Consider the following 132,909-nt stretch of genomic DNA (forward strand, 5'->3'; position numbering starts at 1 on the left):
TAATAAGCCTTTTAGGAATGTAGTGTGGATAAGATTCAGGCGGGCCTGAATCAAACCTATCCCTATCAAGCCTAGACCAACTACATTGCCATCTGGCTTCCAATCCTAGACAAATTAGATAATGATCCAATATACATTAACTATCTAAAACAACAACAACATAGAGATATCTTGTTACTTTCTCAATTCTTCAGATTTTCAATTGGCACTAACGTATATGAGCAAAGTTATTTCTCCATTTTATTTATTTCCCCAAAATGATTATTTTTATTTTTTATACATTTATTTGTTTGTAGAAGTTACTGGATTACATTTCTGTATTTGCCTTTATTCATATTTGAATGATAATTAGTTTTGTTATCTTTCACCTGGTTATTCAGTCAATATTATGTATGATTGCTGTATGTAAGGTGAAATATATTTCAATAAAAATTTAAAATTAAAAAAAAGGAATGTAGTGTGGAAGCCATATATTTAATTCTACCAGTAAATCTCCTTTCTTTGCTGTCATGTGAAACTACCATCTACTGAGTCGGATCATTGTTCCATCAAGCTCCATCCTGTGTACTTTGATTGGTAGTGGATCTCCAGTCTCTGGCAGTAAAAGACATTTCTGAACACCTGCTATGTGAAACCTGCTCACTAAAGACCCCAGGGATTGAATTTAGCATGAACCATATTATAATGTGCTTCACTCTACCAAGTAGGGTACAGTACACTAGGTTCTTTTAAGGGTCCATTGAAATAAAGAGCAACCGTGCATACAACTGGTTAGATTTACAAGTCAAACCGGGTTTTTTTTAACAGTAACACACTCTTCCAACAAACAGTCATGTAAAAGTCTACAAAATATTGTATATTGTTTCATCTGTAGACACCACTGGGAACCAGCCAGGGGCCTTCTTAGTCAATGGACAACAAGGGCAGATGTCTTGGGTCCCAAGTTGGAAGGTCCCTTGACCACATAAGAGAACATAAGAACATAAGAGAAGCCATGTTGGATCAGGCCAACGGCCCATCCAGTCCAACACTCTGTGTCACACAGTGGCAAAACATTTTATATAAACACACACACTGTGGCTAATAGCCACTGATGGACCTGTGCTCCATATTTTTATCTAAACCCCTCTTGAAGCTGGCTATACTTGTGGCCGCCACCACCTCCTGTGACAGTGAATTCCACATGTTAATCACCCTTTGGGTGAAGAAGTACTTCCTTTTATCCGTTTTAACCTGTCTGCTCAGCAATTTCATTGAATGCCCACGAGTTCTTGTATTGTGAGAAAGGGAGAAAAGTACTTCTTTCTCTACTTTCTCCATCCCAAGCATTATCTTGTAAACCTCTATCATGTCACCCCGCAGTCGACGTTTCTCCAATCTAAAGAGTCCCAAGCGTTTCAACCTTTCTTCATAGGGAAAGTGCTCCAGCCCTTTAATCATTCTAGTTGCCCTTCTCTGGACTTTCTCCAATGCTATAATATCCTTTTTGAGGTGCGGCGACCAGAACTGCACACAGTACTCCAAATGAGACCGCACCATCGATTTATACAGGGGCATTATGATACTGGCTGATTTGTTTTCAATTCCCTTCCTAATAATTCCCAGCATGGCGTTGGCCTTTTTTATTGCAAACACACACTGTCTTGACATTTTCAGTGAGTTATCTACCACGACCCCAAGATCTCTCTCTTGGTCAGTCTCTGCCAGTTCACACCCCATCAACTTGTATTTGTAGCTGGGATTCTTGGCCCCAATGTGCATTACTTTGTACTTGGCCACATTGAACCGCATCTGTCACGTTGACGCCCACTCACCCAGCCTCAACAGATCCCTTTGGAGTTCCTCACAATCCTCTCTGGTTCTCATTCTGTCCTTGATAATGGTTTCTACCAACTTTCCCGGTATTGAAGTCAGACTGACTGGCCTGTAATTTCCCGGATCTCCTCTGGAACCCTTTTTAAAGATGGGGGTGACATTTGCTACCTTCCAGTCCTCAGGAACAGAGGCAGATTTCGATGAAAGATTACAGATTTTTGTTAGAAGATCCACAAGTTCAACTTTGAGTTCTTTCAGAACTCTCGGATGTATGCCATCCGGACTCACCCACAGCCCTCCCCCAAAAGAGGGGGGAATAAGAAGAATGGGCTCCTGCTGCCACTTGCAGCCACTATATCTGGGGCTTAGACAGCTAGCTTCAGTGCCAGTGATGGCTCCCATAAATGTAATGAAGTATGATGGCTACTGTTTGTGGGCCTCAGGTGGTGGGGCAGTGGTGAGATGGTAATGATTCTGGAATCCCATCCTGGATTTTGTCCAGGCCCCCAGACTCACTAAGACTGTACCTGGAACTAACTGAAAATTACAAAGCAACCTGTTCACTTCAGAGGTAGACAGTATGCCTAGTTTTCTCAGGGATAGCAAGCAGAAGCCCATGGTCATGCCAGGTTATGCATCTGTGATGCTGGAGAGCATAGAAACAAACTTGATTCTTGTTGTTATCTGAGTTCCTCCCTCTCAACTTTCATTCATTAAATGAACAGATTTAAAGGAAAACTTTCCCTATTGCTTTCAGTGACCAGGTCACAGGGTCAGTTGCACCATTTCCTTGCAACTGTCTCGCCTGGATGTGCTCTGGCCACCATCTTGTTAAAGAGATTCTTATTGTCACAAGAACATATGAAGAGCTCAAGAAAGATCAATCAGTCCCCAACCCTTCTTATTTCATTTCCTCTTGACTTTGCATATTTATTCTTGCTGCAGTTTCTGTTTTGATGATTACTTTGTGCAGGCTGTTTTCCAGATGCTGAAACACAGTTCCCTAAGTTTCTAACCCTTGCCAGTTTTACTACAAACTTTATAACCTATCTCTTGCTTCTAGACACTTACTTGGGAGTCTTCTAGTAATTGATTCTGTAGTTCAAGTGCAGTTTAACAAATCTCCTTTCCAGCCTCTAGGCCTCTTTTAAAGACAGAAATCTTTCTTTTCTCAGCTTTAACCTCTGAACCTTTGGGTCTTTCACCAAGTTCTAGTTCTAGATTTTCTGTGCAACAGCCACAGGCCTTCCTTGTCCTTTGGCAGACAGGCATACAAAAAAGGTATGTCTGCTTTTACATGGGGGTGCAAAATCACACCCTTTACTGCAGGAGGTGCAACAAGTGGGCGGGTATGGCTTCATCATGCAGCCATTCCCATTGCACTTGGCTGCTGCTCCCACTCCCCCTGTTGCTTCAACATCCAACATCCCACTGCAGCTTGAGCCCCCTATTCCTTTCACAGCTAAGCAGCACAGTTCTTCTGGGAAACTAAAGGACTAAATGATGGAGTGGTAGAAGTTTAGCTCCACCCTCTCCCCATGTCTGCTCTGGATGGAGTATCCTCATGGATGCTCTGCCTACAGCTGCCCCACAGCAGTTTCCCCAAAGAGTCAATGAAAGCAGGTTTCTTTTAATCCAGTTTATCCAGAAAAAAATATGGGAACTGAGGCTGACCTGAGCCTGATACCCTGTGGATGTTGCCCACTACAAGGGGGCTTGTCACCACCTGCACACGGTTAAATCTCCATGTGGAAGCATCCTTTGTTGAGATGAATAATGTTGTGTATGCAGCTTTAGTATCCAAATCACTTGTAGTCTTCTGACAGTTAATAAAAGAGAAAGGAACTAATCCATAAAAGGAAACATTTATTAACGAGGGCTCTGGGAAAGGGAGGGTGGTGGATTTTGCTGTAACTCCGCATTTGCCCTCCATGGAAAATAAGTTCAGTACACTGTGATGAATGCCACCTTCTGCAATGCTGAGAGCATGAAGTGGCACACAGTGCCCCCCCCTAGCTGCTTGTCCCATCTTCCTTATGAAAACAAATGACAGCTTCCTTTAGTGTCATCCTCTTGTTGTTTTTTTTTCTAAAATGACTTTTCTCCCAGAGATTTATTGTGAGAGCTTTGCAAGAGATTTGTAGCAAGTAGCGCTCAGCCTGTAGTCTCACATCGTCGGTGCCACAGCCATAATTCTCCCAGAGTGGAATGATAGAAAATCACAATGGCTAATAATGTGTTATGATGATACTGTCTCAACAAGAAAGATTGTGCTCAGTTTTCAGCATCTCATTTGGGTTACATGAAACTTTTTTTGCAACGTTGAAAGAAATGGCATTTTTCTGCTTGTGAATGCGAGGCCAGGTAAATTAAGCAGGAGCAAATAAATTAAAACAATAGAGTTTTCCTGTCATTGACAGGTATGCATTCGCCAGAGATTGGATTTCCCCCCCTAAAGGGTTGCAAAAAGGAGGATGGTTTTCAATTCTTAGAACCTTGGATGCAGTCTGTCTCACAATGACAAGTAGTGGTATGTTTGACAGATGGTTGGTGACCTATGTGAAATGAGACACATAAAAAAGTGTACCTCTTCCAGTCCAGCTGAGGCACACATGGAGGGTTGAAGTGAATCCCCTGAGTGAATGAAATTGGAACAATGCTGAAGTGCCAACAGTAAAACAGAAAGCAATATGGAGTTAGAAGCACATCATCAGAACCTGGGAGAGCTCCCAAGGAACAAAGAAGTTGCTCTTAGGAGAGCCAGAATTAAACTGAGCGCTTAAATGTCAGAGCAGATCTGTTGTCTACCCAAGCCCTGTCCCCACAGGTATGATCTGGAGAGGAATTTGCAAACACATCATGTTTACTCAAATGTCGGTCCCAACTGAGCTCAGCTGGATTTACTAATCACCAAGTGTGTCTAACAGTATAGACTTAAAAGGACAGAAACCTGGCTTGGAGTCTTCACTTTGACATTTTTGAGTCGCATCAAAAAACTCAGGAATGCAGGCACTTGTGAGAAAGCAAGAGACTTTGGATGGTTGGGGTTTTGTAGGAATGAAGATTTCAGCTGTATACTTAAGAGATCAACATAATTGACTTTACAGACATACTCCAGTGTCACTATTTCTTCATTAAGATGGCTTGCATGGTTTTCCTTCAGAACACACCATGGGCAGCTTTGAGGAACATGGTGCTTATAAGATTATTCTTCCTTACTCACTGGTGTTTGAAATGGATCTCTCTCTCTCTCGCTAAATGATATCTATCTGTCTGTCTATCATCTATCCATCCTTCATCAGTTACCATCTTAAATTGGACAAAGACACCCCACTTCATTTTATCTAAAAGTCAAAAGTTGTCTAAAAGCAGGGCTTTTTTTGAACAGGAACACACAGGAATGCAGTTCTGGTTGGCTTGGTGTCAGGGTGTGTGGCTTAATATGCAAATGAGTTTCTGCTGGGCTTTTTGTTGTTGTTTTCTGCCCTCCTCTCTCAGCAAACCTGTTTAGTGGCATGTAAAATATATGCATGTCTGCAATTCAGCAGTCCTTTCTAGTTAAGTGTTGGCTGCTGGCAGGTCAAGAACAGGTCTTCAGCAACTGGATGGATGGTCCAGCCACTTGTAGGTGTTTGGTTTAGAATTACTTACTGTACCTTCTGGTTGGCCATGTTAATTCTTTCTCTCATTGGATCAAAAAGACAAAATGGCCACCCAATCAAAAATGTAGGATTTCCATCCACCTGAGTTAAACTCTCTTATAACTGAGAAGGCAGCCATGTCGAAGATGGGGTGTGCAAGAATGAAGGTGCTGTTATATTTTAAATGGATGAGCATTCAGCATGGCTGGACATCCATTTTCTTATTTATTTGGAGGAGGGACTCTTCCCGCAATGCATTTAGGCTTTAGATCCCTGCCTGGATTTCACATCTGGCACTAGTCAGCTTTGAATGATCTCCTCTTTCACTGCCTCATGTATTTTGACAGATTATCAGTTTGATATATTCAGTGACTAGTGGGGGGCAATTCTTCCTTGTTCTAAGGATATAAGATTGGGATGGACATGTGCCAAATTAAAACAATGTATATACAAATTCATGCACTTTCTTTAATCTGTCAATAGTGTTGCGTCGTTAATATACTTGCTTTATTTTTCATTAATTAAAAATGCAACTGAGACTCACACACACCATTCAAAGGAGGCACAGTTAAATAAAGGCTGAAGTTAACCTCAGCTCCAAAACATAACACAAAACTAACTGCCAGAGCTGTCAAAAGCACTTTCGCTCTGTTAAAATGGGAGGTATAGGTGGGTCATTTCTTTAAAATTGGATCATTCATGTTACATACCCATCTTGAGGCTCCTCATTCAGGATATAGCATATAATATGTCAATGTTTTTGTTATTTCTAGATTTCTCTCTCTCTCTCTCCTGCTTGCTTTTTTCCTGCTTTCTGGATTTAAAAAAAGGGTGGAAAGAGGGCACAATCCCTTCTCCTGCTCTCATACACAAATGCTTATAAGACTTGGAAGGTGATTGTTCCATGGTTTAGTCAGTCTGGGTTGCAGAAAAGACCCAGTTTGGTGTAGTGTTTAAGAGCAGCAGACTCTAATCTGGAGAACCAGGTTTGATTCCCCACTCCTCTACCTGAAGCCAGCTGGGTGACCTTGGGGCAGTCATGGCTCTCTCAGACCCAAAAATAAACTTAGCTTGCCATAAAAAGAGCTAGAGTTTCAGGCTGCCAGAAAATCTTCAGATCTCCTGACTATACTGCACTCATAAGATTGATTGTTATTATTATTATTAATTATTATGACAAGGGAAAACAAAATGGCAACAGACCAAACTAGCTTCTTAAAGATGATGAGATCATGGAAAGTCACATGGTGAAAAGATTAATTTTCATGCATTTTACAACGGTAAACATAGAGACATCTGAGTGCATACTAATGGAAGAACACATCCACTGTTTACAGTATTAAATAATCATTTGCATTACAGAAGGTCCATTTGGTTAGGAAGCAATTTTTTGTGTGTGTGAAAAGGTGTTAGGGCTAATTCTGGAGAAGTGAAACCACTTGCTATTCACACCTAAGGCTTCTTCTCAATGATTCATCCCTCACATGCAAAAACGTTCTATTTAGGATGACTGTAAAAATGATTCTGTCATCTTGTCAGCTGGTTTCTCTATACTTTCAATTGGCTTATAGAATGGCTATAATAAAACCAGCCTGTGTTCTTGTTCTGATTAAGTTGCATTCCTTATGAGTTTGGCTAAATCACAATGCTGTGAAGCAAGATCAAGTGCTTGCCAGGCCTATGAACCTGCAGGGCACTTGTCCAAACCCTGGGCTGTCCATTAGTAAGAAGCAAGGAGTTGGCACAGGTTTAGGCTCTGCAGCACCTTGGAAAGCTCCCCAAGTTTAGGAGAATGTTGATTCTACAATAATCAGAACACTCCTGAGATCTCAACCTTCTCTGGTGAGAGCTAGCAAGAATTTAAAGGGCAACACCCTTGCTTGGAGCCAGGGATTCCAGCTTCTTGAGGTGGCCTGGCATCCAGGTATGTACCTTTTATCTTCTCAAATTGGAGTTCGCAAGAGATCTTTGGGCATCTGACAAGGTACAAGAGCTGCAGGTTCTAGGTCATGTGTCAAGAGACAATTTGCACCAGCAGTGCAATTCTAAGCAAAATTATATCCTTCTAAACCTATTTACTTCAATGGATTTAGAAGGGTGTAACTCTGCTTAAGATGGCAATGTAAGTTCTCTTGTTTAAAGTGGCCAGTAGGCATTTTTCAAGAACACTGAGTTCTATAAGAAGAAGAAGACTGCAGATTATACCCCACCCTTCTTTCTGAATTGTAAGATTCAAAGCAGCTTACAATCTCCTTTATCTTCTCCCCCCACAACAGACACCCTGTGAGGTGAGTGGGGCTGAGAGGGCTCTCACAGCAGCTGCCCTTTCAAGGACAACTCCTGAGATAGCTATGGCTAACCCAAGGCCATTCCAGCAGCTGTAAGTGGAAGAGTGAGGAATCAAACCTGGTTCTTCCAGATAAGTGTCTGCACACTTAACCATTACACCAAACTGGCTCTCAGACCTTTAACTAACCAGGTGCCCATGGGCCTGCCCCCCTGAAAGTTTGGGGGGCCCCCTCCCCTGAAAGTTTGGGGGGGCCCCTCCCCCCCTCCTGCTCTATTTAAATGGTGCAGGAGGGACACCCAGGAGCACCTACTGCCTGCCCCACACCATCTCAAGGGTGAGCCAATTGTCTTATCAGCTGGCTCTAAATCACACAGGAGGGGAGAGGAAGAGGGGTGGCCCCAGTCTCTCCAGCTTCCTGCCCTCACCTCATGGCTCTGTCACCCCACAGTCCTCCCATGACCCCCTGAGGCAGACGTCTGGTGATCCACCTCAATTTGTGTATTCTTTGTCTCAGAGTTACTACCCAGGATGTCTGAGGATTGTGATGAAACGCTATTTTCTAGAGCAGTCAAATGGTTGAGGAATGTTTGGTTGATTAATTAGTGTTAACGTTACAAGGCAGGTGACTGAACTATTAGGTTTTATATAAATTTACATACTGGAGATGGAAAGGGCCACCAAGTCACAGCTAAGTTATGGTGACCCCATAGCCTTTCAAGGCAAGAGACATTCAGAGGTCATTTGCCACTGCCTGCTCTGCATAGCAACCCTGGACTTTATTTCCTAATAAAGAATGATAATGTAAATATGAAAGATACTCCCTCTCTAACAAAATTAGTTTTTATTTATTAAGTTTACATTATCTCATACATACTTCCTTGTACACTACCATTGGTATGTTGGCTTAACAGTCACAGAATCCTGGGAATTTTAGTTTAGTGAGGATGCTGGGAATGCTCTGTTAATGATCCCTGGCTTCCTTCAAGAAACTACTAGCAGGGGTGTCAAACGTGGCCCAGGGTCTGAATTAGGCCCCTGAGCAACTGGCTTTGGCTGCTTCCTTCTCCCTCTCTCCTGCTTCCTTCTGCATTTCAGCTTGCTTTGCAAGGCTTGCTCAATTGCACAGGAGCTACAGAGTAAAGTCTCTATTTTTCCATTGGGGAGAAAGAAGGGGAGGGAGAGCTTGCTTTGCTAGGCTCTCAATTGCACGACATAGCTACTAAGCCAAGCCTTTCTTCCTTCTGTTGGCGGAGGCTCCCCCCCTCCTGATCCCCTGGGGAAAGAAGGAAAGAGCCAGAGCTTCCCTTGCTCATTTCCCTGAATCACTCAGAAGAGATACAAAGAAAGCAGCTTTAAGACCAACGAGTGCTAATGCTTTAAGCATGTTTGATTTTTTTAAATAAATGTTTGTGTTTGTCTGTGCCTTTATAAAGTTTATATCTTTGCTACCTGGCATTATATTTTATGATGCTCATGGCCCGGCCCGGCCTGACAAAGTCACATTTATGTCAGATCCGACCCTCATAACAAATGAGTTGGACACTCCTGTACTACAGCAATCCTGAGGTGGGGGCGGGGATCAGAATAGGAAGTCTACTGACCCCTTCACTGGTGTAACACCAGAGTAAGTGCAGCTGGTGTAGGACACGAAGGTGCTGCAGCACTGAGTCCCACTTGCATAGGAGTACTGCAGCCACAGGCCAGTGTAGCAACAGCACAAGCCCTGCTTGCAACATAGATCTGGGCATTCCAGGACACATGGCAACAGTTAGGAGGCTTGCAAAGTGTTTTCAGCGTGGGGACACCTTTCTGAACAGGCAGAAAGTTGTGCTGGCAAAAACGGCATTGCAGCCCATCGACAGCCATGGTAATTTCAAATCCACTCCTCCACAAATAGCTGTGGCCATGTCCATGGGGCTCTAGTCTGCACCTCCTTCTGCGGGAAAATGAGGGCTGCGTCCACCCCACCACATTGAGAAAGCCTCTGAATGATGCAACCCCCACCCTGATGCATGTAAGGTCGCTCTCCTTGGTGTGAAAGCTCACATGGAGGTGGCCAGCATGGCATCCAGAAAGTTGTGTAGGCAGCAGCTAGCCAAGAACTGCGACACCTCTGCAATCACCTCTTGGAAGGATCCAGTGATTGGGAACCTTGGGAATAGCAGGGTTATTTATTTATGTATTTTTTGCAAGATAGGGATGGCAAGAAGAGTGGGAACTTGGTCCTGGAGGATTGGCCAAGTTCCATGCACAGGGCTGGGATGGCAGCTCTGTCTAGGTGAAACTGATTGAGGCATGTGCTGTCTGAAAAATGGAGAGTGCTGATGCAATCCTGATATCAGTGGTCATGGCACCTCCTCCGCCGTTACTGTGCCACCCAGTTGTAGAGCGCTGGTATCAAGTGAATGTGGCACATTCTGAGCAGGGCAGGTAAGGGCAGGAAGGGATATCATCCTGCCTGTGCTTGGCCTGGTACTGGGGGGAAAGGGGACAGGCAGCCAGAGCCGCACTCATCTGTGTGGCTGCCACCCTTTCCTCATGGATGCAAGCTACCCCCTTTGTGAACACTTGTTTCCCCCCTACACCTGGAACCACCTCCTGGCGGGTAATGGCCATGGCAGGAGCATGGGGGTGGGGTGGGACAGGGTAAGGTGTTTGGCTTTTTCCCATGGTGGGGTGGCATGCCTCCAAATTATCCTGTGGGGGGGGCAGTATGACCGCTGCAACATCGGGTGTCAAGCATGGCCATCACCAGCCAAACTGGATCGAGGCTGAGAAGGCACTACCAGAAGCATATTTGCCACCTCTCACCACCATGCCTTCTGACACATGGCTGTGGAATGGGTGTCTGCCCTGGGACATGCTATACGGATGGAGATGTCCGCTCTGAAATGCTGGGATGATTCCTTCAGTCCCACTCAGAAGCTTGTCCAAGCCCTCATGGCCAAAGGTGTTCCTTACAAGTGGGCAGTGCAGGAGCATCTGCTGGGAGCAGAGGCCATCATGTGGGTGGCTTCAGTGTTGAGATCCTGTGTGGTGACTGCCATGGTCCTGCCACCTGTTGCCTTCCACTGGCCCTGCATTTCCCTGATTGATGTCCCTCCACATTACAGGCAACTCACAGGGTGGGGACGCTGTGGCAGGCCCATCCTCTGAGTCTGGCGAGGAGGACCCAGGATGCAGTAGCAGCCAGAGTAGCTGGGTTGTGACCCCTAGCCCATGAGAAAGGATGACTCTGCCATTGTCATGCCCCCCTCTCCACAGCTGGGATACTCCTATAACACCTAGGACCTTGTCCCCACATCTAGCAAGGAGGAGATGGAGCTGAGTGACAGGGAGGAGGATCAAGGCAGAGAGGCTGCTGGGAAGTGAGGTGCCTCCAGGGGGCAGCTGGGGTGTCAGGGCTCGGCAGCCATCTTGGAGCTCCTGTGAACTGACTGCTGTTTCCCCCCCTCTGCCAGGTCCCTATTCCCTGGCAATTGCTGCTGATCTCATGGACCAACTACGTTACCTGACCCTGAGGAGGCATATGGCAACAGCAGCCTCTGTAGTCCTGCGGACACTTGACATCCTGTGATCCCTGTCCCTTGTGGCGGAGGAGCTGTAGAGGGCGGACTTGATGTATATAGATGGCAGCAGGCCTGCTCTGACAGAGAAGGGGCAGGGGGAGCAGGAGTGGGGTAGCTGCCGCTGGGCTAGGTGTCACGTTTGCTGGTGGTCTGGAGGAGGGAGGGGATCCTGACCCCTGGGCATGGAGCTGCATCCCACCCTGTCCTCCACTTGGACAGTAATCAAGTGGGTGTGGCTGGAGAGGTGTCACAAATGGCAGGGAGCCTTTTCCAGCGGGCAGCAGTGGATGGAGGGGCTGGCAGCATCTGTAATGGTGGTTGCTGGGCATTTGGAGGGACTTCTTGCTGTAGCGAGGGATGCAGGCAAAGGTCAGGCTGCTGGGGGACTTCTCAGAGTCTTTCTAGAGGACGTGGCACTTCTCATCCCTTCTCCTGCTGTGCCTCCAGAGGGGGGTGACATGCAGGTTGGCACAGGGACGCTCTCAATGGTTGTAGTGGCTGGTGGTGAGCAGGGGGCATTCTCACATCTATATTCTTATCTATCATCAGCCTCTGCTGTCCTGTGTGCAGAGACCCACTCTGAAGTACCTGAGGTCCCCCTACCCACTGATGGGTGGCCAGGGCTAGTAATAGGAACTGGTCTCCATTGGGGAGAAAGGCAGGGTATAAATGAAGCAAATAAATACATGGGGTTGACTAATGTTTTTCATTAATAAAATTATTCTGAACAATGCCACTAAGGATATCACAGTCTGTCAGAGAAGGTATATGTGGTTGTTTTGTTGTAGTAGCAGTTCTAGCACGCTTTTCAACCAGATTGGCTCCCAGGTTGGTGTGGCATTCAAATGCATAACAGCATACTGTAGAAATGAAGCAATTTCTCATCCTCTGACTGGCAAAACAGCAGAATTTGCCTTATAGAGAGCAGAGAACCCTTGCTTATGCCAGAGAGAGATGGCATTCTTTAGGGTTGATGCACTGGAATTGTGGAACAAATGATTAAAGAACAGCAACTTGGCATGCACTCAGAATGTGAAGTATTCATTTCTGGTTGTCTCCCCAGACCTCCTGCTGACTGCAGCTACTACTACTGTTCTTTCTTCTCCTCCCAAGATACTTAATTAGAAGTGGAAGATAGGGAGGGCTGGTCTTCTTTCTTTATGCAAGCTGTGGGCTGTCAGTGTTGGTACTTCCTTCTCTGTACCTCCTCCTTTACTGAAAGCAGCTAGGAGGTTTCAGGGGAACTATGATGACTCTCTAAGGCTGCTGCTTCCTGGATACAGCATCTTCTGCATTGTTCTTTCTATGGATCACTACGTTGGCCATTAGGAGCTAGAGGAGGAATTACTATGGGGAGAAATTAAATGAAAAATGGAATAATCCTATTCATGAAGATTTATTTAAAGTGTTTATGAGCAGACAAAGCTATTTTGCTTTTCTAATTGAAATAAGAGGAGAAAGTAGAGATTACCCAAAGGCATTCTGAAAAAGAGAGTTTACCAAGTAAGACAAAGAAAAGCCAACAATGAAATGATATCAATAAGTGTGTTATGTTCCTGATCAGAGATAATTCCTTTTATCTCTCCCCATTTAGGCTGAGTTTAAACTGCAATTTGCATTCCCTTTGTTTCAGAGTAGTCCCACTGATCTCAGTAAAACAGCTCCACAGCAAATGACCGAAGGCCTCTAACCGGAGTATTGCTGCTCACAAAATTGTCCCTTTGAGTCAGACATTTAAAAAGTCAGGACAACCAGGAATAACAACAATTAACGTAATAACTCAGTAGTACAAAATATTATACATCATCTGAATAACACTATAGCACTTCTTAGTTTGTTTTACAAATATAGCAACCCTGTGAGATCAACTATATTACTAGTGCTAGCACTTTAAAGATGGAGTGAGCGAGTTGAAGGGCTAACCCCAATGTATTTGCAATGTGCGTAAAAATCAGAGAGAAAATGGCAGAAGGTGAGAGCCCTTGTATTTCAAAGTTGCAGAAGAGACTATGCAGCTGTTTGTAAATTAAGCATCATCTTGGACAATTGGAAGAAGTACTCCTTTTGGCACATTTATCAGAACAGATTTTCATAACACTTCTTTAATGCACTGTCAACACAGGCTGATGTTTTCACTGGGTTTGTGTGCTTTTGAATGATTCCATATATCCATGTTGTGTTCTTAAGCTCATTCAACATCCTTTATTAAGATACATACAGAGTAGTGAATGGGACACATGCTGGAGCCTTCATATGACCGTTTCTGCTTGACTTGTCTACACTCATTGATCAACTTGTGCTGCCAGTCACATATGCAGTTACTCTGATTTAAATTAATGGGCCTAGCCTAGAGAAATTTAGGGTTGTGTTTTTACTACTGTAAAACCAGATATGAGTGTTGGAATGAACCACACAATACGGGTGTTGAGGAGAGAATGCTTAGCTTGCAAAGGCAAACTTCCTTTATTATATAGGGTTCAGGTATCCGAAAATATCTCAGCTTAAGACATAGCAACACAAAGATTCTCACAGGAAACATGTAAAATATTCTGCGAAAAATCCACAGTAGCTTAGCAAGTTCCTGAAATATCTTGTCTCAATGTGACTGATGTGAGAGCGGCTATGTTTCCAGACATTACAGGGTCTGGGTAACTGGGCTCGTGACACTCCCATGCCTTTAGGGGTTACAGTAGCAAGCAGACACCATTTCAGCTGTATGGTTCTACATATGAGATTGTATTCTCCCCTGGTTCCAAGGTCTTGTGAAACTGCAATTTTTCTCCAATTTACTCCAAAATTGGCCTAAGCCAGGGGTGTTATGAGGGCTGGATTTGTTATGAGGGCCGGATCTGACGTAAATGAGACCTTGTTGGGCCAGGCTATGTTGGGTTGGGCCGAGCCATGCTGGGCCGGGCCACATGTGTACATATTTAAGATTAGGTAGCAGAGATATACATTTTATAAAGAACACAGATAAACACAAATATTTTTTAAAAAGTTTAAACATGCTTAAAATGTTAGCACTCATTGGTTTTAAAGATGCTTTCTTTGTATTTCTCCCATGGGATTCAGGGAACTGGGCAAAGGAAACTCTGGCTCTTCCCTTCTTTCCTCAGGGGATGGGGGTGGGAGCCTCAGCCAATAGAAGGAAGGGAGGCTTGGCTCAGTAGTTCTGCTGTGCAATTGGGAGAGCCTGGCAAAGCAAGCTATTCCTCCCCCTTCCTCCCCAAGGGCCAATGGAGAAAATAGAGGTTTTACTTTGTAGCTCCTGTGCAATTGAGCAAGCCTTGCAAAGCAGGCTGTTATGCAGAAGGAAGCAAGAGAGAGGGAGAAGGAAGCAGATGACAGCCAGTTGCTTGGGGGCCTGATAGGAGCCCTCCAAGGGCCTAATTCGGCCCCCAAACTACATGTTTGACACCCCTGGCCTAAGCATTTCCCAAGAAAAGATATTTTTAAAATTAAAAGAAAACCAAGTGTTTACAGTTTTAATATCATGATTTTCTCCTTTGAAATCAAATCTGGATTCCTGGTCACTAAGGATTCTCACAGTAGAATCTTAAATACACTGTTCATAGTCTATTGAAATTAACGTTTAGAAGGACACAGCTGTTTAGGTATGAATTGTCAAAGGGCACTTTTTCCCCCCGGGGGAACGCAGTGGAATGGAGTTCCAGAACCTATACACGGAAACAAAATTCGAAAAAATGTTTTAAAATTTGTGAGGGGCAGCCATGTATTTCTCCCTCATTTCCCTCTTTAGAGTTCCAGCACCCCTTTTCCCAGGAAAAAAAGCCCTGATTGTCACAGTGCAACCCTATGCAGTTACATGTCTGCTTTCCGTGGAAGTTAGCTGCCTTAAGGCTGCACAGCATTACAAAAGCGGCTACTCTCCTTTCCCTTTTCCCGTCACAGTTGAAACAGATACAATTAAACCAGAGTCCAGCGGCACCCCAAAGAAAAACGAAATATATTCCAGCACCTTGCTTCCATGAGTCAGAGTTGAACTTCTGACTCACCAAACATTATGCCAGGGCTCCTGTTTAAGGTTGCTCCTGCAACACACCAACACGGCTACCCCATCTCTACAATAACTACCACGAAATTTAAAAGGTCCTCATAATACAACCCAAGGATTGAGGGGCGGGGGGTGGTTCTCTGCATCGTGACAGGAACAGGAAAGAGTGCAAGGGACTTGGCCAAGGTCACATAGGGATTTGGAAACCCCCAGAGGAGATGGAGAAGCGGAAGGCTCCCTGTGGTAGCAAATCACGTCTTTGCTCCACCCCCAGGATACAGCAACACAGGGAAAGCACGCGCGCGCGCACACAGAAGAATAACAATCATAATAATAACGGTTAAAAAAACCCCCAACATCCTAAACTCGAGCGAGGTGCGTCAAATTGAAAACAAGCACACCGGAAGCGAGCCGGGCTCTTTTAACGTGTTGGACAGCTCCGCATAGGTCTATCCTTTCCCATTGCGGTAGGGGAAGCAAGCCTATATCCTGGCCGGCTTTGCGTTCCCGGGCGGGAGAGTTCCGCTGCTGTTTCTTCCAGGTCGACGACGCAGCCTGGTTGGTTGGCTGAGGCGCCACGAGTTAAGTCAAGGCAAGCTCGGCCCGCCGTCGCCGTTGGCTTGGCTTCTTTCCTCGCTCCTCCCTTTTCCTCCGCTCGCGCCGTCCCCTCCCTCAGGAGCGCCGTTGGGATGGCGGAGGGGGTGGAGAAGGAGGAGGGATGAGGGACCAGGAGCCGCCTCAGCAGCAGCAGCAGCAGCACTGGCGGCGGCGGAAAGGTTGGAGGCGCCGCTGCGGAAGGGCCGGGTGATTGATTGATTGACTGACGGAGCGAGCGGGACTCCAAAAAAGAGAGAGCCAGAAGCCCCCCTAGAAAGCCGCCTTCCTAGTTCTTCGCCTTTCCCCTTCCTTCCCTTTCCCCTCCTTCTCCTCCCTCCCCAGCTCCGTCCTCTCCTCCCCCGCCGCCTTGCTGCTCCTGCCGCCGTTGTAGTCGTCGCCCTGGGGCCGGGCGGGCGACCGGGAAACCGCGGCGCTTGGATGCCTGGAGCCCGCGGCAGAGACCCAGCCCCGAGCCCGCCATGGGCTGCTGCGGGAGCGCCGCCTCTCAGGTGAGATGATGAAAGGGTGGCGGGGGGGGGGGGGGGGATAAGGCTGCATGTATTATAACGTTAAATAAAACGAGTCTGCATGCACCCTAAAAGCTAGCATCAATGAAAGGCCTCTTTAAGGTACCACTGGACTTCTGGTTTACGTTCTACCCGTTTGGAATCGGTCCGTAATATAATGCTCTCTTTCTTATTCTCTATTTTCTTCCTCTCCCCCTTCCCCTCGTTTAACACCGCCCCCCCCCAAAAGTATTTACTTATATTCTCCTGCCTCTTTTTGCGCCAGTTGTACCCTTGTCTTCTTCCCCTCCACGCATTGGCACGTTTTGTATTTACTTGGATGTCTTTAACCCTCTCGATCCTGGTTTGCTGTAAACTTGTCTGAAATCCCCCCTCTCCTGTTTTTCTGTCAAGGAATTTGGACCCCTTAGCCTGCTACCACTTTTCCCTTACCATATCCTGGATTAACCAGGGTTCCGACCACCATTCTTGCAGTTTACTTAAATGTATAAGCCCTGGTAACTATGGGTGTTAAAAAACTGGCTGCAACCTTGAATTAAAAAGTGCTTTCAGAGCTTGGTGTGGAACTGACAAAATATGTTTTAAAACATCATGCTAGAATGAGACAAAATGATTTTTAAAAATCCTCCTGCCTTTGCTTATTTGTAACTGTTTGGTGTACCGACTTGCAGGAAGAGGAATACCACTGCTCTCTTTCCCTTTTGTCATTGCCAACCTACTGCCTGCCATCCTTGTCCTCGTTTTTATATTGCATCCCTGTGTCTATGTCTGATATATGTTCTACCCCAGTGCTTGCCTACCTTGCCTCATTTTCACAACCATGCATGCTTTGGGCTATGGCATGGTGCCTGGTGGCATACTTTGCCATATGGAGAACATGGCGCTGAATTTCCTCAGTCTGACTTAGCCATCTCTTAGTAGTTTTGCTGTATTCCCAAAACCATCTTCCATAGGCTTTTGCCTCCCTCTCTATCCAGCATTAAATGGTACCAGCAGTCCCCCTCATATTAGTTTTCTACTCTTCACATACCCTTGACTTGACACTTTATTTTGTCAGTCTTTGCATGTTCTCCTCTTCTGTTTCCTTGGGTTATGTGTTAATGACCCTTGCCTAACTTCACCCCCTTCTCTTACCTAGTACGTTCCCTGTTGCTTGTTTGGCCATCTGATTCTGTACACATCACTTGTTACTGCTATGCCCCACACAGTCTGCTTCCCTACCACAGGTGCCCTTATGAAATCTTAGCTCATCTTTGCATCCACATACATGTGACAGTTGTTTTTTATCCTTTCTCAAAGAAGTTCAGGGTGGCCTACGTGGTGGTGGACCTTTTATCTTTGCAGCAATGCTGTGAGGTAGATTAGATTGGAACATAGTACTGTGCCCAAGACAAAACAGGACTGCCCACATTTTAAGCATAACACTTCAGTCATTGTACCACACTGATTTCTTCCAGTGTGTTTTCTAGAGGCTTGTGCTCAGTATCTCTTTAAGACATATTAATTATCCCTTAAGACATGTTAAAAGAAGTTTTGCCATGTTACTCCCACTGCAAATGCTTTTTCCATAGTATATTTAATGGAGAGATGCTTATCTGCATTAATAATTGAGAACAAACTATAAAAAGGCAGTGACAACTTTTCCAGATGGAATAATCTTTCGTTTTAGCTTTTAAAATTGGGTATTTAATTGCATAGCTCTCCTTGCTGTAATGTGGTGATATCCTTTTCCCTGCCACATTGGGGAAGGATGTGAAGTTTTCATTGTGTAATGATAGGCATGACTAATTTGTAACAGCCATGTTTGGCTACTATTTGTCTTTTGTGTGTCTGTGTGCGGTAAAAAGCAATTTGTCAGTTTATTGTGCTCTATCCCTTCACTTCTAGAATAATTTATTTCTTTAGGGCCAAGAGAGAGGACTCAAGAATTGGAATTGATAGTGGCAGCTACCCCCCGCCCCCCTGAATGTAATGTTAATCTGACTGTTATTGGACATATCTGGAATATAGTAACTCTAACTTTAGGGCCACAGTGATGCTAACAAATTAGGTGGAGTAGGGCAGCAGCAGTTTCATTACCACTTTTCTGACGTCTGCATTGATCCATTCCATATTTGATTGTGAGTGGTGTTTGACAGAAAAAGATATCCTGAGGTTTGATGGATTTTGAATGCTCTGCTTCAAAAATCTTTTTTGAAACATGCATACAGGGACTTTGCTATTGCCGTATTAACTGTTGCCCATCCCTTTCTCCTCTTCCCCCTCCTAACTTTAACCATTCCTTATTTGCCATAGTTTTATTGCTCTCTTGCTGTATTCAAGGCACACAGAACTCCACCCACTTCTCCAGCATAGCTTAAAACCTTCCCATTTTAGCAGCTAAACAAAGGATGCATTTTAAAATTGGAATGTCTGTTTTCTACCTGCTACAGCCTTGGAGACTCGTATCCAAATCCTCACATTCTTTTGCGTAATTTCAGTTGGCGTCATATTTTTGCTTTCCACTGTATCATGTGGCTTGATTCACTTTTTTGGGCCATCTGCTTGGCTGGCACAGTTACATAGTGTGCCTTGATGGAGTCTGTGTGCCTATGATTTGGACTGTGTGTTGAATGGAAAGATTGTGAATGACCCTGCCTTGTGGTGGTGGAAGGAATTGGACTGCTAGATGGCTTTTTGCTTCCTTTCAGCTCCGTAATGCCACATTTACACCTACATTTTGATCTCTCTGAACAGTAGCCGTGGGTTAGTGATGACTGTTCTCAGAGTTTCCATTCCTGGCACAACCAGTGACTTGCTTATCTAAAGGCTAAATAACATCTCTGCTGTTCAGCTTCTTTTGTTTAATACTTTTTATATGCTTTTAATATGGCCTGTGTAGGTCAAAACATTCTGGGTTTTCTTCTGCATGGTGATCTTCTCAGAATGAATTCGGTACGTGATCTTGTTGGTCCATTAACTTCCTGGATCATCATTAATACTGACCATTACAACATTTATCTCCATTTTTTCTCTCCTTTCCCATTTCTTCACATTTGTCTACGTAAACTCCTTTGTGAAAATTTCAGTATAGCTCTACGGCTTCTTAGGAAGTAGCTTCCCATGATTCCAATGTATGCTTTGCCTTTAAGATTTGCCTTCCTGCCAAAATTCTCTTCCTTTTCCTCATCACAGAAATTTGGCTAATTTTTTGACTTCAAGGTTATTAAAATTTCCCTTGGATAGATATTTGCTCCTTCATGTTCAGAGGGTATAGTTTCTGGGATTTATTAACTTCCTAGGGAGAACAGCTTGGGGTAGGGTAGTGGCAAATGCCAACATGGTATAGTATAGGGGTGTCAAACATATGGTCCACAGGTTGGAATTGGCCCTTGCAGGCCTCTCATTGGGCCTGCAAGCAACTGACTCCTTCCAGCTTCCTGCATCACAGCTTACATTTGCCCACTCTCTTCAGCTTCCTGCTTCCAGGGGAGAGAAAGAAAGCCAAGTCTCCTTTCCCTTAATTCCCTGAGGATTCCTCCCCCTTCTCCTGATTTGGGAAAGAGACAGACAGACAGATAGAGTCCTGTGGCACCTTTAAGACCAACAACATTTTATTCCAGATACAAACTGTGTGAGCACATTTCTTTGGGAGGGGGGAGGTACGGAAAGAGCCAGAGAGAGCATGAGGAAGAGAGAGACAGTGAGTTCCCATGTCACCTTTAAGACCCAACAACATTTTATTCCATGCATAAGCATTTGTGTCTGTGCATACTTCTTCAGGGAAAGAAGGAGTCTTAAAGAGAGAAAGAGTCCCCAGCTTTTGGAGGGATCCCCCTTTTTGATTCGAACAGATTGGGGGAGGGGAGAAACCTAAAACCACAGTTTGCAATCTTTTAGTGGAAGGAAGCAAGAGTTCAGAAGCATCTTAAGAACTAACAAAATTTGTGGCAGGGCATGAGCTTTCATCAGTCACTTCTCACTTCTTCAGATACAGCTAGAATGTGAGGCCATCTGCTCTTATATCTTGGAGAGTAAAGTGATTTCAGATGCCAAATGACAATAGCAGGCATTGGTAATGAGAGAAGGTACCTAGGTCTCGATTCAGTCCGGGAGGATGCATTGTCTTGAGCTTCATTACCAGTTACAAATCAGCAGTCTCTGTTTCTAATCGCCCTTTGAAATTTCTTTGTAAGAGAACTGCTACCTTTAGGTCAGCAACTGAATGTCCCACTGGTTTTTGAATGTTGTGGTTTCTTGTAGCAGTAGAAAGGGTAAGAGTCCAGTAGCACCGTAAAGACTAACAAAATTTGTGGTAGGGTATGGATTTTTGTGGGTTGCTGATCAGTTCTTCAGACTTAATTCCATTTATTCTTTGCTTCCTCCTGGACTGAATCCTCCTGTACCAAACTGAGACCCAAGTTTCCTGTTTCATTACCAAGGCTGATGTCTCCATGCCTACTGCCCCTCTGCATATCACACCAAATCCAGTCAAGCCTGCTATTGCTATTTGGCATCTGACATAATCTGTATAAAGCTTATATTTTTGGTACCTTGTGTTACTTTTTATGCACACATGGTATGGTTGAACAAAGTGACATTTATGTCAGATCTGGGCCTTGTAACAAATGAGTTTGGCACCTCTGTTATAGCGCTTTCAGTATCAGACTATGGTCTGGGAGACCTGGGTTCAGATCCCCACTCTGATGTAAAGCTAACTGGGTGTCCTTGGGCCAGAAATTTCCTTTCAGCCCAAAATATCTCTCAGGATCGTCATGAGGATATTATGGAGGAGGGGCAAATGGTGTACACCACTCTTGAGTTCCATGGAAGAAGACTAGAATAAAAATGTTCCAAGTAATAAATATGTATTATCTATTGGGGCTAGCACTGTGATGGCAGTGATTAGACTGATAGCCCCAAAGAAAAATCAAACTTGCTGCACTAGTTCAGCATCTTAACCAACCAAGCAAATGTGTCAAAGACAATGACTTTCCTAATCTCCTACTTCAAAAAAACATGCACAGTGTGAAACTGACCAATAAGAACAGACCAATTAGCTTTCCAGGGGAGGAGAGGGGAAAAGTCCAAGGAAATGTTTCTACTTTTAAAGACTTGGAAGCGAATTAAGAGGAGGAGGGGGAAATACTGCTCTGAAAAACCACTCTTGGAAACTACGGAGATACAGTGGAGTGACAGCACAATGTTGGGAAAAGGATGTGGAAGGAATTTCAAAACCAGGTGGGAGAGTGGGATGAGTGTGCAAGTGAATATGGAAGCAGGTTTTTTTAAGTGACGGAGGTGGGAGGTGAGAGCTGTAGTAAACACAAAAGCAGAAAGGGCCCTAGTTGAATGCTTAATACTGAATCAGATTCTTGCTCTGTGGAGGTCAGTATTGTCTACTCAGACTGATAGTGGCTCTCTGGGTGTCACAGGCATCAGCTACAGGCCATGTGGACCTGTACTGGTGGCTCTTTTTGCTTCAAGGCTTGAGCTGTGTGGTAGAAGTGAATTATATGGTCTAAGTAGGAGGTTTTTCAAGCTGTGTATCCAAGAAGACTGAGATTCCTTGGATAATCAAGAGTCCCAGTACACATTAAGTAAGAGCCCCGTGGCACAGAGTGGTAAAGCTGCAGTACTGCAGTCGGAGCCCTTTGCTTATGACCTGAGTTCGATCCCAGCGGAAGCTGGATCAGGTAGCTGGCTCCAGACTGACTCAGCTTTCCATCCTTCTGAGGTCGGTAAAATGAGTACCCAGCTTGCTGGGGAGAGAGTGTAGACGACTGGGAAAGGCAATGGCAAATCACCCCGTAAAAAGTCTGCCGTGAAAACGTTGTGAAAGCAATGTCACCCCAGAGTTGGAAACAACTGGTGCTTGCACAGGGGACTACCTTTACCTATACTAAAAAGACAGACTTCCCGGAAGGGTGTATACCACCATTACAAATATGTGCAGACTCAGTGTACTGTTATAAGCTGTATCTTCAGTGTATATGGTGAAAGGATAAAGTCTCAAAGGAGCCTCTGACCATTGCCACAAATAAAAGGAATGTGTGTGAGAGACTGTACTTCATAATTCCCTGAAACTCTCAAGATTTCTTTGTCAAGCAAGGAAAAGTTGAAAGGTTTTTGTTTAGTGCAGGAATCCTGAAAACTATGGATCTGGTATATGACTTAGTATAAACACTGAAATACATTAGTACTTCCTCAGGAAAGCATAATAAAATGTCATTATATGAATGTTTATAAACAATATAGAAGTAAGGTATATATTATCATATTAGCATCTATTGACACAGTTTTATTGTTTTGACTAATACATTTGAAACTTCAGCTTACTTAATCACAATTTAAAAGTTCAGTCTTATGACAACAAAAATTAATTGAAGATTTTAATGGCTTAAAATGGCAAATAACTTTGCCACACCTGCAAATTTCAAAACACAGTATGGCTGTAGGTAAGGATTAGTTTTCTCTGTGATATTTGAGCTTCAGAAGCCTGCTGTTCAGAATGCATGTTTGGCATACATTCTTAACAGAAGGTTGTTTTAACAAAACTATAACTTTTTTAATGTCTTAAAACACCTTTATAGTCAGATTCTGAACATACCATCCTGTGACCCAGAACAGAGAAGACACAACACTTCCCTGGTTTGCTTTTGCAGTGGTGATATGCACAGCTCTTTCCTTACCTACTACCAATGATGGATCTGCACATGTAGTAGCAGTTGCCAATTTGTTGGACTGTGATTTATGTTGGATCATCGAGGCTAATGTAGATCTAAAACCCTGTCTCCACTGGCTGGTTAAAGTATGCAGGGGGAAAGTTAAGACAATTAGTTAAGACAATTATACCTTTTTTGATAAGAGGATGATTTCCCAGATTATTAAAAAAAAGTGCTAATGTCTGGTAATTAAGAAACCTTCATTGGGCAAGCCCCCTTTGTCCAGGTATAGGCTAGTCTCTGATCAGTGGTTTTATTTAAGATGTCCCAAAGACAGAGCTAGAAGAAGGAAGAACATTAAAAATGAAAGTAGGAGTAAGTGTATCAGAGTACAAAAATTAAAATGGTCAGGAAATGTTAAAACTATAGAATTAAATACACAAAGGTAAAGTCACCTGTTACAATTTTAAGTGTACTTTTAAAAAGATATATACCTAAGAAACTTTGCAGCATCACACATGTGCAGTTATCTTGTCTTGGTTAACTATACCTGAAAGGTTGGATTCAGAGAGCCATCATGGTGTAATAGAAATGATGGCCTATGATCTGGGAGACCTGGATTCTGATACTCACTCTGCCATGGAAGCTTGCTGGGTGACCTTTGGGGCAGTCACATGCTGTTGGTCTAACCTAGCTCATGGAATTGTTGTGAGGATAAAATGGAGGAGAGGAAAGCAATGTAAAACACCATGGGTCCCCTTTGTGGAGAAAAGGGGGGGTATAAAATAAAAAATACTGTCAGCATTTCTGCTGGTGGAAGAGGAGTAGAGGCCTCTTGATAATCAAAAAGGCTATGCTAGGAATTCTGAAAACCTCATGGGAGTTACAGTGAGGAAGGGAATTGTGTGAGGTCAATCAGAAAAAAGCCAATGAGATTCAAGCCAAAGGTTTGCCATTACTGGCAAGTTATTCTCCATTCTAAAGCCAGTCTGCACAATCTGTAGTAAAAAATCTGGGTGTACTTCACAGGAAACTACAGATATGGGATATAATGGTTTATGTTACTCTTACATAACATCAAAAGCCAGTGCATCAACAGAACTTTTAATCTAAGATATGGGAGAGAATAGCTTGGTTTATTCTATACTGATGTCACAAATTCCATGACTGAAACAAGGTGTTCTGATTTTTTGCATAAGATGCTACCATTAAGAAACAAGCTTAAGAGGTGAAGAAGCAGAAAGATCAGAAACAGGAGAGGATAACATTAAGATCAGAAACAGGTATGCTTAGCTGAGAATAGAAGAGTTAATAGATTGCCAGTTTCAAATATTGAAAAAGATGTCAGAAGAGAAAGAATAGTTGTTCGCCCTCTCTAGCAATTATTTGACAAGAGCTGCCCTTCACTGTCATTTTGTCCTGTCTTGTCATGGATAACATATAAAGTCTCAGAAACCAGGCTGTTTCTGTGGTCTGCACAGAGCACTGTTACTACCCTGATGCTCCTCTGCCTCTCCATTTAGTTATACACTGTCACCACCAAAAGTATGAAATACTTTTTGCTAATGAGATGTAACTTGCATGAAGGAATGAAGGAGGAATGAAGGCTAGAACACCACCATTTCCCTGGTGACTTTTCCAGAATAATTCAGGGAATTAGTTTTTGAACCTAAGTGAATTGGTTGTTTTGTAATGATGGTAACATTGAACGTGATCCCTGCTTTATTCCACAATTGAGATGTGAATTTTTCAGAAACTCAACCAACATGGGGAAAAAGTTCCCTGGGTTTACTTGGGGGGAAAAATAGAAATTTAGGGGGAAACCGAAAGAGATGTAATAGTTTCATACTGAATCAAAAAGTTATTTTACTGTGTTAACTGCATAAAACATGTACTATTTATTGGTTGTGGTGGAAAGTGCCATCAAGTTGACTTATGGTAACTCTGTAGGGTTTTCAATGCAAGACACCTTTAGAGGTGGTTTGCTGTTGCCTGTATTGGCGTCATGACCCTGGACTTCCTGGGTGGTTTCTCATCCAAATACTTAGCAGGGCTGACCTGGCTTCCAGGACTGGATGAAATTGGGCTAGCCTGGACCATATAAAATTGCTCCATTTAGTGTATTTATGGAATTTACAAATTTTTCTAAAATTTTCACTGGTTTTCTACAGTGAAAATTATGAGCATGCCCAGTACTTGAGACAGAGCTGTGAATTGCTGTGCCATATGCTATTTTGGTGCATATCTTAATTTGTGCCATCTGAGAAGTAGGAAAAATTAAAAATTGAAGGAGGGAAAGAAATTATCTAATAAACAAAAGAGGGTATTTTGTGGTAGAAACTATCGCAGTAGAATTACTAGCGTATATGAATATCAAATTTGAGATGTGAGATCTTTATGTGTTATCAAACACATCATAGCATTCTTAATTGTTAGAATGACTCATATTTAGACAATAAACATGCTTGAAAATATGCTGTATGTCTACACTGTACATCGGAACTAGCATTACCTAAATGCTATTGATTGTCTTACATTAAAAAGCCATACTTACATTTTGAGTGAGTAGGACTTTGTGTTAAAGAAAATTTTGTGAGACTTTTTTAGTGTCCCTCCCCCAAATGCCCTAGTTTTTTCCACTGGAGAAGTTGAAAAATGTTCTGAGGGTTTCCCATTTCTGTTCCAGTGCAAATAATAATATTGCAATTACTGTGATGGCTTTGGTTCTTTGAAGTCACAGGCCTTATGATAGAATCCAAGATTGTGTGTAATTTAAAACTGCAACCACAATACTCTTTACAATTCATTCTCAAGCACTGAGAATAACAAAATGTACCTTGAATTAAAAGTTCAGTCTCCTTCCAAAACTGTCAGCTTTTATTCAGCATTCTCTACTACTGCCAAATCAGTTTAAGGATTCTTCTAAAAGATTACTTTGAAAATAGGCTGCATTTGATGGCAATCATGTTATTTTTCCCTCAGTATAAAATGGGTCGTGGGTCTTTCAAGTGCTGTGGGGGTTTGTGACCTTAAATGCTAGCCCTAAAAGTAGTAAGGTGAGAACTGCCTCTAGGCTGAGCAAGTGATTCATTCAGCTTTGAAAAGTGTGTAGGAGGCTAGCCATCTTGTAAGACTTGCCCCAGATTCTTTAATAGGAAAGCAGAATTACAATTTCCTCTATGCAGTTCTACAACAATCAGATTTGCAGTTTAATTTCTCCAAACAACACTTTTAAAAAGTTCTCATCTGTCTCCAAAAGTCTTCTCAAACTTACTCAAGGATACTGGAATTCTGATGCCAGATTAGAGTTCCATAATGAAAGAGAGGGAAGAAGCAAAATACTTTTGCTTCCAAATTGTCCTTTTCTAATTAATTTATGTGAAGGAATATTTCTCTAAATACATAGAAGTGAATACTGGCTATTTTACTGAGGGAAGGATGATTGCCTGCCAATATAACTGGATTACTTAGTCATCATGACACTACTGAACCTGAGCCTTCTTCATCCGCTCCCTCCCACTTTCTATACTGCTTCTGTCTAGTGTTTAAATAGTCTGAACATTGTGGTGACTTCTTCTGCAAATAGGAGTAGGGAGACTTATGTGAAGCAGCAGTGGTCACACAGATTTCCTTATTTGCTTAAGTAGAGGGTGTCTTGGAACCTCAGTGTGGATTCTTCAGTAGGGCTATCAGTAATGCTAAATAAGACAGTTTGAATTGGATACTATCAGCATTTTTAGTCAATCTTACCCAGTCTTCTTTTCTACTCTACCCATTCCATGTGGCTTTTGAACATACATACCACATAATGCCCAGCCCAGGGGTGGCCAAACTGTGGCTCAGGAGCCTCATGTGGCTCTTGCACACACACTGTGTGGCTCTCAAAGCCTCCACTGCTCTGCTGGTTGGATTGGAGAGAGCATTTGTCCCTTTAAATCACTTCTCCAAGCCAGCCAGCAGCTTGGAGAATGCATTTAAAGGTAAAGTTGCTTTCTTTCCACCTCTCCCCCTCATCTATTTGCCTTCCTTTCTGCCTGCTTGCTTTCAAGCATCTGACATTCATGCCTTGTGGCTCTCAAGCCTCTGATGTTTTATATGTGGCCCTTAAGCAAGTTTGGCCTTGAGCTTTTCTGTGCAGACACAATTCCTGAGCTTACAGCTTGACTCAATTTTTCTTCATTAGGAGTGTGAGTTTGTATTTGAAACTACTTTGCCACAGCAACAGCATTAATGGCAGCAGGAAGGAACTTTCATTATGAGAAAGAAAGCATTGGAAGTGATGAGGAAAGAGAAAAATGAAGAAATTATACTCTTCTGTTCTCAGTCAGGGAAATCTCTGCTTCTAAATGCGAGAATTTAGATGCTCACATCCACATAAGTTTGTTGTATGTAGGCAAATGGATTCCTGAGTACTGGCTTCAACTGGTTTCTCCAATTAGAATTTCAGATCCTGCAGATGGTGTTAAAGGTCAACCACCACAGTGTTTTTCAATTAGATAAATTCAAGTAAAGGGGCCAGAAGGACATTGCACAGGGACATCTCATTTTCCTCTTCCCCATATTCTTTCTCTTCCATGATAGCCCATATAGCTCCTTTTCCTGCTTCCTTCTTTCCTCACCCACACCAGCCAAGTTATCTTTATATGCAACCTTGTATTCACTTTACCCTCCCTATGGCAGCCTCTACATGGTGGGAAAACTATGGCCCAGTTGCATGGTGCTGGTCACTGGGTCCAGGTGCATGGTAGGAAATCCACAAGGACTTGTGGGTCCTCTAGATGCTGGTCACTGGGTCCAGGTGTGTGGTAGGAAATTCACAAGGACTTGTGGCTCCTCTACATCCCTTTCCCTATACTATTTCCTCTTTCCTCATGGGTACCTCTACATCCTCATCATTCCCAGCTTCTGTTTTTCCTTTGCACACATCAACCAAATGTATCTGTTCTCCATCTTCATCTGTATTTATTGTTTACTTCATTTTAACCTGTCTTTATCCACAGTGGGGACTGAAAAGCTTACTTAATTCTCCTTGCCTATTGTCACAACAACACAGTGAAGTAGGTTAACTGGAGAATGCATAACTGGCCCAGTTACCCAATGAACTTCCCTAGCAGGGTAGGGATTCAAATTTAGGTCTTTTAGATTCTAGTCTGAAACTTCAACCATGACACCACACTGGCTTTTGTGGGGCAGCTGCTGTTAAACAGTAGCAGGAAGCCAGGCCTGGATAAGTCATGCAAGTCACATGGAATCAAGTTGTTCCTAAGGCTGCAGCCAGGCCTGGCCCAATATGCCCTCCCTCAGAGGTCCAAGCAGCTCTTGAAAGGGCCCTGCCCCACTTTTACTGACAGAAACCAAGGCTTGAAGGCTGGCAGGGTATTTGTTTCTGAATGCTACAAGTGCTGCTTCTGTTATTTGGGGGGTATTTTAACCCTCAATGCATTTTTTTTAAATTCAGATTTTTCTGGAAATGTGGGTCTTTCTAAATTGGATTATAGACAAAACTGTCCTGTCTGTCCATGTCTTCAGTCTCTGGGTATTTAAGTATACAGATTGGCCATGTTCAGAATTATATATACTTACTGTGGCATTTGGTGCCCTCTCTTGAAAGTGCCAGCACACTCAGCAAGGTTTGAGACCGCTGGCCTAGAGGCCTGATTAGTGCTGCCTGATAGCTGAGACGATCCTTTGTGCAGAATCTGGCTTATTTTTCACTAGATGCATGGGTTTTTAAAAGAAGAGAGGCAGCTTGAAAACCACTAGCAATAAAGAATCCACTTTGAGATGTTCATGGGCAAAGATATTGAAGTGAACTTTAAACACAGGAATTCCTTGTGAGCATTCAACCGTGTGTAGAAGTTTTAGCAGAGTCACTAGCAAATGACAAAGATTGTCTTTTGGGGATGGAAAATATAGAAATTGTAAAGCATCTGTGCCAAAATAACATAAGAAAGGTAGTGCTGTTTGGCAGATTTTTAGAATACATGCTAACACAACTCTCTGATCTCCAACTTATCCAGACCTTCAGTTTCTCATAATCATGAGGCAGGATTATAGTGGTAATGCTCTTTGGTCATATTAAGGTTACCTGAACTGTGCATTTTAGTGCTTTGAATACTGATAAAGTGCTGCTTAGTAATATACCTTTACCGACAGACCTAATTTGTCATACCTGTGGACAAATGTTTTAACCCGGTGAGAACAAAATAACATGATCAAGTCAACAGGGAGCCTGACAAGCAGGTGGTACATTCAAACTCATGGTGGTCATGGTATTGACAGATTTGTAAAGAAACACACATTGTAAACATACTTTCCCAGTGTCTTTACCCCCATTAATAATATATTCTTTAAGCTGAAGGTCAGACTCTAAAAATGTTATTGAAATGGCCAGGGATTTCCAAAAGTGGTGTAAAGAGCAGGGGAGTACTCAAATTAATAGATGCAACACTACTGTATTACCAATACACTCAAGACTCTTATGCTTGAGAAACACAACATAGCTTTTTAGTTGCCCTCCTTTAATACAATATCCAGAGCTATTTAAAATATTGGAGGCCGGATGTCTTTTTGCTGGATGTCTCTTTGTACTCCAGCTTACCTTTATTGACTAAAAATTCTGCATTCTTCTGAAGTACTGCCTCAGGACAGTACTTGTCTGGTTGACTATGAAAAATGTGTAAATTATGGCATTCTTGAATCAACACTAGAGTGATCTAAACAGTAAAATAGCACATATTACCCTAAGTGGTTATGAGGGTCTCCTGAATTTGTTGGGGGAATTAGCACGGAGACCTAGGCTATGCAAGAGGCCAGGTAAGCAGGATCCCTACCTATATATACTGGGATTTCCTCTGCAGTAGAACTCTCAAATGAACCTGGCTGTAATTAATGAAATTGTTTTTATTACAGAAAATCAAACTTTTTAATTGAAGAGTGCTCAATAAACACACATGCAAGTTCAGAAAATAAAAGATGGTAGCTTTATAGAGACAAAGAAGGGAACTTATTCTATGGGAGTAATAGAGATCTATGCAAGTAATAGAGATCTAAGAAGAATGAGCAAAACTATACACCAGCAGGACACCAGGAAGGACCTTCTACTTGCTGCCACCACTTGGGTATGGTGGAAACAGTCACTTATGTATGGCAGGAGTGGCCGAACTGTGGCTTAGGAGCCTCATGAAACTCTCACATATTGTGTGGCTCCCTGAGGTCAAGGAGGAACTTAATGCAGGCTTACTCTCAAATAAGCATGCTTAGCATCAGGATCTCAGTCAGCCTCTGAGTGCTGACCCATAGGTATTTCTGCTGTATGTGAAGCATGGCAGGTGAAGGAGATAAGGCTTGCAGATGCTTCTCTATCACAGAGGTTGCCCAGAGATTTAGATTGGGGGAAGAGAGTGCAAGAGCTGAGGAAGCCATTTGGAAGGAGGGGCAGAAGTGGATGGCAGTGATAGGGTTCCTTAGTTTCATACCTCTTGTAGGAATTATATTTAGTAACTTTGGTGTCAAGGCAAATAGAGATGCAGAATGATGCAACTGGTGGTCAGTGATTTATATGGTGTGTGCGTGTTTCCTTCTCCCACTGGTGCCAAAAATAATTTACTAACCTTTCCCTATGCTCATTTTATAGGGACTGTTATTCCCAGCATGTTTTTTTTTAAAAATTCCTTCTAGCATGTCGTGTTGTAAAGTTCATAATTAGGCTTCCCAACCCTCCCGCTTTGGCGGGAGACCCCAGGATTTACAGCCTCTTCCCCCGCTCTCCAAAAAAATGGAAGCGGGGGGAAGGAAATGGCACCAAGGAGCGTGGCGAGCTGCCCCATCTCGGAGGAGCAGCTAAGGTGAAGCAGAGAAGAGGCGGCAGCAGCGCAGCGATGTCGCCCGCTCCACTTCACCTCTGAGGTAAAATCAGAGAAGGGGAGGGTGGAGGCAGGCCAGGACCGTGGCGAGCCGCAAATCTGGCTCACCACGGCCCGGCGAATCTGGCTCACCACGGCCAGGACTGTGGCGAGCCGCAAATCTTGAGCCCATCTTGGAGGAGCAGTTACGGTGAAGCGGAGAAGAGGCGGCAGCCGCGCAGCGGTGTCGCCCACTCTGCTCCGCCTCTGAGGTGAAATCAGAGAAGGAGGGTGGAAGGAAGGAAGACATTTAAAAAGGTGTGCCGTCCCTTGAAATGCGATGGCCAAAACACCCGTTGGGGTTCAGTGATGCTTGTCACACCCTTGCTCCTAGCTCCACCCCAGTGTCTCCTGGCTCCACCCCCAAAGTCCCCAGAGATTTCTTGAATTGGACTTGGCAACCCTATTCATAATACATATTTTATCTTTCTGTGCAAAGAAAATATTGAGTTTTAGTAAAGATGTGTGTGTAATACGTGTTTGTGTCTTGTGGCTCTCAAACATCTGATGTTTATTCTATGTAGCTTTTACATTAAACCAGGTTGGCCACTTGTACTATAGGTTGTTGCCTAAAAATATCTAAAATTTAGAGGGAGTAAACTATCTTTAAAAGCATTTTACTCACTCCCAAAAATAATATAGTGTTGGGTTTTTTTAGTTAAGATTCCCAATTTTTCCATTGAAAAAACTCTTGGGGGTGGGAGAGTGCAAAAAAAAATCTTGTGCAGGGAAAAAAAAACCTTTTGCTTTTCTCCTGAATATTTATGGAGATTTTGGGGGGCCTTTACACATCTAGTCAGAATGTATTTCAGGGGTGGCCAAATTTGCTTAATGTAAGAGCCACACAGAAGAATGTTAGATGTTTGAGAACCGGAAAGAAGGAAGGCAAATAGATGGGGGGAGGGAGAGTTGGAAAGAAAGCAACTTTGACTTTAAATGCATTCTCCAACCCGCTGGCTGGTTTGGAGGAGTGATTTAAAGAGACAAATGCCTTCTCCAGGCTGGCTGATGGGGTGGTGGGGGCTTTGAGAGTCACACAATGTGTGTAAATGAGCTACATGTGGCTCCTGATCCACCGTTTGGCCACCTCTGATGTGTGAATCATTGTTAGACTGTGGCTATAATGTCTTACAACCACAAACTTATATAAAGTTTTGCATTTCTGTTGCTCAGCTTTGGCTGTGGAAACCTAACTTGGCTGTCTCTCTGCTTAATCAGCAGTAGGGATGGGCATGAACTGGGCATGAAATTCATCATGAATTTTGTCAAGTTTGTGGTTTGTGAACTCATGGTAGACTCATTACAAACTTCAATGAACTTTTGCCTTGACTTGGATTGCTCAGGCAAGCCTGATCTAATCAGATCTGGGAAACTAAGCACGGTTGACTCTACTTGGATGGGAGACCTGCTTGAAATACCAGTAGTTGGGAGGACAGGGGCAGACTCTGTTCAGCCACCACTCTGAATATCCTCCAGGTCCTCAGTAGGGGTCATTCACCAGAAACTGTAATGACTTCCAGGTATGTGTGCACACAAATACAACCCCCTGAACTTTTAAAGCACTTCATGTGATTCACGCCAGTTTGTGGATAGAGCAGAAAGCAGAGGCTTAAAAAGACTTGGAGTCCCTTTAAACCCCTGCTTTCTGTTCCCAGAAATGCCTAAAAAGCAGCTGCATAGAGGGAAGCAACCTGCTCCCCTCCTGAGCTGTTTCAGGCTGTCTTGTGCAATCCCTTTAAACTTCAAAAGGTCTGCACAAGACAGCCTGAAAAACAACTGAGCAGGTGAACTGTTTTTCAGGCTTTCTGCAGACCCCTTTCAAATGGAGTTTGCGGAGTCACAAACCGGTTTGGTGTGCAAACAAGCCTCCCAGTTCAGTTCGTGGTTTGGACATGAACCACATTTTTCCAATTTGTGCACATCCCTAGTCAGCAGTTAAGATCTTCTATGCATTACATTTGCAAGCATTGACCTTATTTTTGATGGAAACAATGCATTTTTCCTTCATATCAATCCATATTGTGTGCCAAATTAATCTACTTTATAAGATAATTTCAGTTGCTTACACCGTAAATAGTGGAATCCTAAGCACCTATTTTCAGTGAGAAGGGTGGGCTATATACAAAGAAGGTAAATAAATCCATGGACCCGAACTTAGTTATATATACCTTTTACTTCCAAGCTAGACTGAAGTAATGTGCACTGTCTTTGAACATGGAGTATTTAGTAACTTTGGTGTCAAGGCAACCTTGTTAACAGAGGAAGGACTTAATACTCGTATGTAGTTATTTCTTCAGCTAAGAACATCTAGAAAAGCCCAAGGGAAATTATTTTAGAAAATGTTATTTTAGAAACCTATTCTACCATGAAAACTTACTCTTTACATTATATCTTAGTGTTATTCCTTATTCATCATGTAACCATCTTAATGTTAAACATTTATTTTATTTCTTTACAAAATTTATATCCTACCCTATTGCCCTTATAAAGGCTGCCAAGGCAGCTAACAATTTAAAATGGACATGATAGAATACATTATAAAACAGCCATTCCCAAACATACTTTGTTGTAACAATTTTAAAAAGTTTTTAAAAATGTTTAAACACACGCAGTTAAAATACATGCAAAACATAAAACATTGGTTAGGAAGATTGTGTTCACCTCTAGAGTGTAAGCTTGTGACTGACTCCTCCCCCCCTCCCCCCTTCGTTCTTCGGGTTTCCGTGCCCAATTTTGTCACATTCTTAATACATATTAGGGAGACAGTCCCTGTTTCTGTGTGGGGAGGAATGGAGAGCCAGCTTGGTGTAGTTTATCTTGGCTGTTTCCCTTGAGTCTTAAATCTCAGGTATCAGTCAGAGCAAACTCATTAAAATGAAAATTGAGAATATGACAACCTTAGAGTGATATGTTCTAGGGTTCAGAATAACTGTGAGAACAAGCATCTGTGCTGAGAACAGTGTTGCTATTTATTTTGCCTGTAATAATCCCTCCCACTTATGCTACATTTGCTGAGAACAAATAAGTGGTGGTATTGTAAACCCAACAGCTAAAACTGCTAGCAGTTTGCACTGGTTCCCTGTATTTAATGCTCGTGAGCATATAAGTGGATCCCTCATAGGCATGTACATGATAGAATAAATGTAAACTGTACATGATAGAATACATTATAAAATTATCATTTCCAAACATACTTTGTTGAAACAGTTTTAAAATAGCTTTTAAAATGTTTACACACAGACACGTTTGGATATGTGAATGTTTCTGGGCTTGCCCAGATTTACATCTAAGAAATCCTGAAGAGAAACAATAGAGAGAAAATATGAAAAGGAAACTATAGTGACTGGGGTTGTTTTGCCGCATATGTGATTGGTGTATGATCTCAGCACTCATCTAGCGACAAAAATCTGCACAGAGGCATTAAATTAAGTAAAGTGCATTAGACCCACAGCTCATGTCTCATATTTTATTCTCCCAAGACAGTTGCTTCAAGTACAACTACTTACCAGTTGTCTTTCTCTCCCACGCCTTCAGTTGCCTCTGCTAGCGATCTCCCAAGTGACATTGAGCCATTTCCTTCATCTTCTCTCTGTAAATAGCGGAATTCATCTTCATTTAATTGTGAGCATGTATGTGTGCACTCACCTGGAAATCATGGTGACCTCTGATGACTGACTCTTACTGGGGCCTGGAAGATATTCAGAGAGGTGGCTGAATATAGCTTACTCTGCCTCCCTGGCATTTCAAGGAGGTCTCCCATCCAGTACTTGCCAGAGTCAACCCTGCTCAGCTTTCAAGATCTGATGAAATCAGGCTTGCCTGAGCTATCCTGGTCATGGCTTCACTTAGCTTTTTCTGTTGTGATTAAACATTTTGGGTGGGGAGTAGGAAATCTGAGTTGGTGAGCCCCATTTTCTTGTGAAATAGATGCAAATTCTTTGCATAAAGCATTGCAATAAATATATTCTAAATTGCAACATACCATCAAGTGAACTATCAGTGCACCAGAGAAGTTGCATTTATGTATCTGGTGTGTGTTGTCAGACGAAGTTCTCATAAAGCTTTGGACAAATGTTTTTAAACGGAGATTGTAATAACGTCTCCCACAGGTTGTGAAGATGAGCAGGATTTTGCAGCACTTAGTCCATTAAACTAGTTTGCAGTTTCAACAGAAATTATTGTACTGTGGCAGGGCAACCTCTGATGCTTATTTCCTGGCTTTATTCTGAGAGGAAAGGCTAAAATCACTTTGGGCAGTTAGCCAGGCTTGTCAGCTGCAGCTTTTATAGTGCTTCGGTAATACTGGAGCAAAATGAGCTGCAGCCAGACTGCAGAGCAAGTAATAATAGCACTTGGATTAGAACTGTGTGTTGCTCATAAATGAAATATTAAAGATGCTTGGACAAGCATAGTTTTTAAGCTGGAACGTATTTGCATTTTTATTCCATACATGATTTTATTGGAGCACTCTTAATATCTGGGAGAGTAAGGGGAATAGTTAGTTAAATAGCTTGGATTACAAGCATTATCTATAGCTCTAATCGTACAGATGCTTTTATTTATTTAATTTTGGGAGCAGTGAAATTTTGTGTGATGTGGCACTAGAGAGCTGTGTAAGGATCATGTATATGATTTTAATTCATCCCTGTGACCTTTTAGCCATCTGTCAAAACCACACCTTTTGTGTGTTTTCCTCTTTGAAAGTATACTGTGGTCTATGAACCTAGTAAATGAAGCGGATTACTTAACAGTAACTGTGAGTGATCGCATAGGGTCCCAAATCCCTTTTCAGCTTTTCCATTGGCTTTTAAAAATCCTATTACACGATTGCTTTTGCAGGTGAAGAATACAGGAGGATAAAAAGCTATACATGTTTATTAGTTTCTGTGTCCTCCACTGTGAATTCCAAACTTCTGTCTTTTTCCGTGGCTGCTTCCTTTGGTACACATGTTGTGAGTCTTTAAAAAAATCAGGTGGTCTCAGAGAATATTTTACTGTACAGCAGCATGGGCTGAACCTGATAAATAAGGCAGGAGATTTCTTTGAAAGTGTCCCAGAAGCTTATACATATCATGGGATGTGGAAGTCAGTGTGTTTCTTTGAGAGCATGAGATAAGACAATTGAGTAATCTCAAATGATTTAGGTTCAAGTTGTGTCACCCAAGTGATGATATCATTGGGGCATGAATAGGAGGCTGGAACTAAGCCAGGTAACAAAACTTCTGGCCCAGGCTACCCCGATCTTGTCAGATCTCAGAAGCTAAGCAGGGTTTGCCCTGCTTAGTATGTGGATGGGAGAGACCAAGGAATGTATTTGGATGGGAGGCCAGGGTTGCAGCGTGGAGGCAGGCAATGGCAAACCACCTCTGAATGTCTCTTTATCTTGAAAACCCCACAGAATTGCTATACTTCAGAAGTGACTTGAGAGCAAATAATAATAACAATTCTCTTGAGCTTTTAGAGCCAGTGACCAAAGAAAGAGACCCTTATACTACTTCCTACTATATAGTTTTGTGAGCTGCTATGGTAGTCCTTCAGTTTGGGCATTTTATTACAGAAGGAGGCCACTAGACTGCCTGCTGCACTTTTTGCGACTGGCCTTATGTCTGCTTTTTGCCTCCTGTTCTGTCCACTCTAGCTTATATCCTGCTTTGGCCCAAGTCATACAACCATAGGTTTAGTTCCTCACCTGTGCTAGAAACAGTATACATGCCTGACTCCTCTGCTCAGGCCATCTAAAGCCTTGATAGAATGTCTCTACTTCTAGGCATACACAGCAGCTCTTATATAGCCCAAGGCAGCTAAAAGTATTATTTCATTTGGCGCCTCACATCTATAATGCACAATATCAAGTGAGATGAATAAGGGATCCCAAAGCCTACCTCTCAGACTGAAATGATGGAACTGGTAATTAGGGGGGGAAATGACGTGCCAAGTGAAACCCCTGTGTCCAGAAATAAGAGAAACAGGAAAAAATAAAATGCCATTTTCTTTTTCACAACTTCGGGAAGATAGCAAATTGCTTGGAAAATGCTGTGACATTGCCAGGTTGCAGTCAGAAGAACAAACTAACATTCAATTGATATAAATATATTTTCCAATGAACATTTTATTTAAACGACTGTCACTAGAGTTCAGGGTGGTTTTTTCTGAGGATGTGGCATGGAGTACAGGGGTAAAAATTCACCAAGCTTTAGTTGGAGTAGAAATTGCTTATAATGTGATTCTTGAAGACTTGCTGGATAATGTCTTTGCTCTCGGGAGAAATTAATCCATCTGTATCTGATGAAGGGAGCTTCGAGTCTCCAAAGCTTATACTAAAAAAATCTTGTTGGTCTCTTAGGTGCTACTGGACTTGAATCTAGCAAATCCATCTTTGTCAACCTGTGTTGTTGGCTACCTGTGTGACTGCAGAAGAAAGTTGCTTTCTGCCTTTCCTGCACATCCTTGGTGGAAAGGTCTTGCATAAGTAAACCTTGCTGATATAGAAAGCTTTGGAACATATACTGGGGAAGGACCATCCTTTAAATTTTCAGAATCTTATAACTTGACCCTGCATGCATAATTTTCATGTATGGACTTTCTTCATTTATGGTCCACCTTTCTTGGGGAGACTCAAGGCAATTTACAGAATAAGAAATGTAGCTTGTTTCTAATGTGACTGATTGTCTGGTAAAGGGTTTTAGTGCATGTGTGTGTGAGTGGTGGGGAGAAGGTGGTTATGAAAATGAAGAACTCTGAATGTATTTTAAAAACAGCAATTATTTGAGCAGGAGGGCAAAGCAGTTAGATTTGACTGGGAGAGACCCGAATTCAAATGCCAGCTGAGCTGTCTATTTGCTGGACGGTTTTGATAGTAGTTGGTTAAAATGAGTCCCTTCCTGTGTTTCCCCCAAAGTGCATTTTAAAAAGCAGCTTGAATATTAGTTGTGTGGGCTCTTGCATCTAGATTGTGGTTCCTGTTGGCTTTAGTTCTACTATACATACACAGCAGCAGTATTACTTGTTGCCTCTTGTGGTTCTTGAGAATGATTGGTAGGAGAAAGTGGTATGGTATGTCTGGAGTCATAAGAATACGGTGGACTACCAATTCTAATGATTAAATCGGAACTATCAGAAAATGTTAGAACTAAAAAGTGTGGTGTGCCTGTCTTATCGGAACTCTGTAATCAAGCAGTTAAGTTTTTTTTTAAAGGTTTAGCTTCCAAAGTTTCAAATTAAAAGTTTCACTCAGTTCTTTGTTCTTTAGTGCAATGGAAACCTTCTGTTTGTCCAGAATGGAATCTGTGGCTAGCAGTTCTGGGAATGCACTCTTTCCTCAGAGGTGCTTCCCAGAAACATAGACAGGTGTTCATATTGCCTGGTGTACATTCTGACAATTCATTCAGAATGCATCTGTCGTGGATTCTTTCCTGATCTTTCTTGTGAGTAGGTGGAGATGAACAAGCTTATCCCTGTAAATAAGGTATTTATTAAAGCTCAACATTTTGATTACAAGGATAATAAAATTCATTTTATTGTCCACCTTTTTCCAGGTCCATCGTGCTATTGAGGAAAGGTAGTTTAAAATCATTGTGTGCTTGAATCTAAATTGTGATTAATTAATCTTATTTCTAATAGCCATTAGGGTTTGCTCACACGGATAGACAGTACTGATTAAAATTTTGTACAACAGATCCAAGTTTGCAGAAAAATGTAAAACATTTTTAAAATAAAGAAGAGGATTTAAAATACCCTAAAACAGTAGCAGCACTTCTTGCATATATGCAGGTATTCTGTGCATATAGTGGGGGGAACTCAGGAGGTTTTAAATTGCTGTAGCAATCAAGAATGGCAGCTTAGTGCATAAAGGAGGGAAGTGGTGGGATTGGGGGGAAAGCAAGAGTGGGGAGTAGAAAAGGGATTAAAGAGATTCCCCCTCCCTTGGGCAGCAATGAGGGGAATAGAACAGAAGAAGATGATGATACTGGATTTATATCCCGCCCTCCACTCCGAAGAGTCTCAGAGCGGCAGAACAAGGGTGGTGGTAGGGAAAGTGTTTGCTGGAAAGCATAGTGAAGAAAAGTTGGACAAGGAGACAGTGGATGTGAAGAAGTATAAGTGGATGGAAAGGCAGACAGGAAGATTGTGTTTGGGAGAAAGTAGACTAGGAGCAGCATGCATGAGGCAGGGTAAGCAGAGATGGTACAAGAAGGAGCAGTTGGAGGCTGAGGGAAGGAAAATCTCTGTATTCATGAATCCTCAGTGGTCTTGTACTAGATGTTTTTAAGTACTAGCTATTTTTAAGTGCACAAATAGCAAAAACTGTGTTTAAATGTTTTTTCTTATAAAAGTTGCCTCACCAACTGCATGCAAGTTGTCTTTTCATAAAAGTCAGCCCTAAATTTAAACAGTACTGATATGATTCATCTTATCAGTGGAGCAACCTCACCTTCAAGAATGAAGTATGATTGCCTTTATTAACATTATATCTTTCCCCTGTATTGTAGGCTGATCCTGCCTGTGGTGTTTGAAAGGAGTAGTTTGTGAAAAGCTTATGCATTTATCCTTTTTGTAAAGAAGATTACTGTGTATGTAGAAGCTATGGAGTGACTCTCAAATACAAATGTGTGGACTGTCCAGGCTACTATCCCATTTTCCTACTGCATTCAAGAATCTAAACACATTGTTGTTTCATTGCTATCTTGGTTTCCTTTTCTCTTTGGTATGTTCTTGCTTTAGTGTCTTGACCCGGTGAATAAATTCCCATTAGCCCATTGTTTTGGGCTACTTGGAAAAGCATACAGATGCTATATAGGAAATTTTGTCTAAGGATGTGTGGGAATTAGAAATCAACCAAAACACTGTGATGATGATAACAATAATAAATTTTTATTTATACCCCGCCCTCCCCGCTGAAGAAGGTTCAGGGAGAAAAGCCCCATCAGTGGTTGTCACTGTCTTGGACAGACAGGTTACGTAGGGGTACAGTTTCAACATTTATTCTGAAGATGCATGAGAACTGCGTGTGATGCTTACAAATGAACATGTGTTTTGACAATTGACTTCATGGTTCAGTTTGCAGATAATGCTTCATACTGGAGTATTTCTGTGTACAAAATTCATTAATCCCAAAACTTGATAGCCATGCACATTCTTCACTTGATTATTATGCTCATTAGGTGATGACTGTCATGTACAAAAGTAGAAACCAGGACCGGATCTACATGTTTTTTGAGGGGGGAGCAAAATTAAAAACGACTCCCCCTTATGGGCCATTCTGTCTTATGGTCCCATAGAACAGGGGTGGCCAATGGTAGCTCTCCAGATGTTTTTTGCCTACAACTCCCATCAGCCCCAGCCAGCATGGCCAATGGCTGGGGCTGATGAGAGTTGTAGGCAAAAACATCTGGAGAACTACCATTGGCCACCCCTGCCATAGAATACAATGGACTCTATACCCAATTTGGCACCCACCTTCCGTCAGCACTCAGGGCAAACACCCCCCTCTGCCCGCCCCTAGATCCGGCCCTGGTAGAAATCTTCATTATTTGATCACCACAAACTATATTTTATCAATGGAGGCAATTTATTCTTTCACTTGTGAGGGAAGAAATCCAATGAGACACGTGCATCTGTGAGTTGGCCTCCAGTTTTTTGTACTGGTGAATTTCTCTCTGATTCTTCTCTGATGAGAACAAGGATAGAAATCAATTCCCAGATGCTTATAAGCATTCAACTCTAAAATTGTTGGAGTCTACCTCACAGTGAGTAGGCAGCAGCATAACCTGTGGTATTCTCACTATCCTCAGATGGAACTTGAGTTTTACTTTTTATTATATACAGGAGTGAGATGTGAACAGTCTCACATAACCATATTCTCTCTTTCCCCCTCCCATATTTCTTTGTCCATTCTCCTTCCTCCCCCATAACACAATACTAGAGCTCCAAGCGGGAGTGGAAGCCTCTCGAGGATCGCAGCTGCACCGATATCCCATGGCTGCTGCTGTTCATTGTGTTTTGCATTGGAATGGTAAGTAACAAAGGAACCACATTCAAAGGGCATCTGCTCATGTATTGCACGCCCCCCCCCTCCGCCCCAGGCAGGATCAGTTTACTCTTTCCTTGTCAAAAGATTAGTTTTAAGACTTTGGTCATGCTTAAGAGCCCCATGGCGCAGAGTGTTAAAACTGCAGTACTGCAGTCCTAAGCTCTGCTCACGACCTGAGTTTGATCCCCGGTGGAACCTGGGTTTTCAGTTAGCCGGCTCTAGGTTGACTCAGCCTTCCATCCTTCCGAGGTCGGTAAAATGAGTACCCAGCTTGCTTTGGGGGAAGTGTAGATGACTGGGGAAGGCAATGGCAAACCACCCCATAAAAAGTCTGCCGTGAAAATGTTGTGAAAGCAACGTCACCCCAGATTCGGAAATGACTGGTGCTTGCACAGGGGACCTTTCCTTTTTCCTTGGTCATTCTAAAGAGCAGTGACAGAATACTAGCAATACTCATTGGAGCATGTTTGTGTAATATTCAGTTTATCTTTTGTGTCAAGAATTGCTATGAGGTCCCCCTTCTGTCAACACACCTTAATGCAGAATGTGAACCACTCTGTTTAAACGCTGCTTTAAAACATGCTTGCATTGAGGGTTTCTTCTCTTTCCTCTCAACCTTTCATGTTTTTTTTCCTGAAGTGTTGTTCCGTAAGAGCTTCAAGCAGAATACATGTTTAATCTTAAGATTAAACATAAAAACTAGCGCACCAGCCAATACTGTTGGAAGTAAAACAGCCTTCTGTCATACCAGAGTTAGCATTTGGATATTAAAAGCCTGAGGTGGGGTGGTAGTGGTGAGATACATTACTGTCTTAAACTGTGACAAAAAGCTGTACAAGGATGTTTTAAGGGTGAACCTTCTCCATTCTTGTGGTGTTACCACTGGGAGGGCTGTACCCTGAGCACTAAGACATTTTAATCTCCTTGGCATCTGGAGAAGATTCTCTCCTGCTGCTCTTGGGGGTGTATGTGGAAGGAAGCAATCCCAATGGACTTATGTATCCTGTGCTGGCTAGGTGCCTGTAAAGCAGAGTCAGGTTTATAAATAAACAGCCTGCATAGAATGGCATCCCTACTAGCATAGCTGATCTGTCTGCACAGTTGGCTTTGCTGGAGGGACCTTGCGTGGTCTGGAGGCTGAAGACTTGTAGTGACAGCTACTGGTGCCAGACTTATCTCTCAAATACTGGAGCAGGCTCAGATAGATCCATTCTGTCCCTATGCTCCTCATTGGTGTCATGGTCACTGGGTGGTAGCAGCATGACACCATGCCGTGAGGTAGGGCTTTAAAATGATCAGCAACGCTTTGAATTGGACTTGGAAATTTAGCAAGAACCCTTGTGCTTTGTCCCCAGTGAAGGGCTAACAGCTGTATTCTGCATTAGCTGTGCTTTGCTGAACCACTTTTTCAGTGGCTGATTCATATCTTAAGAAACTACTGCAGCCAGCATATAGAACTGGATTGATTAAATGCATGTTTGGCCATTGCTGCCACCTGTTTATGGCAACTCAGGTCAAAGCACCCATCTTATATCTGGGTCTATTTTATATAAAGCTCTTTTTCGGTATGCTGCAGAGGCAGAGTTTTAATATTCCATCTTTTATGTAACAAATGTATATATTCACATAATATGTAATGTTACAGATTCCATTTTTAGGTATACTGTCTCCTTTATCAGAACAAACATCAAATGCATTTCAAAGAGCGAGTGAAATTGGAACAGAGGCATTTCTGCTTTGTACACCTGACAGACATACTGGGAGGCTGTTGTTAAAAAGAACTGAATGCAGTTTGCCATTGAAAGCTTTCGTTCTCCTCTCCTTTCTTCCCAGGGTCTTATTTGTGGCTTTTCAATAGCTACTGGAGCAGCTGCAAGATTGACTTCAGGATATGACAGTTACGGAAATATCTGTGGACACAAGAATGTAAAAATAGAGGGAATAGACAACAGTGGTTTAGACCTCACAGAAAAGAAGTGAGTATCTGATCCCAGTGCTGTTGTTTTTGTTTCAATAGCTAGGGAAATACAGTCTGCTCCCATTTGGCTGTGGATTACAATTACTTGGATAAGAATAATAATAATGGATTTCTTTGTGTAAGTTCAAGTTGTACTTTTTTGTCGGGCGGGGGCATTCTCTCATTAATGGCTTCTCTGTCAGAATACCTGTAAGAACGTAATGTTTAACCAATTTGCATCTCTATGAACAAAGTACTCCAAGGTATCAGGTAAAAATTTCTTAATTGCTCTTTTTAAAAGTTTTTTGTCCTACCTTTTCTTCATAAAATTAGTGCAAGTTACCCAGATGTGTGCTTGCATGAACATCTACAGGCATGGTTGACAGCTGCTATTGTAATGTCTAGCCTCCTGCTGCTTTTGCTCTGGGTGTTTGTTTGTGCTTTGAACTGCAATGGCCACAGGGCAGCCCCAGCCCTGCCCAGAATGGCTGCTGAGCTTACATTCACCAGCTTCTGCCCCCTGTACTTTGGTCACAGAACCCAACTGCTCCCTTCTTGGTGATTAGCAGTAACTGAGATTAATGAGAGGCAGATGTTGTTTCAGTGTTGTCTTCACAGTCCTCAGAAGTCTTGTTGCTACTCCTGGATGCTGTTGTTCAGGCTAGGGCAGCCATGGGGGTAAAAACTTACCCAAAATGGCCATGCCATTAGTCTCTGTAGAGATTTTGGGTCTTTCCCTGAGCTTGAGTAGAAGTTGATTTTCTTCAGAAGTATGCTGAGTGCTTGCCTTTCCAGGGATGCTGCTTCTTGAACAGTCATGCCATTTCCATTTAGTAAAATGCCTTAGAGCAAATTTACACTGCAAAATAGAGGTTACTATTATGTATCATGGCCCCGTCCCACCAACCCCCAGCAGTCCTGGGAATTGTCTGTGAAGGTACTGAGAGTTTGCAGAGTCTCATACAACTGCAGTTCCCTGAGAAGAAGGAAGGACTACTAAACCAGCAGCTGTGCCCTGACTTTGCTATTCCAGTGGCTGGTAGGGCAGGGCTGGCCGTCCCATTAGGCAAGTTAGGCATTTGTCTAGGGCAGAGCCATAGCCAGGGCACTCCCACATTTGGGCCCTCCCACCTACCCTCACTCCTGGGCAATGTAAAGCACCCAGGAGCGGAAGCAGTGCGATGCACAAGTGCAGGGGAGCTGGCCAGCTCCTTTGCTTGTGTGTGGAGGACTCCCACCCGTCGCCACCGCCCTTGCTGCAGTGCTTGCTCGTGTGGCCCTGGAGTTGCTGCTGCAGCACAGCGGCAAGAAACAGGCGGCCAACATGGGAGATGGGGCAGGCGGCAGAGGGCAGCGCACGGCAGCCTTTCTTTGGCAGCAGTGCACCCTCAAACTGCCCCTGCCTGCCAAGAAGGGTGGTGGTGGGGTGTGGGGGGGGCACGGGGCAGCAAGCCTGCCTGGGGCCCCCCGCCCCCTAGGGCCGATCCTGTGGTAGGGCAATATGATTGCAGGCTGGAGCTTGTGCATCTCCAATATGTGTGAAGGTGTCTTGAATGTTTTAAGAGTAAGTGGGGGGTAATAAGTATTACTAAGCTATTTCCTTTGCAAATATGAAAAAAAATATTGAAAATGAAGCCCTGGAGGAACAGTGACGAACGCTGTTGGCAGCATGGAGTTCATGAACAGCCTTATACTGAATCAAAGCATTGGTTTATCAAGGTCATTATTTTCTCCAAGGTCTTGGGCAGGGGTCTTTCACATCACCTGCTACCTGGTCATTTTAGCTGGTGATGCCAGGGACTGAACCCCTGACCTTCCATGTGCCACTGAGCCACAGCGATTTCCCATGTTGATTGAAAGTCAAAGGGGAACCATGCTACTGAGATTTTACATTTAACAGTCTGACTCTGCAGATTCTGCTTTGCCAAAATGAAAAGGACAAGAGGTCAAAACCAAACATTAAGGAGCAGAGGCCAAAAAATGTTCAAAATGCTAGAATAAATCAAAATTAAAATCAAATTGTTGAATAGTAATGTGCATTTGAATTTTGCCCATTTTTATCTATTGTATTTACACCTATGTTTGCTTTTTTTCTTCAAAATTCAGTGAGCAGTAAGGCAAAAGGGAAACCTGTTGAAAGAAAGTTAATCGATCATTTGTTGCTGATAAAAGGGCACTTGAGGGAAAGGGGGGCAGTTTTTGCTGGCTTTTTCTGCCCTCCCTACCTCTGATTGCAACCCCTCACATTATAGTCCCCTAATCCCAGGTGCAGTGGGAAGGTTTTCTTCCACAAGCAGAACGTTGTTAGTGGTTCTTTAGGTTCAAACAATCACTTGTGCTATGGAAGGTTTGACAAAGGAAGAAGTGGGACTTTAGAGGGGGGAAAGTGGATCTATGTAATGGGGACATTTATCCTTGTAATATGTTTTGCTGTACTGTAAATAATAATATTCATATTGCAGAAAGCTGCAAAAACAGCTGAGCGGCTGGGAGCACTCCCCGCTGCTCAGCTTTTTGGGCTTTATTGTACAGTGCCTTTAAATGGACTGCATTAAAAAGCCAGAAGACAGGGAGCAGCCTGTCCAGGACTGGGGTTGGGTGCCACTTCAACAGGGGAAGACCCTGTCTGTCGCTCGGTGATCCAGGAGAGCCTTGGGGGGTTCACCCATCCTCCCTCCTTGCCTGAGGATGCCCCTGACACCCAGACTTCCGAGTGGGAACTCACCGAGGAGGCCGGTGGAGCAGGAGAAGCCAGCAGCGGAGAAGGGGCGGCCAGCAGCAAGACAGAAGAAATGGCTGCCCAGGAACCCAGGGTGGGGGTAGGGGAGGTGGCACCAGCAGGGAAGGAAGCCTCTCCAACCTGGAGAACTATGTGGGTTGGGCATTCCCTGGGTCTGACCTGCTTTCTCCTGGGCCCGGCTTTACTGCCACTGCTGGAAGACACCAAACCCCGTGTGGTTCCTGGGCTAGTGTGACCTCCTTCCTTCCAGCACCCCAGGCTGCTGTGCTGGGCTTCGCTGCTGTATTTGCTGCCCTACTGCAGTACTTTTAAACAAGGCCATGAACCACAAACTGAACCGCTTTGTGGTTCGGTTCATGGTTTGGCCATGAACTGAACCACATTTTTGTGGTTCATGCCTATCCTTCTCCAGGAACCCCCCTGCTATAGTACAGTATTAAGTAGAATTAACACACCATATATCTTTTTCATTTCTTTTGAGTGTTCTGCAAAAGGTTCTCCATCTGCTCAGCAGCTTGACTTAACAGATGGTTTTAGTGTAAGATAAGATATTGTGTGCAATTTTCCTATCCTTTTTTTTTATCCAAATGTTTGTTAAAATATATTTTTTAAAGAATGTCATCTTTTGAAACCCCATTAGGGGAAAATGAGAAATCCTTAGTTGTTTTTTTTGTTGTTTCTAATTTTTTTTTTAAAGTAATGGAACTTGCAGATGAAGAAAGGCAGAAAAAGGCTATAGCTTTCTTTTAAATTTCTTGTAAATCTTCGCACTTCTGTAGAAAACACTTCAACGTCAAAAATGTCCATTTCAGAAAACAGAAATATTCAGAAAAAACCTGATTTATTAAAATAATAAATATTCAAATTGAACTTACCAAGTAGATTCTCTTGAAGATAGTTTTTAACTTTGTACAAAAAATTAAGTGGAAACTTCAGCTAGTTCACAACTCATTTCTATCATACAGCATCAGTTTCAGGATGATGGAATTTGCTGCCAGCTTTCCACCCAGTAAACATAGACAGTGCTCCATTTTAAATGTTTGAAATGTGTCATGTACATTCTTAGTAATCCTTACGACAGTCCCATAGGTCAGCCTTTATTGTCCTCATATTGGGGTGGGGTGCATGAGGCTGAGAGAATAGTTGTTGCCTAAGGCCATCTAATGAGAATAACCGGGTAGGAGGGAATGAATGGAAAAGGCTACTTGATTGAAGGAGTAGGGTTTACTTGTAGTGCTGGAAATAATCCCTTGGTTGTTTGTGGGGGGGGGGGGGGGACTTTACAAAAGGATCAATTTAAGGAAGGGGTTTGGAGTGCAAATTTAGTAATAGCATTTATTTAGCCCTTTTTCCTGAGTTTCATCTTGTATGCATGATCCCTGTAAAAAGCATACCTTATTTTTATTTTAAAAATTAGCATGACAGAAGATATTGCAGAAATTGATAGGGGCAGGCATATTGATGTGGCTTGGAGAAAAAAAGTAAATAGCACGTGATCCTAACGATAAGCCTCTGTTCTCTGTTTAAGCAGTTGGAAACATTGGAAAAGACAAAAGCTGTTTCCTCACTATGAGTATTTAATGCATTAAGAAACAGCATGAGAGGTGCAGGTGTCTTTAGAGCATTTAAGAGAATGTATGAGCTAACATGGTAAGCCCAGAAGACAATTGGTGTAGATAGGGTAATGATCAAGCTTGCCTTTTGAATTGTTGTAATGAAGCTCTAACCGAGTGTGCTGCTTGCTGTTTCTTTATCATGGTGGTTCAGCAATATAGAGATGTCTAGAGGAATGACAGGAAATCAATGGAATTGGAAAACCTAGGCAGCACATACATACACCTCTGATTCAGGACTGTTTTAGTTACTATGACAGCTTGCTGTACTTTTAAAGGTGAATGCTTAGATCTATGTTGTTAAGGGTTTTTGATCCTTAATTTATGTCTGCAGAATTCAGAAAATTTCTCAGGACAATTAGTAAGGGAAACTTTTACCGTAGTGCTGGATAGCAGCCCTGCAGTTTTTGATAGGAATATTTCACAGCAACAAGACCGTAGATTTATATCCCACACTTCTCTCTGAATTAGAGTCTCAGAGCAACTTACAATCTCCTTTATCTTCTTCCCCCACAACAGACACCCTGTGAGGTGGGTGGGGCTGAGAGAGCTCTCACAGCAGCTGTCCTTTCAAGGACAACTCTGCAAGAGCAATGGTTGGCCCAAGGCCATTCCAGCAGCTGCAAGTGGAGGAGTGAGAAATCAAACCTGTTTCTCCCAGATAAGAGTCTGCACACTTAACCACTACACCAAACTGGCTCTCAACCCAAGCAAACCATGCCCTAGGCTCTTACATAAAGTGTAAGGTAATGCAATATCAATTGGGGTGAGGAAGAACATATTGGGAAAGTTGATATATTAGCGGAAATGTTCTCTGATTTTGAATAGTTGACTGCCTTTAATCCTCAGTTTTCTTATCAGCTCAAACTCTTCTGTGGTGGGCTGTAGACTTTTCAGCACAGATGGGGCATGATTTTTCTTAATAAGATTAGCAGGGGCTAAAAGTTCTTGAATGTAATGCCACCCACATCAACAAAGACCTTTTACTCTACTTCATTTTGGAACGAAGTGAGAGTTATAAATGCTGTTTTGCTCCAACTTTTTGTTGTTGTATACAGGGCTGCCAGCAGAGGGGGACTGGGGAGGACAGAATTCAAGGTGCCCAAGTCAGTTGGAAGGCCGCTGAAGCCAGTGACATGTTGTATTTATACATTTCAAAAATAAATTTTCCTAGTGCAGGGGAAGGCAGGGCCCAGCAAAGAGCTCCTCAGCCTTTCTGCAAAGTTCACTGGGAAGCAGAGGGAATGTTTGCTGATCAGATCTTGCTAACCCATCATCAGCTTACACTGGAGCAAGGGAAGACCAGCCAGCAGGGCCTAGCCACAGAGGGGCTTTTAGGGGGTGCCAGCCCTCCCTGGGAAGATCCCAGACCCTCCCTCCCCTCAGCAAAGATACACACCTGCCTGCCTCCTTTGCTCTCCCTCGGCAGTAGCATGGTGGCTGGACTGGCTGATGCAGGCACAGTGAGCTGCCAGGGCGAGCCATTGACTAGCCCAGCAACCATGTTACTGCTGAGGGGAGAGCCAAGGATGCAGACAGGCAGAGCAGTGGGTGACTGCCTGCTGCCCTGCCTGCCTACCTGCCTCATTGGCTCTCCTTCCTCTCTGTTTCTGATGTGCAGGAGATTCCTAAACCTCCATGAATGGAGAGCCCACTTGCCAGCCAATCACTTCTTGGTGACATCACATGTGACATCACCATGTCAGGGACACTTTCCCCCTCCCCTGCTGAATAATTTCTGGCTATGGGGTTGCCAGCCAGCACAGGGTGCAGCCTCCTAACAAAGCCTGTGCTTTCATTTTGCCTTTAGTTCCACCCAGCTGTTGCCCTGCCAGATCTTACCAAGGAAGCCTTGTAAGTGTGGGGTAGCAAAAAATAAAATCCCAACTTCTACTCTCTCCCTCCCCCCTTCATTTTTCAGTATTAAGGCCACCTCTCTCATCCTGGTTGGCAATCTAGAATGTATTTAATAATAGTAGTATAGAAGCAAACCTCTGTTAAGATTATGGACAGAAGTGGGGGGTGAATATTTCCCCATAATTTATTAAAGTAGTAAAAAGATGCTTCCCCTTCCCCCTTAGCATGCATGATAACTAATGTTAATCTACCTCAGTGGTAACAAATGAGGAACAGAGGTTAGAATTTATTTAGTTATTTAATACCCCCAAAGGGAACCCAAAACAACTTTCACTGTTCTCTCTTCTGTTTGATTCTCACAACAACCCTTTGAGGTAAATTAGGCCAAGGGGGAGTGATGGGCCCAAGATCACCCAGCAAGCTTCCATGGCATGAGTGGGGATTTGAATTTGCGTTTTCTGTATTCTAGTGCAATACTTCAACCACTGCAGAACCTTAGTTTCTACCGCAAAAAAGTGTGAGGGTCTGGAGATAACCTGGGCCAAGATATTCCACTTCGTTTCATTTTTGGCCCTGGAATTCTCAGCATCACCCTGAAGTTGGTGGGCCAGTTTGAACTTTCCTAGTTTTATTTTCTGATTAGTTATGCCTGCTACAATAGGGCCAACAGATGGACATGTGGATCCTTTTATTATCATAAATGCATGCTAGCAGTCAGCCAAATAATTTGTTTTGTTATGATGGAATCTTCATCTGGAGGACATAGTGGCTCTTAGCAGCCCTGTTTACAGACTTTGCAATAGTGAGTTAAAGTGGCTAAGTCAGGGTATTTAATACAGGAACTGAAAAAACCCCCCCAAATGTTAGAAGTCAGATAGTATATATGGTAATTATTGACCATCTTCACATGTATGGTATGCACACAGTAGTCTTAGAGGAAGTTGATTTTAAAAAGTAAAACTGAAGCTTTTCTGTTATTAAAATTCAGAATGAACAAGTCCTCACTTTGGAGGATAATTTGGAAGCTGGTAAGCTCTAAATGTGCAAAGTTTTTGAATGAAATGTACCTAGTTTACAAAAAAAATAAGGACAATAACAAGAAGTACCAGTACATATTTTATGTGCATAAGCTTTCATGTTTCAGTATTAAGAAACCTTATACATAAGCAATATGGTGGTACCTGAGAACCCCAACTCTTTTGCAAGCCTTCTGTTTAGGCTATATGACATGCTAATCAAAGCATCAGGAAGAGTCTTTCTCTGCTGTGGGCTCTAGCATATAAGGTTTGATTAAGAAACTTATACTTGATGGGAAATCAAGAGACTTGGATTTCAGTAAAAAAAAATTTTCAAAGTTGCAGCATTATACTTTTGCCTGTGTGTTTTTCCTGTGCTAGCACAGCAAGAGCCATAGTAATTGCTTCTTAAAGCTGATGCAGCATTGGAAAAAAAGGAAACCTGGGCTGAGAACAGACGGGCATTCTGGGGTGGCTTGGAGGCGTCCTGGATCAGGACAGCTCAAAAAGAGCTGTCCCAGAGCCTTCACACACTTACCCGCATGCTGCCCGCATCCTATCGGGAAGGCGACCCAGAAGCCAGATTCCTTTTTTTCTCCCTCGGGGGGCAAGCGCTGCTGTGCACGAGCACTCCAGCGCTCTGAATGCTTTATTGAAGAAAAAACCTGGGAACAGCTTGTGGGGTGGCTTGACAGTTCCACACTGCCAAGTCGCCTCACTTGTGCCCTTTCCCATCCAGATAGTGGGGAGGCGACTGACGGCCGGCTCAAAGATTTGCTACCACTTTGGAAGTGGTAGCTTTTTGAGCCGGTTTCAGGAGCCTGGAGGATGGGATGAGGACGGGAGGAGGACAGCCAGCATATGTTGCTGCCAGTACAGATTTTTTGGGTCAACTTCAGAGGCGTCTCTGAGTCGACCCAAAGTGCTGGTTTGTAATCAGCCCTGATTTACCTATCTTGGGTTATTTTGCAGGAAGAATAAAAATTAATCTCAGTTTTTAAAATGAATTTGACATGCGATTATAACTCCATTTAAGTGATGACACCCTTGGGTTCCTTGTACCTCTCTTTCCCTCAATTTCTTAAAAATATTCACAAGAAAGTAAAGTCAGTATTAACTTGTATAAAACACTTATAAAATGGGTCTGTTGCTACTGTATTAGGCCAGTGGTTCCAAATCTTTTTGGTATGGTGACTTGCAGTCCAAGTTTGTTTGATATGGTGATCCACTTGAAAGGGGAAAAAAAACAGAACATGCACAGATCAATAGCTGCAAAAGCCTGGGATCCACTCCACAGGCTTCACAATCCGCTTTTCAGTTAGATCCCACAGATTGAAAGGTGTAATACTATAAGACAAATATTCTGAGTGGTGTTCAACCCACTTTCAACACTATATTTGTATCCAAATTGTGTTACGTTTTGCATTTTAATCTGAATAGTTTTGCTCTGGTAGGATAATTTTCTGTTTTTTGATGTAAGTTTTCTAGCTGTACATTTGTATTCTGTAGCAAAATTGCTGGTGACATTTTTCTGGTTCAAACAAGATTAGATGTAGGGATCCAATTCATACTGGATGGTGGTATACACTGCTAGTTTTTCAAAATATGCCTGTAAAATGGAAGACAATTCTATAAGATAATTTTAAGTTTTTCAAGTAACCAATTTGATTCAGTTTTACCCTTTTTGAAAAATATGCTGGAACTATCAATAGAATTATGAACCATTGGTGTGGAAAGTCTTATATAAGAGGTTTGCAATAATGTTCATCTGTCAAAGTGCACTGAAACTTCTGGTTTTGTCTGTGAACTACAAGTAAATTTTATCAAGAATTTTTCTCCTTATGTCTTGGTTGGAAGGGGATGATTGTTTTGATGGCTTCACTGTGAAATAATAAAGGCTCACTGCTTGCTCTAACTATAAAATGCACTGTGCAATGCAGGGGCTGAAACTGAATGAACAGTGGCACTTTAGCATGCTGGAGATCAGTTTGTGATTGTGATTGAGATTGGTCATTTGCTCTCTTTCATTCTGTATCTCATCACATGTCTCCCCTGTGCTATTTGATAAATTGTTCTCTAAACCTGCACACATTAAAATGGATTGTGCTTAGCTTTGGGTACAGATGAAAATGTTTACAATTTAATATTTGCCTGGTTGCCATTGAATATGATGGGTTTAGAAATATGCAGATCTATTCAGGATTTCATTGTAATGCTATTTAGGACTTTTTTGAAAATCTAAAAGTCTGTGCTTTTTTTTCCCCCAAGGTATGTGTTCTTTTTGGAGCCATGCAATGTAGACCTGGTACGTCGAAAGATCAAATCTATTGCTCTGTGTGTGTCAGCGTGTCCACAAAATGAGTTGAAAACTCTGGCTGATGTTCAGAAATTTGCAGAGACTAATGGTAAGACAATGCACAGTGTTGTTTTCCTTTCTACCCTATATTCTAAAAGGCTGCAATATTTACTTGATTGACAAGATTAATTTCTTAGAAGTTTAATCAGCTGTGTGCTCCCAATTAATCAGACAGCATTAAAAAAAACTCTTTTTATTACAAGTGGTTACATGCAACCATCTTTAAAAAAACATTCCTACTTGTTGACCAAGATGGCACTTGCTGCAGTCTCTATCATCTAATGATAGAATGCTTTTTCTTTTAGAACTCTTTTATTTTATATGCAAATGGATTAAAACTAATCAGTGGATTTAAAATAGGTGTAGTCAGTCAGCAAAGACTTCCTCTGTTGACTGCCCCAATATAATATTAACAGGTGCTGGAGTAAAATTGTCTTAGGCTTTATTAGGTCTTCCAGCACTTTTTTCTTGTTTGTCTTTTTAAAAATGTGCCTGCTGTACTCATAAATGAGGCTTCACCAGTTTCCACTAATTCTTCCCCTCAGACTTGGGACAGCCCCCCCTCCCCGTGGTAGTGGTACTCATTACCAGTGATCACTGCCATTAAAAAATGTCCTGAGGTCTTCATATATATGACTAAACAGACTTTTCATGTGAATTTGTTTGATCTGTGTGCTTGAGTTTCCTTTCAGGTATATTATTGGTAGATTTTGTTTTGTTTTTATGTGTGACTTTTTGAAGAATAAAAGCTTTTCCAAAAGTTTCAATGGCATGTTTCTTTGTTGTCTTTGGAGACAATTTGAATTTTATACTTGCCTGTCATTGCGTCATATTATTGAGGGTGATCACAAACTACCAAGAAACATGGAATTTCTGATTTTTTTCCTCCTCCCACTGTCAACAAAGGGCTGATGGGCATTTACCTAGAGGAGAACTAAAAGTCTGCAGGGGAAAAGATCATGCTTAAATCACATGCTTTTTTTACTCTGTTTGCCCATGATATATCTTTCTGCACGCACACAACATAGCTAGAAGTAATTCATAACCCAACTACTTCCATGCCCTCTTCCACGTAAAGAGAGCTCCTACTTCAACCCCTTCTTCCCATATTTCTGAATGAATGACCTGACCATGATGATGTTTCTTCCCAAGCGCCTGTTTTTGGTTTGGGGAGATAAAAACTTAGAAGAAGTGGCAAGAGTGCAAAAAGGAAGGGAGGCAAGGACTAAAAGATTTATTTTCTTTAGGAATTCAATGGCTAGATGGAAAAGAAGAAGCAGACTGACAGTCTCTCTGAGCCCAGAGAAGGAAAGAAGAGTGTTTGGCTTGCCTCCTCCCATTCTTCTCACATGTATTGCAGCCAGTCAATAGCAGGTGGCTGCATACCTTGTGAGTCTTTGCCAGCCGCCAGGTAATGTGAGGGACCTTCTGAATAGGTTATGGAGATTCTATTTGATGGTGGAGAAGGAGGCAAGCAGCAGACTGACGGGTACTTATGAACAAACTGTGATCTGTTACATACAGTTTCCTATGATGTCAGAATGCTGACATGGTGTTAGAATTCCTTGCAGTGGTTTAAATCAGTTCACAACACAGGACATCTGTAGAACTTCGAGTTCTAAATGCTGTACTGGTTACAAAGAATTGTGCTGCAGCTGAGGCATGGACTGTGTGACTTAAGAATGCAGGTGAGTGGTGGTCATGTGCTCTTCCCCCATTAAAGGAATACACTCCCTGTACATAGAAAGCTGGAATGTAGAAGAAAGGCTTCAGAGCTAATCTTCCTGACACACTAGTTTACTGTTTATTCTGCATGATCTGTTTGGGATCCAAGCATAGCATTATGCACAAGCAGGTGATAGTTTCACTTATGTAAGGGGAGGTGTCTGCAATCATTGCCGTCTCTAGCAGTAGCATCCAAAGTGCATCCAGTACCATTCAGGAGAGTTCCTTGGCCTCAGGAAAATCTTATTTATTTTTATTTATTTTTGTGAATTTATAGTCCACCTTTTCCCGTAGTGGGCTCAGGGTGAATTACAACATAGTGAAACAATTAAAATTGAACAGTAAAACAATTAAAATAATTAAAACAATTAGATAAAACAGTGTAGATGGTTTAAGCACATTATACAAATTAGGACACAGATGTCATAGGCGTCCTAAATATCAGAAATGTCAAAAATATCGGCCCGATCTCTGACAATCAGGATGGTAAATCAGTGTAGGGAGGCCAATTAGATGGTATAAACAGTAAAGTAAGGACGTCCACTTGCCTCAGCTAAAGGCCTGTTGGAACAGCTCCGCTTTACAGGCCCTACGGAATGGTAAGTAAATCCGGTAGGGCCCGAATCTTCACAGGGAGCTGATTCCATAAAGTCGGGGCCAGGACCGAAAAGACCTTGACCCTAGCCAAGGCAAGCCAAATGTCCTTTGGGCCAGGGATAGTCAGAAGATGTTGATTGGCCGATCGTAGTACTCTCCGGGGCTCATATGGGGAGAGACGGCCCCCCAGCTATGTCGGTCCCAGGTACAGGGAGCCTCAGCAGTAAGAGGAAGGTAGGAAAGCCCCATTGGCTTTTACTAAAGCAAACTAAAAATGTGCACGGGGCCTTTTCTGTAACGGCTCCTTGCTGGTGGAACCAGCTGCCGGAAGAGGTGAGGGCCCTGCGGGACCTTGGCCAGTTCCGCAGGGCCTGTAAGACAGCCCTCTTCCGGCTGCCCTATAATTAACTGGCATTAGAAATTCTATAGAAGGTTCAGTGTAGTATTTTGATAGATGGCTGTTTAAATGTGTTATTATTTTACTGTTTTAACTGTTGTAATTGATGTATTTTAAATTTAAAATTCTATGTTAGATTTTATGTGTTATGAGCCACCCTGAACCACTTTGGTGGGAAGGGCGGGATATAAATTGAAATAAACTTAAGCAGTATATGTAAAAATCTCTTCCTTTAATAGTAAAGGAATCTCTGTTTTAAATGCTAAGGAATCTCTGTTTTTCCCTGAAGTTTTGTCCTGCTGCAAGGATCCTCTCAGGTTGCACTCAGGTTTTTAAATTGACTTTTAACACATTAATCCTAAACAAAGGCATCAGATTTTATCAGAAAAGATGCTGTAATCTGTCTTCACTTTGTGTGACCTTGAGGGCAGTTGCTTGTGCTTTAAGTAAGCATATAGAAGGTATAAATGCTAAGCTTCAGGACACACTGTCTATAATTTCAGGACACACTGTTCAAGTAATTTCATTGAAGGGCTACAGTCTTAGTCTAATTTCTTAATTAAATGTTTTGTGATTTGATTCTTTTAACTGGAAACATTTTGCCTGCCTTCTGTATATTAGAAGAATACTGGTGTGTGTTCTAAGTTTGATTAAATTTTGCAGGCTTTCACCTTTAGATGTAAGTACTACAATACTGTCTTCATTCCTCAATTAGACCTGCAGTTGCCCTTCAGGTGGTGGCTGTAGATCTCCTGGATTACAACTGATCTCCTGGTGAGAGATCAGTTCACCTGGAAAAAATGGCTTCTTTGGAAGGTGAACTCTATGGCATTATGTCCTACTGAAGTTCCTCCCGACCCTAACTCCTATCTTCCTCAGGCCCTACCCCCCAAAAAAAAATCTCCAGGTATTTTCCACCCTAGAGCTGGCAACCCTAATTTGAACACATATTTCTTGAGCACTGGTTGATAAAGATTATCTGAATTTGATTAATTGCATCTGAAGAAGAGTGCTCTAATCCACAAAAGCTTATGTTGTAATAAAGTTTAAGCTTCTAAAGTACCAACATCCCTGATTTTTTTTTGCTGCAAAAGACAAACAGTGACTCCTGTGAATTTGTGAGGTAGTTTGTAACAAAAGAAAGTTGAAGTTAAAACATGCTGTTTTTGACTATATATTGTCTTTAAAATAATCCATTCTTCGCTTGGTTTAAAAGAGCACAGTAGCCCAGACTCTTGTTTTCCACCTGGCGAGATATTTAAAGAGTCTTGGGATTTTATGTTTCATTTTTCATTTCATTTTTTCATTTTATTTGATTTATATCCCGCCCTACCCCACCAAAGCGGGCTCAGGGCGACTCACAACATAAAAATTCTAACAATAAAATTCAAGAATTAAAATACAATAATAAATTACATAATTAAAACAACTAATATATCAATACATCAATCAGTCTCAGTGTGCTATCTTATAGTCTTCTGTCAGAATATTTCAGTATTTCAATGTTTCAATGCCGGTCAGTTATAAGCCAACCGGAAGAGGACGGTCTTACAGGCCCTGCGGAACTGTTCAATATCCCGCAGGGCCCTGACCTCTTTTGGTAATTGGTTCCACCAGCAAGGGGATGTGATCGAGAAGGCCCTGTCCCTAGTTGACTTCAGCTGGGCCTCCTTTGGCCCGGGGATTACAAGCAGATTTCTGAAGCCGGATCGCAGCACTCTCTGGGGGGCATATGGGAAGAGACGGTCCCTAAGGTAGGCAGGTCCTAGGCCATATAGGGCTTTAAAGGTAATAACCAGCACCTTGTACCGGACTCGGTATATTATTGGCAGCCAGTGCAGTCCTCGGAGGCCCAGCTGAATGTGCTCCCGTCTAGGGAGCCCTAATAACAGCCGAGCGGCAGCATTTTACACTAGCTGCAACTTCCGGGTTCGGCACAGGGGCAGCCCCATGTAGAGGGCATTACAGTAATCCAACCTTGAGGTGACGGTTGCATGGATCACTGTTGCCAGATCGTCCTGCTCCAGGAAAGGAGCCAACTGCCTCGCCCGCCTATGTGTTCCCGACCTTCTTAACACAGAGAGAAAGTAATGAATGAGGGAAACCAGGATTCAGTTAGTGTGTCTTTTTATTTATACCTTGCCTTTCCCCGTGGCTCAAGGTGCCTTACAATCCAGTAATATCAGTCCAGACAATCTGATAGCTTTTTAAAAATTTATACACCACCTTTCTCTCCAGTGGAGTCCCAGAGTGACTTACTATGTTATTCTCCTTTCTATTGTACCCTCAGACCAGTCCTGGGAGGTAAGTTAGGCTGAGTGTGTGTGATTGGCCCAAGGTCACACAGCAAGCTTGCTTGAGTCCACCTGAATTTTACTCGAGGCATAAATGCCTAATCTTAGGAGTCTTTGTAAATGTTAATGCACCTGTCTGAAGTTCCATGCTCAGAGTTTTGAAGTCTAGGCGGCACTCAAGCAGGGCAAAGTATGTGGCCCAAAGCTGCGTTAGGGAGCATACTTGGCTGACCATGAGAAAACTAATAGAAGAAGCCATTTGGTTTAACTCTCAGGCAGATCCAAGTTGGTGATTATGAGGTAACAAGAAATGAAGCTCCCAGCTCCTGATAACTGCCAATCTATGCTTCACTCTTGCTGGCATATGGTAATGAATGTATAAACTTATGCGCTTGGGCTTGGATAATTATAAAGCCTGGAAGTAGTGGTGACTGGCTGCAGCATCAGGAGGAGAGTGGGAGTTCTTAGCTGAGAAGCTTGAAATACAGAAGGAAAAGAGGAGAAGCAGAAAATATCAGGTGTAAAGATACTGGCAAAGCGTGCCTTCTGATCCTATGGATTGTGCATTAAACACAGGAATCAATTAATTGTGTATTGTTGAAACCACTAATCAGCAGATAAGTTACACCAAAAGATAAAATGCACAAATACTACATTTAAATCACATAATTCCTACACCAGATTGTATTGCTGTTAGCATTTGCCTTAACTATGGTGGCAGCTCTCCCTGGGCCTAAATAGTGCAATTTAAATAGGGGGCAAATGACATCTTTCATCTAAATTTTACAAAGCAGGTATCTTAACTTTTATTACAACTGGGCCCATTTAATACTGTTCTGGTATTGTACAAGGTAATCAAAAACAGCAACTCAAATAACCAGAGGGTTGGGCCACTTCCCTAAAAAGAAAAACTAAACATTTGGGGATTTTTAGTGCTGGAAAAGAGGGGGGAGGGGAAAGGACTACCAAAGAAAGCATGATAGAGGTTTATACCATTTCAGATGTTATCGAGTAGATAGACAGAGATGGTTTGAAGCCAGTAGGTCATCTGAATCACTCAATGATATTGGATCAGCAGCAGCAGTCAACAAGAGATGCAGAGTCCCAGGCAAGGAACCTTTAAACAAAATAAAGCTTTGTTGAAATCACTTAGGCACAGAGCAGAGTTCTACTTTCCATCATCAATGGAACTCTTGTGCTCAAGCAGCCTGTGCACACAGCTAGATCTGGCCAATCTTGGAATGAGTGTGAAGTGCAAATGAGGTTAGCCTGGGATATGTAAGTAATTTCAATAAAGCTCTTTATTTTTGTTTAAAGGATCCTTGCATCGGTCTCTCCATCTCTTCACTGCTGGATATGAGGTTCACTGGCTCTAGGGTCTGATCAACCATGCTGCTTGAGGTCAACAGGTCACAAAAGGCCACCTTCCTGCAAGGAGGGTGTTTCCTCGATGCTTGTCACAACTAAGAACAATGCTAAGAGAATGGCAGCAGAATTAACTGGGAGATAATCTAGATATCTACTGCTAAGCAGTAGCCACTTTCTGAAGCATATTGTCAGTAATGAGGTCACTGCTGGCATGGGCTAACCCAGTGGCATTCCACCATTTCGGGGTAGTACTGTGAGTCTCAAGGATACTGACTTGTACTTTTATTTCTGAAGGCAGGGTTAGAAGAGAGTTGCAGGAGGGTGGTAAATTGTTTGGTTTTGAGACAGTGTTTTTTCTTTCTCTTACTATGGGCTTGGGAAACACAGCAGGGAGAGAGAGAAGGTTGACATTACTTGTGGTTTTTGGATAGGAAGAGATGGTAATTAGAAAAGGATAGGACAGGTAAGGGTAAGGTAAAATTGGACAAGTAACATTTCCAATCCCTCTCTTAGCTGAAGGCACTCTGGAAACTGTCAGTAGATGATTAGGTCAAAATGTGGTGTTGGGTGCCAGGTATGTCTAGAGGAAAGGATCTGAGGAGACACACTTGGCTGAGACTTGGCTGAATAATGCAGAACTAGCTGATTTGTTCTAGGTCTGTTCAGTTGCTTTGTTGTCACAGCATCAATGACTGTATCACCCAGGCCTGGAGGTTGTGGGAAAAGAATTGGTATGGTGTCTCTGTCAAAGTGTTCTGTCATGGTGTCAGTTTCAAGTGTATTTACCTAGTGCTGGGCAACCAAGATGCATTAGCTACTCCATTGGTATACTGCCCATGCTGCTGCCCAGTTGTTTCCTTGCTTGAGCCATTTGAAGTCTCAGACTTGCTACTGAATTTAAGCTTTTGGATATTGAAATTTTCGTGCTGAGACCTCATCAGCTGTAGCCGTTCAAGATTTTATGGCTGCCCTGGCACCATGGGACAGTCCCCAAACATAATGATGTTCATGTATGTGGTGGATCACACATGGTAGTACTCTGATCTTATAGTTTGTTGGTGGGGATAGTCAAATGACTCTTATCACAGGCAAGACCATTACCTGGTGATGTTTAAAGTCATAGCAACTTGTAAGGGTGAAGGAGAGGTGAGACAATCTGTTCCTGGAGGATCTGGATGATTTTTGAAAGCCTTTGAGCAGTTTCCTATGGACATGTCTGGCAGTTTTGTCAAGATCCTGGTTGGTGTTTAATACTCAGCTGTGATTCAAGTTTACTGAAACAGTTACTTCTAAGCACTGGCTTTCATCTGACAGAACTTGCTAGGTTCCTTGGTTTACTGAGTATCTAGGTAAAATGTACCAGGAGCTGAGTTGGTAAAAAGGAGATGAAGAAATACGGGGGCTGAGCACAACCCAACTTTAGTTAGAACAGAGTTCTGTGGCTATTCCATAGGACTTGTAATCATAATGTATAATACCTTTCCCTTTACTATTTTGACAGTCCTTTGAAAGAGCAGTTTTTCAGCTCAGATCTTTTATGCATTTGACAGAACTGTTAACGTTGGAAATAGTTTGCCTGCTGCACCCCTTCTCAGAAAAGGAAGTTATGCCTGTAGTTATCCATTCTGTGATCACATCCAAGTTCGTTCTCTGTGGGGACTGTCATTGAAGACTGTATGGAAATTTGGATGCAGTGGTGAGATTGTTGACTCAACTGCTAGAAACACATCTAGCAGTTTTGAAAGAATTTCACCGGCTTCCAGTTCATTTTTGGGCAAAACCCAAAGTGCTGGTTCTCGCATTGATATTAAATATTCTGTGGCCAGGGTGCTTCAAAGACTGCCTATTCCCATAAGAATCTGCCCATCTAATAAGATCTACAGAAGCCTTGCTCTGTTGTTCTTTCCTTCTGAATTAAGATAGGTGGCTATGTGAGGTGGGCCTTTTTCTGTCCTGAAGCCTCATAGGATTGCCCCCTGTGTATCTGTTTGCCTGATGTCTACTCTGTTAAATGTTAGGCACCAAGGAAGGATGTTCTTGTATTACTGGGTATTTGTAGAGATGTACTTAGTAGTTGTTGTTCCCCCCCCCCCCCGACTGTTTTTGTATTGTTGCTGTTATTTTTTTCATTTTATACTGTAAATATTATGTATTTATTTTGTGATTTGTAAATGTTATTATATGCCACCTAGTAAACTTCTTACAGAGGCATAAAAACTCATTAATAAATACATGATGCATAGAAACCTATTATACGGATTGCACTATGCCTATACAATTCACTGCTGCAACATATGGCAGCTAGCTTTGGTGGCTTTAGCAAAGGATTAGACAGATTCATTAAGGGTAGGCCTATTAGGAGCTGTTAGCTAATGATAGCTAAATAGAATTTGCATTTTCAGAGACTGTGCACCTTGGAATATCAAATGCTAGGGGAGAAACAGCACCAGAAAGCTACTGCCGATCATGAACTGCTTATAAACTTCCCAGAAGCATCTAACAAACAGTGGAAACAGGATGGACTTTTGGTCTGATTCTGCAGGGTCATTTGCAGCATGGAACATAACTGAAGGCTTGCCTTAGTTTTCTAAAAATCATTTCTGTTAACTATCTTTCAAGGCAGTGGTTGTCTCTTAAATACCTGTTTTGCCGGGCTGTGTGAATGTGTCTCTACGGCAGTTTCTTCTAACTACAGCTGAGAACCAGGAGTATTTATTTATTTATTTATTGGTCTAACAAATCTCTGCATTCAGAGGCACTAATCCTCTGAATCCTACTGCCAAGAGGTAGTATCAGGTAGTACTGCCCTGTTGTTGGACTTGGTTGGCCAGAGGAACTGGTTGGCCAGTATGTGAGACAGGATGCTGGACTAGGTGGACCACTGGTCTGATCTAGCAGGCCTCTTCTTATGTTCTCTCATCCTCAGTAAACATAGCCTGTAACTTAAGGCATAATTTCTTGCCTTACTAGCATTATTTCTATCCCAAGATAATACAGTACAAAAATAAAAAGACCCTTTTGCTCCTTAAAAATTGATTTTGGTTCCCAGCAACTTAAAATACTGTTTGCCCTGATACAAACAATCACCATGATAAATTGAGTTGTGGCCTGACATTCTAAGGGTACATTTCCAAGGGACTATTCCCATTTAAATATCTTGGGTTCAGCAGTTTTCCTTTTTAGATGAGGTTTTGAAAGTAAGGAAATGAAATCTTTGTTTTCTAGATTTGATAAGAGAGAGGCCTTTAGCAATTGGTTGTAAATGGTGAGTCTTTTTTCTCTTTTTTTTAAAAAAAGGGAAGTAGAGTTGAGAGCATGATGTCTCAAGCAAGATGCCTGCATATCCTGTGCCTTTGTTTAATCTGTGAACTTTACAGCAGATGTTTTATAGCTATTTCAGGGCAACGTAGTATGCAGAAAAGTGAGCAGTTGGTATTTATGTGTAGGGAAAATTGCTGCAGTGGCTTCTGGTTTATGAAGAGAGACTTAAATTTGTTAAGATTCAGTATGGCATCACCTGGACATGAATGTTGAAAAGGAAGCAATAATTCCATTTTCACCACAATGTAAAATATGACTATCATAGTTTAAGAAGTTGTGATTTGAGGCATGAGTTTTTTCACTTTGATCCCTTACATTTTTATGCTTAAGTCCTGCTGATCTCAGTGGTACTGAAGTATGAATAGGATTGCTGCCTAGGATGTATAGCCGAAGGTGCTAGGAAGAAATGGACTCTTATAATCCTTGCATTTCTGCCAGATGATGTGTAGCCCAAAGCCATTATTTCAACAGAAATGCAATTCTGAAGAGGTGTAATGGATACATAAAATGTTTTGACTTGGTATTTCATGGTTCAGTGGTATTGTGTGTGGGGTCCTTGGCAGTGTCCTTCGTAATAGCCTAGAACTGTCTGTATCTGTCAGTATTGTCATGTTCATTTATACAGACAATATAAAAAGACTTGGGGAGGGAGGGGGAGGTAGAAGAATTTGGAGCAAATATGTTTTATGCCTGGCTTCTTGGAGTGGGAGACTCTTCATTCCCTGACTGTGCTTGCCTCAGTGGCTATTTAACAAAGCAAATAAACAAAAATTCCCAATTTTGGGGTAGTTTTCAGATCCTTCCCAAATGTATGGATTGATAGAGCAGGGAGGAAATGGGACTGCTTATCCTGAGAAGCACAAATGTCTTACATGATCATATGCCTTGCAAAGACCTTACCCACCATCTTGAAGTCACTTTTGATCCTCTCTTGTTTGTCTTTTTCTTGATACCTATGATTTAATTGCTTTGGCTGTTCAAAAAGGATTTCTTTGCAATATTCTGGGTATAGCTTTGGGGTCTTGTTGAATTTTTCCCCACCAGAACAGTATTAAAGATCTGCATTATGAAACTAATTTTTGAAGCAAAAATGTGTGTGAAAATTTATGACAAGAAGAATGCCATCATGTGGTGACCATTCCCTGTCATTTTTCTTATGGAGAAGCTTTGCTATGAATGCACACAAAAAATGGTTTTATAATTAATCACCGTCTGAAGACGAATTTAAATGACTAAGGTTGCAATCCAAAGGATGCTTTCCTTGGGAGTAAGCTCCATTGTATAACTGCAACCTACTTCTGTTCACCTGCCTAGCTGGGTTCTCTGAATTTCTGAAGACTGCATTTGATGAGCTACTGTTCACATTACATCAGAACAACTCTCATGCAGAATATAGTCTCTGCTTAGCATTTGTCGACTTTTACCTTTAAATAATTTGTTTCTGAAGTCCAGAATGAATTATGTTCTTTTACATAAGCTGAACACTGGACTCCAAGCATCTAGTAATGTTGTGGAATTCTGCCGCCAAAATTTGCTTTTAATGGCACTGATATGCTACTCGCTGAACTAATGTCTTTGGATTTGTTTTTTGTTCATTTAAACAGGTTCCACTCTTTGTAGCTATGAACTAAAGCCATCTGAATACACTACAGACTCAAGGGCTGCTCAGCTTTGCCCCAAGCTCCCTGTTCCAGAGAGGTAATCTAACAGCTATTTTAGATCTTAATTATGTGTCAAAGCTTAAGTGGTAATGCCAGGATAATGTCACTTAAGGACCTCAGTTTGGTGTGATGGGATATTTTTATAGGAGCTCCCCTCTTAACTTTCACATTTTCTATAAAGTTGCTATCCTGCATTTACTTAACTGGAAAATATGTTATAATATGTTAAGTATTCTCCTGCTCCTAGAGCTCAAGGGAGTTTGATGCTGTTTGGTTGTGTGGCTGTATAGCAACTTGGATTTATTTGTGGTGTATGTGCATGCAAGATGCTTTTGTTAGTTGTGATGTCTTCCTGTATGCATTTCACTGTGTGGCACCTGATCAGTTGGTTGTTTTTTTGTCTGTACCTTCTAGCTCCTGAGTCTCCCACTCTAGAATATGTGTGCTGTACTCTAGTTTTCATTGCTTAACAATGTGAGCTACAAGTAACTCATCCTTTCCTGGCTGGTTCTCTGTGTTTTCTCAAACATACATTAAATGATTCATTGACTTTTTAAAAGCTTGACTAATGACATATATGCTTGTAATTAAAGGAAGCAATAGTATCAAAACAACTTAATGGTTGGTTCAGTATCATTGTGCCAATAGTTAATTTTTGATAGTCTCCATGTTACTGTTCTAAACAGCCCAGATTCTTTTTTTCAAAAAAATTAACCATTTAATTTGTATCTTTGGTTCCGTCCTTCATCAGGACAGAAACCTGCTAGAGGTCAAATGAACTATTTTTTACACATCATGAAACATGCCAACCTTAAGACTCATTTCAATGCTGACTTACAAACTTATTTTTAAGTTGTCCTTCCAGTATACATAATTTGGAATTTGGGCTTCAAATTTAAGGAGGAGGTAGGACAACTGATGTGAACTCAGCATTTATTCAACTGTATTTCCACCACACCTCCCTCCATCCTCAGTCAAGCTTTTATCATCAGTGGGGTGGGGGTAGACCATACTATATTTTTCTGCAGAAAAACTTCCATTTCTAAAAATGCATTAACTTTTTTCAGGAGAATGGAAGTTTACTTATGAAAACATGCACATCACAAACAAAACAATTCTAAGCAAAATTACACCCTTTTAAGTCCATTATAGTCAGTAGGTGTAGAGGGGTATAATTCTGTGTTGGATTGCACAGATAGTTGCATATGCAATACACATCCTATTTAAAGGACACCATACTTTTTATTTTTTTTCTGATAAGTGTTCGTTCTACTGCCCTTGTTTTTTGGAAGGACTTTGGGAATCTTTATATCATTTATTGCTTCAGTAAATGTCATAACCAGCACCTTGAGTTGGACACAAACTGGCAACCAGTGTAGCTGCTTTCAGATGGGTGAATTATATGTTTCCATTGATTAGCCACTGACAGTAATCAGGCTGCTTCATTCGGAACCAGCTGCAGCATGTGAGTTTTCTTGAGGAGCAGCCAAATGTAGATAGAGCACATTATAATAATCAAACTCCAGCGTTACAAAAGTATGGATCAATGTAGTGAAACTGTCTTGAATCTAAGAGAGGAGCAAGATGGCAAACCAGGTATAGATGATAGAAAACACTCTTGACTGCTACACCAACCTGCTTTTCAAATAGCAAGGCTAAGTTCATGAGTATCCCCAAGCACATAATCTACTTGCAAAAGTCAAGTCCCCTCCATCCAAGACGAATGAACCCAATCCCTCTAAAATATCAGCCTTCTCACCCAGCATCACTCCTGCCTTGTCTGGATTCAAATTCAGCTTGTTCTTCTCTGGCATGCTACGCCAAGGGTGTCATTCTGCTTAGGGGGCACTGGAGATGTCTAAGCAAATTGACATGTGGTAATTTTATTAATTAATATCTATGCTCTGCTTTTCTTCTAAATGGGTCCAGAGTGGTTTGTGTTCATATACAGTGCCAACAATTCACAGCCTGACGTATGGCGACCCCAGCAAAGGACTTTTAACTGAAATGAGAAGTGGAGATGGGTTGCTATTGCCTTCCTCTGTGGTTTCCTTTAGTGGTCTCCCATCCAAATACTGACCCTGCTTAGCTTTGGAAATATTATGAGATTGAGTATACATTGCCACCTTCCTTTCCCCTAGTGGCTTATAACAGGAGAAACAGTACATAAATAAACTAGAGAACAGCAAACAAAGCAAAACAAACAAATGCATATCAGTCTCATTGGCTGGGTGGATTAAAGATGCAGGCTGCAAACCACAGATTAAGAGCTAAAGGACCAAGATATTTTTGGGTTTTGTCCTTCAGCTCAAAGCTTTGGTTTGCTCAGGCTTTATAAGTCACCTTTATAAGGGGCAAAGCAGTGCTCATCAAAGTTGCTACACAACTGTTAAAAATGTTCCTCCTCTTACTCCTTCCCTCTCTACCCGTTTTTCCCTTTTGAGGAAGTAATATTTAAGCCTCCTGTGTCTATTTCTACACAATAAGTTGCTGTTCTTCTTCATGGGGTTTCTCTCTAATTTCCTGTGCGATATGACATGTTAAAAAAAAAAGGTAAAGGTAGTCCCCTGTGCAAGCACTGAGTCATTACCAACCCATGGGGTGACGTCACATCAGGATGTTTTCTTGGTGAACTTTTACGGGGTGGTTTGCCATTGCCTTCCCTGATATGAGATGTTAGGCACTACAAAAGAGCCAAACATACTTGGGCCTCCTAGTAGTTCAGCTACACTTACACACACAGGTCTCCTTGTCTCCCAGTATTTCTTGTCTCCCAGTATTTCTTGCGAGAAAGAAGGTCTCCTTGTCTCCCAGTATTTCTTGCCATAAAACTTTGCCAAGGGTCAATGAGATATATGATCCTTACATAGCACTTTTAAACAATGGACCTCCCAGGAATCCAGGAAAGGGAAAGTGCAGAGTTTTCATCATTCCTCAGGCTTCTATCTGAGGAAATAGGGTTTTTTTTCCTGAGTAAATAGGGTTTTTTTAAATGTCCTTTTTGTGGCCACTGCTAAGATACAACTGCTGTCCTCTTTAACCTTTATGTATGCTGAAAATAAAGAATTTATCTAGTATGCAAGAAGGAACAATACCCCTGCTTTTGTTTACTGTGAAGTCACTCATTCATTACTGAGTTCTGATAATTATTAAACGTGGCATTATAGCTGAGAGAACTTTCTGTTCTGCTCAGACATGTAATATCCCTACATCTCATCAGCAACCATTAATAGAAATGCAGAGGATAGCTGTAATAAATTTATTATATTGCTTTTTATTAAAGAGATGCACTGCATCTCATAGCTCCCTGAGTCAGAGCTACTGAAATAGAAATCGGGCTCATGTACTGGATTCTCGAGAGTCCCATTTATTCTGAGACATCATGTAGTAACCGCTGACCTCATTTTTAATTCATTATAGCAAAGTTAAATTTTTGTCTCCTACATATAAAACAAGGTAGTTTCAGATGTGCTTGATAATCATTGTCTTCAGCAGAAGGTAGTTTAATACAATAATAACTAACTGCATTAAAACTGGGAGGAAAAGAAAGAACAAGGAAAAATCTTCTTCTCTAGCATCCCCTCTCCCAGTTGCATTGAGGATTTTGCCCTGTCTGAGAGGAAGATGACCAAGATTTTAGGACCAATGAAATGTCTTCCAGCAACTCAAAGTGACTTTGGATTGGGTGTTCCACTACCCGTGGAATCCTCTCCGCTCCCCCCCCCCACCAAATTACATTGCAAACTACATTTGAAATAGAAGGGATTAGGCATGAGAGGGGTGGGGTCATGTGTTTGAAGAAAACAAGTCCAAAGTTCCACTGGGCTAGCACAAGCCCTTTGCACGGTCCTAGGATGCTAGTTGGATCCTGGCTTTTATTTGATATAAACTTGCATTAAAATGCAGGTAGCTGAGAAGCAGAATAGTTTTTAGGGCTTGCTAGTAAATCACTTCTTGTCACTTGTACAATTCCCTTTATAAGAATGGAATATTAGGTGGTTTAGGTTAGGTGGGGGTATGAAAAGATGCTTGTTTTATGTCTTGATCCTAAACATGTCTTGAGGTAATAACTCATATTTTGGTATCAACCGTAATGAATGTAATTTGTGTTGGTTTGTGATAGAGAAGCCTTTTTCCAAGACAGGGGCAAAGATTTCAGCAATAAAAATAGTTAACATATGCTGGAAAGGCAGAACAATTAACTCCAACTTTAATTCAGTCTCCACAGTTAACACAGAAAAATAAATGTATGTTTGAAAGACTTCCTTCTCACTCTTTGACTTCAGTGGTTTTTACATGAGCTTTGTGTCAGAAGTCTTGCGTGTTATATATTCATATGTTGCTTTCTACAGACAATACCTTGTATTTGGGAAAGACATAATGCCTTTCCCCTCAATATTGGAGTATTTCCCTTTAGCATGCTCTCTCAACTGGATTCCAGGCATGAGGATACCCTGTACCCAGATTTTGTGGAATTAAGTATCCTTACTGAGTACTCAGGTGCCTTGAAAAGCTACATATTGATTTATTGAATGTATACCATTTCATACAAAAAACTCAAGTGTTTTTTAATGCTCCAAGGCACCTTTTCAGCCTGCATTTGTCCAGAAGCTCAGTTCACTTCCCGAGCTAGAAAAGAATGGAATGGTGGGCACTTGGTTTATAATGCAACTGAGCATTACAAGCTGGAAAATTCATGATTACAGACTTTAGCAATATCACAACTCCCAGCTGCAAGGTAAACATTTCCCTTAAATATGGTTGCTACCTTGCAGGTCAGGCCTGGAGATCCCCAGGAATCACAGCTGATCTCCAGAGTACAAGATGTCAGTTCTCCTGGAGAAAAATGGTTATATCCCCCTGAGGTCCCCCCCCCCGGCTCCATCCCCCAAATCTTCAGGAATTTCTCAACCCAAAGTTTATTTTATTTTAGCTGGTCACCCCTTCAAAAGGTGACCGGATCTTAGACATATTATGTGGAATCAAGTATCCACACTGAATACACAGGTGAGCTGGCAACCCTCCCCTGAAACTACACTATTGAGGTGAAGGCCATTTGTGGAAGAACATTTGATCAGGCTCTTTTGACACTTTTAACCTGAAATTTTGCAGTCCAGGAATAGTTTTATTATGTCACTCCTTAGCTTTGTTTTCCAAGGTGTCTGAGTATTCAAGGACACTGCCTTGGAAGTAAGCCTTAAAACCTAAAAGAGCTTGTCAAGTATGCAGAAGTGTAGATTAAAAATAAAAAAGCACTTTCTAGATATAGTAAGTTATGATTTCCTCCCAATTTGGGGCTACTAATTATTCAATAACTCTCTGTAGATAATTCTCTTTAAAGTACTGGGTCTTTGCAAGTGATAAATAATACATGGAAAAGGGAGGTTGAAGTCAGCAGCTTCTATCCTGCATCCTTGAAATGAAGGTTTAGCATTTTAGAAAGTATTCTAATTAGAACGAGTGCAAACTTCACATATCTGACTAAAAATTGATGACCCCACAGGCATTATATACCCTGTTTGTCTTAGCCTTAGTGAGCCTGACAAGTACATCTGTAGGAACTGATTTTGAGAGGGTATAACCTACAGGTTAAAGAAAATGCTTTCCGAATAGAAAAGAGTGATTTTATTCATTGACTCCAGTTAGAAAGATGAGTGTCTTGTGAATCAAAATGTAAAAAGGTTCTCTGTGTGCAAAGGAGAATTAAAAATAGACAGGCTTGACAGTCTACTATAAGAGCTGGCGGCAGCAGTGCTGCCTATTGAGCAGGAGAGGGGGGAAATAATGAACATGACAGACAGTTGTGGTTAAATCTGTGAAGCATAATTCCTAGGTCTAGAATTTGGGTATGGAATAGTATTTTCTTTTTGAGGAAGCTCAAAATAGAGACAATAGGAGGTACCACTCTGGCCATTTCATTGCTAGTACCTTGAACTGGCATAGTCTCAGCCTTGGATTATGCCTGGTGAAGGTTCAGGATAGAGAAGATTATGGGCTTGGGAAGGCAGCCCCTGTGCTGTTCACTCTCTTGGAAGTATTGAATGGTTGTTCAAATAGAGCAGTACCTTAAATGGGCAATAAATTCTGTAATTAGCCAAGGTAGGTCGGAATATGTTCACAGCTGATGTGATGTTGTGGTTACTGTGCTGAACTGGGACTGGGAAGACGTGCTCTTAAATCGTCACCTAAGCCATGAATCTTACCTGCTGACCTTGAGCCAATTTTTTTCTCAGCCTAACCTACTTCTTAGTGTAGCTAGGACAAAATAGAGGAGGGGAGAACCATGTACTCTGACCCGACCTCCTGGGAGGAGGGGCTAGGTACAAATGTAATAAAAAAAGATAAGAGTCTACAACCAAAATGGAACATAAAAATAAGAAAGCATAGGTTGTGACTAATGTTGAGAAGGTCTGCTCTTGGGATTCTTATTTGACTCTAAACTATATTTTTTAAGTTTTACCACAATTTTTTTGGATAACATTTCAGTGTAAAAGTTGTCTGCCCTGTTTTAAAATCAGGGAAAAGTATTTCTGAAATCAGTCTGCAACTGGCTTGTCTTGTGTGACTCGGATTTTAAGACTGTGCAAAGTATTTGATATATGCATTGAGACTCTTTTTTTGGGGGGGGGGCTCCTCTTTCCACCTCAGCTTGTTACTTCCCCCCTCTCTGAAAGCCGCACATAGATTGGGAGACCCATGGCAATAGCATGAATTAGCTTGTGAGGAGCAGTAACTGGAAATCATCTATTCAGTGTCACACAGAGGGATCTTTTGGGAGCCTAGCATGGACATGCACAGTACCACCATCTCTGTTGTATCCTATTGTCATCTCTGAGGTGAGCTAAGCAAGCAGCAGCCTCATGATACTTACATCCATGAGTTTCAAAGGGCTGCTTGCTAGAGGCTCACCATTGCTACAAGTCTGAATACTTTTTGAAAATACTGCAAGATCTCTCTTGATATACCTGACTCTTTATAACACTGAATTAGCCAAGAATTTTCAAATTGTGTGTTGGGATGAATGTGGGCTGTTCTGCTTTGTTTTTGAGGTGGTGGGGGTGGGAAACATCAGACTGTGCACTCCACCCTCTTTTCTCAGAATATCTTGATTTTTTTAAGAAACTGCATCACGACCCATTACAGCCATCCTCATTTATAGCAGCACGTTTATGTTAATCTTGCGACTCCCAATTAGAGTGTTTACGAGGGTGGAGTGTACTGCATCAATTCACCTTCCATTTGTGTGTTGATGTGGCATTTATATTACATAGGAGTAATTTTTTTTCTGATTTTTTTTTCTTGTATCACCAGTGCACCTATTCCATTCTTCCATCGCTGTGCTCCTGTGAACATTTCCTGCTATGCCAAGTTTGCAGAGGCCCTGATCACCCTTGTCAGTGACAGTAGTGTCTTGCACAGGCTGATTAGTGGAGTAATGACCTGCAGAGAGATTATATTGGGACTTTGCTTGTTATCACTAGGTAATTGTTTTTCTCGTTATTAGCTATTTATATAGTACTGCAACAGGAGTATGTGAACACATTCTGTCCCCACAATATGAAAACGTAGTATGTTCAGTATTAAGTTTGTTAGGAAACTATAATTTTATATGTCCTATCCAGAAGCTGCATTAAATGTGCTTTTTAAAAATGTGTGTGCATTGACTTTTTCTCCTTTTGCTTAACTGGATGTGGGGAATCTGAATGCCATTCAGTGTCACTGCCAAATTAAATCTCTGAGCCTTCTGCTTCCTTTTAAAACCAAATCAACGTACGGTATTTGTAAGCCTTCTATATAAGCTTCTCAGTGTGCTTTCTCAGTTAATTTGGGTTGACATTGCTAAGTGGACATAAATAGTTAAATCTTCAGGGATTTGCATCAAAAGTAGGCCTGCCTACCAATTCAAAGAATTTTAGTTAATTAATCATCTGCTTTTAACTGATTAAAACAAAATGGTCTGAAGACATAGGATGCCATCAGCTAAATAGGTTTTGGCCTGTAAGCTGCCTGGATGGGAGAGATCACATAAGCCTCCCCAGGCTTCTCAGAGGAAGAGCAAGGTGTGTCATAAAATAAATAGATAGATTAAGTAAAATTTGCACATTATCATAACATTATATATTTTATTATTATTATTATTATTATTATTATTGAAGGATATGTCAAGGACAACACAAAGCTGTCATTTGTTGTTAGAAGAAAAGACCCATCTTTAATATGTGTTCATTTCATTTCTATTACAGAAATGTACCCAAACCTAAATTTCAAATAATAAACGAGTGCATCTTTTAATTTTTCAACCCCACAAACTGAAATTTGCTCAGACAAATTCAAATTTGAACTGAGCAGCCCTGGGGGAGCAAAATATCATTACTATGTTTGCAGCTTTTCAAGGAATGTTTGAAAGAATGCTTGTGTGGAGGAAAAAGGAATGCACCCCCATTCTCTTGGCATCCAGGCCACTGCTCCCAGATTTACCATATTGCCACAGTGAAGCAGCCATAGAGCAGTAAAATAAATCCAAATGTACAAGAGAATGTGAATCCAAGAGTGCATGTTGTCTGTCTACATATAGAGGTCCCAGTGGGAGGTAGTGCCAAATAAGGACTTCAGAGTGAGGGCAGTTGTAACTTCATGTCTCTGAGGTCAGCATCTAGTCAGTTTGGATTCGTTCTGTGACTCCATGGCATCATTATATTTACTGTGTGGTCCTTGGTTGGCTGAGTTCATGTAGTGAAGTGGAAATGAGCAGCCCTGTTAAAAAGCAAATGGTGCCAGGGTTGTTACAGATTGGGAAAACTGCAGCAGACAGGGAAAATAGTGAGAAAAGTTTAAAGTAAGACTTTTTCAAGATGCTTTTTGTATCCTCCAAAAGCATGCTTTTTGTGTCAAAAGTGTAAAAATTCAGTAATTTTTTTATTTAATCTTTACAGCTACTTAAATGGATTAAAAAGTTTCAGATGTAGTTCAAACCTTGTTAGTTTTGTGGGAGAAGTTTATCATTAATTTAAATGGCATAGCAGGTTAAATAAGAGCTGTCTCTTTAATAAATTCTTTGTCATATCTCACAGGTAGAGAATTATGGCAAAATATTTTAAATATATTTTATGAATTTATTTCTATCAAAGCAACCTCCATTTGATTTACTAGGTAATAGGAGTTTGGCATAAATTAATCCGAGTGTTGGATCTCTATCAATACTTAGGAGTATCATGTCCTAAATAATAAAAACTAAGTAAAAGGGTTCCTTCAACATTTCTACAAATTTTGATAGTGTATTAGCCACTCTTTTTTATGTAGAACAAGAGAAAGGACAATTAAAGGTTTTGTTAGTTTGGTTTTTCACTTGTTGCCTGTTCCAGCACCCATTTTACCATAGTCAAATTATTTTTTTGTTCATTGGTAATGTCAGAACTTGTACCGATAGGATTCATAGATAGCTTTATGAAGCACCATTACTGGAGTAGCAGTAGAAAAGCAGAACTGTACATACAAGTCACCTTGCTTATTACGCTGATATTGCATAAACACTTTATCCTTTATGATACTAAAACTGTGACTCCTTGGTCAACGTAAGGGAATAATGATGCCATGAATTTGTGGTGCGTGTATCTCAACAGTTCACCATACTTTGCTTGCCCAACCTGTTCATCTCCCAATGAATAATGTGAATGGTTGCTGAGCAGGAAGTTCCTTCAAACAGTTTGCTGTGTCCTCTGCCTGACAGGGACCTAGTGAGAAATTTGGTAAAGCTCCAAAATCAGTTCTCAGCTAATATCAGCTGAGCTTCTCTATTTGAGCAAGTCTGAACAGGAGCAATCAGCTTGTTTTCCTCTCCACCCCAATCTGTCAGGCTGGGTTGCTGAGAAGAGGGCTGATTGCTCTTGTTCTCTACAGCTCGAGGAGGTAAGTACAGGTGTGAGAGAGAAACAAATTGCTTCTCACCACCGGCAACACCTCAGCTGTCCACTTGGGCTGTAGAGAACAGGAACAGACTGTCCTATTCTCTGTAGACCATTCTGTCAGTTTGGGTGGAGAGAAGCTGACTCCCACCTCCCATCAGCTGGCAGTTGAGTTATAATGGCTGCATATAGCCTGTTTCTGCAAATAGATGTGAACAGGTTGCAAACAGCTGAACTGCCTGTTGATTAATCAGTTGCCTGATCGCTGCTGTCACATAGGATGTTAGCTGAACAAGAAGGTATTTGAGCATCCTTAAACATCCTGTCCTTCCCTAAAGACTCCTACTCCTAATTTTCACATCTTTATATACTTTAAAGTGAACAAAAAAATCAGTTCTAGAATGAGGGTGAAAGTTAACATTCACATGTGAAAACTGACATCCAAAACAAATGGAATGATGTCCAAAAATAGCTATTTCCCCAGTTTTTGTTATGTATATTTATTTATTTATTGGATTTTTATTCCACCGTGCCCCACAAGCAGGCTCAGGGTGAATTACAAGAGAGATGTGATACAATAGTTAAAACCAACAAATCAATAATTTAAACAATTAAAACCATCTAGTCTCAGTACAGGAGACATAAATTAACTGCATTACTACAGATCACGCCATTTTCAGAATTTACATTCATGTTACTGTTGATATTCACCTGTTATCTCTGAGTTTTCAGACCTTTTATCACCCGCCCGCCCCCCCCCCCCCAAATAACTTTCAGTAAAATGTCAAGGAACATTTCTGTCTAATGTGAAAAATCTGTGAGGTTTGTTCAGAAAGTTATAACTTCTCTTCCTTACTTGCACACTCCTGTAACAATTTGAAGCTCTTCATGCTTTTCCAAGCCAGCCAAGTTTGTAGCGGACATTTTGTCTATGATGCAATGTGAGTGCCGAACAGTTGAGATTATAGAGTTCTAAATAATAGAATGATATAAAAGACTGTTAAAATCCCTTATTAAATGGTTTCTGATGAATAAAGATTAAGTAGTACACATTTCTTGTCACAATCTTAACATCTTAATTCATTCTCATCATGATAATTATGCTTGCCAACAGCATTTATTGTCTGCATGCAACTTTTGGGTTGTGCTGAACATGAGTTGTGCAGCGTGTTATCAACTCATGAAAAGAAACTCACCATTTTGACATGTTGCATTCATCCTTTCATTGTACCATATTTACAGCTGAGTGTTCATATCTTAGTGTATAAATGTTCACATAGGGTTATTTTATTTAACTAGCAGCAAGTCACAGCTTTGAATATAGTAAAACTTAGCCTGTACATCTTTGAGTAAAGTAGTGAATGTAAAAACATCAATAATGTTATTAGTGCAGTTGTTCTAGGGGAAGTGCTCAATATTACCTTCCTTTGTATATTTTTGTAACAATTTCTGCTTTAAAGAAATTATTCTCTTTATTCTCATTTGCTTCTTTTCAGTGCTTTCCATGATCATGATGGTGATAATCAGATACATTTCAAGAGTAGTTGTTTGGATCTTAACTATTCTTGTTGTTCTGGGATCACTTGGTAAGTTGTTAAAGTTAACCTTATTCTTCTAGGAGTGTGGGCAGGGGTTTAAATTATCTGACCTACCAGTTTAATATCATATCCTAAATACTGGGAACCATTTTTGCTGTAGGAGTTTGTTATTATTGTTTCACCCTATATTACTTTCAAAGCTATCTTCCATGGTAGCTGATTTTTCTGTGGCTGATGAAAACTGAAAATAGATCAGCTAAAGTCTTCAGTTTGTGATTCTAGACCCATGGGCTGTTCTGATCATTTGCTCAGCATCCAGCATCTTTCATCCTTAGAGGATAGTCTTACTATCAGGGGATTTTTGTAGAAAAAGCCCAGCAGAAACTTATTTGCATATTAGACCACACCCCCTGACATCACCATTGTTTCACACTGGGTTTTTTGTAGGAAAAGCCCAGCAGGAATTCATTTGCATATTAGACCACACCCCCTAATGCCAAACCAGCTGGAACTGCATTCCTTTGTGTTCCTGCTTAAAAAATAAAGCCTTGCTTATGATCATTGATGGCATACGAGGAGTGCTTGAATCCCTAACGAAGTTGATACAGAAGATTACTTTATATTGGCCCAGAAGCTAAACAAGGAGCAAGGCAAGGCATTACTCACCATAAGGATTACCTCTGGAAGTCTAATTGAAAAGAACTTACTGTACATATTAGGACTGTCATGTCATGAGTGTCCCGTCCACTGTTCACATGATGACCTGGCATCCATAAATGTAGTCAACAAAAGCAAAAGTCTCTGAATGCCCAGTATCAACCAGATTTGTTCCCTGTGTCCCTCATTTACATTGAGGTATAGAGAAGGTTAACAATAATAGGAGTTTCTTCTGAGCTGCAGAGGAGATTCCTGCTCTTTTACTTATACCAGTCTGTGTGGTGCAAATGTCTGAAGACTGTGCCTTTCTCCTAAGTTCTCTACGTGTGTCTGAGAGCTGGGGAGAAGGGAATGTGGTCACAGAATGTGAGCTAGCTTTTCAGAACTTCTTCTGTTTTCCAGCTGAGAACTGTTTCCTCTCTTCATTTCTTTCCAGTTGTTTGTAGGCTGTTTGTAATTCAGAAAGTCTTACTTAGCAATATCAGACAAGTCCATCACCTCCAAGCCACAGTTCAGCTCCCAGCAATCCAGTGTCAAGAGCTTCCAAGTTCTGCCTTTGACCCTGATCCTCCTTTACTGTCATGGCTGACCCTGCCTTGGTGTAGTATTTATCTAGGTTTGGTCTCAGTAACTCCCTAAGTAACACACACCACAAAGTAAAAGATGGCTTATGAAGAAATTCAAACGAGGCATATAGTTCAAAGGCAGTGAAATGTGTAAAAATAACAAAACTAGTTACACTTACTTAACTTAACACAGCGCTGTTGATTCTTAAAGCAAAGAGTTCCAGAGCATTATTAATACGTATATCTTCTTGGCAACAAGGATGTGTAAGAAAGTGGGGGAGGGAGTAATAATTCTTCTCTCTAACCATACTTATAGAAAAATGCTGTCCATTGCCTCCTGACCATTTCAGCCAATCACTAGGCAGTATCCATGGAACTTTCCAGGGTGAGAATGAGTTCCCCCTCTAATATCAGATGCACAGCTGAGCTGTGTGAGTTAATTTAAGAGACCTGAGTAGATGACCTTGATGAGTAACCGCCAGTATGTGTGGGGGTGGCTAACACCTGCAGAGAATGAGAGAACAGCAAACTTAGCTGGAAATTACTGTTGCAATTACAGTTCATTGCAAGACTCCCAAGATATATTCCTACCCATAGCACCCATTTGTGGGAGTCTAGAAGGACATCCCTTCGTCATCTCCACTTGGGAGCTCTCTTTGTCCCTATCCCCCAAAGGTGACCTTGCAGCAGAACACCACATGGGGTGTGGTATCTGTTGTGTTCAACATAACATTGGTCAGCCTTAGTTGAAAGAAAAGACTGTCCCAAATCAGCTGTCCAGAGCTTGTTGAGGTGTACATGCCTTTCTCCCAAATCTGCAGGACATTATAGTGGAGGGAGCTACTGACAACACGGGCCCCAACTAGTATATAAACAAACAAGGGGGCATAGCCTCTATAATTTTGTCCCCTCTCTCCTGGAGCTTCTTCAGGTATCATATCACACTTCTGTCTGTAAACATTGCCAGCAGACAGCATCTTTCCTGACTCCCTCAGTCACAGAAAAATAGTTACACTTGAATTGCCTCCAGCCAATTTTCCTCAGATGGGTCTGGTCAGACATTGATGTTTGTCTCATCAAACAAGACATGCTGCAGCTATTGCAGTGGAACCAGAACAAGACATCACTCAATGAGCAATGTCTTCCAAGTCAGGTAGACACCAACTTTTTTCATTATTCCTGTTGTTTGATTCATCACTAAGGTGGTCAACAAAATTGCCTGGGAGGGCACTAACTACATTATGATCACTCCCTCCTGGTCAATAAAATCTTGGTTTACCAATGTTCTTCTGCTTGTACAGGGTTTCTCCAAGACAATGACTTACTGTTGCAGACTTGCAGCAGGATTCTGGACCTAGATATGACCAAACTGAACTGGTGGCATGGAGAATAGTTTTGGATTATCCTGCTCATTAGCTCTGATGGCAATAGTGTGAATGCAAGAGAGTCTTCTGCCAGGTGCCCTTTTGACAGGAAGTACTTCTGTCCATGTTCCTCTGCTCCCTGACAGTTTCACTCTCTCTGTACTTGGGTATCTACTTCATGAGTGCTCTTAAGGGGTGGAATACTCTTTTCTGAGAGTAATAATTACACTGTTCAAAAATTTCACTAGACTTTACCAAACTGACTCCTACTCTGTTTGTTGGACCTCCAGGTTACAATTTCTCAACCAATTAAAAGCTTTTTAAGCTTCTGGCCACCTGTGACCTTTCTCTATTTTCCATGAAAGCAAACTTCTTGTTGGCCATATGCCCTGCTAGAAGGTCCAGAATGATATATACTGTATGTTGTTTCCCTCATTAACTCCATCTTCACCTAAACAAAGCAGTGCTGCAGCCAAATTTCTTTTCTGCTGAAGACTTCCATCTGAACCAGTTGAATAAATTCAACTTTATCTCTTTTTCTAATCTGTCACTGGAGGAGAGAGAGCCCTCAATTCACTGATGTTCCAAGGACACTGTCATTATGTCCAGACAGACCAGTGCCTTCAGGAAATGTCCTGTGCTATTTTGGCCACAGCAGGGGACAAACTGTCTCTTCAAAATACTTCAGCCACAGGGTGTTAACCACCATCAAAATGTGCTCACCTGCTCACAAGCTGCTTCTGGGGGCTTAGTGGCCATTTCAACCAGAGCCATAACATCTCCAGAGTAGTACCCAAACCATGTCTCTGCAGGATGGTTACCTGCTATCAGCCTTCTACCTTTGTGATACGTCAGAAGTCAAAAGGATGCTTTCTTTGGCATCTTATACCTTTGTCCACCACCAGATATGTCAGTTTGCTAATCTGTTGCCATCTGTGTTACGCACAGAAATCATGAAAAAGAACAGATTGGTTACCTGTAGCTTCATGATCTTTTGGTATTTATCTGTAGAGGCACACAACCCAATTCAACGCAACATTTCTAATAGCCACCGATGGATTTATTCTCCATTAATTTGTCTAATCCCCTTTTAAAGCATCCTGAGCCAGTAAGCAATAGTATGTGGCAATGAATTCTGTAAGCGAATTATGTAGGCCATGAATGACACCTTCCATCCTTTGCAGTACTTTATAAACTTTAAAAAGATACTTTAAAAAAGCAAACAACTTCATATTCTGCTTTTCTTCTTGTGCCATTACTACACTGGATTTCACAAACTTCTTCAAAGAGAATAGGAAAATGTGGTGAATAACCTGTTTCCACAACAATTCCCTGTTACTGTATAAACACTGCCTCCTTCCCATTATTTATTTGTAAGCTGTGTGTTTCCTCTCTCCAGTAGTGGTGTGTATTTTCCTTGTTTTAAATGAAAAGCTCCAGGCAAGTAAGCTATTAATTCAAACCTGTATTTCCTCCCCACTCCCCTTGTATGGATATTTATGCTAGTGCTGCATCAGAACTCTTCCTAGTATTACACTAAAAGAAATCCAGAAATATTTTTAAAATACGGAAATGTTCTTTCCCCCAACCTCAAAACCCAAATAATATTTGTTCAGTTATGATCAGGGAAGGAGAAACATAACTGTTTTCTCCCATGCCATCCAGTAGCAGAGTAACCATTAAACAGAGCTATTCTACTGCTGGGTAATAGCACAGCAAGGGAATGCCAGAAGTGCACAGGTGTTTCCAAGGTTCTTGAATAAGGTATGATGTTTACCTTGGAGATCTCAAAAGCCCAGTGCAGTCTGGTCAGTTGTAAATGTGGAATTTTCTGGCAAAGACTGTAAAATTCAGCAAGAAGTACTGATGGACAGACAAAAGGTGTGAGGATTGTTGTCAAGGGGGGGGGGAATGAATTTGCTGAGCAAATTTTAATCACAGGCAAGAATATTAAAATGGATCACACCAGGAGAGCAGATAATTGGAAGCTTGTTTTTTTTAAAAAAATGTACTGTTTCCAGAAGAAATACTGATATAAACTTCAGTAGATGAAGTAGATCACAAAATTATGGACTTTCCTTTCAATGTCCACCAGCTTTAAATATTACATTGGCACTATTGTTACTTACTGTGAAGGGTAACCAGGGCTCCTGCTTAACCTGGTTTTAAAATAAGGAGTTTAGCCTAGTTTTTGCTGGGAATCTGGGACTGCCAGCAAAAACTAGGTTAAACTCCTTGTTAGCCTTGACTTGGTTAGTGCTGGGGCCAATGATTTAATGCTTATGTGGGGATCACCATGCTGCAGAAGAGGAAGCATGATCATGCAGGCTGCTCCTGATTGCATAATCATGATAAATAATCAGGAGTGTTTGTGTGTTCCTCATACCTTACTCCCTTTTGCCTCAAACTGAATGGTAGGTAGGCCAAAAAGATTCACAAGTGTTGTCTTGGCAAAGCAGTTTCCAAATGTTCCTTAGCTGCATCTACATGCCAATAGTGTTCCCTGCATCTCTCATTTCTGCTGTGAATTTGCAGCAGCAACAAGAGCCATCTGTACAATAATTTTCCTAGGCGTTTCCTTGCCTTAGGCCCTGTAGCCACCATTTTCCCCTGCCACCACCATCAGAGAGTTTTTGGGGGCATTCTTTTTTTAATTAGCGATTTATAGATCACTACAGGGCAACAACATTATAATGATTTGTTGATGCAATATGCCAATTCTGCTCAATTCCCAGCCTGGTTTTTTTTTTTTTTTTTTAAAATCTAAATCCCTAGCTTTTTTCTTTGGGGAGATAATAAGAGGACCTTTTTTCTTCTGTCCACCACAAAAGCTGGGAATTCAGCGGGGCTAGTAGTCATTCTATTGTTACAATGTTATTACACTATAGTGGTCTAGCAATTGCTGACTCCAAGAAACCTGGAAGACCTACCACCCCTCCTCCCCCCAGTGACCTGGTGGAAAGTGGTGGCCATAGGAGGCCGGGACAATTCTCCCCCCCCCCCCGCCAAGTTCAGAACAATTTTATTTCAAAAATCATATACAAAATAACAAATATACAAAGCCAAAATTGACAGTTTACAAATAGATTGTTACATGTTAATTTAAGATACAAAAATAATTGGTACTTATTAATGCCAAACCAGTAAACTAGAATTAGATACCACAAGCAAAATAATCTAGAAAAGGGAACCATTTAAGAAGAAGGGTAGACCTGCGACCTGGTCTCATCCTACCAACCAGGTTGTGAGCAATTTTATCCAAGATAAAATATTCCCAGCACTTACTCAGACAGACAACCAACGAGGGAGGTGAATTTAACTTCCAATTTGTTGCTATTGCAAACTTTGCCACAGTTAGCAGCAAGGATATCAACTCCTTCTTTTGCTCAGATATTCTGAAGTCCTCCCAGAGATTGAGAAGGCAAATTTTAGGGGATTGTGGAATCCAGACACCTGTAATAAAATAAATTTCAGTGATGACTTGAGACAAGAAAAGGGAGATTTTCAGGCACGTCCGCCACATATGAAAATAAACCACAATTAAAGTGTTATCATTTTGACACAACCTCCAGAGATGTATGCTTTACTGTGCATTTAGTGTGGTCTTTCAGAAATGACTGGATCATGTGGGTAGATGTGTTAGAAAGGTAAAGGTAGTCCCCTGTGCAAGCACCATTCGTTTTCAACTCTGGAGTGACGTTGCTTTCACAACGTTTTCACGGCAGACTTTTTACAGGGTGGTTTGCCATTGCCTTCCCCAGTCATCTACACTTTCCCCCCAGCAAGCTGGGTACTCATTTTACTGACCTCGGAAGGATGGAAGGCTGAGTCAACCTTGAGCCAGCTACCTGAACAAGCTTTCACTGGGATCAAACTCAGGTCATGAGCAGAGGGCCCCAACTGCAGTACTGCAGCTTTACCACTCTGCGCCATATAGTCCATAGTAATAGAGCAAAATTTGAGTATCGTAGCACCTTAAAGATCTCAGAAACTACACAGAGTCAGCCCTAGTTGATATTTGGATGGGAGACCACCTAGCAAGTCCAGGGTCACTACACAGAGGCAGGCAATGGCAAACTACTTCTGCATATCTCTTGCCTTGATTACCCCATGGGTTTGCCGTAAGTTAGCTGTGACTTGACTAAAAACCGCTTATAATTCAGAAGTCATTTTATTGGACACGACGTAAGCCTTGGCTCACAAAAGGTTATATCTTGGGAAGTTAGATATTTAAGGTACTAGTGGACTCTGAATTTTGTTCCAAAATGCTTGTAATCTTTCCAAAAAGCTCGCATGAAACCAGATTTGGGAAGGATGGCAGCAAACTGGGAAAATATGGAAAGTTAGTGATAGGAGACAAGGCTCTGTGGATACTTTAGAAAAACTGTATTATTTGCCTGAGCCAGCAACTATAGCATATTAAAGGAAGAGAGAGTAAATAGGAGTTGATAGATAGACTCATTTAAAGGAATGAACTTGAAAGAGCTTTCACAGATAAGACAAAGAACGGTAGAAAATATAAACTGGGAAGGGGGTGCTGGCACTTTTCTCAGCTTTTGTTGTTTCCTTAAAAACACTCAACACCTAGGGATCAATTGATTTTATTTATTTAACTTTTGTTATACTGAGAGATGCTAACGATATGCCCTTGGGAACAATATCAATTTGGCCATTATTAAGCATTATTATTATTTATTGAGCTATAGCAGAATGCATCCAATTACATTAAAGCAAAATAATGTATGGTTCAGAACCATGTTAGCATTGAATACTCTATGAGGTTCAAAAGTGCAAAAAAAATCAGAGAAGAGAAACACAGTAATTACAAAAGTGATATTGATTTGAGTTTGTCCTGATGGCATGGATGCATTAGTAGCAAGTGTACTGAAATCTTGTATGTGCTGTGCATTGTAGCATGAGGCCTTTGGTTAAAGCTTTAAAACAAAAGAAACTGAGTACTCACACAGCAGAAATTTTGAGGAGCAGATGGTGACTGCTATTCAGAGTTGGCAGTTTTGTCTTAGACACCAGTAGCAGAACTAATTTTCCAAGCCCAGCTTGGTAACCCTGTCATTGATGGGAACGCAAGATGGCTTCCAGTTTCTTTTCCACAAACTCTATATTCCTTGGAAAAATACATTTCCCAGATCCCCAGAATTTTGCAGTAGTTGCGTTTAAGACACAAGGAATGGGGAGAGACAATTCATGCCACCTCTGTCGCTACCACAGCAGCAGTCAGGAGAGTGGAAGAAGAGAACAGCTAGAAAAGGGCTGTGGCATTCACCCTGGGTTTAGAGGCAATGCATTGCAAGCTGCTAGAGTTTGTGATGAAACAGTGAATCAGTGTTAGAAACAGTCCACTGAAGTCAACGGGCTTAGAAAGGCATGACGTGGCTTAGGAGGGCCAGTGTTGGTAGTATTGTTAGATTCACTTGGGTATGGGAGAAGAAGGTATTTTCAGAATTTTTCAGTTGCAGTTTCTGCCATAGCAGCATACTTAAAAAAAAAGTTGTATAATTAAAATATATGTATATCGAGAACTAAAATCTGCTGTCTGTTGCTTGAAATGGCTCCTTACCTCCAACTAGGTTATCATTTAACAAAAAGAAAATATTCAGGTGGGGATTAAATAATAATCTTCCCTTGGCAGAGTTCCAGAGAGCAGCCTCAGCTGAAAAGGCCTTGCTGCATCCTCTCTTATTTTCCTTCTGGGTAAAACTCAAAGCTGGGCCTCTTTGGCCAGTGTCAACGAACAGAGAGAATTATAAGAAAAAGACACTCCTGGTTACCATTTAGGAGACAGAATGACTTTTCCCCTCCATTTGATTTCTTAGGCAGCTACTTCTGCTTTTCCTTTGTTCTTTCTGATTATTGAGAACTGACGTTTCTTTTAAGAAACAAAAGCCTTCTTCGATCAGCTGCCTGCTAGGGAGTCAGAGCACTGTCCCAACGTTAGGTTTTATGTTAGAGCAAACATCCAGAACTAACCTGGTAAAGGAAGAAATTTTAGATTTTCCTAAAATAATGTAATGCATCTGTTGCGAAATCAGAAGTAAGGTATATTTTTCTATATGAAAAACAGGTGGCACAGGAGTACTGTGGTGGTTGTATGCGAAACAGCGAATGTCTCCCAGTGACACTCTTACTGTTGATCAGCTTCAAATAGCCAAAGACAATAGTCAGGCCCTCCTGATCTATGCCATTGCAGCTACAGTCTTCACAGTAAGTATTCAGTGGCTGTTGAATTAAAGGCTCCTTTACACATAAAGCTGAAAGGGAAGGGGGAGCATACTTCTTTGTGTTGATTTTACTGTGCATGCCAGTGCTTTGGGAGCTGCTGCCTTAAAGCACAACTTGCTAACACATGGACATGCACATATGTGATCTGTACATACAGTGATGTGCACAGATAAAGTCTGTGTAGAAGACATGACATGTGAAGTTGCTCTTTGGAAACTGAACTTTGTGTTTAGCATGTAAGTTTTGTTCTGTTAGCATAATACTGGCGAGTATGCAGGCTACAGAACTATGATGTTGCCTAATAAAATGAGTGAACCAGAGAAAGATTGCTAACCTAACTTGGAACTTACAGTACCTGAACTTCTGATTTTCCGTCTCCGTTGGAAGATTCAGACATTGTATGCATAAGGATGATGCAGTCTTTTGCGTGGTCACACTTCTTCCATGGTCACACTTCCTCCACAGTCACACATACCCAGAAAGAATAGCTGCTTTTCAGTTCTCCATCCCACATTTGTAAAAAGATTTTAGCTAATCTGGGTCTTGGGTTCTGACAGTCTGGGTCAGCTGGAGTTCATTCAGCCAATAGACTTGTGCTGGTAGATCTAAAAGACCCATGCTTTCACTCCTGTCTGTGAAAACCATGCCTATCTGGCAGGATGCGATTTCCCTCACCTGGTATCACCACAAACACAGTCATTATCAATACATGTAAGCTCCTTCCTAACATGAAACAATTCCCCTCCTGACCTTATCCATGACAATAACTTCCCTTAAGATACCCCTGTCACAACCACATAACATTGTCACAGGTCTCTAAAAAAGTGGCATATGTTTTAAATACATAAATAAAACAGCTGTGTTTTTAATCACTTTTTTGTTTAAGTGTTCTTAACTAACAAACTCTTGGGCATTTGTTAGAAAGATTATTCTCACATCCATACAAATTCTCTTGCACTGATTCTGCACTAGCCTTTAACCTGCTTTTGGTCTTGGCAATCAAGTTTGTGTGGGGCAGGGAGCAAGCAGTGAACACATGGTCCCGATCCAGAGATGACAATGCAGGATCCAAAAAAAAAGAGTCATCTTGAGGAACCCTGAACAGAAGGGAGGGAAGTGCTAAGTGCATTATTTGAGTTGTAGTCAATAAGATAAAGCAAGATTTTAGCCAGCAGTCTGAAAACCATTTCAGTTCCCACATTCTCTAATTCAGACATTACAATTTTGGGTGTACATTTGAAGAAGACAAATACTTTGTATCATATAAATTCAGTCACTGGAATTGGGATTGGCTGTGTTTTCATCTGAAGTGTACAGCTGGTTGCATTCCTCTGATACATGACTCCTGTACATGTATGGAAAGGCCCTAAGTATCCCCTTCCAGTGTATAGAAAGGTTGCATGTTAATAGGTGACTAGAAGAGTCATAAGGACTTGTACATTTTGTACTGAATTCCAGTACCAGGTAGTTTAAGTTTTGAAGTTGTAGATGAGAGGCATATTTTCTGTGTTTACCCTGCAATGGACTTTCCCCTGTTGATAAATTTGTTTAAAATTTGAACATGCATTTTCTTCATTTTGCAGGTTATTCTACTATTGATAATGTTAGTTATGCGCAAACGAGTAGCTCTCACCATTGCCTTGTTCCATGTGGCTGGCAAGGTCTTCATTCACCTGCCACTTCTCATCTTCCAGCCATTTTGGACTTTCTTTGTCCTCATACTCTTTTGGATCTACTGGATCATGGTTTTGCTCTTCCTAGGTACCACTGGTATGTCGTTCCTATGCAATTCTGGATTTCTTTTTCTGTAATGTAAGAAAAATATCAGTGTTCCCTACATCTCTGTTTGTTGAATTAAATGAAATATGACAATTTGAAAACCTGCTTTACATTAATCATTTAAGACTATGCAGAAAACCATTGCATAGAGCTTTCTTGTAAATTTACGACAGCTGATTTTGATTGGTGGTCTGACTGAGAACTGTATCTGGGTGTTTGTGGAAAGTATTAGAGCGGCAGCAGTGTAACTGCAGCAAAAAGAACTGCCTTGTAAAAAACAATAAGCCATTCCTAAATTGCGACTGTTATTTCTGTGCCAGCATTACAGAATGAATATTTCAAACGCCTTCTTGTTTCTGATTCAAGGTAGCCCCATAGGAAACGAACAAGGTTTTGTCGAGTATCGGGTTGCAGGCCTCCAGAGATACATGTGGTGGTACCACATTGTAGGGCTAGTTTGGATCAGTGAATTTATTCTCGCCTGTCAGCAGATGACTGTAGCAGGAGCTGTTGTGACATATTATTTTACAAGGTGAGAGCTCTGGGGCAGCTGAACAGTGGGAGGCTGGGCTGCTAAACTCTCAAAAGGACTGGGAATAGGAACTGTGTGTATAATGAGATGAGAAGACGAAACTGAAAAGCAGAACAGTGAAATGTGCAGATTACAAAAAAATCTGTAATACTTTGTTTCAGACTATTCCTGAACTCTTTATAAAGTTGCTTCTGAAACAATGGATCAGCCAATATTTACCTTGATCTGTAACAGTTACTGTCTTTTTTAAAAGTACAGTATTTAAAACCCAATTGCAGGCCTTTTAAGGAACTTGCAGTTTTGAATTATAATAGATTAATTTTTAATTTTTTTTTAGATTTCTACTGATTTGTATTAGCTGCTTTGTTTTGCTGCCAAACATACAAACACATCCCAAAGAGTAGACTGTGTGAAATGAAAATACTTTTCTGCTAATGAATTGGGGCTTTGGAGCCCTTGCGAAGCCAACAGGGGATTACCGTGATGTGATCTATAAAGACAAACTGAACAAGGAAACGCACAAAAGTAGCTAACACTGTGGTAGATAAAACATTTCATGACAGTAATACTGTTCTTCATAGAGAAAAGACAATTCTGTGTGGGTCTTAGCTGAGCCAAAAAATAAATAAAAATACAACCAAACTCCATTCTCTTGAGTACGATAGTTACCCTGGACTCTAGAATACTAGAGATTGTAACACTCTAGCATGTTACAATGACCTCTCACCTCCCTTTCATACAGCCCATGAGCTTTGTATCCAGACCCAAAAAATTCTGGATACAAAATTTACACCTGGCCCTGTGGAATAACTCATTGGACACATTTCTAGGGGTAGACATTTACAAACAGAATGGAGGAGCCCATTGTCATCTGTCCCCTTGTTAGGTCCATCCTTCAGCAGCTAGCTGTCAGACTCTAAACACAGGGATGAACTCTTTCCTGCCCCTTAGTGTATCTACAAGCTAGATACCGTAAATGTTTAGCTAGCAAGAAGGCTTACTTCTTTGTTCTGTGTTTTCCCAAACTTTAATTCCCCCTTTGTATGTATGTGTGTGTGTGTGAGAGATTAGTAAAACTTTTAATATTTGATCTATAATGGAGAGACTGAGCTAGGTTACATATTCCCCCCTCAACCAGCTAACCATTCTAGAGATAGCTGCTAGACAGAGGAGAGGAAGCTTGCCTTATAGAAATGTGGAAGCCCTTAAATATCCACACAAGTTACATAAAACACATGCTGAAGTCAACCCAGGGTGACTTCAAAGGTCCCGTGTATTTAAGATCGCTCAGTGGTGGCAGCACTGCCATAGAGCATCCGGCTATTGGGGATGAGCAGTAAGGTCCTTTAAGCACTCGTGTACAGTTGGATCCAGGCCTTTCCCCCATGATTCCTTTTTCATCCCCACACCTCTTCTGACAACATTACTAGGTCATTTTTACATATTATGAATTCCTTTATTTTCTGTTTCTTGGTGCTTTAGAAGGTATTCTTGGTTGCTGGGGTTTGCTACATAGCAATCTTTGTCGGGGGGCTGAACAGTTGCAGAACTGACTGCCACAGAAAGTCTGCTTGTAGGGCCATTCTCAGTTAATGAATGATGTCACTGCTACCTGTTTTTGTCTTCTGATGTTCACAGTTCTCGCTGTTTGTTTTAAAAATTTCTCTGCAGAGAAAAAAGGAATCTGCCATTCACACCTATTCTGGCATCTGTCAATCGCCTGATTTGTTACCACCTGGGAACTGTGGCTAAAGGGTCTTTTATTATTACTTTGGTGAAGATTCCAAGAATGATACTCATGTATATTCATACCCAAGTCAAAGGAAAAGTAAGAGGAAACACTTTACTGTATAAGCAAGGTTGTTCAGCAAAACAGCACAGTGAAAGAATTTAGATAGGAATTGGTTTTGAAAGATGTGGCCAGAATGCTGGAAAAAGTAGGAAAGGTAAACTTAAAAACGGAAGGTGAAGAATTGTCTTTTCCTTCCTTTTAATTTAAGTAAAATAAGACTTCTTAGACATTAGGTGGGTTGGATTCCATGGAAAAATCCATGTGCGCAAGTGGGGAAGTGCTTTTGGCTGATTGTTACCTTGCTGCAGCAGCCCTTCAGCACCCAGCTCCACCATGTTGCTCCTGGAGGGCAGTTCTTCTTGGGTGCTGGCTGGGTTGCGACTGTTTTATTCGGGAAACCAAATGGTGAAATGACATCCGAGGACAGCCTCTAGACTAGATGACTCACAGATCTATACCATTGTGATATGTGGGCCAGTTCACACATGAAAACCATCCACTTTTGTTTTTGGCCTTCGTGAAGTTTTTCACAGGTTTGAGATTTTGCAATGACACCTTACTGTAATACAGGCAAGACAGCCAGCAGCCAGGTCTGTAATTGCAGCAGTCATTTTGCGGCCACTGCTGCCATAGAAGAGCTGCCAGCTGTCTCTGTGTGTAGCCTGGTTTTGTGTTGATGTTTTTTCTGCATGGTTCTCTCCACAGGGGGGATTACCTGGAGAGAAAAGGCAGCTGGTCTGCATGTGTGGCTTGGCCCTGTGTAGCTGTTGAACTGCAGGGAGCATAAAAGTGAAAATCGGTTCTGAACTCTCTGTACAAGGAACTGCATGTGTAAAGGGGAGAGTTGCACTTCAAACATCTTGCTATTTAAGTGTCCCGTGTCCTAGTGCTCGGGCCCTTTATTGTTTGCTTGATCCTTGACTCCTTTTTCTCTGACTTTCCTCCGCCTAGGAAAATGCCTGTGCTCGATGTATTCTGAAAGCCTGCATTTGCTACCTTTGGTGTCTAGAAAAGTGCCTGACTTACTTAAATCAGGTAAGACTTCAAATAATGTGATGTTTTTTTCAAAAGTTGCCAGCTTTAACTTCAGCCTCTTTTGGAAATCATCTTTCAAACAGAGAATTAAATATTTCCCCTTGCGGTGCCAGTTTGTTTGCTAATGTTCAGATGCATGTATTGCTGCAAATATAGCCCTTTGGAGAAATTAAGGTGTTTTATAATCTCTCAGAGTTTCCTTGGCTGTAACTGAGAACAAATCTAATGTTTTGGATGAGAAGTCACAAGTGATGCAATCATGCTTCAGCATGGAATCATATTCGTGCAGAGGTTGAGCATAGGCCCATTGTGATTGAGCAGAGGCCTATCACAGTTTGTGCTTACTGCATGCAACCAGAGTGCAATTTGTAGCTTTTTTTCATATTTAAGCATCACACATTTTAGAAAATGAGCATCTGTAATTGTCTGTCACTGATTTCCATGAGAGCAGCCTGCTGTGAATTGCTGTGGGTTGACAGTAGCTGTGCTTGTTTGTAAAAGATTTCTTCTGAGTGTTGTATCGTCTTTATTGGTTTTTCCCTTTTGCTACAACTCATTCTAATTCTTATATATTTAGAATGGCTTTCTGTAAGGTGTTCCTCTGTGTTCTGTTTCTCAGGTCTGTGTTCTGTTTCTCTATTTCTTCTTGACTCTATTTCAGTAAAATGCTCATTCATTCCGTCTTGGATTAAAAGGAAAAGATCAGGACCCAACATGTAGGGGCCTACTGTACCATCAGAAATGCAAGATGGTTAAAATACCTTAATGCCAATGCTTTCTGTTTTATCCACTTGATGTTAATTCAGTCTTATGCTATAGTGCCCTTTTCTTAACTGGGGAAATCTTGTTACCATTGACTTCTTGAATCAGCTTGCATGGAGTTAACAAATAATGCGCCCTTGGTGTTAACTAAAGCTGACATATGCAAGCGGTAGATAGATACTCATTACAGTTAATGCAGAACATTATTAGTTACTTTCAATAAGTGCCTCTGTTAACTATAGCAAGATCAAAGTGTTAGGATTTGGAAGGGGGGACAAACTTGCCAGCATGGAGTAATGGCTTCTTGGTTGCACATTCCATTGCACAGATGAAGTTTCAAATATTTGGACAGACTTTTATCCTGGAACACTGCCAGCAGCAGTGAACAATACTATGCCAGATAAAACCCACGAGAGCTAATGGGATAATCTAATTCAGCCAGCCTTACAATGTTGCATAGCAAAGTCTCAAGCCAACCGTTTGAAGGGTTTTGAAACATGAGGAGGTAGCAAAAATATTGGATCATTTTCAGTAGAGTCAGGAAAAATTCCTGAGGCTCCTCATCAAGTTAAATGCAGCCTGCCCACCCAGTCTGCTAGCATGCTTACTCTCTTACTCTCCAGGCAGTTACCAGTTACCAGTTTGGTTTGGTGGATTACAAATTCTGATCTGAGGACTCCTTGTGAATACATTTACACCTGAGCTGAGAGAAAGCGTTCTGTTTTTCCCCCCATCTGAAGTCTTTTTTTTTTTGTCTTTCTAGATTCAGATTCTTTATGTAATTTATTTGTTTATACTTAACATACTTAAAGGGAGGTATGCATTAGGCACCCTTCAGCTAACATCATTGGGGCAACTCCTTCCTAGCTGAATTGGTTCAAATTCTGTCAAATGGAAATCCTCAGATTTTCAGAGTTGTGCTAGTCATTAAAGGAGGGGGAGCTTTTGTTAGAATATTTAAGAAAACCTGAGTTTCTGTTAAATACATCAAAATATGACTCTACTGTGTTCTGCACTAGGAGATGAGTTGCTAGATACCAAGCTGGAAGGTAATTTGAGATCTGAGTATCTAGCAAGTTTTGTCCTTTTCTGTGTATGCTAAAGTATTCTGAGTAGAGATGATTACCTTATACGTTGTATATATGTATGTATGTAGATATGTCTTGCATTGTATATATGTAAGAGGGAGCTCTTACACCAGGCTTTTAATTAATCCAGTGGGCATCCTTTGAAAGTCATCACTTCTCCCAGCATTTCACCATTATGGTGTTCATGCCATACGGTTAGCCATCAGCCACATGCTGTTGGGTAGTTTTGCTGCCTAGGTCTGCAAGATTGTTTATTGTGCTGCTCCTGTTTTTGTAATGCTTGTTTTTATGATATTATTTTAACTCTGTTTGATTTTACTGTTGTAAGCTGCCCTGAGCCTGCTTGTGGGATACAGTGGGATATAAATCCAAAAATTAAATTAAATATACTGCAAGGAAGGTGTTTCCTGCACTAATGGTCTAGGCAGTGTCCCCTCCAGCAATAGACAGCCAGCACAGAAATGTGCAGACAAAAGTAGAGGTCTGCTTGGGGACAGTCAGATGCTGCATCATGTTCTATCTACAAAAGGGCCAGGCATGAAATTCTGTTCCCTGTTTTGTGTAGAAATACCTGTTTGGTCTGTTGATCCAACTTGCACAGAACTATGCTGTTTGTGCTGTGGAAAAGTAGAGGAAAATGTTTTTCATTTTGTCCATGCTGGAAGGTTGGATTTGAACAAAAGAGAATGAAAGTGTTTTGTTCTTCTCTTCCAGAATGCATACACAGCCACAGCTATCAACAGCACCAACTTCTGCACCTCAGCAAAGGATGCCTTTGTGATACTAGTGGAGAATGCGTTGCGTGTGGCTTCCATAAACACAGTGGGAGACTTCATGCTATTTCTAGGAAAGGTAGGTTTGAGTCTTAAAGCATTGGGAGCTTGCTTCAAATATTCTTCTTTGCTTTACATGCATCCAGGGTGTTGTGCACTTAGTTCTTCAAAAAATAAAAAATCCCAAACCTGCATTGAGTGAATTTGCATAATCTCTTCAGATTTTTAAAACATGTTTGGTTCTGTCCCAGACAGGGCACTTGGATATCATTCACTGACTGCTGACTTATTCAGCCACTGTTCTGGCTGCTGAGATTTCAGAGGCATTGTTCATATTCTCTCAAGTGCATCATTACAGCCATAAGGGCTAAAAACATGCTCCCCCTCCTTTAATTGAAAGCTGGGATTCTCAGGAAACTGAATCGTCAACCTGGACTGAATCATGGCATGCATACAAACCTTCTCCATATGCTCCACTTTAAACTGCAAGCAGGAGTCAGGGATGAGTGAACCCAGCTATCTCAGTTAACATAGCTTGGAAGGTGGAGTGGAAGAATGTAGAAGGGAATCATGTTAGCGAGTGAAAGGAAACTGTAATTTATATACACAGTTAAATGCTTATGATATTGGGCCTCATCTCTCATTACCTCTCCCCAAACACGTCTTCTGTTTCTGAAATGTCCAATAGTTTTGTGTTCATCTTGCTAAAAATCCACTGAGTGAAGCATGAGTTCATGCACACATTTTATCACCCTATGTGTGCACATGTATTTGTATATGTGTATCTACATACAAAATTTAAAAATCTGTTGCTTTTAGCTGCTTATTTATTCACTTTCTCCCCGATGGAAATCCAGAGTGTCTTAAATTGTTCTCCTATCCTCCATGTTATCCTCACAATAGCCTTGTGAGGTAGGTTAGGGTGAAAGTGTGTGTGACTGGCCCAAAGTCACCCAGCAAGCTTCCCCGGCAGAGTGGGGGTTCAGACTTGAGCCTCCCATATGCTAGTCCTACACTCTAACGACTGTGCCACACTGGCTATGTATATCTGTCATTAGACAAATATATCCAAAGCTGCTTCATGGCTTTGTGGGCCCAGTCACATTTCCCCCCCTTGTTCTGCTTGGTGCGCATTAATTCACATTTCATCTCGTTAAACTTCCAAGTGGAGACTTTGTAAGCCCGCAAATAAACAAATCAATGAGTTGCAGCAGGAGTGAGCAAATAATTAGATCTAACGGCCTTAGGGGGAATTGGAGTGCAGACTGAGGTTTGCTTTGAATGGATTTGACATGTACCATGAAGGGCTAGGGAGGGGGTGGCATGTTTTTCAAATGGCCAAAAACAACACAATAATATGTATCAAAACTAGCTGCAGAAAGCTTTCTTTTAATGTCAGTTACATACAGCTGCTCTGTTAACCCAGCTCTTCTTTGTAACTTAGGGTCAGCAGCATATAGATTGAAGCAGGATAAAAGGATCTATTTTTACTTGTGATGCTTATGAAAAACCACACACTGGAAATGTTTTTATAAAACTATTTCTAAAAGAACTTATCTGCAGAAAATGGTGCAGTAGCTTATAACTGTTCTAAAACATGAACCTGTGCAAAAGCAGAATTACAGATGAACTTACCTTTTACAAATGGGAGGGAACTACCTGACTGCAATACCTCTAGATGACACATTACTGTGCAGTCCTAAGCAGATTTAATGTCGTTCTGAGCTCACTGACTTCAGTGAATTTAGAGAGTTGTAACTTTGTTTAGGATTGCACTGTTAGAAAATAGAACAGCATTGGTATTTATTAATTGTTCAACAGATGGAAAACTACAAGAGGCTGCTATATATTAATGATGATTTCTGTACAGTTTGCATGGCACATTGAAAGTCTTGAGCTTGTTTTTCTCTGATTAAGATCCATTAAAAAAGAAGAAAATACATCATAACTACATGCATCCAGATTACTTATACTGCACTCCCCCCTCCCCAGCTGCTATACTCTAGGATAGGAACACCTGGCACCAGTGTTCCTTCTAAGCTGAGTTAATGTGAGCTAGCTCAGTTTTTTAGCTTCTTTTGGCCCTCACAACAATTTTAGCTGGCTTTCAGTGGCCTTACCACTGTAATGTATTGAAATGTTGGTGGCTTGATTAGAAAAATGGTCCTAATTTTTACTTGTATATAATAATAATATAATAATAATAATAATAATTTTTTATTTCTATCCCGCCCTCCCCGCCGGAGCAGGCTCAGGGCGGCTCACAACAGAAAACACACATTACATCAATTATACTTATAAAACATGGTTAAAACAATTACAAATTATTAAAATTAACTTAACAATATGGCGTTATAAACAGGTTTCAGTAAATTTCCGAGAGACTGAGTCTTTCTGTCTGCATTAAGATGTTTCAAACAAATTGTAGCTTGTTTATGGTAAGCCCAGGAAGTCTTTGTGTTCCTCCTCCCTTCTCATTGCATGCCATGCCTGAGATCTAACAAACTGCAGTTGATTGTTCACATAAGAACATAAGAAGAGCCTTGCGGGATCAGAACAGTGGTTCATCTAGTCCAGCATTCTGTTTTACATACAGTGGCCAATCAGTTACTATGGAGGGCCAACAACAGGGCATAGGGGCTTCTCTAATAGTTGCTTCATTGCAATGGTATTTAGAGGTTTACGTCCTTTGAATGTAGAACAAAGTTTGAGGGCAGTGGCACCTTTAAGACCAACAAGGTTGTCTGGGTCTGTGCAGCAGCAAAGATGGCATCTGGATTTGTTACAAGCTTTGGTACCAGTGTTCCATATTCAGGTGAGGAGTTGTTTGAGATTGGGGGGTGCTGTCTGTGCGCAAGAAAAGGTTTGCCCACCAGTACTTGTGAAAGAGAACTGTCATTATCCGGTCTGAGTGTATTGCAAGCTCTGGTACCAGTGTCCATGTTCAAATTACACCTGCCTACCTACCTATATATAATGGTTGACAAAATTCTGTTTCACTGTATCTGAAGAAGTGTGCTTGCACATGAAAGTTTATAACCTTGAATAAAACTTTGTTGGTCTTAAAGATGTCACTGGACTCAAACTTTGTTCTGCTGCTTCAGACCAACACGAATCTTTCCTCTGAATGTGTGGAGGTTCCTTTTAGTCACCGTGGCTAGTAGCCACAGATAGATTTATCTTCCATGAATCTGTCTAATCCCCTTCTAAAGCTGTCTGTGCTTGTAGCTATCACTACATTCTCTGGTAGTAAATTTCACATTTTAATCACTTTCTGTGTAAAGAAGTATTTGTAAACCAGGTTTTTTAAGCCAGTGGTAAATCTTTTCCTGAGCCAAATCTACAGCTGTAAGCACTAAAAAGTGCATAAATCAGTTTGGTTGAAATTGTAGTCTTATTAAATACCTGATGGAGAGAGTTGTCAGTCTGAGCGGTTTATGCTGGTATCTGATCAGCTGAATCCTGGAACTGAGGAGGCATTTGGCAGTCACTGCTGTGTCTGCTCTCTTTGCTTGTTAGGTCCTAATAGTATGCAGCACAGGCCTGGCAGGGATCATGCTGCTGAACTACCAGCAGGACTACACCGTGTGGGTGCTGCCCCTCGTCATCGTCTGCCTGTTTGCATTCCTGGTTGCTCACTGCTTCCTGTCCATTTACGAAATGGTCGTGGACGTCCTCTTTTTATGTTTTGCCATTGACATGAAATATAATGATGGCAGTCCTGGGAAGGAGTTCTACATGGATAAGGTGCTCATGGTAAGTCCTTAAAAAAAAAAAAGTCTGTGCCTGTACAGTGTCTGGATCTGAGGAATCGTGAAGTATCAAAAATTTAGACCAGCAGTACTTGTTTACAGTGAAGACTGCTGTTCCTGTTTGTTTCTGAGTGTTTTGGAGGCCATTTTCTTGTGTAGACCGCATATGGGGAAGTGCTTGAAAGCTTCCTAATTGTATTTGATTTTATGTATTTTATCTACTCTTGTAAGTTACCTTGAATTCCAGAAGGAAGGAAGGCGACTAACAGATGTTTTAAATAAATAAGATAAAACTGTTGGCTTCTGTGGCTGAGAAACATGAACATGTTGTTGGGAGAGGGGGACTGTGCACTCAGCCATGGGGTGGGGGGCAAGGGTTGTAGTTTTTGCTGTGGCTTTTTGCATTGCTGAAGAGGCAAGTCACTCTTTGGGTCCAGTTTTGCTCTTTAAAAGAAGCAGGGGCAGCCTTTTCATCATGTCATGGAAACTCTGGGGAGTCTTTAGCGTTAGAGTATCACTTTCTGCTATTTGACCTCAGAAACTGCTCACTTTGGGATGTCACAGTGAGCAAGCTGGAGGAGTTTTAATAGGGAACATTTAAACAGAAAAGGTGGTTTCTTAGCATACATTTGGCAATAGCACCAATAGTGATAATAACACTGAAAATGCCATTGAAATGTTAAGGGATTCAGACCCTACAAAATAGGTCACTACCCTCCTATTGCAGGCGGGAGCATGAGGCCAAGCGGAGGTTGCTGTCCAAGGACCAAGGGCAAAATGCAAACCAAGTTATTTGTGATTTGTAGTTCATGCCGCTGTCCTCGGCATGTTTTCCTTGAAGTTCAGTCCCATTGGAGTCACTGCTCCCTAGAAAGAGCCTTTGAGCAGCGTGTCCCAGAGATTGCCTGTGATGGAGGACCCTTTCCCACTTGTCTTGCAGGAATTTGTGGAGAACAGCAGAAGAGCAATGAAAGAAGGCAGGGGAGGCGGGGCTGACGGCAGAGAGCTTAAACCAATGGTAGGTCCAAGGGAAGAGGTGGTGGCTGTCTTCCAAGAGTTTCACCTGTATTTCCTCTCTCTCTCTCTCTTCACTGACTGTGCTTCTTCAGGAGAAGTCTTTGTTGTTTGTGTCACTCAGGATATTCTGCTTTTTCTGTTTGTGAGCTTGCCTATCACCTGGATGGCAGCGTTTTTGTCACACCTGAGACCTTCTCTCATAAAAGTAAGCTGAAAGGAACTGTATCTTCCTTCTTCTACTATGTTTTTATAACCTCTGAGAACCTCAGTAGTGTTGTTACTTAATACTCACAATCTCTAGCAACTATAGACATAAAGGAAAAAATAGTGACCATCTGGAAGGACTTAAAATGTCAGACATGAGTAACCAAGTGCTCAGAAGTATTTTTCTATGTATCTTTTCACTGTGGTGTTGTAGCAGATGCGCCCCAGCGCATGACACATTTCTCAGAAAAAGAACAGTAAATGTGGACTAATGCTAGGTTATTAGCTGATGACATAGTTACTCCATGTCAAAGTTATAATCCACCACACTAAAAGTGTAAATATGAGTCTTTGCCAGCATGTTAATAACTTCCTCTGTCCACTGCTCTGTCTGGTTGGGAGAATTCATAAGTGCTTGGGAGTGGACCTAGCCCACATTGCTTTCCTGTTTAATTTTATTTATATATTTAATTGTAAAGACAGGGAAGTGTACAACAGTAGAATATAATAAATACATAATTAAAACACAACGATCAGGCTAAACAGATGATGCTCAGAACTTTCCGTTGTGCCACTGCCTCACAGGGGGAAGGCAGGGAGTGGTATTGCCTGATGGATGGAACCATCACTGTCCTCAACCCAAATCTGGTGGAACATCTTTGCCTTACAGGCCATGCAGAACTGCAAAATGTCCCACAGGGCACAGATGTTGTTCAGCAGAGTGTTCCACCAGGTTGGAAAATACCCTGGTTCTGGTCAAGGACAGCCAGATATTTCTCGGGCTGGGGGACCACCAATAAGTTCTTATCTGCTGAGCACAATGGTTTTCTGAGGGTATACTAGGAGAGGAACTGGAGAGACCTTGAACCTGATCTGGGACTCAAGCCAGTGCAGCTCACACACCAAAGGTTGAATATGCACTGTTTGTGGGGTCCCTGTAAGGTTGATTTAGCCTGTTTTTGAAACTCAATAGATAATTCCTAAGTCCCCCTTCCACAGAACCCTAAGGAAGTGGATACAGTTGCTCCTTTCAACCTGCTAAAGTTATTCAGTTGTATTTGTTGTTCTCGCTCTCTCTCGGCAATTATTCTTTTTGTGTCTTAACATTGCATTTACCAGACAAGTATGTAATTTGGGCTCCCTCAGTTTCAGGCACCTCTGTGCTTTATTTTTAATATGCATTTTAATAACTCTTCAAATTCCTGGGGACAAGAGAAGGCCAGGAATCTATATAAGAAAATGAGATCTTATTATTATTTCATGGTATTACTAAAGCTGCAACTTGTAGATGTTTTCCTGTTCTTCCTCCATCCTTCACAATTTTAACACATGGAGCTCATTCATATAATACATGAGGCAAATATCCACAGTCGCAGAAATTAATCTGGCATGAGCATCCTGTACAAGAGCACTCATGCATATCGGATGCTACAGCTCTGCTGGTCTCCTTTGTGCGGGCGGCAAACTATACTAAGGACCAGAAGAAGCTGGGATGAGCAGATCATACACCAGAAATTTCCTGACAGAACTTTGGCTCCTCTCCTATTGATTTAGGGGAAGGCCACCCTGTAAAAAATCTGCCATGACAACGTTGTGAAAGCAACGTCACCCCAGAGTCGAAAATGACTGGTGCTTGCACAGGGGACATTTCCTTTCCATGCATGCTGGTTCATCACTTGATGGCAGCATCAAGTAGTGACTTCCATGTGCAAATGAACCATCATAAATGGGATTTTTTTGCATTGCCAACATCAGTCCTTAACAGATTAATCTCAGAGTCAGAAAGGGATGAGAGATGGGAAAAGCCAACAAAGTAAAATACCTGCATTTGTTCATTAGTTCTTAAAATACAGACACGTATATGCATGTATACAGACATATAATGTTCAGTTTAAAACAACAGCCATTACAAATAGCAGGAAAGCTGATCTTGTCCTGACTCCCAATATTAATGAGAATATGCTTCCCTTGGATCTTTAAAATGATTTTAACATGGTAGCACCCGAAGGCTCATATTTGAGGAGCTGGAGAAGGAAAGCTGGCTAAATAAGCATAGAAATGCTAACAATGTAAATGATAAGTGCTTGTATGTGATTGACATGTCTCAGGAAATGAACTAATCAGATAGCAATGCTAGGGCAACTACTAATTAATACTCAAGAGAGGGTAACATCGGCCCCAATGATTGTAAACCTAGCAATAATATGGACAGAGTGGACAGAGCGATTCTATCGCCAAACATTAGGAGCTGATTATCCAATGAAGTCATTTGGCAGTAGGTTCCAGGAAAAGCAGTGCTGCTTTGTTTAATGTTTCATTTGCATTGCTATAGAATGGTATAACAACCATTAGAAGAAGTGCTTTAGGATTAAATAATTTTGTGTATATGTCTGTCAAAGGCTACTACTAGTAATTAATGGGTTGTCTTTGAACAGAGGCTGTAACCTTCTTGAAGTTGGAGGATAAACAATAGGGAATGGCTATCATTGTTCTGCCCCTGTGAATTTTGGAAAGAAATATCTGGCGTTGGAAACAATGCTTAACTAGATGGATCTTTGGCCTGATGTAGAAGACTACTTACATTCCTGCCTTATGCTGAATATCTCTAGGCAGACCTGATAATTGTAGTTTGAAGTCACAACTCAACTTTATGTGATCTCATGCAGTCTTCATGGTAAATTAGGACTGATTATCTTTCCCCAGCATGGTAAGGGTTGGATCCTATCAGCTGCAGCCACAATCCTTCTTGGCCTTTATCCACAAGGATTCCCAGCACAGTCTTTTCAGATATCAAAGGTGACCCTACTCTCTCCTTCTGTCTTAGTTTTTATCCCGGCTTTAAACCATCCCGGCCTCCCCTCTTTCACTTCCCCACATTCCCCCTCTACCCCAAGGGGAATTTTTATCGCCATCTTGAATTGTGTATTGTTTTATTACTGATGCTTAGTATTTTAATGTTGTTTGCATTTACTATGTATTGTATTTTTTTTCTTGATGTAAACCACCGTGAGCCCTGCTTGCAGGGAAGGGCAACCAACAAATAGAACTTAATAAATAATAAAACAACAACAACAAAATAATAATACTGTTGCAACCCTGCCAAGAACATTTTCTGATCAGTTTATTCGTATGATAGTCACAATGCAACAGGGGGGAATCATCTTGGGGGGGTATCTTTGTAATCCAAACCCACCACATAGCAGCTGAAAATACAGGCTTTCTGCAGCTGCCTCTGTACTGCATAAGCAGACTTTGCATGGAACCAGGTTGATTATGGCTTTAGAGCTCTTCAGTTTTATTTGCTTTGTTAGTGTGTGTTGCTGTCTTGACTTTTAGCAGTTTCTCCAGCAGTCTGACTTAGGTGCTAAATAATACCTTGTTCAGGCATGTTACAGTCAAATTGTGATGAACAGATCACAAAAACAGGTGGTCCTTTACCAAGTGATAATTTACCATGGCATATGTGTTACCTGTTCATCGTCTGTGACTCCTGTGAAGTTTTAGGAACATTCTTCCCATGCATTGTAAGCTAATCCGAAAACTGGGTAGGGTAGTGCACTGATGGTTTCTCCCCCCCCCCCCCCCCACCGTGCAATTGAATGTTATGAATGATGCTGAGGAAGTAGACAGTGTGTCATATTTGATCCCAGGATGCATTCCTACATAAAAATAAAGTATGGTTTGTTTAAATCATAATTTGTGCCATCAACACACCAAAGTAACAAACCCCCATTTGTGCACAAATACTGGTTCGTCTGCTTCTTGCTACCTCTCCTCCCAGAGGGAGAACATCCAGTCTCTACTACCATATCTGTGGCCAAGCAGCCAAAAGAGGCAGTACTACTAAACTAGCTGATTTGAAAATTCAGATGTCACAAACCACAGTTAATACAGACTTTGGTTAACAAGACAACTACAAGCCCTAGTTTAAAGTTCCTGTTTGATGCCTGACTGGAGGGGATCTTCCAAAGCAGTTTGATTACAGCACAAGTATCTCTTGTCCTTGGGGTGGGGTGGAGTAAAAAATTTCACTGGCCAGTCCATTGAGAATGTGCAGAGTAGATCTTGGGATCTTGACTTTTCATTTGGCTTCAGAAAAGAAAAGAGCCAGTTTGGTGTAGTGGTTAAGTGTGTGAACTCTTATCTGGGACAACCGGGTTTGATTCCCCACTCCTCCACAAGCACCTGCTGATGTGACCTTGAGTCAGTTACAAGTTCTCGCAGAGCTGTTCCTCTCAAGAGCAGTTTCTGTTTAGAGTTTTTTCAGCTCCACCTACCACACAGGGTGTCTGTTGTGGGGAGGGGAAAGGAAAGGAGAATGTAAGCTGCTTTGAGATTCCTTTGGGTATAAATTCAGTCTCTTCTTCTTCTTCATATATAAACGACCTACCTTTAGAAAAGTGGCTTTCTACAGATGTTAGCTTTTTAAAAAAGATCTTCCAAATTTGTTTTGTGCTGTTTGGTATGATGCACATCGGTATATAAATAATTTTCTTTGTGACTTGTTTCTAATTTTATTTCTGACTTTTGTTTTCTAGGCCTCTGGAACAAGTTCATCTTGAAGCTTGTCAGCCATTATGGAAACCATTGACATTCCAGAACAATATCTATCTTATCTTAACTATCTATATATATCTATATATATATATATATATTATTTTAAAAGCAGCCAAAATCAGAGAAAAGGAACAGGGATTTAATACTTTTTTAATGATTATTTTTGTGAAACATGTACTCTTTTCATACGGGTGGCTTTTACAAGCAACTTTTATCATTGTTCCGTTTTAGAACTAACCATTGTGGTTCGTGGCAATGTTATGATTGTTAATCCAATTGAGGTTTCATAATTTGGAGAAGGATTCCATAATATTTAAAAAGAATCATGTATGGATGAAATCTGAAATGCATAAATGGGTCAAGTATCTTCCCCTCACAGTTATTTTTAATGAGCATAACTCTTTAAAACTTAATGGATAATGACTGTTCTGGGAGGAAAAATCCTTCATAATTTTTTTTAAAGAAGTGGAATGAACAATACGTTAATCATTTTGGATTTTGCTGCCCCCCCCTTTTTTTTGGCTATGGGACACTAATAGAATCCATTAAGTTCTGTGTATCCATTTTTCCCTCATCACATTAGACAATGTATACCTAATGCATTTAAAAAAACACTAACCAACTCCTCAGGTATTTAGATATTGAGCGAGCCCCCAAATCTGTGAAGGATGTGCTGTAGGCACATGAGAGGATGAGTTTTATATGCAATTTTCTCCCTGAGTTACTTTCTTTGTCTCCTCATGTTCAATATTGTCCATTGCGCATTGTTGTTCTTTTTGAACTACGCAAATTCTTTGGGGCGGAGGAACAGCTGAATAGCAGGCTTCTGAAGTTTAGCCTTAGATATATTCCATCACTGTTCATCCATGATTACATGGAAACATGCTGGGTGGGAGTAGAGTGGGAAACTACAACTATACAAAAAAAAATTAAGTACTGTAAGTCATTTGTGTTTTTATTTACTGTTGGAACCATTCCTTGGCTGTGTGTTCATTCTGCATTCAGTAATAAGTGGAGTTCAATGGAAAAGAGCAGGTAAACATCTTTTGGAAATGTCACTGCCTTAGCATCTACAGTAGTTCTTCAGAGTGGCCTCTGTGCATTCATGCTCCATCTGAACATCCCATGACTGTTTCAGAAGCTTCCAGAAAGCAATATTTGTGACCCTTCCTGCTTTCCGGCTGTTCAAGAATTAAGCTGTATTAAGAGAGGGTCACCATACCATCTTGTTATTTTAATAGCATATGATACAATGCAAGGGCAGAGCCCGAACAGAATTCAAGACATGCCAGATTCCTAGAAAGGGAAACTGAGGTGCTTCTGTGACTTCCATGGAATGGAATTAAATTATGTTGGGATAGGTTAGTAGACAGCCCCAGGCATGGTGCATCATATACAGTTCTTAAAGTGAGCTAAAATTAGCGTGTCAATAGTTTATTGTGCCTTTGGGTTTTTTTTCCTTCGTTAAACATGTAAGGGACTATGCTGTTACGGCTCTCAATTTCTAGAGATATTATTATAACAGAAATAATTTTTCACATAAACCTTTGTGTTCGAATATAACATTTAAACCACATTTGGTTGATTTCCTTCCCCCAACCCAATATTTCAGTCCAACTTTTGATTGCTATTGGGACATTAAAAAATTTTATTTAAAAAATGTTTATTAAATACAAGTAAAAAATACACTAGGTCAGACGATGCTGCATTAAGGGCCTTGGAAATATTGCCAACTCAGTTTTTTTCTGGAGAATCCAGATCACTGGTCAGGAAGAAGGCTGAGCTCAAACTGTTCCCTGACATCTGGTTTTCTGTGTACAGGGACTTTTGTTTTTTTTTTTTAATATGTGAGGAGTATTTGATCATGCATTTTCCCACCTAGTCTCTAAAGTGGTACTACCCAGGAGCAAATTTTAACTATTGCATTTGCTATTCATATGGCTTAAGCCATAGAGAGATCAGAATGGCAAAGGCCTGCTTTGGTAGACATTGCTTTCCAGAAGTTTCTAGATGTTTGACAGAGCATAATTGCCACTAAGGTGATTGCTCAAAGGCCTCTTGTAGAACTTCATTATTACATTACTGGTGAGTAATTTTCCTTTATCTAGCAACAAGGACTTGTCCATATTATGTGTTAAATTCCTTTCTCCATTTTTGAAATTTACTACATGATGAATGCTAATATTCCCATTGTTTGGCTTATTGTAATGGTAAATGCTTCTAGTGTAATTGCAGAGAATAATTTCATGATCTGTTTATGCGATATATTCCTTTTTGTTACAATTTTTTTAAAGAAACTATTTTTGTTAATGTAAAGTTAAATATTTCAGAGCAGAGTTTTTAAACTTTATTGCACTAAATGCAAATGTGGAGAGAGAGAAAGAAGTAATGCCTCAGTGGTTGGATCACTCCTTAAGAGAATCTTTTTTGGGAAAAAAGAGCTGCTGTTCTAGATAAGCTTAGCTAAATGGTTGCAAAAATGGGTGTCAAGATGTGCAGTAGAGCCGAATGGCCACCAGTTTGTTTTTTTTAATGGCTGTTTTGATTATGTGCTTCCTTGGAAAGGATCAGACCTTTAAAATTGCTGCTGAAGGAAACCTAGCATTCTGTAATCATTAATTGGTGGTCTTTGCTGTGTAACTAAATGCTTTGAGGTTCATTTTTATAAATCATCTGACATCCTGATAGTTTCAGACTACTTGCAATAAAATTCAGGACAAGTAATACAAAATATGGAAGAAGAATCCATTATCAGTTGCAGAAAACCAGTCATGGAAGTACATTTTAAGACTAGCAAACTAGATTAGTCTGTGTTCCTGCTAACACTTGAACCACTACCCACTTCACTTAACCAAAACAAATCGATGCCATGACAATTCATTGGGTCTGTTGATGTGAATCCCAGTTCGAGTGCATGTGTGTTAGCAGGAACAAGGCAGAATCTAGGCTTAAACTAGAGCACTGCTTTAAAGTCTCTTTTAATGTATATATTACATGTTACTGTAAGAATATTTAGAAGGAGAATTTAAGAGGAGCCTTAATACGTGGGAAGAGGGAAAGTGCAGTGGCTCGGCTGCAGCACTGGGCTTTGGGTGCAGTTTGCTTAAATCACTGCAATTTGACAACAGCAATGAAATAAAGCCTGGCCTCGGCAGGTTGAAAAACCACAAACGCAGGATCCAAAGTAAGGGAAATGGCAGGTCACTGAAGTGGCTGCTCCACAGAAACCGGAGCTAACTTCCATTTCAGGAGTCAGGACGGGATGCTTAGATTCAGTTCACCTCTGATGACATCAAAACCAACTGCTTTGCCAGATTCTTCAAACTTGTGTTCCCTGCTTTCTAAAAGCCCTGGACAGAGAGAGATGCTTTGAATTTGCAATGGGAAATTGTAATCAGAAACAAAAATTTTGTATTTTTGTATAACTTGATTGTGCAGCATTTTTATATACAGGTCCTGTTTTACAAATAAATTTGGTTTCTTAACTTGGTGTTTAAAAAGTTTTATGACTATTGCTTCCTCTAGGCTGCAAACGTGAAGATGGCGGAGTTGGGGGTGAGGATTTGTTACAACAAGCTACCTGATTGTTCAAGTCCTGGATGCCCCAAGCACAACAGTGGATGTCAAACTGGTAGAGATAGTGGTCAGGCCCTATATACAGCAGTACTTGAGGAAAGAGTATAAATGTGCTTCCTGCTGTCTGGAACAACTGGCGACTGGGAACCTGGATCTTTGCATGTTTTTACTGTGAAGGTACACTAGCTCATGCAAAGTTTTTCAGAATCAGTGGGACACAGCCTTTAGTATTTCAATCATCTGACAATTTGAGAGATTTTCTTTTTTGGTCATTTGTACACTGCCTCTGGGGCCACCAAAGCAGGTAATAGCAAAACCTGATCAAACATTAAATCATCAAAATTATCGACAGCATGCAACAAAAGGGGGAAGGGCATTATCCAATAGTCAGAGCAAAGACCTGGAACAGAATGTCTTTTTCCAGGAGGCCAAGTATCAGATTTCCTGTATTTTTTGTTTTTTAATTGTTAAAAGCAGAGAATTGGGTCAGGTCTACAGTGCTGCAGAGAGAGTTTTTTCATAACCCTTTCCCTCATGCCATGTTCCTGATTGTTGTCTCTGATCGATTCCTCACTAGCAGCTGCTCTGCCCTGAGGCTTTGGCTTTCCCCAGCTCAAACATTCAGTTCCCCACCAGTTGCTGTGTGGGCACAATTTGATTCGCAGCTCCCTCCAGTTTGACCCACAGGTTCCTGGTCTTGTTTTTTAGAGATCTGGAAGCCTCGAGGGAAATTGAAGGGAGTCATGGGTCAAAATGCTCCCATGCAGCAAGAGGTGGGGAATCAATTGCTTGAGCCAGGGAAAACAGAAGCCTGGGGGTGGAGCAACTGGTCTGTCTCTCTCTTTTTCCTCCATTCCCAGCTGTCAGTTGCCCTGCAGGAAGATGTCATCCTCACCTGCTGACTGAAATAGTGGCAGTTTTCCCACATGTACAAAATGCTTGTCAAAACTGGATTGAGGAGTCTGACCCCATCTCAATGAGATGGCCTGTTCATCTGTTTCATTTTGTGCTTTGCTTTCAATATCAGGAGCCCCTTGAGGCTTGGGGTGGGGGGAAACTACCAGACACAGAGTTGGCAATATTCTGAAAAATCAGACTTGAACTTTACAGTGCGATGCTACCACTCAGCAGGGTAACTCCCGTCATCTCATCCATTGTGTGTTTACTCCTTTTGATACCCCCCAATTGTCTAATTAACTGAAGCAAGTCAAGCAGAGCAATTTCCTGCCCCTTTGTTTATTGCAAACCCACTTAAGCAATGCTTTTATACATAAAGGGAGTTTAATTTATCTGGGAGCGTTGCATGTGGCCTGGGCCGTTGTGAGAATCCGCTGAATTATGGATACTTTTCATCAATCAGTCAAGCAACCAGGCCACCTCCTGCATACAGATGGGGCTGCATGCTGTGGAACGAATTACTCCTAAATACATTCATTTTGATTGTCAAATGTCATTTTGTAGGTGACGTTGATGCACAAAGTATTCCGGAAGGCAAATATGCAATTGCCATTTGGTAAATGTATCAAGCCATGGTGATCTTTTGCCGTAAGCAGTCCTATAGGAATGTTAATGGTAGCAGAAAGTGCCGTCACATTGCTTCACATTTCAGTGTTCACAGGAGGTTTACCACTGCCTGCCTCTGTTTAGCAATCCGGAACTTCCTTGGTGGTCTCCTATCCAAGTACTAACCAGGGCTGGTGTTGCTGAGCTTCTGAGATCTGGTAAGATAGGGTTAGTAATAATCGTTGGGGAAGGGCAAAGTTTGCAAAATGTCCATCATGACAGGTAGCGGGATAGTAAGGGCTCCTATAATGCAGGAATTCTCCATAGTCTGATATATACTTGTGTGCTGTGACTTTGTGGTTCCAGCTGGACCACCCAGTGCTGGTGGGGAGGAGTATAGACATTGTATATCCGTGAGTAGATTTTATAGATGACCAGGTTGAAATGCTTTATGCTTTGGGGAAACTTCAACTTCAAAATCTTTCAGGACTAATGAACATACATCAGTGCCGTCAAGTCACAACTGGCTTGCCATTGCCTTCCTCTGCAGAGACTTCCTTGGTGATCCCCCATCCAAGTATCAGCCTTGGTTAGCTTCCCAGGTCTGACAGTAGTGGGCTATGCTGCGCTCCCTACTCTTCCTCAGGACTAACGGTCTCTTTCTGATCAGCATTTTTTTCCTTGATAAATTGAAGAGGAAATCTTTGGGGCAACAGAAGATGACGGAGAGTTCACCCCTCCCCCTACAAAACCCCAGCCCCATTTGAATAGGAAGCAAAAGAGCTTCCTGGTGGGGCCTGACTTTGTTCAGGCTGTGGGGCGGAGGGACACATCTTCATTCAAACTTTGCTGTGATCTGCACAAAGCCCTTATATGTGTTTAGTTTGCAAACCGCGGATCTGTGGGCCTGGTGGATATTGTGTTAGTGTGCTTATTAAGCACACCTGGATACTTTATGCAGGTGGAAAGCGCTGTTCAAGCAGGATGCTTGAGCCAGGGGGAAAGGGCTTTAATGGTCTTTAACAAGCGCCCTTGAGACTCATGTCTGCTCCTGTTAGCCTAGCCCTGTGCCTTTCTCTTTACAGCTCCAGCATGGATTTCATTTCTTGGTCATGCTACTCTGTAACAGAGCCCAGGAACCACCTTGAGTATGCCTATGAACATTCTGGCTAATTGACGTTTTAACATTCAAATTGTGGACAGGGGAAATGCAAAAATAGTCTGAAATGGCCTGGCAACATTATGCACAGTGGCGGATTTTACCTCCAGACTTGGACGCTGTTGAGTCCCCACAGCCCAGGCAATGCCATTTATATTACCTTCAAGTCTCAACACTTTCTAATTTGTACAATGGTACCCTGAGGACGGTTCTGAAGTTCGAAAGTCTCTTGTTTACAATTTGTCAAGGTTGAAATCACTCAGCTCTTTCCTTACAACTTCCTAGAAACAGAATGGTATATCAGGTGCTTCTGCAGGTGACAGATTCAAGTCAGGAAACTATGGCCTAGTTCTTACAAAGAACTAAGGGGCTGTAAAGCTCTCTCAACTGTATCATTTTAAACAGGGGACACTTCCATGATGATAGGTTCATCCTTTCTACAAAAAAACCCTCTACAACTAGGATAGTTGCATATCCAAGAGGCATTTAGGTTCAAATGCTTCTCCCTCATAACTGATTTTCTGTACTGAAAAACAAGTTTGTTTTAGAGGAATATTCTATCATGTGAACTCTCACATGCAGTCTGAACTGGTACAGTCCAAACACAGTTTTCCCTTTCCTTCTGTTTACATATGAACAAATAGGTTGGCAGCTGTCAGGAGACTGTAACATTTGGCCCAAGCGCTATGGTTTAAACCAGGGCTGTCAAATTCCTGGCCTGCGAGCCACACCTGACCTTCCCAAGGCTTCAATTAGTCCTGCAACAATTTTATTCCCCCTCTTCCCCTCCTGTCATCACCCTTTGAAGCTCCAAGACTTGCCTTTGCCTGCTTCAGCTGGAAGACTGGTCTATCTGGGCTCAGAGAACTTAATGGAAGATCCATTCCATGTTTTCCTTGCAACTTTGTGCTGCTATGTATTTCAATGGAGCGGAGATCAAACAGTTTCACTTTATGGCCATTTGAAGCTCCTTGTAAATAAAGAGTTGATGCTTTGAGCCAGTTTGTCTCTGCTGAATGGACCTGAGACCTGGTCCTAGTGAGTTCTCTGAGAACCCCCAGTCAAAGGGGGATATTACACTGGAGAGCCATTGCCAATCTGAGTAGACGCGGGGTGGGGAGAGAAGCTTGCAATGCCCAGCCATTTTCATGCTGTTCTAGGCTCAGAGCAATTTATATTTTTAGTTTATATTCTTAGTTTCTGCTGTGATCCCTGTGCTTTTTCTTGATGTTTTATTTTAAAAACTGCATTGCCAAATCCCACTATCCCCCACCTTTCCTTTTTAAACAAAATATCGTGAGTTTAAAACATGTTTTTTAAAATAAAAAATAATATATTTGTGTTTATCTGTATTCTTATATAAAGTTTATATTTCCACTACCTGGCATTACATTTTATGACATGCATGGCTCAGCCCCACAGAAGTCCCATTTGTGTCAAATCCGGCCCTCATAACAAATGAGTTCGATAACCCTGGTTTAAACCATAGAGTTTGGACCAAGTGTGAGAGTGTTGCCAGCAACATGTCTCCTCTGTTGCATTGAAAGTGATATTGTAGTGTTGCTGGCAAGACCTATCAACCCCCGTGCCCCCCAGCAGTCTCCTGTCTGCAGTGGAAACTTGCAGTCCTATCATAAGAACAATGCTGCTGGATCAGAACAATATCTATCTAGTCCAGCATCCTGTTGCATGCATGGACCAACCAGATGCTATCAGAGGTCTGTGAGAAGTGGGGATGTTGGAGCCTCTCTATTTATTGCCCCCAAAATTAGTATTCTGAGTGCTATGGCTTCTGAACATGTAGACACTTTAGGTGATAGTTAATACTGCTTTGAAATAATCTAATCTAGCAGCTGTTACTATGTTTTGGGGCAAGTGAGTTCCACATTCTAATTACATGCAGTATAAAAAAAAAATCTGTCTGCTCTGAATTTATGGCCCATTAACACAGGTGGGTGTTCTCCAGTTATATTTCTCTACTCCATAATTTCTATACATCTTGAACATGTCTTCCCTTCATCTTTTGCCCTCTAAACAAGAAAGCCACAGCTTTTGTTTTCGTTTCCTTGTAATAAAGCCTGTCATTATCAATTCCTCTACTACTGAGATATAATGGAAATACTTCTTCCACCTATTTTCTCTGTTTTTACGGTAAATAAGAATATGTTAATAAACTCCAATGTCTATTAAAAGGTTACCTGTTGATAATTAACAATAATGTAATTCTCATGTTTCTTTTCTAGACTAATTCAGTGTTAAATATCCAAAATATCTCAGAATTGGAAGTCTTCCATATAAACAATTATAATAGGATTAGAGCAAGCATGCGACCCTCACAGACTTAAAGAGATCTCATTTTTTCCTCCCCGACTATTTCCTCTTTTCTTTTCCTGAAAGTTCCCAAATCCTCTGTTCTTTTCCTGCTATGTTTTCTCCTTCCACCTACCAGCCAACCTACACATGAACCTGCCTCACACTGAATCAGACCACTGGCATTGATACATGCATGCATACATGGACCAGCAGAAACAGAAAGTCTCAGAGTGGCTGACAATCTCCTTACCTTTCCCTTCCCCACAACAGACAGCTTGTGAGGTAGGTGAGGCTGAGAGAGCTCTGAGAGAATTTGTCTTGAGAGAACAGCTCTTTCAAGAACTGTGACTGACCCAAGGTCACTCCAGCAGCTGCATGTGGAGGAGTGGAGCAAACCCAGTCTTCCAGATAAGAGCCCATGCACTTAACTACTACATCAAACTGGCTTGTTAGACAAGTGGAAGTCTTTCACATCACCTTCTACCTGGTCCTTTTAACTGGAGATGCCAGGGATGGAACTGGGACACTCCATGCCAAGCAGATGCTCTATCATTGAACCATGGCTCCTACCTTTGTCTGGCCGCTGTCATCAACTTTCCATCCTCTACTCAGGAAAACTATAGCTGAGTTGTATGGTGCTGGCTGCTAGGCCAGATCCTAATGTGTGGTGCCAGCCTGGTCAGCACCAGTTGCACAGTGGGATTTGCAGGGTGCAAAGCACTTTTCCCCATATCCCCCTTGCCACTGTTTCTTCTTTTCTTCCTCCTAGCAGTCCTCCATCTTTACCTTTCTTGCTTCCTTCTCTTCTTCTCACCAACTAACCTACCTTTTCTCTCCCCACACACATTTCCAGCTGTATTTCTTATTTATTTGCTGCTTTTATATGCAACCAGGGCTCCTTTGCATATTAGGCCACACACCCCTGATGTAGCCAATCCTCCAAGAGCTTACAGTAGGCCCTGTGTTAAGAGCCATGTAAGCCCTTGGAAGATTGGCTACATCAGGGGTGTGTGGCCTAATATGCAAAGGAGTTCCTGTTACAAAAACCCTGTAAATGCAACCATTCCCACCTGTGGGGACTCCAGGTGGCTTACATCATTGCTCTCTCCCATTTAGTCTTACAACAATCCCTGTGAGGTAGGATAGGTTGAGGATGTGTGACTCTGAAGGTCACCCAGGGAGTTTCCATGGCAGAGAGGGGATTTGAACCTGGTCTCCCAGATCCTAGTCTGAAAGCATGATGCTACACTAGCATTTGTGGGGCTGTGGAACAGTAGCAGGCAGCCAGTTATTCAATTAGATAGCAAGATGTTGCCCAGTGGTTGCTGATGAGCCTGGCCCTGAGGAGTCTTCCCTCAAAGGCCAATGCAGCCCCCCCCCCCCCACTGCTTTTACTAACCGAAAGCAAGGCCTGAGGCTGGGAATACATGCTGTGGTTGCTTAGCAATGGCCACTGAGAATGTATTCATAAAGCTTACAGGTGCATCTTCTATTATTTGGGGGAGATTGCAGATGTTTCTGCAAACCTGGGACTTTTTCTTCAGGTGTGTAGAAAGATCTGTATTGTCCTGAAATGACCCTAGTCTCCTGATTTAAATATCCACCTTGATTTAAATATACTGGTAACTTCTCAGCACTATAGAATTCAAAGGATCACAAAATCCCAAATCTTACTCTTTTCTCCCCTACCTAAGTTTTCTAAATCTGACTGACGTCTGTTCCTCTTTCCAAGAGAGACCTGGACATGATTTATTGCATGTGGAAAAGGCCACCAAAATGTTGCCAAAGGTCAGGTCTGTTCAATGAATAACTGATGAGAGGCACAGGAAAGAGTGGGACTTGTGTCTGGAGATTAGTGCTAACCACAGCTTGCCAATTCAGACCTGGTGTCAAATGATGGTAGAAATTTGCTCAGGGATGATAAAAACAAAAGCTTGAAAAAAAATTAGCTTGCCCACAACACACTCTAAACCTTAACATTGGTAAAGGGCCTACCATGAATACCAACTTCACAGTCTGTCATTAACCCACAGACTAAAGACTCTTGTGAGTATTTTCTTCATGTCATATATTTGTTTTATTTATATGGCACCAAGCCAACCATAAGAGCCTAATAATTAAGACAAATTTAAACATTAAATAGCAAAATTATTCATGGATAAAAGAGGGTAAATAAAAGTAATAAAAGTATCAATAAAATCAAGAGAGAGGTGCATTTCTAACACAAAGACATGCATTACAGTACTACCTATTTTGTAATATTCTGATTGGCATCTGAGAGGAGATAGACTCCCTGAGCAGACTCAGTTATCCCTGGCTTAGCCTTAACCCAAGGAGAAATATATTTGACGTGAACTGAACTATACCAAGGACATTTTAGGGGCGTGTGTTCAACTTGCACTGGCAGAGTCTCTGAGCAAATGGAATTTTCTTATACCTTCCTTCAAGGACAGCAGAAGGAAGGGTTTAACATCTTGCCAGGGAGAAAGCTTTCCTTCATGTTATGGAAACCTTCACCTGCCCATGTTAAGCTTCTGTTAAGATGATGTGACATTTTTCTCCAGGCCAGCTTGAAATCCTCCCTAACAGCGTACCACTGTATACTCAGAAGTAAATTCCATTGAGTTCAATTGGATTTACTCTATAGTAAGTGTGTTTAGGATTGCAGCCCAAGTTGCTCAGCAAACCAGCTATCCCCTTGAAAACTTCCTTAATTACTTCCAACTGAAAAGAAAGCATTGCATAATTGCTATAGAACAAAGTTTGAATCCAGTAGCACCTTTAAGACCAACAAAGTTTAATTTGGGGTATAAGCTTTTGTGTGCATGTTCATCACATACATGAAGTGTGCATGCACACGAACGTTTATACCCAGAACTACACTTTTTTGGTCTGGAAGGTGCCACTGTATTCAAACTGAGTTCTATTGCTTCAGATGAGCATGGCCACGCACCTGAATCATAACTGCTATCGTTATTTTATTGTGGAATATAGGTGAGACTTTTCCTCTAATTCTCCTGGTTCAGGATGGAAACTATGAGAATCTTCAAAAACACTTCAGGGGGAAAATAAATGGGCAAAAGGATATTTGACATGCTCGAACGCACAAGGAGAAAGAAAAGGTTAGACTCGAAGCCAGTGAAGTCCCTGGATGAATGATCAAATGATTTTCTGTTTCAATTACATTTCTGACAGAATTGTTTCCATTTTTCAAGCATGGCTCTTGAACCAACAAAACCACAAGAGTCAGGGCCCAAATAAAACATGCTGAGGTCCTAAACTATTTCAATTTCAAGGGGCCTCATACCCCCAAATTGATTATTCAGTAATTTAAAGTGTGTTTTTTTAAATGATCTGTCCCTTGTAGTAATGGTCACACGACTCAGAGATGAGGTTCACGCGCCAGTCTGTCCATGCTGCTTGCGTCTCTGTCTCTCCCTCTCCTTCCGACAGTGGTTGCGTTGCTTTATTTTATACATTCTTTCTTACACAATCATTTACCAGCAACGCGCAGAATGAAACGACCATTGTTTACTGTAGCTGTCTACCCCCCCCCCCCCCCCGGATGTGGATTCCAGGAAGGAGGTGCAAGGGCAGCACATTTTGAGACCCTCAGCATGTTTGCATAGGCCAAAGTACATGAAGGCTCTAATGCTGCCTTCTGAGTCTTAAGATGGAGGCAGAACAAGGTTGGCCAGGCCATTGTCCTTCCTTCAGTCCCTCATAATCTGAGGCCCTAAACTTTCGATGATTACTTGGCTTGAGCATAACTCCAGCTTTGTACAGTGTGAAATTAGGCCATAGAGTTATCATTCTGGCCCTGGCTTCCCACAGTCCTGTGGAATACTGGGAGAAAGGGGGAGGAATGTTGTTGCAGCAACACATCATCGCTTCTGGTCGTGGAAGCAGAAGTGACATAGCATGCAGCAATGCTATGCTCTAGCAGCCCCCCAGATGTCTATGGTAAAATCATATAGATTTAGGAGATGCATGACATTACTTCCAGTTACATGACTAGAAGTGGCACTGTATGACGCCTGCTCCCACCCCTGAAGCACTACTAGATCACTACCTCAGGTGCAAGATTTCCAGGGACTTCTGCTCTGCAATGTAAACAACCAGTATGGGGGAGAACTGAACTCTGCATTCCCCCCCCCCCCGGTGCACGCAAAGACATCTGACCATCAGTTTGTCTTCAGCTGGGTTAATTTCCCTTCACTGTCCAGGGTAGACACAGTGGTAATGCAACAGATTTTAAAACCAGTCCCTTGAGAATTCTGCTGGTATTTTTCTGGGGGAGGGGAAGGAAGGAAGGAAGGAAGGAAGGAAGGAAGGAAGGAAGGAAGGAAGGAAGGAAGGAAGGAAGGAAGGAAGGAAGGAAGGAAATCTTTAGCTTTCAGAAATGAGCACTGCAGGCAGGTAAAATGCTTAAGTTTCTGGGTATTGGAGAAAAGGAATTTAATTTGCTTTCAGGTACTGTTTCCAAGTGCTTGTAGACAGACCTTCCCATTAATAGTGTAGGCTTCAGCCTTGTTCCAATAGATTGTTTACATAACTTTCACATAATGACCTGCTTAGCTCAAGCATTCAAATAAGGTTCTAGGATTCACTCTCTGGCCAAAGTAGGACCTAGAATTACAGTAAAATAGGCAGGGCCTGTAAAACAGAACTGTTCCGCTAGGCCTTTGGCAGAGGCGGTGGGTATTCGGTCCATCTCTGCCTCCCCTGCCTCACAAAACTATTTTCAGAAACAACATGACTGGTTATCCCACAGGAGTCATTCAGGACTGCCCAGAATCTTTTTCGGGTTTATTGCCGCCCTGCTTATTGTACATGTGTTTATTATAGATTGTTGAGTCCTTTAACATGATTTTAACATGGCTTCGTTACTGTTTATTGCCAATTGTTGTAAGCTGCTCTGAGCCCATTTTGTGATAGGGTGGCCACAGGGTATAGATGGAATTCTCCGACTGGAGCAGTGATGCTCCATATTCTTGCTTCTTGGAGGGGCAACAGTGGGAGGGCTTCTAGTGTCATGGCCCCACTAGTGAACCTCCTGATGGCACCTGGGTTTTTTGGCCACAGTGTCACACAGAGTGTTGGGCCGGATGGGCCATTGGCCTGATCCAACATGGCTTGTCTTATGTTTTTAGGATGTCTGATAGATAAGAAGTCTTTTTATAGCCTGTGGTTATATCCAGACGGTGCTGCATGACCAAGCCTTCTTCGCAATACGGGAACATCTGCTTGCATGCTACCTGTCAAAATATGTTAACGTACATCAACAGAGACAATCCCTTTGGAATCAATGTGATTCTTCCACTTGCCTCACACCCTTTTATGCTTCTGCCACACATTAATACTCTGGGGTAGGAGTAGGAGAGTGTGAACAAGTCTGCTATGCACTTTGTGTGAGCAGAGAGTGTGACTTAAAATCAACAGTCTCTTGTGGCTCCGCACTGCAAGAGTTGACCTATAATAGAGGACTGCCCAGTTTTCAAGTAAGCTTGTCCGCCATTACTAATAGTCCTTCTCTATTCACCACCATTCATTCATTCATTCATTCATTCATTCATTCATTCATTCATTATTTTCTATTTATAGCCCACCCTTTCCCAGATGGGCTCTCAGTGGGTAACAACAATCAATAATACAAGGTTAAAATCATATACATATAATAAAAAAATATGCAATCTAAAAACAATATAACAGTCTAAAAACAAACTCCAATTCTGCAGTTGGTGGTATCAATTGCCTCCACTTCTTCCATACATTCTTCCATACGGCTAGTATAAGACAAATGGGTTGACAGAGTTATTTCATCGGGGCCCCTTATCTGGAAGACGCCCATGAAGCTGCATTATACTGATTCAGTCCCTTGGTGTAACAAGGTAAGTATTGTCTGCTCAGGTTGGCAGTGGGTCTCAGGCAGAAGTCTTCCACATCACCTCCTACTTGATCCTTAACCAGAGATTGAATCTGGGACCTTCTGCATGCAAAACAGAGGCTCTTTCAGTGAGTCACAGCCTCCCCACCTTCTGGAATTCACACTTTAAGAAAAATGCAACAAAACTGGAATAGGTTTAGAGAATAGCAACAGAGATGGTCAAACGTCTGGGAAACTTCCTATAAGGAAAGGTTGAAACTGGGAATGTTTAGTCTGAGAAGACTGAAGGGGCACTTGTATTGGGATCCTCAGTCAATTTAACAGAATTTGCCCAGTCATAGAAGTGAGATATTGCACGCAGTAAAATAAATCTCCCAAGAAGTATATCACAAAAGGAAAACTGCCATTTATACAAGCAGATTCAGGTTGCAGTCAAAAGGAGAGAGAAGCCTAATCTAAAAAGCGCTTTCCCCATCACAAGCGGCCAGCTAAATCCAGCATCGCATATATGGAAATATGAGGGCATTGTTTCTACAGGAGAGACGTGTTACTCCATGAAGAGCCACACAGAGAATGGAGAACAAAAAGAAGAGAGCAAGAAGGTGTCAGAGGGCAGCTCCCAGATTAAGACAAAGAGAGAGACATCCCATTCAAGGAGTTAAAACTTGTACACACTTAAGAGTGATGCAGCACCCCTCACAATGTCCAGGCATGGTGAGTCACTTGCTTACTCCAACAAACTGATTGGTGTCTGCCAATACTTCAAGCATTCTCATGTGGAAGGGAAAGATCTGTCTCTGCTGCTCCAGAAGGCAAGGCTACTGTGATAAATGTGCTTTGCTGCACAGTTTTGTATAAGAGGTTTTAATTATGAGTGTGTGTGTGATGTTCTGTTACTTGAAATTGTAAAACAGAACGCAGTGGGAGATGAAATGGGTGGCCCTGTAACCAGTTTATGGAGACCCCTTTTTTAAGATCTTGGGAAAGGAGAAGCAGGAAAAACAGTTAAGAAATGGCAGTTGAGGGAATGAAAGTTAGAAAGCAGGGTACTACCTGGGCCAACGTCAACATACCCACTGCTGCCGTCAACATGCCATATCCCTGCCAGCTCCCTTGTGTGCTTTGCCACCCACGCGTCAGGCTGCATCCACTGCCCAGTGCCATCAGGTGCTGGTCAGCGCAGATGGCTGTAAGCATAGGCAGCAGGGATGCTTCTGAGCAAGGCAGGGGGAAGGTGCACAGGCAAGCAGTGAGACGCATGGGTGAGAAGAAGAATTGCAGATTTATACCCTGCCCTCCTCTCTGAATCAGAGACTCAGAGTGGCTTATAGGAGATTGTATCTTCTTCCCCCACAAGAGACACCCTGTGAGGTGGGTGGGGCTGAGGACTCTCACAGCAGCTGACTTTTCAAGGGCAACCTCTGCCAGAGCTACTGACCAAAGGCCATTCCAGCAGGTGCAAGTGGAGGAGTGGGGAATCAAACCCAGATTCTCCCAGATAAGAGTCCACGCACTTAACCACTACACCAAACTGGCTCTCTGAGTGGGAAGGAAGGGGGGCCCCTAGAAACCCTGGGCCCCAAAAAAATCTGAAACCAGACGTGGATGCTAGTTAAGGATGAAGAGGACAGAGTGATAAATTCTAGGGACAGATAAAACCATATTTCAAAGATCATAGAATAATAGAGTTGGAAGGCTCATCTAGTCCAACCCCCTGCACAATTCAGGAAATTCCCAAATACCTCCTCCCCCATGCCCCCAGTGACCCCTGCTCCATCCTCCTTAATCCCATCCTCCTTTCAAGGAGCTCAGAGCAGCTGACTTTCTATATATCTTCCCAACAGCCCTGTGAAATAGATGAGGTTAAGAAAGAAAAACTGGTCCAAGGTCACCCCAGCCAGCTCGATGGCCAGGTGGGGACTTCAGCTCAGGTCTCCCAGATCCATCCACCGCTAGACCACACAGGGCCTCCTTTCTGTTTCTGTGTTAGAGCGACAATGCCCACCTGTAACAAAAAACTATATATTGCATGCCCGCCTGCAAGATAGTGATTAGTTAGTTAAAAACTATCCTGCATCTGAATTAGATGCTTTTTGTCCAAGTGAGAGAGGATCAATAGCCCCAGCTCCACCAGCTGACGGCTGCCAACTTGGGCCAGCCACAGGGAAGATCTGACAAAGCACCATGCACTGTTGTGCTTTCAAATCGACACAGCTTAATCTCTTATCATTTCCTTGGTCCGGTAATCGCAGTGTCTGGTGATGATAAAAAAAAACCCAGGAGAATTACAGAGACTCTAACTAAATTGCCCGATTAACCAATTGCTGCCTTGCAAGTGGGCGTGAAATAAATAGCTTTTAGCTAGAGATGGCAATTATTGCCATAACACTGAAGCAGAAAAAAGGAAATATTTGGCCTGCCTGCATGGAAGATGTTGTGCTTGGTGGCTTATTTCTGGGGGACTTTTTTTTTTTTTTTAATGGCTGTTCGCAAACCTCAGTTTCAAAAGCAGCTGTAACTGACACATTTGCTTCAAGATAACGGGCAGTGATAGCCATTAGCTTAAGATCTTTTTTACATTATTAATGGAAGACAGAGCTATCCGTGGATATTGTTTAGGAGCCTCCATTATGAGTAGCAGAATATCTCTGATAGCTGAATCCTAAGGACAAAGTATAATACATGGGTATTCTGTTTGAACTTTGCCTATGAACTCAGGGTATCGGGTTACTGTCAGAGAAAGAAAGTTGGACAGGACTAGATCAGGGGTTCCCACCAGTGCCTTTCCTGGCATCCACCATGCATTCTTAGAAAGTGGGTGGAGCTAGATGGGAGATTTGTCTGGCAGGGCTCCTCTGACTGGCCACTAGAAATATGACTGGCTGTACAGCCCAAGGCTCTCAACTGTGTTATTGGAGATAAGCTGTGTGTAGGCCAGAAAATGTTCTGAAACAGTATGTTGAATTAAAAAGGCAGCTCAGTGCTGAAGTGTTAATATTAGAGGTGTGCCTAACCTCACTCCCTGACCTTTTTGCAATTCACTCTACCTCCTGCGGCAGCCATTTTGTGGTTGTGCTCGCCACCATATATCAGCTTTCCAAAGGCACAAAAGGGCTGAGGATCCCTGTAGATGAATCCTTGACCAAGTTAGGCAATTTTCAAGCTTGACAGTTGGCTCCTAGAAGTGCAGTTTCCAGTTTCACAATTCTGCCAGCAGGGGCAGTCAGAGGATGTGGGTGCCCTAGGCAAGGATGTTGCAGCCTGCCATCCTCTCACAGAAACACACACTTGTGCCATGGGAAACCAGAAGACAATGCCCATCCTCCTTGTCTTATCAGTGAGGCGAGGCCTTGTGGTGGGGCTGGATCTTTGCCTCCTCCCATGCCAAGGGGAAGTAGGGGAAGATGCTGCCCATTCTCCACCCCTGGCAGCTGGTGCATGCCCTCTTAATCCTTTGCATCCATTCATGTCAAAAAGGTTATGTCAGAGAGGTGAGATAGTGAAGCATCAGACACTAACCTACGAACTCGTCACCTCTATCATGAACTCACTAGGTAGCCTTAGGCAAACCACTCTTGACTTCAGGCGTTTCATCTGCAGTAATAATCTTATAGTCTGCCTTGCAGGGTCATTATAAGGATTTTAAGATATGGGCAGTGCTCTGAATGTTCTATACACTACATATGCTCCCCATATGAGCCCCAGAGGGCACTGAGGTCATCTGGGAAAAACCAGCTGAATATCCCTGGGCCAAGGGAGGCCAGACTGAAAGCCACCTGGGACCGGGCCTTCTCTATTACTGCTCCACTACTGTGGAACCAACTCCCTGAGGAGGTGAGGGCCCTACGATGTTTAGAGGGTTTCCGTAGGGCCTGTAAGACCCACCTTTTCAAAATGGCCTTCAACTAGCGAAAAAACTGTGACAAATCTAGATATGCTGCTAGAAATGCTTTTATTCTTGAAACGTTTTTACTTCTGAAATTTATTGAAACCTGTTTATAACGCCATACTGTTATGTTAATTTTAATACTCTGTAATTGTTTTAACCATGTTTTATAAGCATAATTGATGTAATGTGTGTTTTATGATGTGAGCCGCCCTGAGCCTGCTCCGGCGGGGAGGGCGGGATAGAAATAAAAAATTATTATTATTATTATTATTATACCACTATTTAAAAGACCTGGAGGCTCAGGCTAGCCTAATCTCATCAGATCTCAGAAGCTAAGCAGGGTTGACACTGTTTAGTACTTGGATGGGAGGCCACCAAGGAACACAGAGGCAGATAATGGCAAACCATGTCTGGACACCTCTTGCCTTGAAAGCCCCATAGGCTTGCCGTAGGTTAGCTGCAACTTGATGGCACTTTTCGCCACCCCTACTACCATTATTGCCCAGTCCCTGCTGAGGGCTGGGGATTTCCCATGCCCGGCTCCTGTTCTCTACCAGTGCTCAGCAGGGTGACAGGAGGAAATGCCCAGGCAAAATGTGTGCATGTGTGTGTGAGGCTGGTATTCCCAGCATTATGATGGTGCACCCTGGAAGTGATGCCATCACGCTGGCTGATGTGCTATCATTCGCCCCAAACTCTGTGGTTAAACCATGGACTTTTGGACAAATGCCAGAGGTGCCCCCTCAGCACAATGATGTTACTTCCAGGTTGTGCCAGAAGTGACATTATTGCTCCAGGGATGCCAATTGTGTTCCCTCACAATTCAGCAATCCCCACCTCCCACATATCCTGCCGTTCCTGGAAACCCAAGGCTAGCATTCTTCTTGCACTTGGACAACCACAAGCCAACACAGCCAAGCATGCTATCGCAGGAGCTGACCTTAACAGGGTCAGCTGCTGTGAGAGCCCTCTCAGCCCTACCCTCTTCACAGGGTGTCTGTTGTGGGGGGAGAAGATATAGGAGTTTGTAAGCCGCTCTGAGTCTCTAATTCAGAGAGAAGGGCAGGGTATAAATCTGCAGTCTTCTTCTAAATAAAAAAATGTGCTTAATTCTGTTCTGCATTGCAGTCAAACACAGACCTGGGGTCATTTCTAACACTGACTCCCATACTTGGCTTGGTGCCTTTCACTTTTCTGCCAACCTAGCCTGACTCACAGGATTGTTGTGAGGACAGAAAGGGACACACTGCTGTAGAGAAGACAGACTAGAGAAGACACTGTTGTAGAGAAGACAGGCCTGATAAATAATAAAACAGAACATATAATACTTTATGGTATCGAGGAGATTTTTAACACTTCCTACTCTAATAGAAGGAAAGTTATTTCAGGCCAATTAATTTTAAAGAGAGGGACTGCATGTGCCCCCGTGGTTGAAGTGTCAATTGCTCTGAAAGAGGCTATCTTCACACTCCAGCTAAGACTGAATGGCAGAGCTGTGGGGATAAGCCACGAGTGTGAATGAGGCAATGAGCCTTTATGCATTAAGTTGTAAAACAGCAGGTGAGCAACATACTGGGCAGGAAGCATTAAAGCATTCTGCACATAACTCCCCCAGCAGCAAATGAATGGCTAGGGCTGCTCAGAAAGTGCCAACAAAGTTACCAGCCTAAAGCATGACTTAGGCTTCATTATTCTTCCTGCATTCGATTGGATTGCCAGACTTGACCTGGTAACCAGCAGGAGACCAAGTGGCATGAGGGAGGGTGGATGGATGTCAGTGACAGCCAAAGAAACCTGGAAGTGATGTCACACCTCTCTAGGAATCAGCAGAAACTCTCTTAAATATATATAAGCCTCTCCAGCATGGGTAAGGGCTTTCCTCAGCTCCCACTTCCCACTGGTGGAAGAAAAATAAACTGGCAACCCCATGAAGCTGAACAAAATGTGCCCACTGAGTCTGGCGATCGCCTTGGTTCCCTGTTTTCACTGCATCTCTTTGTGGGAAGTGGGAAGCTGAACCAAGACCATTGCTCCAGCTAACACCTTACTGCCTCGGGCATCATAAAGGAACGTGCACGCTTTTGAGTTCTGTAGAACTCTGTCAATCTGAGTGTTCAGTACCAAATGCAAAAAGAAAAAAAAAGCTGGAGAGAAGAGAAGCTGTCTATGGCAAAGAGGCAGAAAGGGCATTAAAAATGTATAACAAAAGCTGTAGTCCTTAAAAATGTCCCCTCTAAGCTGTGGAGTCTTGTGAGCAAAAATTCTACTTTGTAAGCTACTGGCATTAAAGTTGTGAGCTACTGCATGAATTAGGGTCCATCATTCCTGAGCAAGCTGAGCTAAGACAAAAATGTGTGAGCCAGAGGCTAAAAAACTGTGAGTTAGCTCACATGAACAGCTTAGAGGGAACATTGGAGAACTCTTTCCTCCTGGCAGTGAGCCTCATTGAATAAAATGGGCCTTACTTGCACACAGACCTCCTTATTATGGTTGCTACCCAAATGTGCAGTTCCGAGACACAAAATTGTGCATTTCCAAAACAAAAGTTGTGGAGAAGATCTATTATGTCAGCTTGCATATAACACTCCTCCGCTTTGGTGCTGTCAAATTCCCAGTGCTGAGGATTTTCTCCCTCCTGATATAGGCTTTGAAATGTCATGGCAGTGTGCCTCTAAGCACCAAAGGAATAAACAGAAAAGGAAGCGGTTAGTGTTACTGAGGGATGGAGAGACTGTGTTAGGACATTTTAGGACACGTACGTGTAGAATGGAATCACATAGCACAGCGACAGCTGATACAGGAAGAGAACAACAGAAGGGATTCACGGGTATATTTTGAGCACTGTGTGTGAAAATATCCTGAGTCATCCATGCAGCATTGAATGATGCCTCATCCAAGCTTAAATACGCTATCCACACTAGCTCTTTCAGGCTTTTGAGCAAAGCAAGAGAGACACACACTGAGTATTTGTGCTGTGGCATCTTGGACAGAATCTGGTTAAGTGTACAACCAGCTTGTCCAAAGACAGCATAGATTACAAGTGGCTAGCGTATAGGGATTGTGCTAGCCTGGTGTGCCCCCTGCTGTCCTGGCACTGCCTTCTGCACTACATTCCGGGAGAGTCGTTAAGTAAGCCCTTCTTTAGCCTCCACCTCCCATTTTAGAAGAGGGTAGATCCCTGTCAATATTTGTTTCCCACTGGCTGTTGTCCAAGCGCATGACCTGATCGAGGAGAGTTCACAGCACCCAGGATAGATAAGATACTGTTCGTTGACTGGCCCAACCCGAAATCAGGAGAGTTTGTTACTCTCCATGCAATATGGGGAGATGACCTGCCCCTCGCTGTCCTTGACTAGGTCTGTGAAGGTATTTCTCTTGCATACCTCAGTCCATATAGCCAAGGTTATGCTGCTTTGAGATGTGGCATGGAAATCATAGCTTGCTCCCTGTAGCTATGGCTGATATTCTCCAAAATTCACCAGGTCTCCTTCCTTCTTTCTTCTGATCATTCCGTTCTTCTTTTCTTGGCATACTTTGAGCTGAATCCTGGCACACCATGATTCCTTGCTTACATCCCTGCCAAAAGGGGAGGGGGAAAGATTCAATCACCTGCTATGTAAAGCATTACCCAGAAAATAATTCTGCTCCCTGCCAAAAGAGTTTGGCCTTTATATGACACATAGATCTTCTTAAGTATATCTGCATTGCAAACATGCATTATTTTCTACCACTGTAATAGTTTTTGGGCTTCCCACAAAGGATTCAGAGGGCTGTAGTCTGTGAAGTGCTGAGAGCTGTTCCCTGCCCCCAGAACTCCAATTCCCAGAGTCCTGTAGGAAGAGGATATAACTGTTGAGACCAGTTTTCCCTCTAAGCTCCCTAGTGCAGTGAGCAAAAACTGCCTCGCAAGCAAAAAAAAAGCCAGTAGCTTTAAAGTTATGAGTGAGTCTACATTTCACTATCACATAAATTCGTTCTTTTAGAAGATTGTTTACATAACCTTGTAAAAATCTCAGAATGAATTCTTTTAAACTATATTTTAAGAATAATTTAAACATAAGAGAAAACAGAATGACATCAAATTTCATTACAGAAAATATTCTCTAAGGGGGCGGGGTGGTAGTAGTGGTTACACCAGACCTCCAGAGAACAGGTCTACCCTCCCCTTTCCACTATACTGGTAGACCTGGTCTTTTCCATTATATTGGTAGACCTGGCCTCCAAAGAACAGGTCTACCCATCCCAGTCCACTATTTTGATAGTCCTGGTTTCAGACTGTCACCCTGTGCTGAGCCTTAGAAAACATACCAGCACTTAGGTGGGGAAAAACTCTTACAATCTACTTTGGGGTGGTATATAGGTCAAGTATAATAAAGGTGGGAAGATCACTGTCAGAACCCTGCCTAGCTTAACAAACAGGAAGTTGCTTAAATATTATCAACCCGCCCAAACTACTTATTTATTCAAATATTTATATCCCACTTTTACTGTGACTCAAGACAGCTTACAAATCATACTGGCATAACAGGGGTGTGCAAAAAAAGTTGGGTTTTCTCTCTCTCGTTCCATTACAGCCTATGGGAACCATTATAGTCAGTGAGTCTCATAGGCTATAATGGAGAATCAATCCAGGCATATTGGGCTGGGGAAACCCCTGTTTTTTGAGGTAGAGGCACCAAATTTGAAGCACAGCTGCTGGTGCCTCTCCTCAAAAACATTCCCAAATTTCAAAAAGATTGGACCCATAGTGCCCTCTGCTGGACATCTATGAGCCCCAGAAGGAGATACCCCATCCTCCATTGTTTCCAATGGAGGAAAAAATGCTTATGTGCTGGAAACTAAAATCCCTGAGCAGCCAGCTAAAATGTTGTATGCCAGGCATACAATACCATTTTGCTTCCTGTCTAAACCAGGCCTTGCTTCTAATTTCATGACTCTTGGATAACAAATCAATAAGGTCTTGCTCAGTGCAGGAAGCAAATGTACCATGAGTCCCATGATTGCCATGCCAGACAAGAGGGGGTGGTTGCCACAAATGTTGAAGTCCAGAGCATTGCGCTACAGATCATTTCTAGTAGGAAGTGTGCTTGAATAAGTATTTGGACAGTATACCAGCATAATCCCCACCCTGTTGCTGGAACTCTATGCAAAGTACAAGGAATCTACTGGTTACTGTACTAATAAATCTACAAATAAGGGTTGTGCTATGATTGCTGCAGTAATCCCATAGTGCCCTCTGCTGGACATCTTCTGTAGAGTCAATAACTATTTAGAAAGGATACCAGTCACTCAATAATATCAAGCTGTATAATATTGTCCCTAATATGCTCCTAAATTTATGTAGGCCATTATATAGGCATTACTGATGCTCCTGTTATTCTTCACTGAATGACTCTTGTAAAATGGCATCGATGAGTGATGGAAAAGCACAAGTGAAGTGCACTTGAGGACAGTAAGCAAGCACTAGAAGTTTCTAGAATGAGCAGCTTCTCTCCTCACAGATGTTGGTGAGGGCCAGGGCACCTCTAAGATGGGGAGGGGGGGGGAGAGATCAAGAACTGCTATGAATCCCCAATAATTTCATGAAATTTCTGGTAGGGCAGTGGCCCCTTCCATTCTGAGTCACCCAGAAAATGTGTTGTCAGGAAGGATGTTTCTCAGCAGAAACAGAGGTGAGTCCTCTGGCTCGCAGATATGATCACCTGCCATTCCCTCTCAGAACTAACTCTGTCTTGATTCAATACAGTATAGCAATGTGACAAGGGGAGTTTAAAAACTAAATAAATGTTTATTTTTTTTGGCACTTGATGGAGCCACAATTTTCTTTACAAGCTAGCTTATCATCTGAGAAAACCAGGTTTCCTCCCTTTGTGAACAAATATGACTTCTTGAAGGCACCATCTAGTTAAAGTTCTTTCAAATTTCCCAAAAATATAAATGTCCCACCTAAGTAAATGGGACAGATTTGAATGCATATTCACTTACTTTCTCATTGAATAGAATGAGACTACTGAATTTTAGTATGTCATATCCTAACTGATTGAAAACTGTAACCTGAGAGGGAGGGGAATAATACTCTGAGCTTTGTGCTCAGCTAAGCTAGTGTCAGGGCAATTTAGTGTTTGCTGACAGGAACTCAAACTCCTGTGCAGAAAAAAGAAAGGTCATCCCAGTTGATCACTTATCACCTGAGCACTGCTTATAGAAAGACAAAAGCAGTCACAGGCGTTAACGTGTTGGACATTCACAAAGGCTGGGAGGCATTTTACAAGAGTTTGAGCAGTCCAAGGAGAAGTAACTTCTTATGTGACAAATGCACAGGGACAGGCTGAATTTTCCCTAAGGGTTTCACTGCAATACAAGTGTAAAGTAGGAGCTCAAGTCTTAGAAATTACCAGGAACCTAACAAGCAAATCTGATCCAGAATTATTTAGTATTATTTACTGAATTGTTTAGCTCAGTGGCCTTCAACCTTTCCAGACCAAGGCCCCACTAAGCAGGAAGCATTTGAGAGGTAGTCAAGAGACATCAGATTCTTGTGACAGAAAGCGATGGGAAGAGCCAGTGTTATGACCTCACTGGTGTCAAGGCAGATCAGAAAAAGGGCAAGAAACACAAGACACCAGGAGGTATACTATAATAAGGACCAAGCCAAGGACTAGGACTTAGAGAAGTAAGGCTAGAACTTAGAGAGCCAGTTTGGTGTAGTGGTTAAGTGTGCGGACTCTTATCTGGGAGAACCGGGTTTGATTCCCCACTCCTCCATTTGCAGCTGCTGGAATGGCCTTGGGTCAACCATAGCTTTCCCAGAGTTGTCCTTGAAAGGGCAGCTTCTGTGACATTTCTCTTAGCCCCACCTATCTCACAGGGTGTTTGTTGTGGGGAAGGAGGGTAAAGGAGATTGTGAGCTGCTCTGAGATTCAGAATGAAGGGCAGGATACAAATCCAATTTCTTCTTCTTCTACTACTACTACCACCACCACTACTACCACTACTGATGGAACTTTTCTGATGCTGAGGAACCTCACCTCCTTGTCCTGCTGCTCTTCACAGCACGCACTCACAGAGAGTCAGGAAGCAGGGCACCTTTGACCTCGTTGTAAGTGTGTCTTCCAAATTTTGCCCCCCTCCCCCCCCCAAAAAAAAGCCTCTGTGGGAGCTTGTGACCCAGCAGGAGCAAGTCCACAACCCATCGAAGGTTTCAATAATTTTGGGCACACCAAGTTTACATTATGTGGTGTTTCTCATTCAGTTGTCAAGGTATCCTGAATAAGATTTACTAAAAGATAGCTTAACTACTGCTACTGGTGCACAGCTGCCCACAACAAGAAGGGTTGGTTTTTATACTCCACATTTCTCTACTTTAAGGAATCTCTTATAATTACCTTCCCTTCCTCTCCCCACAACAGACACCCTGTGAGGCAAGTAGGGCTGAGAGAGTTCTGAGAGAACTGTGATTGGCCCAAGGTCACCTAGCAGGCTTCATGTGGACTTTCTACAGATCAGAGTCTGCCACTCTTAACACCGTGCTGAGCGTTTGCTAGGAGAAACACACTGTGGATTTACCCAAGACTATGGTGGCCAGTTAGCCTGCCATCGTGCTGTGTTAACAACTGACAGGTCGCCTTAAAACACTCCCTAGAGCCACACTTAGAACTTCAATGGCAGATGTACAAGGTTCATTGGCAGATAAATCAATCAGGAAATGGTTCCCTAGAGAAATGGTTATTATTATTATTTTAGTGAAGACAATATTGTACCAAATGTTGTTGGTGTGAATTGAACATTTCAGAGCTTTTATTTCATTATCACTTGAGGAATTTTGGGAAGCTTGCACACAAGTAGTTATGGATCCAATAAAAGGCATCATCTCCCCTGGTTTGGGAGTGATCCTAACAGGTTCAGTGCAAGAGCTGCTTATGTGCACAGCACAAATATATATATATATATATATATATATATATATATATATATATATATATATATATTTAGCTTTTCATTTTACAAGAGGCTGAGGAATGGGCCCGCATCACAAGAATAGGATTTAGAGTGGTTTGAGCTTGTTAACTGGACAGTAGATAATCCTGGTTGCATAACAGCTTTAAGAAATCCTGTATTCTAATTGGTCAAAAACGTTTGATTCTAAAGCTTAGTCCCAAAGCATCAGCTGCAGCCTGTTAGTTTATTGGGGCAAGCCATCAAGAACAGAAGCAACCCTCTGGGAATATTAGCATGGGAACATCTATGATCTCTGTGAATAGCTTTGATATTTTCCCTTAGGGTGTAAGGTAATATGCAGGCAGAAATTGTTTTACTGATTTAACAAGTCTAAGGTGGAGTACACAAAAAAGTACACTGTTCTTTTATGAGCCAGCGTGAGGTAATAAAGTATCAGACTGTGACTGCAGAGACCCCAGCTCAAATCCCCATTCTGCCATGTAGCTTATGGAGGTGACTGTCACTGTGGACCAGACGTGCTATCTCAGCCTAACCTCTTTCACAACATTGTTGTAAAAATAAAATGGAGAAGGGATCTTTGTATGCTCTGAGCAGCGTGGAGGATGGTGGAATAAAGATGTCATAAATTCTGTTCTATCGCCCCCTATGGGCTGTTTTGGATAATAGTTTTCTGTGTGACAGTAAGCAACCATGCCTCCCTGGCTTTTGACACTAGCCTAGTTCAAGGGTGGTCAAACTGTGGCTCTTTCACACATATTGTGTAGCTCTCAACGCCCCCAGCCCCCCACCAGTTGGTTTGAAGAAGTCATTTGTCTCTTTAAATCATTTCTCCAAGCCAAGCCAATTAGCAGCTTGAAGAATGCATTTAAATTTAAAGTTGCTTTCTTTCCTCCTCTTCTTCCTTCCTTCTTTCCCTCCTTCCTTCCTTCCTTCCCTCCCTCCTTCAAACATCCAATGTTCATGTCTGTGGCTCTCAAACTTCTGACATGTATTCTGGGTGGCTCTTACGTTAAGCAAGTTTGGCTACCAATAGATCTGCTTGAAGAAAAAGACTTTCGTACCTTCTACTACTAGCCAGTAACAAATTATACACATAAGGGTTGTAGTAATGGGCCTCTAGATGTGACACACAGTGTGGGGAGGATCTGTAGTAACAAAACTGAATAAACACAAACTGGGGACTCCTCCTTTGTGTGAGAAGAAGCCTGTTCACCTGCACAATGACACGTTTTGATCTAAGAACTTGATCCAGACTAAACTTTTCATCAGCTGAACAGAGCAATCCTGTCTCCCTCCAACACAATGGAATCCGCCTCCGGTGATTTATAGGCAATGCTACTCCAGAGGGATAGGAGACTCTATGGAATGAAGTGAGGGGATCTGCAGCAGGAAGGGGGAAATCAGTGGAAATTGCGAAGTTAGTCTGGAGCCAGTATGTGCGTGAAACACTTGAGGAAAAACACTATATATACGTATATAAGCTTCAAGTGTTCACAGCACTTCACATCTATTAGTAGTCATAGTAGCTACGAATGGCACACTCCAGTTAGGTAAGTCCACTGTATTTCCCACCATGTAGCAGTTTGGGAGCTAAGGCTGAGAGATCTGCCTTGAGGTACTGCACAATCCTATAATGTTTTTTTTTTTTTAAATGTGCATCCCAAGGCAGCTTGCCAAGTCTTCTAAAACAAAAGAAAAATAACACTCTGAACAAATACAAGGTAATTTTTTAAAAGAAAGAAAACCAGAGGGAGACAACTAGTCACAGGCCCTCCCAAAGTAAACGTCTCAACCACCTGTCAAGGATACTGGGCCTTGTCAAGTTGACCCACACAAATTCTCTGCCATCTGGCTCTGCGTATGTCTAGCTGAAGGCTTATCTACCAATCAACCAACCTGCTCTTCTTTACAGATAATTCTCCTCACCCTGCTCTCACTAGAGGGCAACCAAATCCACAAACCAGGCATTGTACCTAAACAAAAGGGAAACAGGCTGACAGGAGGTAATTCCAGATGGGTAGCAGACTTTCCTACCCCTTCCAGAAATTAATTACTTTGGTATATCTCTCAAACTTCCTACTGTATCTGCTTATCTTATTCCATGCTGTAATTAGGTTTTACTAGGCCTATCGAACAACAGTTGGGAGTGTCTCACACTCACACTGAGAAATCTTATCATTCTTTGGACTGAATCTTGTTTTCAACCAACTTTTCTTGGTAACATTTCCTCCCTTTTGTGTTGTGTATATAAATCAGCTTAATGAGTTTACACTCCAGTGCACCTGATGTACAGAGCTTGGACTTACAAGCACTTATGCTGAAATAAATGTTGTTAGTTTGTAGGATAATGGAAGGTAAAGACATTGCATCCGTTCCATCCCAAAGAGATCGCCGGCCCTCTCGTGTGGATGCCAGCCTCCAGGTGTTACCTGGGGACCCAACAGAATAACAGCTCCTTTCCAGACTATAGAGATCACTTCCCCTGAGGAAAATGGATGCTTTGGAGGGTGGACTCTATGGTGTTCTCCCCAGACTCCATTCCCAAATCTCCAGGAGTTCCCAACCTGGAACTTCTGTGTGACAGTAAGCAACCATACCTCCCTGGCTTTTGACACTACTGTGTAGCTGTTGGTGGACAGGCAGGACTTGGCAACCGTAGGCAGCAGGAGGCTTTCTGCTGGCAACCCACTTTGCCCACCCCCTCTCCAAATGGCAGCAAGGATTTTTTTCTAAAGAATTGGCAGCACATGTATCATGACGTCTCTCCTAGGGAAAACCTGGAAATGATGGTGGGACGATTCCCACTGTCACTACTAGGATTTTCCTGGGAGTGATGTCACAGTACATATGACACCATGTGCTCCCTGCCCCCTCCTCTCCCCATCTCTCACCAGTTGCCAGGCATGGACAGGTAACCTTATGATAAACCCTTTTGTGTTTCCCCTTTGAGGTTATCTACTTATGGCAACCGACCACCTACTTCAAGCACATAAGACTACAGGCCTCTCCCTCATAAAGCGTTTGCCAGGCAACCACAGCAACAGTAGTTATTAGAAGCAGGATTTCTTTTTTCTGCAGTGCACAGCTCTTAAAATGGACCCACCAAATGCTCTTCTTTCTCTCCATTGTGCTGCCAGTGAATGTCAAGGGGTCTTTGTCCACTTGTCACTTCCCCTCTTAGTAAAGTGACCGTGCCACACGCGGAGGGAACTCTTCTGCAGGAGTCTACAGTTGGGCAATCTTGGGACAGAAAGGCTTCAGCAACTGTCTAAAGAGGCAGCTCCAGAGAACCTCTTTTTTTGACCTCTTCTCCCCTCCCACACAAGATTTTCATACATGGATCTTTATTTACACAGGTCTTGCAGAAATGCTATAAATCGAAGAAGAAGAAGAAGAAGAAGAAGAAGAAGAAGAAGAAGAAGAAGAAGAAGAAGAAGAAGAAGAAGAAGAAGAAGAAGAAGAAGAAGAAGAAGAAGAAGAAGAAGAAGAAGAAGAAGAAGAAGAAGAAGAAGAAGAAGAAGAAGAAGAAGAAGAAGAAGAAGAAGAAGAAGAAGAAGAAGAAGAAGAAGAAGAAGAAGAAGAAGAAGAAGAAGAAGAAGAAGAAGAAGAAGAAGAAGAAGAAGATGATGATGATGATGATGATGATGATGATGATGATGATGATGATGATGATGATGATGATGATGATGATGATGATGATGATGATGATGATGATATTGGATTTATATCCCGCCCTCCACTCCGAAGAGTCTCAGAGCGGCTCACAATCTCCTTTATCTTCCTCCCCCACAACAGACACCCTGTGAGGTGGGTGGGGCTGGAGAGGGCTCTCACAGCAGCTGCTCTTTCAAGGACAACCTCTGCCAGAGCTATGGCTGACCCAAGGCCATTTCAGCAGGTGCAAGTGGAAGAGTGGGGAATCAAACCCGGTTCTCCCAGATAAGAGTCCGCACACTTAACCACTACACCAAACTGGCTCTCCCTGCTATTTTCTTCAGCAGAAACTATCCCTGAGACAGCTATCTCTGGAACTTCCTACAACTCCTTGAAGAGTACAAAACTCCTAATGATTAATATTGCCAATCAACAATTCTAAATCAAAAGAGCCTGAATGCTAGGGCTGCTGTGCCTCTTGGTAATTTACGAATGCAATTGCATGCTGGTGACAGGACAGCCAGCATGGGTTTGTCTCTCTTAGCCTTATCTCACAGGGTTGTTGTTGCTTTAAGGATAAAATGGAAGAAGGGAAATTATGTTGTAAGTCGCTTTGGGTCTGCATTGGGGAGAAAAGTAGGCTATGAATAAATAAATAAAATCAATATTCTTGTGCCGTATGAGAACAGCAGGTATGGGATAACTTTCTCATTCTTGTGTGAAGCAAAAGAATCCCCCCTCAGTCATTACAGAGATGGGGAAAATTGATTGAGGTTGACAGCAGTTGAGCATGCCCATTTATTCTTTTTCAGATTGGGAATTTAGACACTGAGATCAACAGGAATTAATTTTAGATCTATATTCCCATGTTGAAATTTTTATATAATGCCAGCTTTATTTTTTGCATTTGCTTTCAGAGTTATAAATACATGCCACTAAAACTGTCTGCATGCTCTGCTAGTACATATTTCTGGCACTGAATATTAGCATAACCCACATCTAAAGAGCGTCATATGAAGAAGACTGCAGATTTATACTCCGCCCTTCTCTCTAAATCAGAGTCTCAGGGCGGCTTACAATCTCCTTTATTTTCTCCCCCCACAACAGACACCCTGTGAGGTGGGTAGGGACTGAGAGAGACAACTCTTGCGAGAGCCATGGCTGACCCAAGGCCATTCCAGCAGCTGCAAGTGGAGGAGTGGGGAATCAAACCCAGTTCCCCCAGATAAGAGTCCCCACACTTAACCACTACACCAAACTGGCTTTCACATACGCACATAACCTTGAGAGGGATGTAAAGATGTGATAGTTTTGGTACAAGTGATTGACATTTGGCCATTTTGGAGAAGAGGACTATAGGGCCTTGGCCAGCCATGCCCCACTCTTTTCTGAAAGTGTCCACTGGCAAAGCTACCTATACAGTAGTGACAGGCACCTAAATAGCTCCTTTGCTATCATGCATACGTGACTCATGAGG

At 41.9% G+C, this 132,909-nt stretch overlaps 1 protein-coding gene across 2 annotated transcripts; it reads left to right on the top strand.

The window, feature by feature from the left end:
* The first annotated feature begins 15,952 nt into the window (after positions 1–15,952).
* On the top strand, positions 15,953–104,977 carry SLC44A1 (solute carrier family 44 member 1). Of its 2 annotated transcripts, XM_060237107.1 has the most exons (16): positions 16,146–16,436; positions 40,925–41,014; positions 42,866–43,008; positions 52,484–52,620; positions 63,878–63,971; positions 71,246–71,415; positions 75,333–75,422; positions 84,044–84,183; positions 85,785–85,971; positions 86,347–86,512; positions 88,184–88,340; positions 89,256–89,339; positions 91,904–92,041; positions 95,482–95,718; positions 96,655–96,732; positions 101,474–104,977. In XM_060237107.1, exons 1-16 carry the CDS (start codon positions 16,407–16,409, stop codon positions 101,495–101,497), a joined length of 1,965 nt encoding a protein of 654 aa, XP_060093090.1. In that variant the 5' UTR covers positions 16,146–16,406; the 3' UTR covers positions 101,498–104,977. The 2 variants fall into 2 exon arrangements, with proteins under 2 accessions (XP_060093089.1, XP_060093090.1); XM_060237106.1 differs by lacking the exon at positions 101,474–104,977 and having other exon boundaries at positions 15,953–16,436; positions 96,655–96,960.
* Positions 104,978–132,909: the final 27,932 nt, after the last annotated feature.

The sequence above is a fragment of the Heteronotia binoei genome, chromosome 4 (genome assembly GCF_032191835.1).
Source record: "Heteronotia binoei isolate CCM8104 ecotype False Entrance Well chromosome 4, APGP_CSIRO_Hbin_v1, whole genome shotgun sequence".
NCBI lineage: Eukaryota > Metazoa > Chordata > Lepidosauria > Squamata > Gekkonidae > Heteronotia > Heteronotia binoei.

Coding starts and splice junctions, on each gene's coding strand:
- SLC44A1 (XM_060237106.1), top strand. CDS start 16,407: ATGGGCTGCTGCGGGAGCGCCGCCTCTCAG. Junction 63,972..71,245: donor AAGCTCCCTGTTCCAGAGAG/GTAATCTAACAG, acceptor TTGTATCACCAG/TGCACCTATTCCATTCTTCC. Junction 85,972..86,346: donor GCTCTTCCTAGGTACCACTG/GTATGTCGTTCC, acceptor TTCTGATTCAAG/GTAGCCCCATAGGAAACGAA.